The sequence below is a fragment of the Erithacus rubecula genome (genome assembly GCF_903797595.1).
Source record: "Erithacus rubecula genome assembly, chromosome: 2".
Lineage (NCBI taxonomy): Eukaryota > Metazoa > Chordata > Aves > Passeriformes > Muscicapidae > Erithacus > Erithacus rubecula.
Genome location: NC_136685.1, coordinates 46,956,955 through 47,101,133, shown reverse-complemented (window position 1 = coordinate 47,101,133; position 144,179 = coordinate 46,956,955). Strand labels below are relative to the sequence as shown.

General features: G+C 40.3%; 4 protein-coding genes and 1 long non-coding RNA gene across 6 annotated transcripts; 2 read left to right on the top strand and 3 right to left on the bottom strand.

Moving 5' to 3' along the window:
- Positions 1-14,161: 14,161 nt before the first annotated feature.
- NUS1 (NUS1 dehydrodolichyl diphosphate synthase subunit) lies at positions 14,162-30,859 on the bottom strand. Its single transcript, XM_079298404.1, has 5 exons — positions 30,325-30,859; positions 21,789-21,911; positions 19,266-19,418; positions 15,095-15,194; positions 14,162-14,395 (listed from the first exon to the last, which is right to left on the bottom strand). Exons 1-5 carry the CDS (start codon positions 30,704-30,706, stop codon positions 14,305-14,307), a joined length of 849 nt encoding a protein of 282 aa, XP_079154530.1. The 5' UTR covers positions 30,707-30,859; the 3' UTR covers positions 14,162-14,304.
- Positions 30,860-32,924: 2,065 nt separating this feature from the next.
- Positions 32,925-54,572, bottom strand: LOC306798720 (nephrocan-like; the record flags this gene model as incomplete). The annotated part of the gene is made up of 4 exons (XM_079298922.1): positions 32,925-34,527; positions 37,611-38,512; positions 43,425-43,588; positions 54,437-54,572. 4 exons carry the CDS (start codon positions 54,570-54,572, stop codon positions 34,080-34,082), a joined length of 1,650 nt encoding a protein of 549 aa, XP_079155048.1. The 3' UTR covers positions 32,925-34,079.
- A 121-nt stretch (positions 54,573-54,693) lies between these two features.
- On the top strand, positions 54,694-77,733 carry GOPC (golgi associated PDZ and coiled-coil motif containing). Of its 2 annotated transcripts, XM_079297724.1 has the most exons (9): positions 54,694-55,147; positions 67,637-67,801; positions 70,041-70,064; positions 73,305-73,480; positions 73,768-73,933; positions 75,189-75,284; positions 76,045-76,209; positions 76,876-77,056; positions 77,583-77,733. In XM_079297724.1, the coding sequence occupies exons 1-9, from the start codon at positions 54,866-54,868 to the stop codon at positions 77,699-77,701; spliced, it is 1,374 nt and encodes a 457-aa protein (XP_079153850.1). In that variant the 5' UTR covers positions 54,694-54,865; the 3' UTR covers positions 77,702-77,733. The 2 variants fall into 2 exon arrangements, with proteins under 2 accessions (XP_079153850.1, XP_079153851.1); XM_079297725.1 differs by lacking the exon at positions 70,041-70,064.
- Positions 77,734-89,833: 12,100 nt separating this feature from the next.
- Positions 89,834-136,407, bottom strand: DCBLD1 (discoidin, CUB and LCCL domain containing 1; the record flags this gene model as incomplete). The annotated part of the gene is made up of 15 exons (XM_079299027.1): positions 89,834-92,245; positions 94,721-94,840; positions 96,342-96,391; positions 97,025-97,115; positions 98,599-98,715; positions 98,789-98,936; positions 100,438-100,562; positions 101,644-101,859; positions 103,106-103,146; positions 107,115-107,248; positions 108,889-108,961; positions 109,703-109,754; positions 110,306-110,443; positions 120,635-120,847; positions 135,987-136,407. The coding sequence occupies 15 exons, from the start codon at positions 136,405-136,407 to the stop codon at positions 91,728-91,730; spliced, it is 2,457 nt and encodes an 818-aa protein (XP_079155153.1). The 3' UTR covers positions 89,834-91,727.
- Positions 136,408-137,004: 597 nt separating this feature from the next.
- LOC306798934 lies at positions 137,005-143,820 on the top strand. The gene is made up of 3 exons (XR_013773513.1): positions 137,005-137,099; positions 143,203-143,296; positions 143,685-143,820. It is a non-coding gene; the product is annotated as an uncharacterized lncRNA (long non-coding RNA).
- The last annotated feature ends 359 nt before the right edge of the window (positions 143,821-144,179 follow it).

The following is a 144,179-nucleotide window of genomic DNA, read 5'->3' as shown; positions in this document are numbered from 1 at the left end:
GAAGCAGCCAGAAATACAGATTTTTCTAGCCCTTTGAGGTGGTTTTAATTAATTTCCATTACTTTCCCATAGCAGAGGCAGGATTGCTTCCCTAGCAGATGCAGAGGTTTCTGCCTGTGTGGCCTTGATCACCTCTAAACTCAAGGAAAAGGTGAAGAACACATTTTCTTTTCACTACAGTGTGTATCTACTAGTGTTTGCTTTTCCAGAAGTCAATATATCCAACATAAAAGAGGGTTTTAAAATTTAAAAAGTTGGAAATGAAGGCTCCTTGCCTTTTCATTTCCAGTGCAGAAATATTCCCCAGCAGTGATGAATAAAGTCCACGTGAAGTTTCAGCCAGTGGCTTAGGTAAAATTTCTTCACCCAAGTCTTAGCTGTTGTAAACACACTTGCTTAAACCTGAGTCAGAAGACTGGAGGCTCAGGAACAGTAAAAAATAAAACATCTAGACAGGAATTAATTATTTTTATTGGACTACAAATATGTCTCTCCCCACTTTTTCTTTTTTTTTTTAAATAAGTTTAAGAAAAAAGTGAAAAAACTGCAATGTAAAAGGAAATTCCTTTTTGCACTCTTGTGGCTTTGCTGGCCTGGAAGTGCCCTTGGAAGTGCACTGCAGCAGTGATACCATCCCCTAACACATATTTATTTCAGCTGTGTGCAGGTTGTCCTCCTGCCTTCAGAGCACTGTTTCTCAAGGGCAGTTTCTATTTTTCCTGCTCATCTCTTTCAATCTCTTTGTTTGCTTTACCTATATTTTTCTCCTTTCTGTTTTGCTAGTTTTTGCAGTAGTGTCCATGCTTTCCATCATATATATAATTTCAAACAGAGAAAGTTCCAATCCATTTTGTATATCTAAATCTACTTGCAACACATCATGCCTCACTTGAAATCCCATTTTTTGTGACATTCAGAAGCAACATCAGCAGTTTTTCAGCTACAAAGCTACAATCCTTTTAATTATTTTTTCTTTGATTAAGACAAATTTATTTCCCAGAGTTATGTGTTTGCACAAAAATACAAGGTACAGAAAAATCCTAAATCAACAAAATGACACCAGTTTTGAAAATTAACCTGCCTGCAAATATTTATCACTTGAAATCTGTCAGAGCTGTATGTCCTAGAAGCATTTATACTAAGTTCTTTCTTAATGCAGATGGAAGGAAAGATGAGAGAGAGAGCTTAGAGGCAAAATTGCACAGCATAAGAAACACAATGTAATCAAGTGTCTAAACCACATGGATATTAATTTTGTCTCCTGCTCTTTCATAAATAACATTCAAGGTTTCCTCTGTTGTTCATTTGGATTTTTTTTAGTTTTCTTTCCTCTGTTGCCTCAGTTAAAGAGGTTCAAGTGAAGAGATGCTGATAAATTTCTGAACATAATTTCAAATAAAAATAAAATTGATTTTTTTTCCAGTGGAGCTTAGATACCAGCCAAATGGGACCAGGGAACTGCTGTGCTCTGGCCACAGTGTGCATGCCCAGCTAGAGGGCAGGACATGACTGCAAAAAGAAAGGGCATTTTCTATTGGCATCTGAGTGCCAGTAGGTTGGTTTTCCAAAAGCATGTTTTTGAAAGCTGAAAGCCACTTTGGACTAGGTTTTTTTTTAGCATGAAGTGGGACCACATGGCCAGTTTTCATAGCTTGGTTTTTTGGGTTTTTTTTTTATTTTTTTATTTTTGTAGTACAGGTAACTGAGACTTTCTAACACTGTATTCAATAGGTATTCACCAAACAATAGTCTCCATCCTTCTTTATACCCACAGCAGCCCTTTGATTTTATCAGTGTTGATTTATGCTGTTAGAAATTCTAGTGTTGAACCCAGGAATGTCAGACATTTCCCAAGACTCCCTACAGACCCAGCACATTCTCCATAGGTTTGAAATCTGCTACATTGGGCAATCTTTTATTTTTTCCCTATATTTTACCATTGCAACCCTTCATTGAGCAAAACTGCATAATAGGTGATCTTGGCTGAGTATGAAACCACAGGACCTATAACAGCAGGACCCAAAGCTGGCAGCTCCTTGGAGAAAGAAAATAGCCCAAAAACACTCTGATGCTTGTGGTTTCAGGTTTGCTGTTACTCTGGACAATATAAAGGAAAGCACTGTGTTGAGGACAGCCAAGGCTCCACACAAATTTTTCAAAAATGGTCAGTAATGTTTACCGTCCCAAAAGACCTGAGTTTCTGGAAGAAGATGCTCAGTGCTTCTTAAAAACTTGTATTTATTTCAGTCTGGGACTCTGAGAGTATGAATGGGTCTTGGAAGTTCATTTCTTGCAAGCAAGGGTTTTTTTGGCTGCCAACTCAGCACTGTGTAAAACATAAAAAATAGTATTATGATCTAGTCATGGAAAAAACTTACCTTTTATGGGTTTTTTTCATTTTATTTATTTATGGGAGTGGGGATGGGATGTATTAGATCTGCAACTTCTCTCAACCTGAAAATTTTTATTCTTTTGTAATTTAAATTTCTGTCTTATCTCTAAACTTAACACCTTGCTATACCCATTCTCACTCACAATTATTTGTTGATAAAAAAATATGTGTTACTGAGCAATTTGCTTTGAACCTACTCCTTCCTTTTTCCCTTTTAAGTATCACTAACTTTATTTTTTTGCATGTTTGCAGATTCTGCAGCATAGGATGCCCTCTTGTTGCCCTTCCTTCTGATGTTAAGAAATTTGCTCCATCCCTTTGCAAGTGACTTTCTTCTATCAGCCTGCAAACAACAAAAGAGGCTTTAAGGATGAAAGGAAGAGGAAGCCAGATTCACTTTTTAATAGTCTGGGGAGTGGACACTATCCCCTAGAACGGTGGAGTTTGACTGCAAAAGCCTAGAGATGATTGAATTAAGCTCACACATGTAATGTTATGTTCCCACAGGACAGCCCTAGGTGGACTTTTATCACGGGTCTTTGGCTAAAAAGATATATGAAAAGATCCCCAAACATGATGTGGAATCAATATGATATTATTCTTTCCTTTTCCTGCTTTTCACTTTGCTGCTTTCAGTCTGACAATACCATAACCTTCACAATCACCTCTGCAGAGACCCTGATCCCTCTGGAATGGCAGTGGATGCTCTGCAGCCGTTTGCTTCTTCCCCAAAGTCAGATAACAACAGTTTCACATCTGAACATTTGTAGCTTCTGGTTTATGCTTGTGCTGGGTGGTTAATGTTGTTTTGGTTTTGGGTTTTTTTTTTTTGTTTTGTTTTGGTCTTTTTTGCCCTGAAATCTGCAGAATTTTGTGCCTTAAAAATGGTACATATTTAAACCAAAGAATTTAATTTTCTCAGCACATTATGGCTCAATTTGTCTTTGACAGCCTTTCTAGAATTTCCTTTTTAGAGCAGTGCTGGTGCCCTCTATGTTCACATTAACTCTTCAACAATAGCAATTCTTTCTACACAAATGTCTTTTTCTTAAAAAGCTGGAGTTATGCGTAACATATGATGTACTCTAACATACCAAAAGAATTCAAAATGATTTTCTAATAAAACCCAATTGCACAACATTTTACTCTTTGACTCTGCAGACATAATCTTCTTAGGTAGATAATCAACTCTGTTAATAAGAATATGTTATCACAATGTTTAGGAATATTGTAGTTTTAGGAATATCATAGTTCTTTATTAAAAGTACAACCTTTTATTCACCTGGAGAATTACGCTAGGTCACTGAAAATAAACACTTATTTTGGGGAAGTATTGTTCTAAACATGCCAAAGCAGCAGTATTTATTCAGTATTTGTATGCAGTGAAAATTGAAGGTGCAGGATGATCATGCTGCAGTATTTATCTCCTGCATAAAAATAAACTGTGCACTACAGATGGAGAGATCAGATGACATTTAATTGATTCCCAATTCAAGAGCTGTAATGATCAAGATAAGCTGACACAATGCCCTAAAGAATAAGACTGTGAACAATTTAAGGTCAAAACAATGTTATGATCGGTTGCTTGTGGGCCTGTTGTCAGACAATATGTTCTGACCATGGAGATTTGAGTTACCTGAGCCATCTCTTTTACAACCATAATAAAAATGAATAAGAGTAGGTTATGTCTCCCATTCACTGATTTAATGTCAAAGCTGATGCTATCTGGTGGTGGATGTCTTACTGTAAAAGTCCTGGTGACCTATATTTTCTAGTTGTTAGTTGCTTACAGAACAATAATTGAAGGTGGAATTGATTCTTCCACATTGGACAGCGAAATGCTGATGACTTAGTGGAGATATTCTCCTTGAGTCAAAGCAAGAGCTGATCCTTTGGGATACAGTAAGACTGGGTCTACCCATGCAAGTTTCCCAAATATGTCCTTATTTTTTCTTCTGGGTACTTTGTCCCAGCAGATTTGGGCACTTCTACCATCTGCCTGTTCCTTCTGGACCAGTGACCTTCCCCCTAGAGTGACTGCATAGAAATTCAAACCACGTGCTACAAGTTTAGGTGCCTAAAGATGCACGAGGCTGTTACTGAAAGCAACCTGAACCAACAACACAGTGATTTGGAATTATGATTAGAATGGGCATAGCTACATTGGCAAGCTTCCTAAAAACTGGAAAAGGTGGATAAACCTGGCCCACACACCAAAAACAGTGAGCCATAAGGGTTGTGGTGGCTCAGACAGATTTTGGCAGAGTGTTTGAAGTGGGAGAGCTTTGCCTAAATAGTATTTACACCTTCCCAAAACCTGTTTTAACTGCATACTGCAGGGGGAAGAAAAAAAATCTCCTGAAATCTCCAAAACATAAAGCCATTTCCAGAGCTTTATAAGATTCTATAACAAAATCAACTCATGATATCATGTAAAGAAAAGCCTGAGATAAATCAGTACCTTAAAACAACCTGCCTGGGGTTTGGGAGTTCTGCACGTTTTGAAACATGGCACATCCTCAGATCTGAACACTATGAGAAAAAGTTAATTTTATTAATAAAATGCAAGTGACCCTGAGATTTGTATGCTCTCTTTTTTCCTATAATTATATTCCAGCAGTTAAACTCAGTTATTACAGAATAATGCATTGGTGGCTTGTCGAGGGCTACAGACATCATGTACAAGGAGCTTTCTAAAACCTTGCAGTTATTTTTCAGAGCTAATAGTTCCTTTATTGTGTTGTAATCCCTATATACAACTCTGACCGTGCAGGTTTACAGCACAGCAGGGCAAACAGTAAGTGCAGGGAAGTGGGGTAGAGTGCCTTGAGAGCTGAAAGCATTGCTGCTGCATTATGACTGGGATTGCAGCTTTGCTGTCCACTGCCACTGATGTCTACAATTACTTTTAGCAAGGCTCCAGGAGGTGTTTCACTTACTATCTAGCCCCTCACTTCAAGAAGAAAAGAAGCACTTTTGGGGCTGGAGTGTCCAAAGTGGGACTGTGAGGCTGGTGAAGGGTCTAGAGTATAAATCATATGAGGAGCATTTGAGGGAGCTGGGGTTGTTTAACCTGGAGTAAAGGAGGCTCAGAAAAGGTCTTATAGCTCTGTAAAACTACCCAAAAGGAGGTTGGAGCAAGGTATGGTTCAGCCTCTTCTATTAGTGACAGGACAAGTAGAAATGGACTCAAGCTGCACCAGGGAGGTTCAGGTTCAACATCAGGAAGAATTTTTTCACACAAAGTGCTGTTAAGAATTGGAACAGAATGCCCAGAGAAGTGGTGGAGTCACAATCCCTGGAAAGAGTCTGGACACAGCACTTAGTACAATGGTTTAGTTGGCATGGTGCTGTTTGATCAAAGGCTGCACTTGATAATCTTGCAACCTAACAGCTCTGAGGAGCTTGGTGTTCAAAGTGACTTTCACCTTCCTGGTCCCCTAGAAAAACAGCATTTTACAAACCTGAAAAAGAGAAGGAATTAGGAGCAAGCATATTTCAGGTTTGTGGTCAGTAGCACACTGCCAGCAGAGGTGTGGCAGAGGTTTCCACATTCAAAACTCTTGTTCAGAAAGCTGCTGTCTCTTATGCCTGCAGTTCTCCACAACCTTCCTTACACACTGCCCTTGCCTGGGTACAATTCAAATAGCTGCAACCATTGCTCCCATCTCTCTACATGCCTTGTGAAGGCAAAACACCCTGTAAGCAGTCTCAACACAGTAATAATCACAGCTCTTGCTTCTACTGAAAGAAAAATGGATTAATTTGACCTGGCCATAATAAAAACACAGGATAAATTGGGCAAACACAATCTCAGTGCATCAGGATTTAAATGCCACTAGCAGTAAAATGAGTGAGAGCAGGAAGCAATAAAACTCAGCAATATTAAACTCATTATATTGCACAACTGTTGTGGTATTAATGAGCTCGTTTTGCACAGACAATGTATGCAATGCAGCTGAGCTGTGTCAGTATAATAAGTTTTATTTTTACTCCCATTCCTATGCACTTTTAAATTCATACTGGAGATGATGCATAAATTGAAATTTAATTTTCTTTTCTCTTTCAATTGAAAAGAAATACATCCCCCAAAAATTCATATTCCAGCCTTGCTGTCACCTCCCACACATTTCACATATTTTAAAGATTCACTATGAATAAAAACACACGCATTCAAAGTAAGTCAATTTTTAATTTATTTTGAAAAAAAAATTAAAAAGCTTCTTAATGAGGGTAGACTTCTTAATTGGGAGACCTTGAAAGCCTTACTAGTGAGGGCTGCAGCTGCAGTATGAGAGGCTGCTACTGAGAGGGAACCTGTTGTGTGGAGAAGAGCTTCCTCCTGTCTTTACATGAGAGGATCCTGCAGGATGAGGAGGCCTCCGAGGAAAGAGGTTGGTCTTCAACAAGTTGTCTTGTCAGGCAGGTTTGAGTCATGTGAGAGCAGAAGGGACATAAGGACCAGTGGAGGCTTTCTGTCCACACAGGAAAAGTGGGGTTTTGCAGAGGTGGGGAAAAGGGGGTTTTGGGGAAGGGAGCTGTGGCTGGGACACAAGGCACTGCCACAAAGGGCTCCTTGCTTTCCCCTAGATATAACAGGCAGGCTCTGCCCAGCTCCCTCCTGGCACAAGTCAGAGCACTAAGTCAACACAACATTCAGAGGAATTGCTCTGAGCTGGAGGAGGCTGCAGGCTTGCAGAGCAGAGATTGTCGTAGGCAGCTGGCTAAATACAATGTGGTCAGAAGCAGCTACACAGAGGTAATTGCAAGGTAGTGATCATCATCAGACACACTGTTTTGTCTCCTGAATTTGCTTGCACAGAGAGTCTCATCAGACTGAGCAGGGTTTCAGCAATGAGGCCAAGGGCCCGGAAATGGTCTTGCCATTGCTGGACACTGTTACTCCTGCAAGTCCAGTGCCACCATCCCTGATTGAAGCAATGGGATGGGGAGTGAGCTCAGCCCACCCCAGAGCTGATACAGTGCTTGCTAGGGAACTCCTGAGACAGGCTGCATGTGCACTCAGTTGCTGCATGAAAGAGGTTACAGATGTTTTGATCAGTTAAAACTTTAAAAATACTTTAAAATATATAAGCTGATCATAAAATTTGCAAGTTGAATCTGTGAAAATCCAAACTTCTGCTCTAAAAGACAGAGAGGACCAGGACCTGCATTCTGCTGGAATGAGACTGCCAGGGCCATCTCCAGGGCAGCTTCCCAGACCCTGATGTTTCCTCTCACACCCTAAGCATGTAATCTGACAGTGCCTAAGGCAAAACACTTGGACTCATTTCTGAAACCTTCCCGAGTTTTCTTTCACACCTTAAAGCTGCCAGTTCAGGGTACTGAATTACAGCAGCCCAGCAAGAAACTTAGCAGGGATAAAGTGCAGGAAAAGAACCATGAAAAACTGAAACCCAAGTTGGACTAGGTGATCTCCAGCCACCTTCCTCCTGAGCAAAGTCTTCCTGCTATTCTGTAATTCTCATCACCATCTTGCTGTTTTCTTTCAGTCACTGTACTACCAATGATCAGGACTGGCACAGCACTTAATTCTGTGTAAGACATTGTTATTTTCATAATGCCAATATCTTCCCCTAGGGTTCCAATTTCAACAGCATGACTGCTCTGTCATGCTAACAAGAGAAGATTTATTTGGATGTCAGCTTTAAATATTGAAAATCACAGAATGACTCACGATATCAGTTTAACAAAAACATCCCTGCACTGCCAGATTTAGAGAGAGTGCCCTTTGGAAATTTCATTTTCAGACACCTTTGTGCTTACAAAAACATACTAGGCACCCTACCAACAAAGTGGCAACTTCTCCAGAATTACAGAATATAAAGCCTAATGGGAAGCTTTTAACTTTGATAGCTGACTCAGGGAGAAATATTCCATTAAAATCACAATAAAAACCTGCAGCCAATTTCTTGTTTCAGTTTGTAGCTACTGGGCTTCTAATGCTCACAGAATCATTAAGGTTGGAAAAGACCTCTGAGATTAAGTTCAACTTTTGACAGATCACCACCCGGTCTACTAGACCACAGCATTAAGGACCATATTCAATCATTTCTTGAATGCCTCCAGGGATTGTGGCACCATCACCTCCCTGGGCAGCCCATCCCTATGTTTAACCACCATTTCTGTGAGGAAATTTCTTCTGATGTCCAGTCTGAATCTCCACTGGCACAAGAGGCTCTGTCCTCTTGTCCTATCACAATTGCATGGGAAAAGAGACCAATCCCCACATAGCTGAAACCTCCTTTCGGGCAGGGATTAATAAGGTACCCCTGTAGCCTCCTTTTCTCCAGCTAAACAACCCCAGCTCCCTCAGCTGCTCCTCACAGTACAGGACTTGTGCTCCAGACCCTTCTCCAGCTCTGTTTCCCTTCTCTGGACTCCTTTCTCTGGAGTCTGGACTCTGGACCTTCTCTTGAGGTGCACAGAGCACCTCAGTATCTTTCTTGCAGTGAGGGGCCCAGAACTGGACACAGCCTTTGAGGTAGTGATTTGACAATCACTCCCCTGGGTCTAGCTGGCCAGACTATTTTTGATACAAGTCAAGAAGCCACTGGCCTTCTTGGCCACTGTGCTTTAGCCAGCTGTCAACCAGCACCCTTACTATACAATAACATAGTATAGTTCACCATGATGAACTGTATTACTAAATCATTTATGAGTCATGTTTTTTCCCACTAAACATTCCCCTAAAAGTGTGTTTGCTATATGACCCATCCATTGGGGTCTCCTGCTAGGTGTGGGCTTTTTGGGGAGACAAGGTAGTATTTTTGCAGGCCAGGGAGATGTGTATAAAACTGAGAACTGACTGAGTGCACACAGTTGGAGAAAGTATGCTATATTAAAGCAGTAAGACTTGTCAGGGAGATGAAAGAGCCCTGGCTTGTGTGTATTCAGCCAGTTACATAGTACAGCAAAAGCCTCGAGGCAAACAGTTTCATTAAACATTAATTTGTGAAGCACTTCAAAGTTTAGGTTGAGGCGTGCTTCTGTATAATACATGATATTATTTATCATCTAAAAAAGTTGTTTTGGATGCAATTAGGGAATAATCCTACAGCTCTCAGCAGTGATTCAATGGAATTCAAGGAGGTCTCACATCATTTAACACAAACGTACAGCAGAGGAAGGGCTTGAAAATCTCTCCCTTTTAATTTGGCAGATCCGAGAAAAAAAAAAAAAGTTGTGGACTTTAAAGCATGGCTTTTGATTCATTTGCTTGAACATTTCAAGCTTATCAAAGTAGCTTAGCTCATAGAAGACAGTTAGGAGTTGTTTACACTGGTCCATGGAGTGCTGAAAAATGGACAGTAGTAACCTTCACAGCAACACTGGTTAGAAGGTTTTGCATAGGATGGGCAACAAGTCAGCCTGACTCTCCAGTGCCTTCCCCACACCTGAACTGAAGCTGCTGTTGCTGCTCCTAAGCCCTTAATGCAACAAAGAGAACATCTTTCCAAGAAGCAGATGGTTGAGTGGCTGTGCCCTCAGAGAAGATGACAGCATGGAAGCCAGCATGAAGTAGAGCACCTGTCCGTGCCCCCAGAGCTCCTCATGCACAAGCACTGTTTGGGTGGCACAGTCCAGCTGGAAATGCAGGACAAAGCCTACCTGCAAGGCAGCTGGTACCTTGGGATCAGCAAAGACCAAAACTGTCTGCACCAACCCTCTGATTTTATAGGTATACCTATCACTCACTACCAGTGAATAAGCATGAATAGTGAAACATTTCAACAGTAAAGGCAAAAAGATGTCATTGCCTTAAACATATGGGATTATTCAGGGTAGTTATGATTTCACATACAAGCTGAATTCATGAAATACGCAGGAAATCAACCAAGCCAGCAGGTTATATTTTCTGGTCATTTTTGTGACATAGTTCAGGAAGCACTTACAGATGTGCAAATGTGTAAAAGCAGCCTCTCTTTTATAAAGAATGACCTTTACCTTCTACACACTTACCAGTCTTCAACTCATGAGCATGTCTTCAACAGCATGCTGTGCTGTGCAGTTGCTTAGTGCATGTTCATACAAGAAGTCCTAAAAAGCACTATAATTTCAAGAACTGCTTTGTAGGCCTATTTTCTGTAGCAGCTGGATTATTGTCCATGTCCTCAAATTCCCTGCTATAAAGCAACTATTTCAGAATCCCATCTAGCTCCTTTATCAGATTAACTACTAGGCACCACTGGAAGAGGGGGGGGGGGAAAGAAAATATATAGAAATGTAAATAATTTCTTAATAAGTAGCAGTTAATGTGAAAGGGAGCTCTCACACTGGTACAACTGAAGAATTTTCCACCGTACAGAAAGTTCTAATGTTCTTTGTTATTGAAATGGCAAATTAACTGCAGCAAGCCTCCACTGCTATTAAAAATCACCTAAGACAGGAGAGCCCAGCAGCACCACACCTAAGACTGCTCTACAGCCAGCTCCAGCTGAGGCTGGAAGGCATCTCTGGGGGTGATCTAGTCCTACACCATCCCCATGCACACATACAGGTTTTGAAGGAGACTCCACAGCCTCTAGAGGCAACTTGCTCCACTGTCTGATCATCCTCATGGGAAAAGGTTTTTCTGATGTTTCAACATTTTCCTGTATTTCAATGTATGCCCCATTGCCTCTCAGCACCAAGAAGAGCCTTGGCTAGCTTTACTCCTCCTTCCATCATGCATTTACATGCTGGTAAGGCCCCTTCTCAGCCTTCTCCAGGTTGAGAGGTTCCAACTATCAACCTCTCCTTGTACAACAGATGCTCCACCTCCTAATCACAGCCTTTTGGTGGACTAGGTTCACTAAATGTGTCTCTCTTGTAAAATGCAAGTCCAGCTCTGAATGCAGCACTCCAGCTGTCTCACTGGATCTGAGAGGAAAGGATCACTTCCCCCGAAGTGCAGCAACACTGCTCCTAACACAACCTGGAGACTGCTGAATGTTGTTGTGGGCTGGCTCAGGGTCAGCTTGGCACCATAATTCCCAGTGCATTTTTAAAACTCACCTGAACACAAGCCTCCCCTTTCCTGCTCAGCATCCAGGCATCACTCAGAGTACAGAAGCTTCTCCCACACCACACCCTCACTTCACCCTGCTCCACAAGAGGGCTGGCAGGAGGCCCAGCACAGCCCGTGGCCCAGGACTGACTCAGCAGCAGGGAGAAGAAGCAAGCCTTTTAGCAGCCAGGAACAAGTTTAGCAAGTTCCCAGGAATATCAAAGAATATTTTTACAGTAAATGCTTTACTATGGAAGCTCTCATGAAAGCATCTGAGAAGTTGGAAGTGGTAGATGAAAAATTTACCCAGTTCTTACACTCCAGAAAGCAATTAAAGAGCACAAAAGAATGACATTTGAAGTTCTGTGTTTCCCCAGACTGATGAAGTAACATGAATCAGGCTAAGTGCCCCAGCCAAACCTCCAGAAGTATTCATGTATCACCATAGCCTGTAGAAAGATTATAGTCTTTTATTGATTTATTGTTTTACAGATTCAGCTTTCAATAATAAAGTTCAATAAATCGATTTCCTAATAATAAAAACTCATTTTACACATTATGTACAGGTATCCAAACATGTCACAGCGATAGCACAAACCTTCACACAGAACAAGCTGGGGAGAGGTGCTAAGGGCAAGGACTTACATTCAGAGATCAAGTTGTGGATATGCACAGTGCTTTTGGCACACCTCACTGAAGACTGCCCACATAGAGACAGTAAAATAATCCCAAATAAGTGATAACATGGATTAGTTCAACTACATTAATTCCAGGAGGAACACTTAATTCACAATTAAACTAGCCATCAGAAGAGATTTAAGTTGAATCCAATGCAGCTGAACTAATCATTTTTGTTTTATTAAGCAATCCTCTGTAGACAAATTCTAGGCCTTGAGATCTGTCTCCAATATTGAACACATTTTTTAGCTAAGAGATGCAGAAGTTTGAGGACAAGGGAACTCAGGTATGAGAAGTATTCTTTGGCAGTTTGATACAAATATAAAAAATACTTTTTTTTTTTTTTTTGAGGGCTAAACTAAGATTTTCCCATTACTACCAGCACCAGAACTCCTTCAGTGACACGGTAACACTTACATATCAGAATGTAAACACAACCTTGCATTTTAATGAAACAATTCATATTACAGATGAACATCAATACTCCAGATACCCTTCAACAGGCTACTCACTCCCCACACAAAAGTTGAATTTAACACTCAGTGAGAAAACTTGCCCATGTCAACAACAGAGCCCAGGAAACATTGTACAACTGTTCACCTTCTCTGCAATACAGGTCCTGGCACACACAAGAGACCGATATACAAAGTGTACTTGAAGTATTTCAGTCCTATGGAAACCTATTTTATGTCAAAAACCTCAGTTAATTTACTGAATAATCATTGCTCTTTTCTGAGATAAAGCAGGCCATAGGGCTCTTTTTTTTTTTTAACTGCAATCCAACCTTAGTACGATGAAAAACCACAGCTAATGGTTTATGCAATCTGCTTTATAACATTAAATCAAGCAACAACAATTTAAAATACACCATTTCACAATGAGGCAGACATTAATTTAAAATCTGGCAATTCCCTTTTAAAAACAGTTGTTTTCCCTTCTAGTGACATGGCTCTCCCAAAGGAGATAAAGCCAGGCTCAGTTTGAGGGAGGGAGGGGAAAGAGGAAACACTTCTAGAATGAAGCATTCAACAGTTCTGCAGCCTGTAGGGCAGAAGGCTGCAGTATTAATGTTTGTCTCCAGTAATACAGATCTACAGATATTGCTTTGTCCAAACACAGTCACAAACCTGAAATTTTAAGCTGCTTCCAACAAGAGGAACGTAACTTAAACAGGCCAGTCCATGATGAGGACCATTTAGCCAATATCACTACTTAGTTATCTCAGTGCTGAAATACCACAGGGCAGCTTCACTTCATCTTCCTTCTTCATCCACTTCATCTCATTCACATTTCTAGTGCTCAGTTCAGAACAAACAGAAACAATAAAAGGCTTAAGCAGACTCCCTTGCTGGGCACACAAATACAAGCAGCAAATCACATTTAGCCATGGCAGCTGACTCAGCCAATTTTCAAATCTTTCAGCAAATGATGCCAGAGCCTTATCCTGCTTGTTCCCTTGAGTGTTATGGGGAGAACAGGTATACGAACAATACATAGTACTGCTTATGCTTGTTCCCAATGGAAAACTGACCTGATGCTGAGAGAAGTGCATTCACTCAGGGCTGTAGGAATACTTTCATTCCACAACTTCGGGGGAAAAAAAAAAAAAAACAAAAAAAAAACTGGATAGTGCAACACAGACTGCCTAATCCACTTACCATAGAAACTTCCATCCCTTTTTATGGAATCTTCTCAGTATTTCTAGAACTTAACACCTACAGTTGGCTTAGTCATCCCAGCCAAGTTGCAGTCTCTATTTTCAGTTAACAAAACCAACTTCTCTAGAATTCACATATCACATGAAAAATGTATCTGAAGAAAAATCATTAGCTTTGAAATGCCTGACCATGAAGAATTAAGAAACAAAGATGGGAGTTCTTTCTTGGTTTTAAGGATCTTCAGGACACAGAACTCCTATTTACATTGTCCTGTAGATTTCACAACATTTAAATCTTGCATGTTCATTCTGACACTTGAATGTCAAAGTGAGAGCAACTCAGCTTTGCTTTTAGTAACTGTCTTTTCCAAAGAGGAAATCCGTGAATTCCCCTCCCCATAGATTCTCACGCATTCACACAGACTCTCTAGAAAGGTAAGACACTTTATTGAATTTTTTTGATAAATTAAGAAAGGACTATGAACCAGACTTATGGGTCACGGGTGCTTGTAAACAGACATCAGTTCCTTCCCACAGAAAGCCTCACTCCATGCACTCAGCCCAAAGTCACTTTCCCCAGCGTTGCTCACAGGCTGCATAGTGATGGAGGGCAGAGAAAAAGTCTTCATAGCTGACGTTTAGGTGGGAAGGCAAAGAACTGAGAAAGAAAGTTAGAAACATTAAAATAAACTTCTATAAAACCACAATATTTGTACAGCCAACAGGTATATCACTAAAAGTAAGTTACTGTCTGAATAACTTTGTGAAGCTGTTCTCAACATGGTTATTGTAACAACTCTAACAACTAAACCACTCACCCTCTAAACCAAAGCCTCCCATTAGAGCACACAGGGCCCTTCCAATCAGTGAAAAGCTGGAGCAGCACAGGTGTGCCCACATACTTCAGTGTGCCATAAAACACTCGGATTTAAGAAGTTCAGCAAATCTAGTCAGTTCAGTTATTACTAAAATTGAAAAGTGATCCACAGGTGTGGTCTTCTTGTACTATCCCATCTCCCTTGTATCCTTCGTTTCCCTGTCAGAAACCTGTAAGCCACAGAGGAACACTGCAAGGAACACTGTCAAACGGGATTGGACCACAGACTAGGTGGTGACAGAAGTTGCTCCTTAAACCTGAGGCATGAAGCCTGCTGTTCCCTAGTCAAGGCAAAAAAACCAACAGTGAATGTTTGACAGGTTTCATTTAATAATTTTAAAACACCCTCAAATCAATCCCCAGACACTTGTTTCGTTGGACCTCCTCTTTTGGCCAGTTTCATAAATTACATGATAAAGACTTGTCTACCTAGATATTTTTCATTCCAGTGTGTTTCACAACATCTTATAAGCAACTCACATGATTTCTGTCAGTCTGATGTGCCACGGAAGGAATCCTAATGTGCTGTCCACAGGACCAAACTTCAAGACTAAATCAGGATCAGGAAATCCATTTGTACCTGTAATAACAAGTTACATTAGGTTTTATTAAATTCATCAGAGGATTTGTTTTAGTTCTAAACCCTAAGGCATCTGCTTTTTCACTAAATGTCCTTTTTTTTTAAATGAAGGTCCCAAGGACAAGTTAACAATTAAAAGCCCAAGAGGACAGACTGGTCTTGCAACACCTGAATGACCAACTGAGCAAAAGCTTGGGCAGCCACTGCAGGCCCAGCTGGACTGTTATATTTGTGTCGGTAAGTTTTTTCAAAGACTTTCTATGGAAGTAACAGGAACAGTTACATTGTTTTGAGTAACAGCAAATCTTAATGTTGTTTCATCTGACTTGTTCTAGTTTTGTCTTGGCAAACTGGATTTTAGTAGCACAGAACATGCTGTTCCCTGATTCTACCTACTTAACTATGTGGAGCTGCAGACAAGCAGAGCAAAAGGACTATTAACACACACACAAAAAATAAAGCTTAAGGAAGTTTCACTGAAGAAGACCTTGGTACTACAGACCATCAAGAAAAAACATTGTTAAATTACTTGTCTCTTTCTCAGTATGAGTCTAAGAAATTTTAAAACCAACTTACTATGAAATTGCAAAGACACTGTTGCAGCTGGCATCTTTCTGGTTAGATGAGTGAGAAAGAACAGGACAGTGTGTCTTTTTCTGTTACTGTGTGGACAACCTGACCCATTCTAGGGCAGAGCTAGATAATATTGATGAATTCCACTAGGTGCTCACACTTTAACTACCCATACCTTAAAACCTCAGCTAGTCATTTCCCTTGTGAGAATATGCTACTCATCTTCTGAGGCTGAAGACAGTGACCAAACATTACTGCTTCTGTCTCCCTTCCATACACTTCTGCAGTGCCTAAGCTACTCCAGGCTAAAATTGACAGACAGGAAATAGGCTTAGAATGAGTAGTCTGAGTCCAGCTTTCCCTGCTAATTCTAGCAAGTTGATTTAGAGCAACATGTGAAAACCAGTAGAGCACCCCAAGGGGACCCATGAAGCTAAACTGTTCCTCTTGCACCTATCTAGCTCACCTGAAAAGCATTCCAGCAGTCATAACCCTATTTTGCTATAATATTAGTCATGATTATTGCAGGCAATTTCTCATCACTATCCATCAATTCTGCAGGTTAAGTGCAAGAGTGCTTATGCTGGGTAATGACTACCTTTAGCAGACAAAAGTTTAATATAGCCTACTTGCTCCAAACTTCCAATGCTATTTCTCAATTCTTTCCTTGTTTGCTTAAATAAAAACAATAACAACATTAAAAAAATTGAAAAAAAAAAAAAAACACCCCAATACACAAAAGCAGCCAAGAGCCTTTTACAATTTTCACATTACTTGTAGAGGAACTCAACTTTGGGAATAACAGAAAAGGAAACTAAGGTCAGATTTTGCTCCACCCAGATTTACAAACCGAAGCTGGAGATTTTTGAAAAAAGTTCACATCCTCCCTTCCCCACTGGATCACCACAATAGTGATGACAGCTTCTTAACCTCTGGTAAAAGATATTTTCCCAAGCATGTGCATTTCTAAGGAAGGATGAATTTTTTAGGTAGGAGTATCTTGTGCCACAGTCCAAATCTTATCACAAAGTTAAGAAAAAAACTGCAAAGCAAAAGCCACTTGTGTGTTCAGAAGCTAGCACGTTAGTATGAAAGAGCTTTTCAGGGAAGCAGTGAATACTTAGAAGTGGGGACTCTGGAGGAAGTGGACAGCTTTGCTCATCAGCTGATTCAGCAGCTGAGTACTCCTCAGCTGGTACAGCAGCAGGATCTTCAGTACTGCAATCGCTTTTCAAACAGGGAAAGGCCTTCAGAGAGCCCAGTTAATGCTAACATTTCCTTCTGGTTCCTATCTGAAGGAAAATGAAAATGCACACTGTAGTATTACTGTCAGAACAGCCTACCAAAAAACACAGCATGTGCTTTCGACTCTGCATCCATTTCTCTACCTAAACACAGCAGCACTATAGATAATTTACATGTGGAAGCTCCCTCAGAGCTGCTAGAGTTACAGCAGTCAAGTTTATCACACACAAGACAAAAGGATTTGGGAGCAGACTTTAAAAAACAAAAGAGGCCAAAAGACTTGCACACTCAAAGGATGGGAACCTGGCAACCCTCCTTCTAGGTCAGGAGCTCTGCATGGGGAACATGAAGGAATTTTAGAGCTGATAATTCTATCCTTCTCTTCTCCACATAGATTTTACAGGGCAACTCGAGTAGCCTTATTGATAGTCATGTACTTTGCTGGAAGGCAGACAGACAGCAAGCAGAGACAATATTAAAATGCAGCTGGCACCTACTTTTCTGAAAACAAGCTGGTTAGCTAAGGCATTGCTCAGAAGCAAGTACTCTTACACTGCAGAAAACTCAAGCTGTAAGAATTAAGTGCATGACTGAATTAAGAACAAGAAATGCCACATGACAAGCTAAAACCATACCATTTTAGGACTAGGCTTCAATACCTGCACCCTAAACATGAACAAAAAGTTTAAAAACTAAATTAACAGGTATTTAAATCAAAATTTAAAATCCCAGAGATTTACATAAGACTCCATGAATGCAAATTCTAAGAGTGTAACTACTCAAGTATTGCTTTTCAGAACATGTTCTCAAATCAGTAATGCACAGATGCTTACTTTCAATACTGTTCCATTAAAACTGCACACAAACTAAATTTGACTACAAGTACAACAAAGTATAAAAAGCTGCTGCTAAGTAAGTCATGAAAGAATACTTCACCTCCAACAATGTCCTAAACATTAAGTAAACAAATTAGTAAGTAGGACTAGCTACAGATATTTTCCTTAACTACTAGCCACATACATAAAGCAGCCTGCTTCAAAGTTCATCATTTTGACAGATTAGATCTCACTTTCTGTGCTCAGCTGGTATGCAATACTTCAAAAATAAAACTGCTAATTTTAAGATTGGACCTAATACTTTTAATACATCCAGAGAGAAGATCCCCAACAGGTTTGAAATGCTGCAGTTAAGTATTACTGGCCAAAACACACACAATGGTCCTCCATTACATTAGTGACTGCTCTGAAGAAGCGGTTGCTAATTTGCTTCAATTGCCCTTGGGCTATAACAGAATAGATGTCCCAAGTTCTTCTTCAGGTGCCTTATTACATACATTTAATAGTTCGATTACAGGAGGATGTTGACAACAGAGAAAATAATTTGGTTTGAAGTTAAGCAGCCAAACTGCCATGAAGTCCATCCACAGAACAATTCAGTTGACCAGACACACATGAAAAAGAAATCACTCTCTTAAGTCCAATTAATGGGAACCACACTACAATAACCTGCCTAACGGCATCCAAGTTCAAGTGTGCAATCTAAAACCTGAACCCTGCCAAGCTAATTACAGCTGCAATTAACATGCATGGATCACCTAGGTAAGCGGAGCAACTCATTATAGCTCCATAGTACCACTAGAAAAGTGGAAGCTAATTCTAAACTTCTTCTCCCAGGTGTGATATCAGGGCAGTCCTGCCCTTTTCAGACCTGTTGCATGTAGCTACACATCTCAGTGCAGAGCCAGTAATCTGCACAAATTCGTAATGAAGACAGCTAAACTAGTGTGGGTTATAGAACAGCAAGAGAATAGCAAGTGTTCTATAATTTGCACTCAGGGTAGTAGGCAGGCAGCAGGAACAGCTTTAATCACTGTAACCAGATCTGGAAAAGACTTTGTCCATCTATGTTTGCAACTTGCAGGAAGTTATCCTAAATTAGAATAGTCTAGTTCTAGGTAATCCCAGTAGTACTTTTTTCAAAAAGCTCACTGCAGAACATACCACAGAGGCTGTAAACTCTGAAAAGCCAAAACTCTGCAATCTAGCTTAATATTTCTGCTAAAGAATTTTTCTGCTTAGAAAACAGCTCAAAAGGCAATAAACCAGTAAGAATTTTTTAACAGAAGCCTAAAAGTAATAATCATAACTTAGTCTCATAGACTAAGCATCAAGATGCATACATTCCAAACAATAATTATACTAGTAACCAAATCATTATTAATTGAGTACTTTTTCCCCTCCATATTATACTTACTACTTAATAAGTTGTCTAACATATTCACATCCAGGTCTGAATGTGTTCTTTGCTGCTGTGCTACCAACTGACAGAAGTTCTGAGCAGCTCTGACTATGTCTGCTTTTCCATCTTCCGGAGACAGCACCTTCAATGTAGATTGGCAATTTAAAACTGAAAGTACAAAACACAGTTTAAAAGCAACAGAAATATAACTGTATTGCATGTGCTTTAGATAGTCACAGATACAATTGAAAGTAACTTGTAGTTTAATTAATATATTACAACTAGTCACAGATATACCTCAGCCATCTCTTAGAGAAGTGGCTAAGAGTCTTCTGGATTTGTTGTACTACTAAAACAGAAGCTTAAGAGAACTGCTTTGAAAAGCCTTGTGAGAAGGGCATTTATTTCAGTCCTGAAATGTAGTTTTCCAGGCAATTTGGGCAGGTTCTTATGCTGTCAGGCAAAGCACTGAGAAGAAAGGTGCATGGATAATAACTTAAGGAGTTCAGGAAAAAAACAAAAAAACACACCAAACTAATTTCTACCCTAGAAGAGGAAGGTATTTTTAACAGCTAGTGTGTACATTCACATGACAATGATTAAGATGGGGGCCTCCCTCAATGTGATCACAGTATCTTGATGCAAGAGTTACAGTAAGGATCTAAGACTGATTCACTGAAGCATGGAACAAGATAATAGTCCAGAATTCACCCATTCATCTGCAATTATGTCTGTGACTTAAGAGGACATTTCATAATAATTATTATCTTAATCCTACACTATTGAGAGGCAAGAGTCTTCTCACACTACATGAATTGCATCATTGTCAGTTCTGGTAAAGTACCTAAGAGGTAAACTTGCCAAGGAAGCTGAAGGCCACATATGGTGCACTATAACTGGCTTGAAGTGGGTTAAATACCAAAGTGTCAACACTTCAGGCTGATACCAAACTTAAGATAGGTATAACCAGATACTTAAAAATAACATTGATTAAAACTGTGGAACCTGACTGCAAAGGACCACACAGCACAGTCAAGATTCAAAAGAACACCTAAAACCCCTCAGCTCATCTATCCAATACCACCACAAGGAAAGTAATTGTTCCTTAATACTGCTTGATTTGCAAATTTGCATCAAATGTCCTAAATTAAAAAATATTTAACAGTATCCCTAAATGTAATACATGCAATTCCGTTTTTCAAAAGTGAAAACTTGCAGATAATAATAAATTGGATAGATGTCAGTTTGTTCAGCTGAAAACATGAAGCATCTGACTGTGAAGCCTTCTAAAAAAGAATGAAGAATTTAAAAAGAGAACAGAAAACACCTCTGCTTTTCACAGTTTCCAGCACAAAAGGTTCCCGAGATTTAAATGCACTTTTTGCATCAGCAAGTCTGAGAAGTCTTTCAGTAGCTTGTTTGGTGTGAACACAAATATCCCAACTTAGGTAAGTGTAGCTAAGTATGCTGAAGTTTAAGACATTAATAGCCTGTCTACCCCATTTTCTGCTGGCTATTTCAACCTTTATGGGAAGAAAAAAAAATAGCATGAAATCTGGGCTCTTCTAAATCTTAGGCTAAGTTGTTCATAAGACAATGTTATAATATTACACTTTATATTGGAAAACTGGCACAAAGGATTTTGGCATCCAGTCAGCTCTCACAGAGGAGGCAAAACTTGCAAGCAGCATTTTAAACACAGCTAAATGTACCATATCTTGTGCAGTCTTTTCATAAATCTTTCAACTATGATGATCTTAAAACATAAGGGTTGTTCAGTCAGTTTTTTACAAGACCTACTTAAATATTATGAGTTGCAGTAAGGAGAGCTGTATCAGCCCATCCCTTTAAGACAAAGGCCTGATTCAAGTACATGCCTGTGATTTACTATATTTTGAACAGACTTTAAGTATTTGTCTTAGGCAGCAGATGAGTAAATGAATACTTATAGCAGATACTACTGTAAAAAGAACATCAGCCTTGAAACCTACTCCTGCTTTTCACATCTAAACATGTGCTAAAGCTATTATTATCAAATTAATTTTTTTAATTTGTGCCCTTTACCTTCCTGATGGCATTATACCTTGCCATGACAACCAGCAGTTCTGCCCCTTCCCACTTTGAGGTGTATGTTTGGAATATGGAAGCACACACATTATTAACTTGACATCAGTTCCCTTACACTTTAGTGCTTTTTCAGCTCTCAGAAAAAGAATTTATTTCACTGAAACAGTGGGGAGTGAAGGCACACTGATGCATTGAAGGGGTCATGGCACAAGAGTCAGGCTGAAGGAAAGATCAGACCACTCAGTAATGATTACTACAGAAAGAGGACAGCAATGCTTGGCTGTTAGTTAAGAACAAATAAGCACAGTGGAAGTTTAATACTAGCTCAGGAAGGTTGCATGTTTTCTGATAAGCAGCTCTTAATGACAAAAAAGGTCACTGTACACAGGAATGTGTTTAGGTAAAAGCAGATTTATGATTGATATACAGCTATTTAGAGACATACCAAGCCCTTCTTGTAGCTCATCTTACCTTCACCACTTTTGTCGTGATTTGCAAATTCCCCAGTGTACTTTGAGCAATCTAGTCCCAAGAGCTCTTGCTGCTGTTTTAAAATTTCATCCATCAATCTCGAATTATTCCTCTTGAAAATACCTTTAGAAAAAAAGTTGCATGTCAGCCAACTCCTAACAAAGGGTGTTACAAAATAAATCTGACACAAGACAAGAAGAAAAAATTAGTCAGTACTGGTTTCAGACTGGAGTTCACGAGTGTGGGTAAGAATTCAAAGCAAATGCTACTGCACATGACTAATTTAAGTGACCTTGGAAGGACAACTCATGTGGTTTTGTTCTTCTTTCACCCAGCAGCAAGTTGCAACTGCATAAGGGATAGCTTAAGACTTACTTCATTGTCCTTAGTATGCTAGAAAAAGAGAAAGCAATAATCAGCAAAAAACAACCTAGTCAGATTAACACCAAATTTCTTTACTGCCCACACTTCTTACGTCTGCTACCACTTATTGCCACATCCCTAAGGCTGCAGGGTAACAAAGCAAGTCACCACTGAATCAGCATTTCAGGTCTCAGTAACTGCCCCCTCTTAAGCCATCCAATAGCATGGATTTCCTAATAAGAGAATTTCACAAACTGTACTTTTCAAGGAGCTCATGCAATCCCGAAGGCCTTTTTATACTTACATATTTAAGGCAGACACATTTTGAATGCAGGAAATCACAAAAGCCTGTTTCAAACATACTTGGGTTCTTGTACTAAACTAAATTCTAGCTTTTGAGAAACATGACTCAATTATTTCTAATTAAATGTCACAGCAAAAACAAAATGTTACAGCTTAAATATTTACAATCCAAAAGCATGGCTAGGCATATTCAGTCAAGAACTGGATAATACATCACATGGTATTTAGATGTTTTTACTGACCTTCACTCAGAAACCTTACATCAAACACTTCAGCTGACCAATCTAAAAATGCCTGTACACTAATCTTACAATGCAGAGAGTGCAAAAGCCAATGAAAGACATGCAATTTTATGATCAGGTTTAGGGTTCAGCACCACAACCTGACTATAGGATCTGGAACTGCTACAACAGTGCCCACATTGGTCAAACAATGTATAAGCACTGGATTAACACTGTAATACACTAGGAGTCAGTTTGCAATATGAAGTGATACAATGCATTTATTTATTATGTTAGCCTTTAGGCCTAATGAATTAGAACTTTTCTACAGGCTTCATTGAAGCTTTTAATAGATGACAAAGTATCTACTTTTTCTTTCATCCTGCATACTTCCTATTTAAAAAAAAATAAATCCCCATTTTATCATATATGTTTCAGTGATGCTTATAATTGATTTCATGTGTTTACAGAAAAGCAAGTTGTGGTAAGGCTCAAACCACTACAGAAAAAAGCATATTAGAATACTCTTGCCAAGTTCAAACTGAAGTTAAATTGTTACTCTTTGTGCTCTCACTTTCAAGACTATACTTAGACATAACAGAAATTGGGAGTGCTGCTTTAAATAATCCTGTTTGATACAACTCTGTTGCCTCAGTCAGTTCCGTGCTGGGGTTAGCACAGACTGTCTTCCCTATTCCCAATGCCAGTAGCAGTGGAGCCACTGCAATTGCTAATCCTGCACCCTCTTCAAGGAAGATCTGTACAAGGCTGCTCGTGCCTCACCTTTGAGAGTCACTTGACTTCCATACACTTTTAGATATAAGAAACAAAACTACACTCAATACCCAGACAAACATGTGACTTAATTAGGAAAGACTCCCAGTCTGGAAAATAAGCTGCTCCTCTTCTTCCCCTTTCCAACCCAACACTAATATCAAATCCTTTCTTGTTAAAGGTTTCTGCCCATTCCTGCCAAAGAATGAGAGAACTAATTTAAGACTCCACAATCCAGCTCTAAAGTGAATTAAGACATTGAGAACAATAGATAGAAGAACTGTCCAAGATGTTTGCTCCTCAGTAAAAAAGAGACATCAGATAATGGAACTGGTCCAGCTCCAAAGTGAAGGTTCTTAACACATACAGATACAGAAGACTCGTTAAATAAATCAGTTCTTAAGATTTATCTGAGTGCTATCCTTCTATTCTGCTCATTTATCTCACCCACCCCCTCAGCTGTTCAAACTTGGGGACTGCATGGCTCTTGGAATAGCAGTTTAACAAGTAAGAAACTATCACAGTTGTAGTTGCAGTATGCCTTCCCTCAAAGGCCTCCACACCTAAATTCCCACTGATCCATCAACCTTGACACATGCACAGTTTTCCTGAAGAGAAGATCCTGAATCACAGCAGAAGGTAGTAAAAATTCAGACTAACTCAGATCTTAATTAAAAACCAACAGCATTTGGGAATACTCCTTCAACATTTGTCTATCAGTCAGTGCATAAGACTTATAAATGCACATCACTGCAAACACAGTCCTGCCAAATACAAGATTCACAGACCAAATTCACATTCAGCTTCAGGAATTTTACATGGTCATGACTCAGCTATATTCTCCTTTCTCTTACAGTATCTCTAAACCCCATTTAACTAGAAGGTTCATTTTTTTTAAACTTTGTAAGTGTACCCATTAGTTCTGGGAGATGCTGTTGCTTAATCAAAACAGGACAAATATAGCAAATAAGTGCATGAGTAGGCCAACTCAGTAACAGAATTACGTATTTCTAGGTACTGAAACTTAACTCATGATTTACTGCTACCCTCCAGTTTTGTTCACAGTCCTCCACATAAGTTAAAGCCAGTCCATAATGTAATTTTAACATTACAAAAAATCATGGTTTGACAAAGGTCTAGTAATTTTTAGCAATAGAACAGCTGTTTGCTGTTACATGATAAAAAAAAGCAGCACTACTCATGTCTCTGATATGGAACACAAACATGAAATTGTCACTATTATTTCTCAACAGATGTTCTGGTTTTGAAAAGCAGATACTTTCATTCAGTCAGAGTTCAGGAGCCTTTGGGAGCTAGTGCAAATGTGCATATTCCTGCAAATGAAGTGTCCTAAGAATTACATGTATTTAAGCACTAAAATTCCCAAAGACAAAGCGTATAAAACTCTCCATCCTGGTTTGCTTCTTTTAACTACTGAGAACTTGTTTTCAGGGATAGTACTTGTTTATACAACACAAGCTGCAAGCATGCTGTCAGCCATTTATTGCTGGTAGAGCTTAGGCAAATCAGAAGTGTTTTAGCTTCCTGCAGTAGTCCTCCATTACAAAAGTCTTTTCCAGGGCATACATGTTTTGCTCAGATTTGCAGCATTTACAAGCCATGCCCCTTTGCTTGCAATAATGGTGCTGAAATAAAAAAAAAAAATTTGAGCATAATTTTATGTTGCAATATTTTAGGGTTAGATACTGACAAATCAAGTTTGTAATTAAGAGACTGCAAGTTGCAATTAAGAGGAAAGCAAGTGCAGAAGTGACAAGAATCTTGAACTGGAAGTGAAAAACTGGCACAAAGAAACACCAAGTGATGTCAACCATCTGTTTGTCTGACTGGACTACCACAGTCCACACCTGTTAATGCCTTGACTCTCAAAGTTCAACTCTCTTAATTGCAGGAGAATCTGGTAAAACAAGAGTTAGCTCACTCTTGCAAGGGAACACCTTACCAAGTGGAGTCTAGTAAAGAATCTCTATAAAGTATCTCTACAACATTTCAGTTATTTGCTTCCTCAACTTCTTCCCAGTGCTGACAAGGAAAGAGCAATCAAAAGTTGTAATTGTTAGCAGGTATTAACATTTTGAGAACATCAAATAATAAGCCACTTCAAAGAACGCACATGCAAGAAACTGTGTGAATACATTAATAACTTTTGCCTACATCCTGTTGGTTCACGCTGGTTGATAAGGGAGGAAAGCACAGCCATTACACTGGACCTCACAGGATATGGAAAGCTACAAACAAAAAAAAAGTAATCCAACTTTGAATGTACCCAAAGTAATTTAAATTTCAGTCAGATTAAGGCCATTTAAGATAGCACTAGCCAAACAAAGAATCTGACTTAGAACTGAGAACTTCATAGGTGAAGTTTTCTCCCACATTTCCTCTTGGAGGGACATTCTGCACTAACAGAACAGAAGCTCATCAGCAACTGAAAGTAAAGATACCTCTTTCAAATTTTTCCCATTCCTTTAAGAGATCACTTTCTACAATTTAGTGCTATCCCTTTTAATAAAGGTAGTTTGAGAACTCCTCTCAAGTTGACAGCAAAACACAACTGTTGAACATGAAATTTCATGTGGGTGAAGGCCCACAGCAGATGCCATATGATATTGGCATCACACAAGTGTTCCAGTGGCATAAAACCACAATGTATTTATCTTGCCCAGAAATGGGCACCCAGAAGATTTTATGGGTTGATCCAATCAGCTAAACTATCAAGTAATCTAGAAGAGACTAGAAGCCTACTTTGGGACTAATGAAATAATTTCTTTTGCATACTCTATGCTTCCAAAGAGTGTTTAAGAGAAAAGTGGTGAGAAATAAAGCAGTTCACTAGAAAGCTAATAAACTCTGAATGAATAACTCCAAATTTTCAATACAGTCACACTATGGGCTTTAAGAAATGTTCAGCATGAAGCATCTATCTAGGAGTCCAAAGTACCCAAATGCCAAGATTCAGCAAGCTCCCAAAAAGCACTCTAGACTTGTCCTAAACTGTATCAGGAAAGCTTCACAGAAGTAGCACTCAATCAAGCTCTCACAAATGGCAAAAACAACTACCAAAAGAAAGTTAAAGTATATAGCACTAGTAAAAGGCTTCCACCCCCCAGAAGGTGTTTTAAGTGCTATTACATTATTGCATTATCAATGCCTTCTGACTTAAACAAGGCTCCAGTATTTCCTCAGAGATAAGGTCTTGAGAAGAATGGCTGGATTTCTACCAAGTAATAGGACAGGCAATACAGAAAGCCTGGAACTTTAGTTTGCATTATTTAACCCAGGTATGCACAGTAGCATTAAGTTTATTATGGCTTTGTCATGCTGCACATCAATGAAAACTGAGAGAAAGGGCTTCCACACAGTAAACCCAGGCTACCTTGGGTCTCCAAACATGCTGAGGCAGCAGAGTGTCTCAGTTCTGAGCCCTGAACAACTCCAGCCAAGTTACTCCAGCCTTTACAGTTACTGGTGCAGCTGCTGTAGCAAAAACAGTGTCAGCTGGAATGCAGCTATTTATTTTGACACTGAAGAATACATGAACAACCTTCTATTTAGCAATTTTATAAAAATTACAGAAATTCCCTATTATAAACAAATAAACAGCTTATCTAGCACTTCTTCTGTAAAGAACTTCATGCTTCCCTTTCCTTCTAGAGGAGGGGCAGTTAAGGACATATTTTTAATTCAATCCTTCTGCAGGAAACTGACCCACTATTTCTAGCAGAGAAGGCAACCATGGAAGACCATGCCTGTAAACAAGGTTTCAAAAGAATCTCAGTACTGCACATATGCAGTGAAGGAAGGAAACAAATTAAGGTATACCTCAACACAGCTAACACTGATCCAGAGCACTTATAATCAGTTTTCCTTTTCCACCACAGCCAGCACCAGTAAGGACTTTGACAAATCAATAGCTGGTACAACTGTATGAATGTAAACCCTCACAGAAGCAGCTCAGCAGTCCAAAAGCACTACTCACCATCTGACTGGATGGAAACAAGTGCACACCGTAATTAAGGGTCACCCCCTGCTACTGATAAGAGCAAGTTGTACCTGACTTTATTCACCTTCACTATTATCAGTGTTAGTGCTGAGTGAGCACCAGATTTAGCAACAGCTGCAACATCCTACTTAATGACAAGTCTATCTGGAAATGGTGTATGCTCAATCAAGACACCCTAAGGAGCTTAGCACCAAAAGAAAGGCAGCATATGTGCTATTACCAGCAGTAAGCATACTCTGGAGCTCTATGAATGACTACTTGCTCCCTCTCTGAAGCTGAAGTCAGTCTAAAAAGCTCAGCTGTGCACAAAGCAGCTGTGGCTGCTATCCTGAACAACCCACTGAATACTTGTGAAACATGACGTGTAATGGCAAGCAATTCTTATCAACTCAGGAAGTTTGGCAAAAACCACAGATGTAAAACTTTTTAGTTGATCTGCCTTCTTTGATTTTGCCCCAACAAACTGGAAATCAAGCTGGAAATTAAACTAGCATATTCTAGTATCAGAGGACCAACAGAAACACAAGCTACTGAAAAATGTTTTGATACAGAAATCATGAGATAATAGCTATTTTCAGATCTCAGAGGTGACAGCAAAACCTCTTAAAACGTAACTTTAGAATGAAAAATTAAAATCCACACTCATCACACAACCTGCACTTAAAACAACCAAAAATACCAAACTAAAGAAAAAATTCCCAACACCAAAACAAAAAATATCATCACAAACAAATATCATCACAGAACAAAAGTGAACAATTTACATATGCAACTTTAGAATGAATGAAACAATATATGGATACAGTACCAAATAATCCAAGATTATTTTTTTTCTGAACTGCTAGCAACAACAATTGTTCTTCAAGGCTTTTTCACCTCTTCAGGGGACAAAACCTTTTAATTTCTGGTCTTCATATTCAGTCTTCTAACAGTCAATCTTAGCTGTGGCTGAATTTCAACATATGCTGGAGAAGCAATAGTAGTTTCTCAAAAAAGAACGTTTCAGACACTGCTACAGCTCTGGCTCCTTACTGTGAGACAGGAGCTCAGCAACAGTGGCTACCTAAGCATTGGCTGGTGCCTTCTCCCTCCTCAGTGTTGCACAGTAAGCAAGATGAAAACCAAGACGACCAAGAAACATGATTCTCAGCTTGATCTGTTCCTCACTTCAGTTCTCATACACATAATTTGTGAAGCACAGTGCTGGAATCTAAGAAGGAACTAAGCACATTGTAACACATCAGGTAATACTACCCATAGCTTATTTGGGGTGTGACACAAGCTAAAGATCCTGCATAATAAAAATGTCTCCCTTCAAGCTATGAGGGAAACTCTCTTCCTTGGTACTGTTTGCTCTGCAGCATTTCACCTGGTTGAACCCTTTCCAAATTGGGAGTAAAAGCTGTCAACACATAAATTACTTTTCAGAAGGTGCTGTTCTCCGTGTGCTTGAGATGTTATGCAAATATAAAATATTTTATAACATTCTTTGACTTCCAAAGGAGGAAGCGCTCTCCCTCTGAAATACAACATAACCAAGTTCCACAACAGCCCTGCACAGATGGCCAGTTTAAACTGCTAAGTGACTGGTATTAAGCCCAGTTTCTGATAATGATCTTAGAGAATTTAGTGAAAGTCAAGTCTTCCATCACACAGGATCAACCATGAAACAGAACTATAAATAGTTATGTTTTAAAACAAGTGAAAAATTTTTAAAAATCACAAATATCTATGCTCAAGGAAAGGCCTGCATACCTCAGATGCTTTTACACATTTGATGACAGAAGATTTCACCTACTAATGTGGGATGCACCGCTGGACATTTCCTGAAAGAGCACTGGAAGACAACTGTACCTCTAACCTGGCATAAGTCCACACAGTTCACCTAACCTGCACAACACCTCTAAACAGCCATTGGAAGTGGCTCAAAGCAGTTAAACCCTGGTCTCCTACAGTCTCACCCCTGACAGCAAGAGCACAAGGATCTTCAGAATGAAGTTTTTTTTCCTCTGCAGAGGACAGAAGCAGGACACAGTCCATGCAATGTATTGTTAGCCCTTCTGAGTTGACAGCTTGTCCAGTATACATTAGAGATCATCTCTCAACAGCTGGACAGAAAGCTTCATCTAATAATATCTTGACTATGGCTGGTTTTAGTTCCCCACTAGGAAAGGATAGGTATGAGGAAGCTAGATTTGTTCCATGATTTCCTCACAGTACTGAAATCCAAACTCAGCTTATCTTTACAACGGTCACTGACGTGAAACCAACATACCCGCAAGAGCCAGAGTTCAATGATCTTACACTTGAGACCAGCAATAAATCACACAGCAGATATCAAAAAAACACCAGAGCTTCCAGAAACACTGGCTCAGAGTTAACTCAAAATCCAAGCAGCACCAAATGCAGATCATGGAATTTAATTTCACAATACAGAGAGCACACAGAACATACATGGTTGTGTTTAACTACTTCATATAGGAGTACCTGAAAACAGAAGGCTACTTTCATTCATTCACTTCTGGGGGTTCAGCCCCAGCTCATAAACAGCACACATAAGAGCAGGTTGCCTGAAGCTCTTCCCTACAAACAGTCCCTGCCTTACACTTCCAGAAAGCAGGCAGGCCCGGGTCATCCCGACACAGGAGCTGGGCCAGAAGGGCAACTGGGCCATTCCCCAGGGACAGGAGCCCTGCAGCGGCCAAGCAGCTCCAGCGGATGGGAAAGGAGCTGCGAGCAGAGAGGCCGGCCTCGGGCCCCGGAGCAGCAGGGCGCTCTGGCCGCACGCCAGGAGGCGCGCCCAGGGCGGGCACCGCCCGGGACGGGGACTCGGGGCACCGCGGCCGCCGCTCACCGTTGTGGTCGTAGACGCTGACGTAGGAGATGCCCACGGCCATGCACCACACGACCAGGCTGGCCATGTCCGCGTAGCTCGGCTCCTCCTCGGTCACCACCAGCCCCACGTGCACCGGCAGCTTCCGCAGGGAGCGCCCGTCCGCGCGCCACCGCTGCCGGCCGCGCGCCGCCGCGCCGCGCGCGGGGCCCCGCCGCCGCCAGGCCGCGCCCGCCTCGCGGAACCCGAGCGCGCGGGCGGCGGGCGCCAGGAGCGCGAAGGAGGTGGCGGCGGCGGCGGCCGCGCGGCCGCGCAGGCACGCGAGTAGCGCGCGCTGCAGGCAGAGCAAGGCGCGCAGCAGCGCGTGCAGCGCGCGCCACGCCAGACCGGCCGCGCCGCTCATGGGACCGACCGACAGGAGCGCGCGGGGCCCGCGGGGGAGCGGCGGGGGAGCCTCAGCCGCTGCGCGCCGCTCGCCTCGCCATCCCTTCACGGAGCCCGCGTCCCCCGCCCGGCAACCGCCAGCGCCGCCATCTTCCCGCCGCCCCGCCTGATCTTTCACCTCTCAACCCGCCACACGCGAGCCGCCCGTTGGCCGCCGGGTGGGATGACGTCGCTTCCGCCCGCCGAGCGCGAGTGACGTGGCGCGAGAGAAGGGGAGGGCGGGGCTGGGGGCGGGGCGGAGCGGGGCGGAGCCGCGCCCCCTGGCGGCTGCTGCTGGCCAGGGCCCGGCAGTGCCGGGCAGGGAGGGAAGGAAGGAGACGGGCTGGGGCGGGGCCGGGCCGGGCTCTGCCCCTCGCCGGGCTCTGCCCCCAGCTGGGCTCTGCCTCCCCCTGGGTTCTGCCCTCCGCCGGGCTCTGCCTCCCGCCGGGCTCTGCCCCCAGCTGGGCTCTGCCTCCCCCTGGGTTCTGCCCTCCGCCGGGCTCTGCCTCCCGCCGGGTTCTGCCCTCCGCCGGGCTCTGCCTCCCGCCGGGTTCTGCCCCTCTCCGGGCTCTGCCCAACCTCCCCGCTGTTTCAGAGACCGGTCTGCAGACCCTCCCTCTGCCCTTCGCTGCCATGCGGTTCCTGGAGCGCCTCGTTCACGCTGGTGTGTGAGGCAGGGGCGGGCTGAGGGAGTGCCGGGACGCCGCAGGAGCGGGCGGCTCTCGGGTGTCGTTGCTGAGGTGCAGGTGTCACTGTCCGAGCGCTCGCCGGGCGGCTCCGCAGAGCACACCCCGATCTGCAGCCTTCCACAAAAGAGAAAAAGCCTCTTTTGTGATCTGGAGCCTTCCACAACCCCGCGGCTCCCAGGCTGCCTTGGCTTGTAGCTTCCATGCCGAAGATGGAAACACCGCTGCAGGTGAAGGGGAAGTGAGAGCTGATGCCGGCCCGATGCTGTCAGACACATCGATGGGCGGAGATGGCACGGAGATGTTTAAAGCACTCTGTTAAAAGAATCTGCCCATGTAAAATTGAATGAAGAATTTTGTGTCACGAAAATATTTCCCTTGCTCAAAAAATAACTACTTTCCTGGCTTCTAATACTGACCAGTGTTAGCCAGCAAAAAATAACACAGCCGAACTTCAAGGAAGGATTGTGCTTATTCATAAATATCTAAATCTTTAGATACCAAAAATGTGGGTGACTGGCCTTAGAATCGTAGAACCATTAAAGCTGGGAAAGACCTCTAGGATCAACTCGCACTGTTAACCCAGCACTGCCAAGCCTTCTGCTTAACCATGTCCTTAAGTGCCAAATCCGCATATTTTGAGCACATCCAGGGTGGTGATTCCACCACTTCCCTGGAAATTCTGTGCCAATGCTTGACAATGCTTTCCATGAAGAAATTTCTCATCATATCCAATTTTACCTGCCCTGGTGCAGCTTGAGGCCATCTCCTCTGGTCCTGTCACTTGTTTCCTGAGCCTGACCCCAATCTTGCTCTCAGCCTGAGTCTCCTCCAGGCTGAAGAACCCCAGCTCCCTTAGCTGCTCCTCGTAGGACTCACTCTCTGGGCTCTTCCCCAGCTCCATTGCCCTTCTCTGGACAGCTCCAGCACCTCAATGTTTTCCTGCAGTGAGCGGACCAAAACTGAGCACAGCATTCCAGGTGTGGCCTCACCAGTGCTGAGTACAGAGGGACAATCCCTGCCCTGGTCCTGCTGGCCACTACTGCTGATACAGAGCAGATGCCTTTGGCCTTCTTGGCCACCTGGGCACAGCTGGCTCCTACCCAGCCAGCTGTTGACAAGCACTCCAGGTCTTTTTCTGCTGGGCAGCATTCCAGCCCCTCTGCCCCAGCCTATAGTGCTGTAGGGGGTTGTTGTGACCCATGGGCAAGGCACTCCACTTGGCCTTGTTCAATCTCACACAGTTGGCCTCAGTCCATTGATCCAACCTATGCAGATCCCTCTGCAGAGGCTGATAATAAGGGAACATAAAGAAAAATGAGCTTAGGTCTCTCTATTCCAATTGCATAGCTTAATGTGCTGGGGGACCTAAGAAACATGTCAATCACATTTGCATAGGAGACATAACCAAATAGCTGCACTCTGACACCTGACAAATCAGCCTCCATGGAGATGAGTGATTACTCTGATTACTGAATGCCAACGGAAGATAAAAAATAATAGAAACTGTTTGCTATGAAAAGTAATTTGCTGATGTAATTACTCATCAGTTATCGCCTGAGATCATGAACTAACTTAAGTGACTGTTTGTAAGTCATTGGTTTTAGTGGTCTCACTAATCCAGTTTTGTTTAGTTTTCAAGCACTTTGGGAACTGCTTGATAAAATTTGTATATATATCAGAGCTAATGCATTAATTATATTGCATTTAGTCATTTTTTGTGTGTATGTGCACAAAAGTCTGGAAAGTTCTGGCCGTTGAAGGGAGACACTTGCAGTGTGTACTTGCACTTTAAGTACACCTAATCTGAAAGTATATACACAGTATCTTGAGCTATATTGTAGCAAATTAGCTATTCAGATACCAAAATAAACAACAGGAAAAAAGAGCTTCACGTTACTTCATCTTATCCTAATATTTGCCAGGATCTATTTCCTGAGAATCTCCCTTCTGTTGTTTATAACAACAGAATCAGGTCAACTTGACCCCAGTGTTTTCATTCCTTACTATTAATTAACTTCAGAACTACTGTTAAATCTCATTAACCAGAACACTGATTCTTCTATTTATTTCACTTGCTGTGATGAAGATAAGCCTTCTGTGTTTTGCCTGCAGCTCAGCTAATTTAGTCTAATGTCATTTAAAATAGTCCAAAAGAAACAAAAAAGGGAAATGTTTCAGGAAAACTGAAATCAATTTCTCAAAAGCATGAATTTCTGAACAATCCCAAGAAATTGCTCACATCAATGTAACTCTCCAAGTCAACCTGCAGACCCACGAGTTTAAATGTTTTGAATGCCAGACTCCTAGTAATAGTGATGGATTGCAGAATTTTATTTGTGGGGGTTTTATGCAACTATAATAATAAATGTTCTACAATAGAAAGGTCCATACAGAGTTACAGACTGCTTTTGTAAGAGATAGTAATTGTATTTTTGCTTTCCTCAAACTACATAGTACTAATGGTATTTTAAAAAAATTATTTTGCCACATTCAGTTCACAATGGCACCTTTAATGTAGCCCTTCTGTCACTGCTATTACTTCTTGTAGTACAAATAGGGCAGGAAAAGCTAATGACAGATGAGAAGACTGCTTGTCAGTAGAGACACTGGTGGCAGTGGGCAGCTCTAGACAACTTTATGGCTCATTACAGATAAACTGTGACATCAATCTAATTCATAATCATAGTAATCATCATCTGTGTTCACTCCAACGCTGGAGGCCTCATTGGGTTTCATTTTCTTCCTGTCCTCTTTGCCTCTTTCCGTGGAAGACAGATTATCTTCACACTGCTGCAGAATCTTTTTGGAGGACATCCAGCTTTCTCCTCGGCTTTGTGCTGGTGCTGCACACTGCCCTCCCTGCACATCCGTCCCCTTGGCCACCAGGGCTCTTCTGGTTCTGAGGAGGTCACAGGTGCAGTTCCAAGGGTTTCCATCCAAATACAGATGGCGCAGACGAGGTAGATACTCCAAGACTTTGCGATCCAAGAGAGATATCTTGTTATTCCGTAAATTTAAAACCTGAAGCTGTTTCAAGTCCTTCAGCTCTTGTTCTCCAACATCCTCTATGTCATTTCCTTTTAGATCCAATCTGGCAAGGGTGTCTGGAAGTCTGAACAAAAATAAAACAATACAAAGGTGTTATATTCAGCATATTGTTTCCGTAAATGGTATTTGGTAGTGGGTATTGTCCAGGCACATCTGATATGCTAAAATAAAACTATCACTAAAATATGCGATCTTCTGCACAAACAGATATTCATGTTGAGTTTGGGTTGGGTTTGTTTGTTTGCTTGCTTGTCTTTTCTTTGTTTTTACGTTACAGGTGTATTGTCTGTGCATCCTTGAACTGTTTTCCCAAATTGCTGACCTGTACTGACTGTTCATGCTGCTGAACTGTGCTGTACTATGAAGAAAATTGACTGTCAAGTTTAAAAATGCTTTTTCTACTCTTCAATGCCAATGTCCAAGCTATAGCACCATGAAAGATCAAAAGTTTAGACAATTGTGGCAACACTGCTCCTTCAACTACTTCTGTATATGATTTGTTTAAAAATGTTTTTTAGTTCATGAAGAATTAGAATTTTTCCATTTTATTCCTGCTCCCATCAGACTCAAACATGAACCATCACAAAAGTAATGGTTCTGATGATAAGCAGTTGAGAAACCAGCAACAGGGAAAATACAAATACTTTTAAATTAGTACTTTTGAGACTTAGAACTGGTTGCTTTTAAAAGAGAAAAAGCTGACAATCTCTGGATATGATACTAGACAGGTCAGTATATTTCTTCTTTTCATATACATTACAAATTTATATGAAAAGACCTCAATTTCAAAAGTCTTGCTCATTTATGATCTTTTAATTTCCCTTTGATATAGTTAGGGACAAGTGCTTAACAGAAAAGCATAGGTATGAAATATCTTTAATAAAATTAATTTCAAAATATCTTAAAAATCAACTTACTATGGTAGTATGCAAGGTTATGAAATTAAGAGTCGAGGTTACAGGTTTTAAGAAAACTTGACTGAAACTCTCAGGGAAATGATAAACATATTACCAAGATCTATTTAGAATAGAGCAGCTGCATACTACAACTGGTAAAGTTATGGGACAGTCAGTGATCCTCACTTACTGTTTTTAGTGAAGCCAAGTTTGAACCTCTTAAGCTGAAAGATGGTTTCCAGATTTGTGAAAACCTGACAAGTTCAATGTTACTACTTCAAGAGTAGTGCAGTTCTGCATTGTGCTGTTTTTCCTGGGGAGATGGCAATTTCACATATTGGTATAGTGATTCACTTCACAAAATCTGGCCTTACCAAATGCTTGTGACTGCAATAAATAGGTTTTGAAATTTAACCACAGACAACTATAGTTATGCAATATGACACTGTAATGTCAGAAGGGTACTCTGGGGTAACGCCCTAGTGCCACTTGTCAGAGGCAGTGGGAAATCACCCAAGAGGTTTATCCTGGCAGATTACAGTCCAAAGCCTGACCAGCAAACCCTTAAACCTGAAAAGAGTCTTGTTGTACTAATGTTAGACTTAAACTTTATGGCTATATTGTTTGACTTCAGACTGTGTTGATCTAGAGGAAATAAATACATGGGTACATGACTGAGTGCCCTGCAGCTGGAAGAGGAGCTGTGCTCACTTGGGAGCTGACCATGGCAGCCACACTGTGCTACTGCCACTCTAAGGAATGTAAGCAGATTCTTCCCCGCATTTTCATCACACCCTGTAGGATTTTATGAAGTACAGGTCTTCTCTGAAAGTCCTGAAAATATTTGGATTTGTGGATTATTTTCTTTTCAGAAAAGAAGAGCTTACTTTCTCCTTATTTCTGCCAAAAACCTGCTAAGATCTATTCGCTTTAACATATCAGTCATATCTTTTACACCTGACAGAGTTTTCAGATAAAAGTCAAAATTAATAATTTTTTCCTATATATCCATGTGTAGCTGGTCATGATCAGACAATTAAATTAAGTACATAAATTTTATTTCTTGTCAATTTTTTTCATCTCTTTTATGTTTACAGCCCTTCCTGGAAATCTGTACTTCCTGTTGGAATTAAAGGTGCCCAACATTTCCTTAAAAGTCATACCGTTTAAAGGCTAGTAGAGAACTCCTTCCTGTTAATTTTCTTGACTATAAAGGCTGTAAAATGAAATGGATTAGACAATACTAAAGTAACTGCAAAGCATTAAACATTCCTGTCAAGCTAGACTGAAATCAAATATTTATGCACCACTAAATCACTTTCTGTTTTTAAAGGTGTTGCCAAATAGATTCAAATGCTAAAGGACATGATGCTAAATGAATTGAAATTTTACTGTGTTATTTATTTAGGCTAGTTAAACCTGTCTACAAGCCATAAAAATAATGTTTAACAGGCCAGTTCTGTTAAGAAGTTGATGTTAATGGAATTACTTTACTATTTTTCATGCCATCTTATTGCATAGCCTTTTGTAATAATAAAATTGCCACTTTATATCAGAACAGCCTCCATTTGGTTTAATATGCCATCGCTGATAATGGCCAGTTCCAACACTCAGAAGAATGTGAGAGATCCTCTAAGCAGAGCATTAATGAACACAGTGTGCACAAGGGGTGTTTCTTCTGTGCTCTGTTGACTGGAATTTTTCTTATAGCCTGAAGCTGGAGACTTTATATGCATTCCAAATACCTTGTAATGTGTGAATTTAATGAAGTTGGGAATGCCAGTATCACTGAAAAAGCACATTCTTTTTCATCAGAGTCAGTTCCCTAAATCTTAATATTTTAACAATAATAAACTTGGTGTGGCTTGGTAAAAACTATCCTTTTTATCAAATGCTCTATTATTTTTCTTTTCTGAGGAAAGGTAAATCTAAGTAGCAGTATAACCCTGATAGTTTGTTGCATTCTCCTAGCAGGTTCTTCTTATTGGTGTGCTAATTAAATAAAGTGGTCTCACTGGAAGGGAGAGATGCAAAATGAGCAGATTCATTGGGGGCCACAGATGTAATGAAAGCAGCTCTACTCTGACACTGCTAACCAGAGTGCTAATTAGTGTTAGTAATGGCAATGGGTTTATGGTATGGACAGACTTTTACCATGACTGGGTCTGAATACCAATTTTTGGCTCTCATTCTCATAATGCAAGGAAGAAGAGATGACACCTTGGAACCAGCTGTCCTGAAATTCACTTGCCTCAGCGGAATAGAACTGAGGAGATTCTGTTCCAGTGCCAGATTGGAAAGCTGTGCACACTGCTGGAGAGCTCCCTCCTCGAACATGCTGACAGCATTGTTGTCGAGAAACAAGTGCTTCAGGTCTTGGAGTCCTTGAAAGTCCTGTGCTGTCACCCTTTGGATCAGGTTATTGCTGCAGTCGAGTTTCTGCAGCCTGCCAGGCAGCCTGAGGGGCAGAGTGTGGAGCTGGTTCTTTGAGAGTTCCAGTGTGGTTAAGTTAGGAAGAAGTTGGGCACCATCTATTGATGTCAGCTGATTTTCTGACAGAAGGAACTCAGACAGATTTTCTAGGTGTTTCACATCTCGCAGTCTCACAATTTTAAGTTGGTTTTTCTCTAATTTTAGAGACAGCAGGGATTTAGGTAGGTCAAGGGGCACTTTTGTTAGAAAGTTACCACTTAAGCTGAGAAAATGTAGACTTTGGAAAGATGCAAAGAAGTTGGTTGGGAATGAATTCAGTTTATTATCAGCCATGCTCAGATACATCAGCCTAGGAAGCCTAAGTGGTGCAGACACAGATTCCATGTTGTTGCCATCCAGGATCAGACTTTGTAAATTGTAAAGGGAAGAAAATGCACTCGGAGGCAGAGTTGCAATCAAGTTGTTCCGAAGATCGAGCACCCTTAGTTTCATCAAACCTGCAAAATCAGATGCATGCAGAGCATTGATGGAGTTATCAGCGAGTTTTAAAATTTCAAGACCAGATGGGAGAAAGGTGGGTATTTGCTTTAGCTGATTTTTACAGAGTTCCAGGGACTTCAAGGTGCTCAGAGCTTTGAAAGTGTTGTTTTCTATTGATTCTGTGCCACTGCATGACAGGACCAGCTCTTCAAGGACTGACATTCTCCTAAAGTCAGTAAACTTAAAGAGAAAAAAAAAATTAATGTGGTAGCACATTTATAGATATCCTGACTGGTTACTCCTTCTGGATGCTTGGACAATTGCTAGTATATGCTGAAAAGCAATATATTTAGAATAAGAAACTAAAAAAGTGGTAGCGATAGAGGTATTACTATAGGTACCTGTGGTTTGCCAGTATATATTTACATTTCTAGAATTTTGTGGTTTAAGTCTATGCTGTGTCAGGTTTTGAGCAAACACCTACATTTGAAGAAGTAATATCCTTTTATTTCCTCCTGGTGGATAGCCTATATAATATGGAAAGCTAACATCACCAGTGGCAGAAGTCTTTGCAGAGAGTGGATGGTTGTTAATGTTCATTGTGCTCAATGGTGCTTGCTAGAGCAGTTTTGAGTTCAGGATACAGCCATTTTCATATATCAACAGTACTGTCACTGCAGTATGTATTCCCCAGAGGGAATGGATAACTTTAATGGATAACATGGATAACTTTACCTCTTGCTACTGTTTTGGCAGAAAACTAAAATTAAACACTTTCCTCTCCCCCACTACCTTATTCTTTTTAAATAAAAACCTCACATATTAATATGGTCAAACCAAAAGTGTCTGATCAGCCTGGCCTGAAAAATCACCTCTGTGGGGCAGTGTGTTTTCACAGAAATTTAGTTTTTATTAGTTGGTAATAAAAGGATGGTTTGCAGTGGTAAATTATACTTAGATGTTGACTATGACTATAATATTGAGAGGCACACAATTGTTTCATTATTTTTCTGCTCTGCTGGAATGTGCTTGTTTACAAAGCTTGCCATGTTGTGTCTCAAGGAGCAAGCCTCAGTGAATCTGGCAGCTTTCTCCAAGCTGAGATGGGAGGAAGCATGCAATGGGAGGGTGAGTCAGGGAGTACTCCAAACACACCAGTTGCTAAAACATTGGTTTTCTGAAATTGCCAGATATGCTTCCCATTGCCTGTGGTGACTGAGTCTTAAAAAACTATTTATATGGGAATCCCTCCCAAAAAAGCAACATGAGCAGGTGTTCTGCATAGGAGTGGTGGGAATGAGTGCCCTCATCTGTTTTCTCTTCCCATGTCCAAAAATATCTCACTACAGGTCTCAGGGGTACCACACCAGTCAGAGACCCTAAAGTAATAGTAGATCCTTCAGTTATTTCCCACAGGGCTTGGCAGCTCCCAGCATATTCTACTCTCAGTGAAGTAAGCTATACAGCCTGTTCTACAGCATAACCCCTCCTCCCAGTCAGGAATATACACGGAGGGCAGTACAAGTCCTTTGGCCACTACTACCCAGTACAGGTGCTGGGTAGTAATTTTGTTCCATAATCCTGGTTGGACACATTTGACTATAATAATTGTGTAACGGAAATCAGTTCATAAAGGTGACTGTTAAAAGATGTCCTACAGCTTCCTTTGTCCAACTCTTGCATATTTTGGGCTGTATCTCTCTATTTTAGCTACAAACTGTGCATTTTAAATTCTGTTAAAATTAAAGCCTGCACAGCTGTGAAAGACAAGTCAGATTTCATTTTGCTCTGGTATCCTTAGTTTATCTTTCTGATTAACTTTATTCTGTCTTGCAAAGCAGTTTCTGAATTGCAAAATGCGATGCAATTACTGAGGAAGTATAGATATAGAACCTCTATTGAAGCAGATTTCTCAATCAATTATATTTAAATTCAATGAGGGAATGTACCTCCATTTAAAAAGTTATATTCTCAACAGTAAACAATAAAATTTTCTAAATGATACAATTTTTACTTTTTTTTTTTTTTTTTAATAATGCAGTGTTTTGTGAATATATAGCTATATAGCAATAGCAGAACTGCTGATGTCCAGTTTTGGTCATGATTAGGAAGTTGATCTTGTACATAGGAGCTACATTGGTTAAAAGCACAAAAACATAAACACCTGTAATTTTAAAACCATCTTATGGAAATTGAAATAATTACGAACCTTCACAATTCAGTACATTTTCTCCTATAAAATTCAAAAGCAATGTTTTCTGTTTTCCTCTGTTGATTTCTCTAAGAGGTTTAATTTTCACCTTATGAAGTGACAGAGAGCTATGTGAAGGTCAGTGTACAGACATTTGCTCTGTAATGATGTTAGGCTTCTTAATGTGGATTATTATAATTTCTATTTTCCACCTATTTGGTATGCATTGCTAAGCTTTGTGACCATGCTGTTTTGAGACTTAAACATTTATCCATGCTTTTGTGAACCACCCAGTCTTTCTAATACAAATCAAAACATATTTGAAAGCCCACCAGTTCTTTTTTTTTTTTTTTTTTTTTTGCTAGGAAGCAGTGTTTTATTCTCTAACTGAATTGCCTGTAAAATGATACTATTATAGCTTTTTATTTTAAAAGATTGATCTCCTGAAAGTGAATCTAATCTGCTGTTATTTAATACAAATGTTTCAAGGGATTTATTGGTTAAATTTTTTTTTTTTTTTTTTGCTTTTCAAGTTGCTGTGACCTGGGATATGGTATAAATATTTTTTTTTAAACAGTCCCTTATCCTGGAGTCAAAGCAGATGATTTTCTTTTAGCATATAAAGCCTCACATCTTAATATAGTTAGAAATAAATGAAATTTTAAATTGAGAGTAAACAGGTTATAGCTGATCTTCAAACCAAGGCGGAAACAGAAAATATTGAAAAAAGATGCTACAATTAATCTAGTTTTACAACAAACCCCAGGTTGTAAAATTACCAAAAGCAAAAATCCCAGCCACTGTTTTGAATGTTGATCAGCCCTGTTAGAACAAATACAAAATTGACCTGGGTTTAAAAAAATCCATTTTTCTTGGTTTTCTTTTTTCTTTTTTTTTAACATACTGGACTTAGCATACAAACTTCTATTCTTTTTTAAATTATTATTTTTTTCACAATTTTAATAATGCAAATTAAGGTGCAGAAGTAACTGAAACAATTTTTTTTTATTCTTCTGAGCCAGCTAATTGCCAAACCATAATATTTGTGAATACTTATGTATAAAAGTCTCTTGGAGGTCAGCTGTGGGAATTCTAGGCTTCCATTCAACTTCTTTAGGAAAGTATGTTATTTTCTCTATGAGTAGGTAAATAAAGGAATTTTAAAAACCAAATAAATAAAAAAACCCAAATAAAACAAGTCAAACAATCAAAAATCCCACATCGAAACCCTAAAATCCTATACTGTTATTTCAGTGCTTGCAGACATGTACTTTACAAGCAGGAATGTTTCCCTAAGCACTATAATATATGCTAGTGGAATTGCTCAGCTGTGTAAAATTAAGCATAGGTATTTATGGTGCCAGGACCTCAGAAGTATAATTGTTGCATGGGAAAAAAAGTAAAAATTGTATTCAAAAGCCCGGTATAATCTCAAGGAAACATCCCACATAACTACAAGGACACAGTGTGCAAGGACTTATTTCCTTTTAGTGCAGTCAGTAGTGGCAGTAAGGCAGACTCACAGCCAGTGGAATTAATGTATAAAGGGAAAAACTCTCTCCTTAGATGGTTTCACACACTATTTGTTTTGATCAGTCATAAAACATTTATCCCACCACTCCATTCACTTATGTCCAACATTTAAATGCTTTATGACACACTCTTTTGCTCTACTCAGAACCTAAGGCCCTTTTACTTGTAATCGAGGAGTTGCTTACAGGTATGGACAACTGGCCTAAGAAATGGAAAATGGCTCATTTTACTTATCTTGGAAATGAAATAATGGGAAGGAGGAGGGAAGATTTTGCACAAAAAAATGTATTTCCTAATACAGAATTCATTTGGCAAATCTTTTGTTTACCCTGAGTATAGCCAAATCACACCAATGTTTGACTCTTGTGGGTGTGTGAGATAAAGCAAGAAAACCAGAGATATTAGTAGCAGCTAAAAGAGTAAACTTTCTCAGAGGAAAACTGTACAATCACTGACTATTTCTCAGTGGGCAACAGGTATTCTAGATGCTGCTCTAAGCTGCCTTCCAGCCTATTTCACTGAGGCCTGAGAGGGAAATCAAGGGCAGTTAAATTCTTTGTAAGAGAAAATGTATGTCATTTGAATTGCACATTTCTTATTATTTGTAGTAAATTGATGCACAGCAAGCATGTGTTATACAGGTGGTTATATTTCCCTTGTGTCTATCTATGCAAGGTGAATTTATTAAATAAAGATATTTCAGGGTAGGAAACAAAGAAGCACAATTCCAGAGTGCAGTGCAAGACAAGCATAAGCTGATGCCTTTAATAATGCAAACCAGTGTTACCTCAAGAAACCCAGAATACACTTTTTCAATAGCACAAATAGCTGGCAGCTTTGGTTAGAAACTGCTCTCATTTATGTGGATTATTAGACAGGCCTGACCTTGCTTTTAGAAACATCTCATGCTGTGCCTTAGACTCAAACTTTCTTCCTCTGCCATTTCTAATAGCAGTTGTACCTGACACCTGCAGCTCCAGAGGGGTAAAATAGCTCCAATTTCATTCATTAGGAAAATTATTCTAATGACATAAACCCTTTCATTTTACTGTGAGAAAGTATTATATTGCATTAAAAACAGAAAAAGCTTTAAAAAATTACTCTGAAAGTCAGTGGCTATTTGTCCATATATAAAACAAGTCAACCTTTGACTGCTGGTTGTAAAATACTAATTTTTTGAATTTCATACAAAATATAATTGTGACAGCGTGAGCTAGTGCTTGAAGACTGCAGGAACATGAAAACACTACAGGAATATATTTACATATCCTTAAAGAGTAAGTAAAAATAAAACCAGATCTGGCAGCACTTTGTCAGTTTTTAGAACATGGAATAAGATTCTCTCCTCACTAGATGTCACCACCATCTGGGAAGTTCAACTTTCAGTTACAGTGCACTACGAAAAGTACTTTTTCTGTGTTTTCTTACCTGGAGTTGTTTAATTTTGCTGTGGCTGATGTAGAGTTTCCTGGTGGTCAAAGGAATCTCTCTGGGGATCTCTGTAGTCCTGTAGCATTGCACTGACTGGGCAGGGTCACAGCTGCATCTTCTTGGGCAAGTGGTACTTAGAGCACTGTGAAAAGACAAGGCAACTAAAAGGTAAGACAAATACATCTTCCAGAACAGGAACTCTGGAATTGCCTCAGCAACATAGAGCTTGAATTAAGCACCAAAGCCCTTTTATACCATGAAATCTGATAAAAGGATATTATGACTGTGTATTTTTTCCCCAGTGAAAAAACAGCAAAAACAATACAGTAATTTGCCAGGGTTAAAATGTTGGCAGGCATTACAAAGAGTGAGAAACTTAAACAGTGATAAGGTGCCTTTACATTAGTAGGTATGTGAAATTAGTGTTATTTATTACCTGACAGCTAATCTGCAAACATCCATACTATCTTCAGTTTCCTAGTTTTGTTAAATGTGACACCATGGAATTAGTGGAGAAAAGATAAAAAGCTGTTTTATAGTGGGGCTGTAAAACCTTTGTATCTTCTGTGACCCACTATTGGAAATAGTAAAAACACAACTACAGCCAACACTGAAGCTTTTTTTGCTCTTCCTCTTCTTTATTCAGACCACCACCCAAAACCTCAAAACTCAGGCTGCTACTATTTTAAAGCTAAAACATTCTATTAGTTTTCTTAATATCTGTGGTACAGCTGAGAGCTGCTGATTGAACAAAAAAAAAAAAAAACACCTCTTCTTGTGTAATTCCCATAAATCAAAATTTAATTATTCTTGTATTTGAGAATTATAAATGGGAAATGCTTGAAAGCATTTAGTATAAATCAAGTGGTAGATAATCAATAAGACCTATTTACTCCATGACAGATGGAGAACAGAAAGATTTCCCCTAGCGTTTTCTCTCTGCTTATTAGTGCTTCTCTGACAGATCTGGTAGCTGTGCCAGCTGGAGATGTAAAGTTTTGAAAGGCATATGTTTTTGGTTATGATAATTTTCCTTTGCACTCAAGCAGTTTACAACATACAAACCAGTGCGCTTTTGAAACCTTTGTATCTTATCACACTGATCTACTTTGCACTGTTACCTGTATGCCTCCATCCTCTCCATCATATCTTCAGAAGCAGGTAATCCTGTTACTTAAATGCAGACTAGGCTAGTTATTTTTCCAAGGAAAAGATAATGTCAAGTTGATTTGACAAATGGATAACAGAACTGGGGGCAGTCCTTGATGGGAATGCCTATTGGATGCAGCTGGGCTTACACTGGACAATTGCCATATTCCCTCCTGAAGATCCTTCTGTCTCCTTAATCCTTTATACTGTGAGTGCAGAACTGCAAGCCAGAATTTGCTAAACCAAGCAGCAAGAGCAGAAACCTTTTCCAAAAGCTGCCTGTGAAATTGGCATGTTCAACAAGCTATGCAGAAAAATCCTGCCTGACTTATGCAATAGTGATCACTTGAGCAAAAATAAGTGAGTGGGCAGCTTTAGCAACTGTGCATTAAAATGAGTGTTTTAATGTTTCTCAGTCTAGGGTTTGATACTTGGCTTGTGGCTTTGACTTTTTTTCCCCAACAAGAGTCAAAGTATTCAGACAAATGTGTAAATCCTTTCTGCATACCAACAGCTACTTGTGGTATATTTCTTTGATTCCATTTTTCCACTGACTTGGGTTTACATTCTGATGCAACTAAGACAGTAATGCTCAGCATCCTATGTAGGAATTTGTCTTGCTTAAAAATGTCCTCAAAACCAACTGCTTTCTGCTCCTGGTGAGTCAAAAGAAAGGAAGATCTGGTTTGGTGTTGAGAGCTCTAGAGCACTGCAGTCAGTCTGCAAATCCCTATAAGAACCATAGATCGCATCCTTCCCTATTTTGTAAAGTTTAGGTCAGTCAGCTGATGTCAAAATTCCCAGCTGTGGTTACAAGGTAATTGCACCATAGTAAGGTGCAATATTCTTGGCTCTTGGCATTTTTATGTAATGTCTCTATCCTTGGTCTTTTTGAACTAATGAAAGGGAACATTATTGGCTTAATAGTTCATTTCCATTATATTTACAGCAATGATTTAATGGAGAATGATGTTATGTATCCATTAATTTCTCATATATGCCTGCTTTTGGCAGCTAGGTAATTTAAAGCCATAGCTATAAAAGATGACGTCCCATTACACCTATTCTGTACAAATTCTCACACCAGAACTGCTGACTTTGCTTTTGCTTAAAATTATGACCTGCAGGCATTTTATTGACTCTAAGAGACCTGATGGCAACAGAACAGACAAGTCCCAAGACTATATAAGCATAGGCTTAGCAGGAAGTTGTGAGCTATGAAACAATTAAAAAAAAAACCCAAACAAACCAACTAAAACAAAAAAAACCCCCAAAACTACTTTCCCCTCCTCCTCCCCCTCCAAAAAGAAAAAAAAAAAAAAAAAAAAAAAAAAAAAAGAAAAAGAAAAAAATTATTTATAAATACTCCAGAATCTCTGTACTAGACATAGCGTTGCTAGCTCATGAGTTGCACAAGCTCACAGCAGACTATTAGGGCAGTGAATGACTGTGGCCATTTCCTAACAGCAGTTTTTATGCAAACTCTCCCCAGCTTTTGATGGGGATTCCTGTGCAGGACTAAAGGTGTGATATAGCACTCCATCACTTCTTTGTCAGAAAGAATGAACAATAGCACCTGAACCTGCCTGTGTGAGAAATCCCAGGAACATCCTGCATGGTGTGTGCTTTAACCAAAGGTAAGCACTTCTGACTAAAACCTGCAAAATCCCAAGTCTTTATCAGACATTGTCTTGCTGGCATGTAATAAGGACATTTATTCGATACATTGGACAAATCTGGATAAAGTATAAGCTTGATTTGCTGGAATTTAGATATTTCAGTACTGCTGCTTTTATTTCAAATCTGAAGTAGGGCTCATAAAGGGCTGTAAAGTTTGGTGAGTTTTTTCCAAATATATCAGTTAGCCAAATAAAAATATGCTATTTTTGTAAAAGCCTTGTCTCACACAATATTTCAGCAGTACTAGTATTGGCCTTTCCTTTCCTCACCAAAGTCACGGGTTTGACAAAAGCACACATGTTTAGGTCAAGACATACCTTTTTAACCTAAGACTTAGAAAATAACATAAAAGTAAGATGTCATTAAAATGGGAAACTTTTGTCATGGAGTGTTTAGAAATGTCTGAAGAAAACCTATAAAACCTGCAGGTGGACCCCTTGTGATGTATCTGCTGGCACAGACCATGCAAGGGAATATGGTGTCTTGTCACAAAAGACATGGAGAAATTGAGCTCTTGCAGTTGGGGTGTCCCTTACCTATGAAAAGGAAAAACTGCAGCAAAAGACCAGCTCAGGGCTTGCACAGGGCACGGATAGGAGCTTGATCCCTGAGAGATGTCACAGGCAGAAGCATTTTGGCAAGTAGGAGCTGCTAAGTGATGGCGTATGCTCTAAAGGATCCTTGGCATATCAAGGTGCCATATGCTATCAAGTGCCTGCCACTGAGTACATGTGAATTTATAATTATTTTTTGCTGGAGGTTTTTAATTTGGATTTGGACCAGTTTTTCATAGGGACAGCAAATGGCATTTGTCTGCTGCAAAGGTTACCTCCGATGAAGCACTTCTCTTCAGAGCGGATCAAGCTGCTGAGGGAAACAATCATAACATTGTTTATCAGAATGTTATGCTTCCCTTAATCATCTGTTGAAATATCCTGAAATGTTTTACAGAAATGTTTCCTAAATAAAGAGCATCAGAGAGTCACACTGAATCAAGAATGTTAGCAAATGGATTCTAGGCAAATTAATAAGATTTAATTAATATACAGGTTATACATTTATAAAAATATTTTGTGTTTTAATCCTGCAAAGCAGAGTTTCACAAAAGAGACCTGTCTGGAAAAAAGAAAAAATCCATTTTCTTAGCCAAGAATTTTGCAGAACTATTTTTATCCATTTTCATAGTCTGTGGAGAAGGTATGTTCTAACTCCAGGCAAGGTCATTTTCATACACTGGAAGCAGCTGCTGGATGAGTTAAAGCAGATTTTTCTTCCACACGAAAAGGTAGGCTTCTTTTTCTTCCTCCATGCTGACAATATAGAGGAGATGCAAATTATAACCCCTTAGGAATTTCTCACATTTTGCCTGTCCAGGGCACATTTGCATTCCAGAAGAATTATCACGGTGAAACATATTGAAAGGAATGAAATTTTCTTAAATGGAAATTCACATATTGAGGAGTTTTAGTCATTGCCAGTTTTATGAGTGCTAAGGGATACTGGCCCAGATCAGATGCATCTGGGGCAGGCACCCCACAAAAAACAACCCACCTGGAGAAGGTAAATTTAAAGCATTTCATACACATATGCCACTAATCATGCTGCAACTGGTCTTCAAAGTATTGTAGGCAATGGCATCCACTTGATGGAGGAATGTCTTTCATTAATTAAGCCACAAAGAGCTCTGCCCATGAAGTGAGAGATTAGAGCGTGGTGTAATGACAGTTTCCTATTAACCATATTAAAAGTAAAAGGAATGAAGAGGGAGGAAGAGTCCAATAAGATGAAATTTAAGTCCAAGTGCTGAGTCCTGCATTTTGGCCACAATAACCCCCTGCAGTGTTATAGGCAGGGGACAGTGTGTCTGGACAGTGCCCAGAGAGAAAGGGACCTGGGGGTGCTGGTACATCTGACTGAACATGAGCCAGCAGTGTGCCCAGGTGGCCAAGAAGGCCAATGGTTCCTGGCCTGGATCAGGAATGGTGAGGCCAGCAGGAGCAGGGAGCTCATTCTCTCCCTGTACTCAGCACTGGTGAGGCCACACCTTGAGTACTGTGCCCAGTTCTGGGCCCCTCAGTTTAGGAAGGACTTTGAGGCACTTGAGCACATCCAGAGAAGGCAACAAGGCTGGTGAGGGGCTTGGAACACAAACCCTGTGAGGAACAGCTGAGAGAGCTGAGGTTGTTCAGCCTGGAGAAAAGGAGACTCAGGGGTGACCTTATCACACTCTACAACTTCCTGAAAAGTGTTTGTAGTCAGGTGGTGTTGGTGTTGTTCTCCAGGCAGCAACTGGCAGAACAAGAGGACATAGTCTCAAGCTGTGCCAGGAGAGATACAGGATGGATATTAGGAAGAAGTTTCTCATGGAAAGAGTGATAAGGTACTGGAACAGTCTGCCCAGGGAGGTGCTGGAGTCACCATCCCTGGATGTGTTTAAAAAAGACTGGATGTGGCACTTGGTGCCATGGTCTAGTTGAGATGTTAAGGCATGGGTTGGACTTGATGATCTTGAAGGTCTCTTCTAGTCTGTGAAATAAATTCTGTGAAATGAATTCTGTGAAATAAAGAAGGTAGATCTCATGGCAAAGTCTGTTCTCAGCCTAGAATAAAACAGAGAGGTGTTTTGTATGTGAACAGTTATATAAGATCTGATTAATGTATGTGAGATCATATCTTGTTAAGTACCACCTAAAAGTAAAGTGGCAGAGAAGGATTATCCAGTCAATAACAGAACCAAAAAATTAATAGAACTTTGCTAGTCCTGTAGGAAGCAAGTTAGTTCTGGCCCTTCCAAATCCTGTGAATATCTTCAGCTTTTAAAGCAGCCTGCTCATAATTGAGCATCCAACAGAATCAGAATGGAGCTTAAACTGTAAAAATTGTCCGCTGTTCAAACTACAAAGCATAAGACTCTGAAACAGCAATTTTCTAAATTATACACACTGTGTGCATAGAAAGAGGGTTTCATTCTTGCATGCTGTAAAGCTGAACATTTTTGGCATGTCTTTCATTCATTTGTTAAAACAAAACAAAAATTCAGAATGAAAATAGCTAAGCATAAGTATATACATAGAAATGAACATGAGACTAAGATCACAATAGCACTCTGTAAAAGAAAAGCTGGTCTGAAAAGTGACTTGGGAGACCAATAAAGAGTGGATATTTAGAATAGTCCGTGAACTGTTGCACCCATGGACTGTAAAATGCAGCCAACTACGAACTAGCTTGGCCTGCAAGACAAGAATCACCTAAATTATAAGAACTAAAGTCTGTGGGGTTTGTTAGCAGAAATTTCCTGTAATGACAACTGAAAATGTATGGCCCTTCAAGTAGAAGTGCAGATGGACAACTCCCTCCTCTCTTTCAGAAAGGAGGGAGTTTCAGACAGGCACATTCTAATCATCCTCTCTAACTCCTTCTCTTAGAACATGAAAATCTTGCTTTACCATCTCTTATTTTCTCCCAACCTTTGATGCTGTTAGATATTACCCGTTGTCTCCATTTCCCCTTTGTGACTGCACAACCACCCATGCAATCAAACCATGCCAGATGCTTCAGCACAAGCCACACAGGAGGTGGCCTTGACACGTGCAGGTGCTGCAGCCTGGCACGCACAGCTGGGCAGCTGTGATTACAGAGGGCAAACTGACCCTCATGTGCAAACACACGTGTTTATATCGTAAATTCTTTGTGCAGAGGCTGGGGCTAACCAAAGCTTTGCATTGTATCTCACACAACACTTTCCCAGTCCAGGCATGGACACTAGATACAACAGTGGAGATGTCAATCCAAGTAATTTATTTGTAAATTTTGATTGAGGTATTACTTTGGAGGGTTTTTTTGTCTGAAAATAAGTTCTCCTCATGCTTAAGGTAATTTACTCTTTAAGTTTGAAGCAAGTTTTCAAATAATTAATTAGGTACTCCAGTAATCAGTTAAAGTATGCAGGTTTAAATTTATGAAGGACTGTTTGTACTTACATGTACTTAATAGCAGTATAATGAGGAGATCTCATATTCTGTACACCTTGTCTAAAATAACTGAAATTATGTACATAAATTATATCTGGAGGAATTATCTGGTGATTAGCTTCACCAGCTCTAACACTTCATAGATAAGGTCAAAGGAGCAGATCACAAAGTTTTCAGAAAAATGTCTGACATTAAAGGCAGCAAATCCAAATTCTTCTTGACAAACAACTTGCTTCAACTATTTGATTGTTAGAAAGGATCCTTACTGCTTGACCAGCTGACTCAAACTACTGCTGTTCTTAAATGTTCTTCAATTACTTTGTTGATGTTATCAGGGTGTAGTATGCTACAGTTTACTCTAAATTGATTTTATCTAATTGAAGGCAAAAACTACTAATCTTTCTTAGGCTCAATTCCATAATTAATGCACAGCTTCCTTACAGAATAGAGATATGGTTGCTCTAGGGGATTTTGGGAGGCATTTCAAGGATAACTGGAATTGATCAGAATTTTCCAGGGGACTTGCAAGCGTAGTTTTGAGATAACTAAATTATTCATGTGTTTACCCTTAAAAGCAAGTGATACTTGCTTTTACTTTCAACTGTTCTGTTACGCAGTATTTCTGGTGGGGAATATATAGTAGCTAATGATAGCTACAATTACTGATTTTTTAAAAGATATAAAGCATTTCTTCCCATTTATCCATAAGCCAGAATGTATTAGACAGATACTATGATGCAGGTAAGCTTCTAAAAGGATTATATTTGAGAAGCTAATCTTGGAGTGGAATAAGCAGAGACAAAACCTTGTTTGAATGGTGAAATGTAAGGACATGCAAAGCAAAGGTAGCACTGATAAGGGATGAAAGAATTAAAAGTAATGACCACAGAACTGATACCACTACAGATAAAGACAATTAGAGATAGAGTGGGACTAACCCCTAAGCTAAAGAAAAAGGACACAAAAAACCTGAGAATAAGTGATTCTTTAAAAAGACGCAGTCACACATAAATTACACGTCTAAGTTTTTGAAGGCATTATTTGCTATAGATATGTTACACAGTAACTATGGGAAACTTCTCTGTCAAGATAAGGAGATACTGTTCAAATGAATGATAGAGATATAGGAGCAGAAACTGCCAAATTTTGGCTAAGTGATGCATTACTGTTCCATTAAAAAGAGGCGAAAAATGTAACAGAATTCTACAGGTACTTCTCCACTGCAGTATCAGACTCAAAGTCAAAGCTAACAAAAAAACTGATAGTCCTGAAATAATTAATTCTCTTGTGTGGCTGAACTGATTTAAACAATAAAATTAGTTTGGCTTTTGATCCAGCAAATACTTTGATTTTCTGTTGGATGCTGTTGTGCAAAAAAGACAGTTGACACAGCTGTGAAGAATGAAATCAGGATGAAGGTCAGGCAAATGCTCTGGGCAGCTGGGCTCCCTCCAAAGCACTTGCAGCCTTTTCTCAGCTCCTATTCTCAATGCACTGATTTACAAAGCCGGAATGTTTTCCGTAGGTGTGTGTAATGAAGTCTGTAGCTTTTGTTTCCACCGAGGATGGACTTAGCAGTAAGAAAATTCCCCATTAGCTGCCCATTTTTTTTACTATCTGCCTTCAATTGCAGTGTAGACAATCTGAGTGGTTTTGTCTGGGGTATTTTTTTCACAGTGGTTAGAGTGGGGCTGTGTTTTGTATTTGTGCTGAACACAGAGTTGATAATGTATAAATGGTTTTGTCATTGCTGGGTGGGGCTTACACATAGCCAAGGCCTTCTCTACATTTTGTACCACCAAGGAAAGGTGGAGAACTTGGGAAGCTGGGACGAGACACAACCAGGACAGCTGACCCCAACTGATCAAAGGGATTTTCCAGATCATGAGGCCATGCTCAGTATATAAAGTGGGGAGAAGAAGTAGAAAGTGGAGAATATTTGGAGTGATGGGGTTTGTCTTCCAAGTAACCATTAGATGTGATGGGGCTCTGCTCCTCTGGAGGTAGCTGAACACCTGCCTGCCCATGGGAATAAGTGAATTAATTTTTGTTTGCTTATCCAGCTTTTCCTTTCCCTGTTAAACTGTCTCAACACATGAGCTCTCTACCTTTTACCCTCCTGATTCTGTCCCCAGCCCTGCTGGTGGGGCAGTGAGCAAGTGGCTGCTTGGGGCTGTGGTGAAACCACAAAAAATCGGTAAAGGGCAAGTGAACAGGTTTGTAACAACACTCTGTCAGCTCCTTGTCAAGCCTACAATAGCAGGTCCCAGAGGAAATGTGATACCTACTGCTAGTGGTGAAGTTTGCTTTTATCAAGCTCTTCTGAAAGCACAGATTGATGGAAGTACAATTCCTTCCTGCTCTGACATATCTCTTCGCATTCCAGGTGACTGGTCTAAGCGCTGAGCTGTAAAGTGGTATCTTCCTGCCAATCTGTGTTCCAATCAATTATTTATGTGAAGTGGAGCAAGGAGAGAAGCTCACCTCGGGATGCCCTTCTGCCCCAGGCTGTGTGTGGAGGGTGTTGGTGCCCCCACCATTGTCTTGGCATCCCCTCTCTGGCTGGAGGGTCCCTGTGCTCCCCCTCTCTGGTGCTGGCAGAGTAGCTTATGTAGGCAGGATTGGTCAGGGTTGAAGTGATCTGCTTTATTTTTTGAGGTGGAATCACAACTTCAGTGAAATGAAAACAGCCTGCATGTGTTCTCCACAAGAAAAACAAACGTAATAAAGCTCCCACTGAAATTAACATCAGAGTTGCAGCATTTCAAAGGAGACGAGCTGTAAAGCTGCTTGGAGAGAGCACCTTTGTGCTTATTCCATGAAATTTGAATTTGTTTTCATTTTCAGATCCTGGATGAGTTAAAAAAAAATGCAAATACATTTTATATGGTTACAACTGCATTCATTGCAGGTGCTTCTAGAGATGCAACAGTGCTGGTGGCAGACCATTTGGGGCTAGGTTAGATATTAGGAAGGAATTCTTTGCTCTGAGGCTGGTGAGACACTGGGGCAGATCGCCCAGAGAAGTTGTGGGTGCCACATCCCTATCACTGTTCAAGGCCAGGCTGGGCAAGACCTTGAGCAACATGTTTTAGTGTCCTTGTGCATGGCAGGGAGGTTAGAGCTAGATGATATTTAAGGTCCCTTCCAACCCTTAATGTTCTATGGTTCTATAATTTCATACAATACTTGCAAACTTGCTCCTTTTCTGAGCACAAGCAATGGATGTGTCACTGCAAATCCTCCTGTGTGGTTTGCACATGCTCAGCACATTGGTGAATACAGTAGTGCAGACTCCTCTTTCCTCTCCCCCTCCCTTATTCATAAAAATGACCATATATACTTAAAAATGACCCAGCTTTCCAACTTAGCTTGGCTCCACTTTAAGTCCTCATGTTGCGGCAATGTGCAAATCATAGATATCTTTTATATCTATTAGATCAAATGAAACTCTTGTTCATATTGCAGAAGTTACTGCAATGATAGCTCAGAAAATGAAAAAGCTTTTCCCAAAGCTAACCTCGTTATCGTTATCTAATGATGCCATCTCTCCGTTTTCCCCTCACCCCCCTGCAGCTGCTTTCCCTATCAGTGGTGGAGGTTGTTTCCTGTCACCATGGTAAGTCACCATCGTCCCACTTTCTGAAATTTTCTGTGTTCCCCCCTCATGCTTTAGATCTTCAGAGGTCGCAGTGTTCCCATCTTCCAGTGCCTCATTCAAGCAGTGATGCTTGGAGCAAAGTTGTGGTTTTAGCATGGCATCTGTCTGCTTCCCACTGTGCACTTCTACACACAGATACCTCTGTAATTATACTTCCCTGTTACATTTATTCATCCTTCCCTTGATGTGTTTACATTGTAAGTTGTTCAGAGCAAGGTTCGCATTCTTTTTCTTTACTATGTAGATACCATTATTCCTTAAGAATATGGTCTTAAGACCAACTTAGCATAGGTCTGTATAGACTGTATGTCAACATAAAAATGGCCATAGTTGCAATAATATGCCCGAGGACGCTCCCGGTCACCGGGCCGGGGACGCAGGAAGTACACGGGGAGGACACGGGGATATCCCTGACACCCCCGGCCCTCCATCCCCTCACACCCCGCGATGCCCCCATCAAGCAGCCATCCTCTCACACACAGCCATCCCCTCACACACAGCCATTCCCTCACACTCAGCCATCCCCTCACACACAGCCATTCCCTCACACTCAGCCATCCCCTCACACTCGGCCACCCCCTCAGACACAGCCACCCCCTCAGACACAGCCACCCCCTCCCACTCGGCCACCCCCTCACACTCGGCCATCCCCTCACACACAGCCACCCCCTCACACTCGGCCATCCCCTCGCACCCCTCGATCCCCTCAGACGCGGCTGGCGCGGGCCCGCAGCGCCCCCTGCCGGCGGGCGGGCGCTCGGTGGCTCGGCGCTCGGCCGGCGCTGCCTGCCACACGGCCAGGCGGCCGCGCGCCCTCCGCGCACGCGCGTCCCCACGCTCCCTGCGTGGCTGCCCCGGGAGCGGCGCCGGGAGCGGGGCCGGGGCCGCGTCCTGCGGGGCGGGAGCGGGGCCGGGACGGGGAGCGGCGCGTGCAGTGCCGTGTGAGGGGAGCGGGCGGCGGCACCAGCAGCAGCAGCATGTCGGCGGCGGGCGGTGGTCCCTGCGGTCCGGGCGCGGCCGGCCCGGCCGGCCCGGCCTCGGCGGCGGCGGGCGGCGTATCCATGTTCCGCTGGCTGGAGGTGCTGGAGAAGGAGTTCGACAAGGCGTTCGTGGACGTGGACCTGCTGCTGGGCGAGATCGACCCCGACCAGGCCGACATCACGTACGAGGGGCGGCAGAAGATGACGAGCCTGAGCTCGTGCTTCGCCCAGCTGTGCCACAAGGCTCAGACCGTGTCCCAGATCAACCACAAGCTGGAGGTGAGCGAGGGGCTGCCCTGGCACCGGCCGGCCGGGGGCGCATCCCCGGACATGCCGGAGTGCCCGTGCCCTGCCCGGGTTTCTTCCTGCTCGTTCCCTGCCCCGAAGCAGCCGAGGAAGGTTCGCCAGGCCCCAGGTTTTAAGATTCGGGCCTGGCCGCGGCCATCCTCCCTCTGGGTTCGATAATTCCAGCTCTGGTAAGGAGCGGTGCGTGCCAGAGGAGTTCTCTGCAATGTTGAAAGAGGAATCTTGGGCAACAGATGCTGCTGACTGGTCTTCTCTTTGCAGTGAGTCAGGACGAAAGGACAGAATGCTCCAGGGAAAGCTTAGCTTGGACGTGAGGAAAAAGCTCTTCTCAGAAAGGCTGGTTAGACACTGAAATGTGCTGTCGAGAGTGTTGATGGAGTCACCATGCCTGCAGGTGTTTAAGGAAAGACTTAGTCTGGTTGCCATGGTGGTGTTTGGTCACAGGTTGGACTTGATGATTCCAGAGTTCTTTTCCAGCTTAATTGATTCCTAAATTCTTTGAATTTGGAAAAGCTTGTTAAAGAAGGGACAGAGACAAGATCGAGTTGCTTAAACCTTGGAGTCAGTAGTCAAAATGAGGGCATTGTTCCTCCTTACAAGTAAAGGAAACAGAAAAGTGGATTGGGGATGGAGTTTGACAGGTCCTCTTGTTCCTTCACACTTCAAAGCAGATGAGAGAGAGAGCTCTCTGCCAAGCGTAGAGTCTGAAATAATAGCAGGGGTCGCACATTCTGTGAGGAGAATAATAAATAACTGTCCTTCCTGTTGGAAGGTTTTCTTCATGCCTGATACAGTTTCAGTCAGAGTGGGAGAAGTCAGAGCCAAGTTATCTGGTCCTGATGTTGCTGAGAGGCTGGGCTGCAGGTCCTTTGGCCTGGAGTGCTCTGGAAGGAGATTCTGGAGAACTTCATGGACATTTTATATCTCTCCAACCCGAATGTCTTTGGTGTAGTAGGTGTTATTTGTGGTGTCCTCAGCAGGTGTGAACATGAGCTCCCCTCTTGTCTTTTAGTTACAATTAGAAGGCTTCTCATGTTTATTCCTCAGTTACCTTTTCCCTGGACTAAACCCTTCCATTTTCTTCATTGTCTCTTGTAGGCCATACTTTTTAGACTTCTATTGCTTGTTCTTTTAACTTGTAAGGATGCAGGAGTAAGAAGGGGAATTCTGAGACACCATGAAATGTGGGCTTGGTAAGAGCTTCAATAAACAGAATTCCCTTCTTCCAGTCCTTTGTGTTACTCTTACTATAATAAAATTATTTTAAACTCTTCAAGCAGTAAGCTGCTCTTCTGAAGGTGTGCCTTTCAGGAGGAAGTAAAGTAGTAATTGTCTTTGGTTTTAATCAGGTTCTTCCTGGTATGAAGACATTGTTATACTAAAGAACCTGTGGAATTTTACAGAAGAGCAAGATTTTTCAGAGTAGAGCAAAGATCTTGTTAAAGTAGGAATTTTTTAATCTCATTCTTTATTTCACCAGAATGCTTACTGGAGTGATGTTTATGTTGTTATGCTGTCTTATATGTTTCAGTATTGGGGCAATATATATATTTTTATATATACAAACACAGACACACACACATATGCATAAACACATACAGTACCAACTTAGATTATGGTAGATAATCTGAATTTATTGCATATTGCACAGGCATGGTGGATTGTTGTGTACAGGCCTGTAAACCAAGTGAGTTTTCAGATTATTTTAAGAGAATGGATTTCTTTGAAAGATTGTTTCAAGCTTAAATATTTTGAAAGGAAATTATATAACTCAGATGCTGGAAGGTTTTTTTGTATCTAATTAAAATCATCAGGACACGTAAAGAACTGAAGATCTGTATATAAAACTCCTATGAGTTAAAGAGCAAAGGAGGCTGGTTAGCAGTTGGTAATAATTAGCATAATTATTGTGTATATCTACATACTTGAGGTAATTGTTTGATAAAAATTATACTGATAATCTAGAGTGAGTGCTTTGGAAGTGAATGGAAAGTCTTACTTTATAAAGTATTTTTATTACTGTGAGTATTATTAAGCCTCAGACATATAAAGGAGTTTTTATCTTTCAAATAGACCTTTAGAAGACTTCAGTATTGCCTTGAAGGTTGTTAATTTTAGGACCTTGTATTTATTGGAGTCATAAACTTGAAACTTGAAAGCTGCCATTTAAAATCCCCAAAAGATGGAGCTGCTCTGTTGAAAATGAGTGTCTTGTCTTCTTATGTGTACAGATTTCTAATCAAAAGCCCCACTGACCAATATGTAAAGTACAATGCCATATTTTGAAAGAAATCACTAAAATCAATACTGGCATTTAGGATGTAATTGGTGGTTTTACTTCTTTTTTATAATTGAGAGTTACTGTGTTTTATGTAATTTTTAAGATTGCAATCATTTCTTAATAACTCAGTCAAGTAACTTTTTACTGCTTTTACATTTTAATACAAAGCATTTGTCACAGTCACAAAAATGTCCTCTGTAATAGTACAGTGGTACACTTATTCAAGCCAATAAATTAGATCCATCTTGAGAAATACTAAAATACTACAAATAAATAATTTATTTGGATTAAAATAATACTTGGACTGAATCTAAGTTTATCTAAGTTTACTCCTGCAGCTGCATTTTACTGGACTTGTCTCACTGATATTATTTCATAGAGGAAAACAACAAAAAGTTACAAATATCATTCTGTTGTTTGTGGATACCATTTCCTCAACCAAAATTGTTGAATCTTGTTATAACATTGCAGGCAAGAATAAAGAAATGCAGTTCAGACTTTGATTTATCCACTTTATCAGCTTAATATGCGTTCTCTGATTGGTACAATGGCTTTTAAGAGGCACAGCTTGAGGTTTGGTGGATGGAAGCTCCACCAAAAAAATGTTGCCATCTTGCTGTATATATACTGCTAGAGAGAGGATGTTAGTGGATAATGAAAGAAGAGTTTCAGGAAGACAGTAGTTTCCAAGGAGGTAGCTATATGTTGGCAATTCTTGGCCAGGTTTTTTTTAGCAGGAGCCAGAAGATACTGCAGATACACAGGGGATGTATGCAGATAAATTTATTTGTTCTTAGGGTTGTGAAAGTTTATAAATCTACTACTGTGTTAATAATATTTGCAGTGTTAAATTAAACTAATATGTTGGGGGAAGGATTTGTTTTCATAATTTTCCTGCTGGTCACAGTAGGACAGAGTTGAATTAAGTAGCTTGTCAAAAAGAACTAAAAAATGGTGTTTGGCAATACAAGCCACTGTCTTTTCTGGGATTAGCCCCATTTCATCGTGAAATGGAGAAGTGTATCTTGTTAGTAGGGTAACAAGGAACTCAGTCTTTTAGAGCTGGTGACAGACATTTTAAAGGAGATTTTTTGTGATTTTCTCTTGGAAAACCATATAAATCAGCAGATGCAAGCAGGTGGTCATTGTGTGAGATTTTAGAAAATGTTTAACTGAGAAGCAGTTCATAGGTTTTGTTGTTCCTGTTTGACTGTTGCTTGACTATGACATTGTCTAAATGTCCATAAAAAAAGAAATCTGAGTATATGCAGTTTTGTAGAAATAAAAGAAGCAGGTCAATGTGCCAGTGAAAACTGAGCTTGACTTTAACTCTGGCACTTTGGCTGCCAATCTGATTCTGCAATTTTAAATGAACAAGCTAGAAAGGAATGTTTGGTGGAGCACACCCTGTATCTTGGCAGATGTGTTAAGCCTGTGTATATGCTAAAGCTAAGGAAAACATCTATGTCTAAGAAGTTCAGTGTAGTTTTATGTCTGTGATTAAGTTGGATTCAGTATGTTTAGAGGAACATGTTTCTGTAAGCTGAATTCTTCTGTAAACTATAAAGCACATATAGAGTGATGTGGGTAGTAAGAAGAAGTATATATTTTAAAATACCCCAACTGCAAACTGGAAAAGTAGGTGGCTTTGTGTGTATGGTGGCTTTCCATAAGCATGCAAGTCCATTTTGTGGGAATGCTGCAGAGGTACAGTCCTGCTCTATTATTTGGCAGTGCTTTAATCAAGGTAGGGCCATACACCTTCTTATGAAGGTTTTTAGGTGGGGTTTTGGGGTTTTTTTTTGCCTCTCTCCTGTATTTGGTAGTGAGAAATTGACTTGTTGAAGATATTTTTTGTCCATGTGAGGTATGTATATACACACATATAGAATAGTTGCAATAGCTTATTACCTTTTTCAAATGTCATTAGTATTTCCAGTAGTTACTGAGGTATTGTTTTATAAATTGGACTTTTAATACTTTTTCTCTTTTGGAATAGAAATCTCTTGGTACTAGATAGAGTATGTTTTTTTCTAAAATATCAGTGGAGTGAGATTTGATCCAGCTAATTTGACATCTTAAAATGTAAGTATTCTTCACATATTCAGGAAATAGAAATTTACATACATTTTTCCAGTCAGCTTATATACTGAGTTGTCATTAGTGTGATGCATATAACTTCTATCAGAATAATTTTACCCTTTCTAGTTACAGTTATGCCTGTACTTAATTCATATTTTCCAGTATCAGAAGCTTATATACTTTTATACAAATTTAACTAGACTGCTTAATTTTCAGTCTGTATGTGGTAAAGTATTTTCCTTTTCTGTCTTATTTGTTGGGAACTGCCAAAGAGAAAGTGAGAGGAAAGCAGTATATTAGTTTATATTTCTTAGGGTCTTTTACTGAATTACATTGCATAGATAGTATGGATTTTAAAATAACGACAGTAAAACTGTCAATATTACTTCTGGGAACAGATTTATGTCTTCTTGATCAGTGACTAGAACCAGGAACAACCTGACAAAGGTAGTAATTGTGAAGCAGTCAGAAATTTGTCCCTGTCAACAAAGTGATTTAAAAAAAAAAGTAGTTTTTTCTTATGTCAGTAGGTGTAAACAGAATAAAACAGTAAAACACAAAGTAAAACAGTAGTGGGAAACAGTAGCTGATATTTTAATGATCGAGGTGAAAAAGATCACTCACAGGCATAAAAATGTTGATGGATGTATCCAGTTATGTAGATGGAAACCAAATTTTTAAGATGCTTTATTTAAGATGTGGTGCTATTATTTATCCTTTAATTGTTGGTAGGAAAAGTGTGCAGTTAATTGCATGTCCAGAATGGTCTTCAGCAGAGAAGATAAAAAAGGTAGGAGTGTTTCTTTACATCCTTTTGATTTGCTGACCCTGAATGTTTCATCAGGACTAGAATAGAACCTGAGAAATGGAGCAACTCGTTTGTCTTATGTCCTTTGTCTTCTCTATGGGATACAATGAAAATGGATTAAATTAATTTATGATTCATTTGTGTCTTCAATTTCACACACTCATTTTTACCAAGACCACTTACATAGCTACACGACCATACTGTTTATTTAGGGAATCATTAGTCATAAATTTTGTTGTTCATGTTCTTATTAACCACATGATAAAGACTATTTTGTTAAATTAGTATAAGCTAAAAATTGAAGTATCAAAGGTCCTTTTTGGGATCACAATAATAATGAAATAAATAATATAATAATCTGTCAGTACAGTCTTTTCCAATAATATCTTGAAACATTTTCATTTTTGACAAGTGGTAAGCACTGTGGTGAAATTGTGGGGATTATAATAAAAAATACAGTTTCTAAGTGTATCATCTATTCAGAAACTCACTTTGTCCAGTGCTGTCACATTGTTTAGTTTTACAGGGAGCACCATGAGTTTAAATAGGACCTGCTCTGTTCCATGGTTCCTCATTCAAAGCAGGAGTAGGATTTACAAATTGCAGCAAATGCTGCTTAGTAGACAGGAAGAATCAAATAGTCAAGACTGAGGAAGAGTAGACTGTTCTTGTCTTTTGGAGAGCTGTAGGCAGAGTGGTGAAATGATACTGGTGAGGTAATGGGAGACAATCCTTTCTCCAAGGAGTTAGAGAAATGTAATAATTAAGAGCTCCAGCTACTTTGCATCAAGGGTCTGATGTAAAGTTAGGGGACCCGTGAAAACTTGGCAGTATGTGGTCTGTGCAGGCCAGGCTCTGTGGTTGTTTTTGTGTACCTGGTGTCTGAGTGTGTATCTGCAGGCTGTAGGAGCTGCAGCTCTCATGTCCTGAAAAATTGTTTTCTGTCCTGCACTTGTGTAATGCTATGGGAGCACTAAGGAATAATGATTTCATTGTTTGTAAAGCACAAGTAAAGATTTTAATTTTTTTACCTGCGTTTGCCTTTAAATGACGTTTATCTTTTAAAAAAATGCCACAAGAATGAAATTATAAGCAAATGTACCTGGGTCATATCTTCATGTTTATTCTGCTTTTTTATGCATATGCTGGGACAAGAGCCATGGAGTAATAGCAGCATTGCAGTGTACTCTGTTGTGTTTCATGATCCTGGGTCCTGCAGCCTTTAAATCAGAAGGTTAATAGTCCTGATCAGGAGTGAATTTTGAAATACATAAATGCATATGTTGGTAAAATTTATGGAGTCTAGTATAAATTACATAAGGACATGCTGCTGAAGAAATTAAACACCTCATAAACTTAATTTGTCTGTGAATTTTGGTTGATCCCATAGCAAGATACATAAGGACCTGTCCTTTAAGATTAACTATTAAATATATATATGTACACGAGAAGTGTTTTATTAATAAGAGAATCAATGGAGCTTGGAAATCTCGTGATTTGTGGGGAATGGAAGCGTTGAACACTTTCTCAAATCACTGAGACCTCAGTCAGTTCCTGTTGTCTTGCATAATTTGGGATTTTCCACAGCATCCTTTCCTTTGCCTTTTTATCCCTACATTTTTTGGTTAGTTGGCTGGACACAAGGCAGCAGCTCAGTCTTTTGCTCAGAACTACATGTGTGCTGTCTGTACACCAGGTGTTCGCTTCTGTTTCTGTGTGGATTAAGCAAGTTAGCTAAAGATGTGACTCTTCCCACTTCTCCCTCTGAAAGGGCACTGATCTGTCACTCTTTCTTACTTTTGTACTAGTTTACTGTAAAAGTTGTATGTTGTAGGAACTTTAATGATACACACTTTTACCCCTCTAATAGATTCATTTGTATCATGAAAATTAATTCAGTTCAAATCAACAGGGAAGGAAGATGAAATAGGGAGAAATGTAGACATAGAGATAAAAAAGATGGCACCAGATGACCTTGTTTAGGTAACTAAAAAATTCTGAAATTAACTCCTAGCTTCTGGTAATGGGAGATTATATGGTGGGAAAAAAATCTTTAGAAAGACAGTCTTCACATCTTTATGAGTTTAGAAAGCCTGGCATAAGAATTAATTGAAAGTACCCTAAAGGCCTGTAATTAAATAAAAACTGAAGGCATTTGGTGAGTGCTTGGCTTATGACTTAATCACTTGAAACTGGTAATAGATGCTTCTGTATGTATCTAGCTTCCTTTTGCTGGAAAGTCTTGAGTTTTCTACTGTGTTTGAATTTTGCTTAAACTTTTTTTGAGCTAGAAATTCATATACCAAGAATTGCATTCATTACACTTCAAGGTAATTCAGGTCTTCCTCTCATTTTTATTTGGTATGGTGAATAATGAGACTGTCTTGCCCTAGGAGTATGCAGGCCGATGACCCAGCTTCCTAACTCAGCTTGGCTCCACTTAGAGTACTCAATGTATAAGTCATAAATATCTTTTATATCAGTTAGCTCAAATGGAACTCCTGTCAATTGCAGAAATTACTGCAATGAAAGCTCAGAAAATGAAAAAGCTTTTCCCAAAGCTAACCCTGTTGTCGTTATCTAATGATGCCATCTCTCAGGTTTCCCCTCACCCCCCTGCAGCTGCTTTCCCTATCAGTGGTGGAGGTTGTTTCCTGTCACCATGGGTAAGTCACCATCGTCCCACTTTTTGAAATTTTCTCGGTTTCTGTGTGTTCCCCCTCATGCTTTAGATCTTCAGAGGTCGCAGTGTTTCTATCTTCTAGTGCCTCATTCAAGCAGTGATGCTTCTGAGCTGTCATATGCAACTTGTGGTTTTAGCATCTGTCTGCTTCCTGTTGTGCACTTCTACACAGAAATACCTCTGTGTTTGTTCTTCTCTTTTACATTTATTTCTCCTTTCCTTCATGTATTCACATTGTAAGTTGTTGAGGGTAAGGTCTACATTCTTGTTCTTTACGATGTATAAACTTAGTGATCTTTGAGTATGTCTCTAAGATATACTAGAAATAAGTTATTTTTGGTTAGTTATTCTAATTATTCTGTTAGATTGACTGATGGTCACTTTTCTGTGAAAAATGTACAGATGAAAGTTCAGACCATCTTATGAAAAATATATAAATTAATTGGAAGAGGCTTAAATGCTAATGTTTTGTTTTAGCACTCCTGATGAATAGCACTAGTTAAGATTTTAAGAACTCCATGACTATAAATGCAATTAACCTCAGCGTTTAAGATGTCCTTTACTTTACTGACAGTTTGAAACACATATTCTGTATAAGATAATTGTAAAAAACTGATTTTTTTTAATAATATGTAACTACATGAACAGGAAATAACTTGATTAAAAATAGGACATGTACTCTTTTGCCTAGAAATTTTTAAATTTTTTTTTTTAATTCTTGACATGTTCTGTGGAAGAAATATTAATTGCTTAATGCCATGATTTATTTTCTTTTGTCTTCTGTGGGAACAAACAGTGTAGTTTATAAATTCTTGTGTTATTTCAGTTGAAACTGGCATTTAATTTTCATAGCTGTAAGACCTTTGAGAAATACAAAACACCTGGTAAATGGCAAAATATTGCCAAAATTGACTAAATGTTAGCCTTTCTAAGCTATTTTTTTGGTATCATCTGGATGTTATATTGTGTGGAAGATAAATGCTGAGTTTTGCTGTTTTGTGAATTTGACTAAAATCTCCAGTTTACTTGAGTTGTAGACTTTTGTTTAGAATTTAGAAATAGCCTGTGGTGATAGTCTGAAGCTCATGATGAAATATTGCTTCCGTGACCAGTCTGGTTGTGCTGTTTGCTGTGCATTGGCTGGGACAGAGACACAAAGGAGGGAGCAGAGAGAAGCTAAGGTGTAACCTTGCAGTGTGGTGCTTGCTAGTGAATGGTAATTGCTGATCTGCACAGTTCTCTTCTGCCCAGGATTCCTTTTTTGGCTGAATCAGCAAGTTATAGTTAAGAGGAGGTCATGAATGTGAACACTACCTCCTCTTCAACCTCTGCCCCTCATTGTTCCTGTTCAAAGTTTCTGTTCTGTTTTTCTTGTTTGGTGGCTCTTCTGAACTCACCTAACCATGAAGCCCAATGGCCTCCTGGGGTGGATGTTTGTGTTTCTGCCCCCAGCTGACTTCTCTGCAAACTCTAGGCTAGTTGCAGGTGATCACTAAAATACCTGACATTTCTTTTCGACAGTCTTGTTGGAGAGTACATTAGAATTAAAAGATTAGTACAGTTCCGTGTTCAGCATTAGTTTATCCTTGTGTTTATCCTATTATGTTTATAGAAATTGAAATATAATATTATCTGACACCATCTTTTTCTGCAGAACCCTTACCTCATGCAGTGAATGGTGCTCTGAAAGGAATGGCCTTACTGATAGTCCTTGTTTGTGCTTGTGATTTCATCTCCTGTCTCTGCACCACCTCTGGTTTTTACTGAGTAACTTCCAAAATTGAATATAGAGAGGTTGAATTTCCAGCAGTCTTTTCATATGTTTTCTTTATACCAAATGGAAGGAATTTGGATAAAAAATCAGTGCTAGTAAGAGCAGTATAAAGGAAAATTAAGTGAGCTGGCAAAGCTGAGAATGGCAGGACTTCTGTGAATTAATGTAAAGATTTGTCAGCCTTCATAGAAGATCTCAGGATATGAAAGCTGCTTGTTGTGTTCGCATATTTGTGTGACTCTTGTGCCTGCATCTGTTCCTGGGGATAGATTTATGACTTTTCATAATGTGTATACAGATTAATTTCATTATATATGCTCTTACAATTTATCATTTTGGTGGGTCTGGTTTTTTTTTGTGCTCTTTATTTATCCAGGCCTTACGGTACCTGGAGGGAGGTAACAAGAAAGATGTGAGAAGGACTTATTACAAGAGTGTGCAGTGACGGAGCAAGGGGCAATGATTTCAAACTGAGAGTATGTTTAGATTAGATAATAGGAAAAAATTCTTTATTGTAGGGTGGTGATGCACTAGAACAGCTTGTCTGGAGTGTCCCATTCCTGTATGTGTTCAAGGCTGGGTTGGATGGGGCTCTGAGCAGCCTGGTCCAGTGCAAGGTGTCCCTGTCCATAGCAGGGGGGTTGGAACCAGGTCTTTAAGGTCCCTCTCAACCCAGACCATTCTGTGATTCAATGATTCTATGATTAAAGCAGAATATGAATTTAAATGTTAGGTTATATGCAGAGTACTGTTTTAAATTTTTATTAAGTGTTTGACGTCTTTTTGTGATACGTTTGGGGCATCATTCACCCTGCAAAGCTGGTGGCCATCATTCTTGCTGCTTTGTTATTTGCACAGGGAAATGAATTTGTGTTTTCTTAGCAAGGACTCCAATTGCCCTTCTCTGTTAGGTGAGGCTGGACAATATTAAATCAGTCTAATTTAGCTGTTCTGTCACTTGGCTATTCTACAGGTGTTTGGAATTAGAGTAGATGAGAGAGCATGTGTGTCTGTATAAAAAAGCAACAAAGGTCAGCTTGTTAGCTGTTGGAAAGGAACAGGACAGTGGTGGTCTTATTTTTTTTTAGGTAGGCTTGATATATATAGTATGTAATAATAACAAAATACTGTTACTATGTGCAATTGTTACTGGGTCAAACTGTGCCTTCATTATCAGGGTCTTCGTTATCTGCTGTGTACTATATCATCAGCTTCTCTGCTGGTGATATTTTTGTTTGCTGTGTTAGTTTAGGTATATGTCTACTTTTGTTAGAACGTAGGTGAACCACAGCAGGGAGACTTTAACTATGGCTGGTCACTGGGGACAACATTGCAGCTTTGTAAGTAACTAATTTCTCTGAAATTATTTAGCTTCTTAGTATTTCAAATATCATCTTACTATAAAAGGGAGTTTCTGCTTTAGAGTTCTGCAAGGGTTTGCAAATTTTTTAAATTTTTTTTTTTTCCTATTCTGGAAGTTGGAAGGTGAAAATGCATACTGTTCCATTTCTTTGGCTAAAAGTAAGTGCTGGCCTGATCTACTGAGGCCCTGCCTCAAGGGATGGGGGGAGGCAGTTCTGCTCTGTTCAGTCCCAGAGATGTGGGACTGAAGGGCATAGCCAAGAGGCAGGAAGGGAGATTGTTCTTCTTGGCAGCTGCATGCTGGAGGTTGGCTGGATCCATGTCATCAGTTGCACTCTAGGTGCTCTGAGTCACCAGTGGAAGTGCCTGCTTATCTCTGAATTACTCTGGAAGCTTGGGGAGTCTGTCCATCTAAATTACGTACCTGAAGCTAGACCCAGTACATCCTCCCTACTTAGAGTCAAATCCTTCCTGGTTTTTTTTTCATTAATGGATACAAATGTTTTATATCAAGTTGCCTTACAACTTGAGTTGCACTGTTAATTTGAATGTTAGTATCATGTTATTAAAATACCTGAAATACCCTGTTTTAATATGAGAGGGCATTTTTAAAGAATTAGTCACTTTTTCATTTTGGTCTTCAGTTCCAAATCTTTTCCATGCAAAAACACACACTGGGAATTTACCTAAAAATCCCCTGAAACCATATTCTGTGGGTTTTTTTGACTAATAGTAGCTTTAAAGCTTATCTAAATGTAGTTTATCTTGGAAAATGCTGTTTGAAGTTGGATAACAGTGACTTTGTAAACATGTTAGTATTTGTTCTTTCATTGCAGATTTCTGTTTCTTAACAGAAACCTTACATAAAAACTGTTTTTAAAATGTTTCAAAACCACTTTTTTTTCAAGAGTTAATAACTATTTATTGTTTTCTAAATATGCATTTTAGGGGCATTTCATGACTTCTGGTTTACCCAGCTAATTTTCTATTTTAGTTAAACTGTTGATAATAGACAATCTGTAAATAGGATTATTTGACTTCACCATTGGATAAATAATTGTCGCTCTGCTTTGAGCAATTTTTTTCAGTAAGATTAATAATTTTAAAATTTAAAATTGTGTTTACATTGCTATGGGTGTAAATCCCACATAGGTTGAATGCCATTGCCTTGTTTTGAAGTGGACATCAGCCTCACATGCCATTGTCTGCATGAGGGAAAGCTCAGCTGTTGTTACTCTTGGCAATATGGTCATTTGATGCTTGTTCTGTGACTACCTGAATTTTGTGGCAAGTTGGAGAGAAAATCCTGCAAATGATCCATGTTAAAGCTGGGCTACAGAGGAATGTGTGACAGCAGGTATTCTTAGCCTGTATTGCACCATGTACAGCATCCATGAACCAGCAAATGCCACAGTTCTGGTGACCCCATTTAATCCTTGCTCTCATTACTATGATGGATTATATCTTCACAGGCACAGCTGGTTGATCTGAAGTCTGAACTGACAGAAACACAAGCAGAAAAAGCAGTATTGGAAAAGGAAGTGCATGATCAGCTCTTGCAGCTCCACGCTGTTCAGCTTCAGCTACATGCCAAGACTGGTCAGAACGTTGACTCTGGAGCTATTAAGGCAAAACTGGTGAGTATGGCAACATGAATGTGGGATTATATTCTTCTTCTTCCTCTCCTGGCTGAAGTTCTTCCTTGGAAACTATGAATAAGCTGATTCCAAATTTTCATGTTAAAAATACTAACTTTTTTGCTTTTAAATAGCATTTATAGTTGGTTGGTAGCAACCATTAAAATAAGATTAATAATATCAGAGTAAGAATAAGGATTTAAGAAGTTTTTTTTTTTTAAATAAACCATTTTTGGTGGTTTCTGAACGTAAAAAAAAGAAAACATTTTAGTGATTTATAAAGCTTTTCTGAAGACTGAAGTTGCAAAAGATTAGAGGACTGTAATAGAAGCAGTCAGTAACCTACATGTTTTTTAAAAATTCAGACCTTTAAAAGCCCACCAAAGGTGCAGTTAGTTGGCATTGACTGATAACCTGAGCATAGACTGCCTTGTTACTAGCCACACCACAGATTCAGGCTCTAATAGTATTCATGCTCTCTCTACAAGAGTAGTCTTGTATTCATGTGGTTTCTAACTGTTGGTGTGAATCAAAGTCTGTCTCTGACTTTCTAAAATTGCTTCACAGTTTGGTTGCAAATACCTACTCCCAACATATGTGAATCATTAGTGTCTTTTGCTATTTTTGATATTTTGACATTAATTAATGTACAATAAAACACAGTAGTAAACTATAAATTTTAAAGGATGTCTAGGTTAGTCACTGAACAACAGGAGTAACCCAAATTCTTTGTGTTTCAAATTCAAAAGCTGTAATTGATTAGAGCTGTCTTCTTGGTCTGCATAATTGTACATTCAGTATAAAAGCAACATTTTCTGGATTGTCCACATATAATTTATTCTGTACTGAATTATGGCTACAGTATTATTTAGGGCTCTAAATAATTCTTATGGATTTAAAATAAGCATTAGTTAAATATCACAGGCATTTTGTAAGTGTTAAACTGCAGGTTCACATGTGGAAAATTTTTTAAGTTAACACAACACTATTTTGTGATTTTGGTCCCCTTAACTTTTGGCTAAGTCTTAGTTAGACTTAACTTCTGACTAACACAGAGACTAATACTTTTAAGCTTTTTGTTTCTCCTTACCTTGTTATAAATGATTTCTAAAGATATATTAAATTTCCATGATATTGACAGCAGTCTTCTTCCCACCGGTGACAGTAAATACATTGGTTCAGGTTTATGTGTGTTGAAATTGAACTTTATTAACAGCTTAGACTGATAGTTCTATGCTTAATTTTCTTTAGTTTTTCCTTTTTATAAATATGAGAACTAGTGTTTTGTTGTACTTTGCCTTTAGGGAATTCATAGCTTTTATGGACAGAAGCTCAACTTTAAACTCTTCTAGATAAAGAAAGCTATGAAAATTTGCATAGCTAAAACAAGCAAACTGAGGCAACAATGACAATAAAATGGGACCTCTGATGTTTGGGTAAATGAAACTGTTGTGCTGACCTTCTGGCAGTCAGAAGGTCTCTGTGAGCAAAGAACTGTATCAACAGAATGTGCAATGGGGAAATAAAACTCTACTATTTGACTTCCTGCTTTTTTGAGGACAGACACTCTTACTTTGTATGTAGACTCTTTAGACTCTTAGCATTAAGTGTATACTCTGTATCTGTAAAACTACATATAGTGGTGAACTAGGACATTTTAAAATTTTTAGATTGCTAAGCAGTTGATAATTATGTAGTTTAGGCCAAATCCATTTTTAGAAGTGGAAAATCTTCCTAGTGCAATCATAATAACTCTTTGCAAGAATATGAGGTTGCCTAGTTGAATTTGTTTTTGCATTTTTGTGCTTGATACCTTTTCTGATACTTCTGCCTGTCCTTTGTGTCCCTCTTGTAACTCACATTATGTTGTTCTTTCTGAGAGGAAAAAAATCTATTACTTGTATAATGTTATATTGCAGAGTGGATTTTCTGTGATTCTTTCATGTATATTGTATTATCTTGCTATTTATAGAGATTCTTTGTATTTTAGGAGAAGGTATTGTTTTCAGTACCACACTGAAGTTAAGTTTTTAATAAAATTTTTAATAAATTTCACTGCAAGATGCCTAGATTGTTGCTAAATAGAACTGTAGCAGTGTGCTTGTTCTTTATGCCATCTAATGAAATGCACAGTTTGCTGGTGAAGTCCTTTTATATTGAATAATTTATGTTGTTGCATTTTCTTGAAGTTCCTATTACCTGTTTCTCTAATTATGGAACTCTCTTCTTCTGTCTTAAGTCTGTCCTTTCTGTGGATGAAATGGTAAGTATGCTGATTGCCATATTTTTTATGTTTAAGCAGTGCTTTTGTTTTGTGCAAGAACTTGTGTATATGTTGGCCTCAGAAACTGGCAAAACAGATCTGGCTTGTTCCTTCTTCCCAACACTTGGCAAGATGCTGTGTAAAGAATTTCCTTTGCATTTTAATTTTTCTTTTCTAGATGTGGTGCCCTCTTTCCTAATTCTGTATGTATTCTGTTTATTATTGCTACAGCTAGTTTGGGGTGATATCTGGCAACTTGCCATTCTGAAAGATTGTTCTGGCATTGTCTCATAAAATGTTAAGGTGTTAGACAATCGCTAAACCATCAACACTGTACACATCTATGAGTGTAATATGAAGTATTCTGCATGTTTTATTTGAAAAAAAATCATGTCAACTTCTCCTTTTTCCCCCCTTTTGTTTTTCATGGGCATGATTTAGTATGGTTTACTGGCTGATGTAGCAGCCAAAAGCGTATGAACTCAATAATACATACATATAAAGAAAAAGTGAAGCAAACTTGACTTTTACCTTTTTAAGTGGTAGACTTGAAAGGTTTTTAAACAGCTTTTCTATTTTTCCTATTATTTTACATGCTTTGCTGTCATTACTCAGTATTTGATTTTTTGAAAAGCTGCAGGATAACTGGTAACTGTAAGCTTTAGTCTTCAACCTTACTGTATTTTTTAAAATATTACCAACAGAAAACGTGAAACTATTTTATAACTTAACTTCCTTGATTTCTTTAAACATTTGTGAGACTTTTGTCAAATCTTTTGATAGTCATTCAAAACAAGACATACTCTTTCAGAACATCTTCAGAGATTCTGTAAAAGGCAAACCTTTTAATTTTATTTTTTTTAATTCATGTGGTGTTCAGTTGGAGACCGTTCATAGAAGATTGGCTTCTGGGTGTAATTTTGGACCTCTGTCATGAGAGAGTAGTCATAGCAGTGGAGAAAATAGGAAGAAAAGACTTCTGTGGGATTGCATTTGCCTTGTATTTTAGGTGTAACATTTAAAATGCATGACTAAAAGTGATTCTACGTGGAAATGTGACATTTGGCTTTCTGTTTAATTTAAATGGTGAACCAAATTCAGAGAAAATCAGTGGAAAATCTGTGTCTGGATGAGGGTGTTTAAGCAGGCTGCTTAGTATAAATACTGTAAAATGTGCTGCATAAAATTTGCTGATGTAATCAAGCATCTTTGGTCACTTCGGCAACTCACTTTTCTAAGGGAGGTTGGAATATGCTTATCTTAATATCTAGTCTTCGTCTTTTTATATTGGTCAAATAAAAGACGTTCTTAAAGTGGACAAACAGGGAGCCTATACTACTATTTAGATCACCTTAATGCAATATTGACAATAGGAATAGAGCTAACAGGAACACTGTATTTGTATATGAACTTTGTAGCTACTGTAAAACAGCTGTTGAGTCTGAACTGTGACCGTTCTTACTCTTCAAGTGTGTGGCAGAGACAATACAGCATGGTGGCACACTTGAATTCTTTTAATGAAAGCCCAAGACTAAAATAATAATAGAAAAAAATAATATCATCTTAGAAACTCGTGTTCTTGAAATGCAGATTAGTCAAAATTCTTGGCTTAGAAGTGATCCTGCAGTTCAGAAAGAGATGTGCTGCAGAGTCATTTTCACAAGGCAGCCCCAACCCAAAGGCCAGAGACCAGAAGTGGCTTTGTGTGACATGTTTTCCAACATGCCTATGGAGCCAAACTTGATCTGAAGGTGGGTCATCATGGGAACTGCAGGAAGTGAAATGGCAGTGATTTCAAGCCATCTTTGAGCTGCTCTTCCTGAGCACTGTACTGGACAATTCTTGACCAACATGTACATAGGTGTGTACTCTGTTCTTCTAAGCTGATAAAAGTGTTTAACAGGTAAGAGAGGCTGTAGAGTCTATCAAGTTCAGAGTTGACTTTCTGGCAAAATCAGTAAGTGCTTCCATGTATCTGTCATGCAAAGAACTCCACTGGGGAGGACCAACCTTGTGTAATTTCTCAAATGTGGTAATATTGACCGTTTTAATGGTTTTATATTCAGGCTTGGAATAGTGAATAGCATATGTGCAATTTGATAACAGATTTGTCTTGCCAGTTCTGTAAAATTTTGTTTCTGTCCTGTTGCTTCTTTAGTAGCACTTCCTGGTTTAATTTGTCTAACAATGTAATTAGTACAAGTACAGAGATCTGGGGTTTTTGGGTGCTTCAGTCGTCTTCAAAAATGCATTATGGTGAACTTAGTTTTTTTTTGCTGTTTCAGTTGACAGCCATTTTTGAAAGGAAATAGTATTAGACCATGTGTCTTTACTGTTTTCCTGGATTGTGGTGGGATTTTTCCCCCACTTTGTAAAGGCAAGCAGAGCAAAATACGAAAGATACAAGTTATCAAGCATGTTCTCCTTAAGCAGATTTTGTAAATTAGCAATCTAATTCCTTTTGCACCAGTACCCTAGGCATTAGAACAGGTAATGACTATGCAGTTTCTGTCCATTTGGGATGGAACAATGTGGGAATAGTTTTATTTCCATAATTCCTTTTTCAGGGGGTCAGCCAGAGGGAAAGAGCTTGCTTAAAGTGTGGTTTTAGTGTGGGTTTTGTTTTGTTTTGTTTGGTTGTTTGGTTTTGTTTTGTTTTTTTTTTAACAGAGCTATTTTGCACTAATTTTCTTTTAGTTTTGTCAAGGTGGTCATCTTCACGTGTAGAATCCTTGGCTTAATTTATGTGGTCTTCAGACTCTAATCTGGAAATGTCCCTGGCTGGGCATTTCTTGGTTGTTTGCATGAAAATAATTGTCATTTTGAGCACATATGGACTTTTGTTTCCTTATCATCATCATCATAATAGTTAAAGAATTTAGTAAAATTGAAATAAGATAAATTTAAATATTTAGTAGCTTCATAATTTAAAAAAAATTTTAGTGTTGCTTAACTTTGAATCTCCTATTTGCAAGGCAAGAAAATGTAAGGATGATATTTAGGCTATTTAAATTTTGCCACCTTCGTGTAGAATTGTATGCAAACCACTAGCTGTAGTGCCAGAGTCTCTGCTTTTTTTTTTTTTTTTTTTTTTTCCTGCATGCATGTCTTGTACACAGGAAAATAATTTCAGATTGTGTATGCAGAAACAGTAAGTGTTCTTTCATTATTAAATTGGATAAAAGCTTTTTAACATTATTTTCTTGGTTTTTGTTTGTTTGGTTTTTTGTCATTGTAAAGGAGAGAGAACTTGAAGCAAACAAGAAGGAAAAAGTGAAAGAAGCTCAACTGGAAGCTGAGGTGAAGTTGCTGAGGAAGGAGAATGAAGCCCTCCGTAGACACATAGCTGTGCTTCAGGCTGAGGTTTATGGAGCAAGATTGGCAGCCAAGTATTTAGATAAGGAGCTAGCTGGAAGGTATGTGGAGTCAATCCATGTCCCCTAGAATAAGATGGTGGTTGTTGTTGTTGTTGTTGTTGTTGTTTCCTTCCTTTGCTTCCCCAGAGGCAGGTTCAAGGTTAAGACTAGGAAGGAAAAGCGTCACATTTCCTGTTAATTAACAAAAGAAAGAACAAAAATGCCCAGGGTTCTTGTGCTGGGTACTGCGTGACCATGTGCTGTAGCCACATGAGGTGTGTGAGTCCTGCAGTGCATTGCTTTTTCAGTCGTAATGCAGCATTGCTTTACTCTTTGTCACTATGTAGGGTCCAGCAGATTCAGTTACTGGGCCGGGATATGAAAGGACCTGCTCATGACAAGCTGTGGAATCAGCTGGAGGCAGAAATACACCTTCACCGCCACAAAACCGTTATTAGAGCTTGCCGAGGTCGGAATGATCTCAAACGGCCAATGCAAGCACCACCAGGACATGTAAGTTCAAAAGATGACCCATTGCTCCATGGTTTCCAGACATGAGTTAGTTCTTCATCTTCATGATTGTTTTCACTTCAGTGTTGTCTTTTTCAAATGTCACTTGTAATTATGTAAATATGTTGTTCTTTTGTGTGCTGAAGGACAGTTCAGTGCTGGATAGCATATCCCTTTAAATGGCCACAGAAGGTGACACAGTTCCTTTGACCTAGGAACACTCGGTCCTTTTGTAAACTGAGCCTCTGATATAAATATATGTATTTATGTGTATAAATACAACTTGAACAGCAGAATTTGTGACCTAGTTTTCAAAATGTGGATCTAACTTATTTGCAAAAAGCAAAAATAAAGTTTTTAGCATCAGATTGAGCTGAAATTGATTTTAATTTATTTTATTAAAAGGCCAGATAAATTGACACTCTGTAAAAGAATTATTTGTAGGTTGGACTTTTTCCTCCTAAAGGTGCTTTTTAAAACAAAACCTTTAAACAGCATTTCACTATGGGTATATTTGGTAGAACTCACCCAGCTTGGCACATGTTCCGTTAATCACCCCAGTCTTCAGTACATAAACCCAGACGTTTTCAGCCAAGTGCTGTAGTTTGATCGTTCTAAATACCTTAGTTGGTCAGATGGGTCTTACTGCTTATGCTGCTAATTTTATATAAAACATTGGTGGACAAGTACATGTATTTGTGATTTAAAGGTATGCATAATGGCATCGGTGACTTAGCAAAAGGAAAAAACAAACCTTGATTTATTTAGTCTCTATTTTAGATTTGTGTTCAATGGCTTTTGGTGTGGTTTATTTTTATTGCAGTAAAAATAAACTTGAGCAAGCAACTTCTTCCTTGGGAATATATTACCTCATCTTCTGTCATTTGGTTACTTTTAAGATGCGTTTACATCATATAACATTTCAGCAGTGATCAGCACTTCTTCATGTAGTCCCTTAGTATTTTTAATATGTGTTTGATTTCCTTCTTTTGAAGTTAAGTTCGTGATTGTGCATTAATCAGCAGTGAAGTAATCAAAATAATTATTCTCATCAGGGGTGGATAATGAGGAATCTTTTATGATTTCATTCCCTTTCTGTAAAGGGGCACTCTAAGTTTGTCCTGCCTGGAGCTAGTCTAATTATTCTATTGCTCATAACCCTGCCTGTATATAATTACAAAAACCCAAGATGCTGAAATGCATCAGTTTTTTGTTCCCATATTTATGCTTGTGCTATGTTGGTTTTGTATCAAACTAGGATCCTGATGCCTTAAAGAAGAGTCAAGGTGTTGGTCCAATCAGAAAAGTTTTGCTAGTTAAAGAAGACCATGAAGGACTAGGAATTTCAATCACAGTAAGTATTTGCATTTATTTTCTACGACACAGAAGCAACAATTCAAGTTTGTATTCCTACTTCTGTAAAATACATGGATCAGTAAATGTGTGGTTGGAAGAAATGAAAAAAGCTTGCACAAATCCAGAGCTGTGGTCATAGAACTTCAAGACTCATTTTGATAGATCAGGAAATAGATAATTTCTGCTTCATGTTAAACTTAAGATGTTGACTTATGTGTAAGATAGAGACACTTTAGGAGATTAGCCAGTGGTGATTCCAGGTGTAAGTATTTAGAAAAGCAGAGACAATCTGAGACCTGACTTCAAAAGCTTAGCTGTTGTGATTTTATAAAGTATCTGTATTGGTATCTCTCACCTAACAAAAGCTGTGTAAACTTCTTGCAACAAATTTGGAAAAGTTTGACTATTATATTTTTATTCTAAATGTGAATATTTCTTGGAAGTCAATATAGTGCATGATATGCTTTTTTCAGTGAGGTTTTCCGCGTTTCATTAGTTTGTGTATGATTTTACCATTTTATTAGTATTCAGATTTGCATGCTTTGAGTACATATTCAAAATTTTCTATTCTTCTGAGAGTAGAAGAGTTAAGAGAAGCAGCTCATGCATTCTTAAACATTCTTTGTTTGAAGAATGATTTCTAATTTTCTAAAATAGAAATTGAAATAAGCACTTTAGAAACTACTATCTGAATGTCAACTTTATGTTAAATGGCATCTCAGTTAATTAAAATCTGCTTTTTTTTTCTTTTTCTATAGGGTGGAAAGGAGCATGGTGTTCCCATACTGATCTCTGAAATCCATCCTGGGCAGCCTGCTGATCGATGTGGAGGACTGCATGTTGGTGATGCTATTCTGGCAGTAAATGGAGTTAATCTAAGAGATGCCAAGCATAAAGAAGCCGTAACTATTCTTTCCCAACAGGTCAGTTTGGACCTGTTATCCATAGGCACGTGTAGGTGCTTTCTGTGTTCTGCCCATTGAATTACCTTGAATTTTAATGTTTCCTGTTAAATGCAGTGTAATGCTAAGCTGCAGTGATTCTTGAGGCTCTATCACCTTACACTTAATTCTCTTATGTTTTGCAATTTAAGGAGAAAAAAATCTGGGTCAGTAGTGGTTCAGTTAAGCATATATTGGCAAATCATTATTCAGTAAGGCTGATGAAAATCAATTTATTACATTGCCCCACAGAAATAACTATTTAGTGACGTATGCTTTACTCTTGTGATTGAACAGCTCCAGCCAAACAATGTTTCTCATGTGCTTTGCGGTCTAGAATCTTGATTTGCTTCCCATTTTCAGACAGTTAACATGTGAGCTTAATTTATCAGAAAACTTCCTCTTTAGAAATCACTGTTTGAAATGTACTGGCATATAAGAAATAAGGGTAGCTTTGGTAAAGCTTAGCTATAGAGCTGTTCTGCTTTAGTCAGCGAAAACTCAGATACCTATCCGAAATACTCAACACAACTGTAAATGTGTTTACAACACTAAAGTGTATTTGTTTCAGTAAACTAGCTCATCTTGGTAATCTTGCTGGGTAGCTGTGTGGTCGTAATTAAATTTGTATTTTTGGCTGCATTTTAGAGAGGCGAAATCGAATTTGAAGTAGTGTACGTTGCTCCAGAAGTCGATTCGGATGATGAAAATGTAGAATATGAGGATGAGAGTGGACACCGTTACCGTTTATATCTTGATGAATTGGAAGAAGGTGCAAATTCAAGTTCTCATAGGAAAGATGCAAATGTGGATGTCAAACCAACACAAGGTAAATCTTCTAAAATGTATTACATGCAGTTTAATTTCGAAGTCTCAATATGCAAACCAATTTGTGGAAAATACTGTTTTTATATTCATTGTAAAATTAATCTGCTGTCAATTCAATTAACCTACTAATAGGTTAATTGTCACTTCATCTGGTTGGTCCCTCACTGTTTGGCCTGGTTTACTTAGATACCACTGAATTAACTGAATTAACTTATGAACTTTTTTCGTGGTCATGTTTTCCCAAAGGTTGAAATTATAATTTATTCTTATATTTTGCTGCTTTTGACTAGGAGTTAATAACTCCCCTTCACACTTCATGTTGGTGGCTTCTTCAGATAAACTTTGTAAATCAAAAAAGCGAAGAAACTGTTCCTATTTTCCTGCCATACTATATTCTGCTAAAAACCTGTCAGCTTTAATTTTAATGGTAATTTCAGCAAACATTCCAGTTTTTGAAACAAGGATCACTGGTCTGTCCTTCCCAAGATTGCTTCTTTCCTTAAATCAATTTTCTTTTTAACTTGCAGTGTTTGATAAGAAGCCAAATATTGATGGACATGAAAATGGAGACCTGGGAAATTCAGTTGAAGCTTCATTAGAAGACACTGCACCCAAATTAGCCCGTTCTGCTGAGTCTTTATCCTAAAACCAAACAATCGAAAAAAAAAAAAAAGCAAAGCATGGACAGATCCCATCTTTGGGAACAATTGATAATCAATATTGACTGCTTAAAGTTGCATATACTAGTGTAGGTTGTAAAAGGATGATTAAATGTCAAAAGGAACTGTTTTACTGTTGCCTGGAAAAAAGGCGGTTACCTCAGGGCTTCATTGTGAGCAATTCTAAATGTGGAAAACTGTCTTTTGCGTGACACACAGTAGTTATCAAACACACAGCATGTAAAATGAATTTCTTTTAATAATAAGAGAGGAGTCCCACCTAACTGTGGGATTTTTAAAGTGGATAACCTCAGTATGTTCCACTTTTAATCTCACTGGTGTCCCTAAGGAAGCAGAATAATGTGTGATCAGCCTAATTTTGACCATTGGAGGTTTTAAAGGGACAACTGATGTTCAGTTTGGTGTGAAACATGCTTTAACCCTAGACAGATGTGGGAGGGACACTTATTCCGTTGCATCCATGTGTTTTGTATTTAGGGTTTTTGAACTGTAACCTTAAAAAACACTTTTTTTTTTTTTTTTTTTTTTGAATAGTAAAGATGAGAGCTTTTATTTGAGCATAGACTGTCAAAATCCACATAAACAGTGGAGTGCTTGCTAATCATGATTGTTCAACCCATGGTAGTTTTGCAAGCGAGGGTTTTGGATTTCCTGTGTTTATTTAAATTCGCCACCATTTGTTCCATTTGAAACCTGCTCCAAAAGTAGTTAAACAGAGTAGTATAGGGTTTTAAAAGTGAAATTATTTGAAAAATTACTCACAATTAATGTGAGCCCTTTGGTATTTTTTTCTGAGCATCATCAATTTAGTGTTTGTTTTTGAATGGATATGGTTACTGCTAATGCAGAATTGTTTGAGTTGGTCATCGTTAGCTTGACCTTATGAAACGATGAATACTTTTGATAGGTACTGAACATACTCATTTCACATTAAAATAATCCTTGAAGAAGTAGTAGTTGAGTGCACAGTACTTTACAGGAGGTTCTCAGAATAACATGGTGCCTGGCCCTATCTGTGTTATGTTATGGCAGTCCTATTAACCTATAATTGTCTTACTGTTGAAGCAAAATGTTACTCCCTTTGTGAGAGCAGTGTATCTTAATATAGTTTTTTATTGGTGTGCATCTAAAGGCCCCCAGTGTGGCTGCAGATGGGGAGGTTGAGGATGGTGTTTTGAGCAGTTTCTCATGCTCCATTTGTAGCTCTCTTGGTGAAGTGCAGCACACTCCACAGACAAGCTCTGCATTGTCTTCGCACTTACTGTTTCAGCATGCAGTGCCATCTTCCCTGTTCGCTGCTCTGCAGGCTGTTGAACTGTAATGTAAAATGTACATTGGAAGAGGAACTAATGTGAAAAGACATCTTTGCAAGTGTTAACTGTGTAGGGTATAAATACATAAGAAAAAACCTCAAAGGCCTTTAGAATAACATCAATTAATCTTATGTTCTAAGTTGTGATGTAGAACACAGTTACCTTGTCTCTCCTAGGAGCACTATATATATATGTTTATAGAAAAAGCCTAAATGTATATACTTTATTCAAAGATTTTGCTATTTATAAATCCCTTAACTTCGCTATTTACACGATCATTGTGTGTGTGTGTGTGTGTGCATGAGTTCCACTTACTCAGTGGAGTAACATTATTTGGTTCATTTTTTATACTAGTGTTCGTCATACAGCATACTGTTGAAGGTTTTTAAAATAGTCAAGGCTGTACAGTTTTCACTGAACAGAAACTAGTATTTAAAAATAAAGCTGTGTGAAGAAGAAACAGGTCCTCAGGCATGTTTCTTTTTCTGAAGCTTCAGAAACTTGAGGACACATTGGCTGTGTGTTAGCAGATGAATCCACTGCCAGAACTTTTGCATCCAGATTTGTGTTTTTCCCACAGCTACTGAAGCAGAGTGCACTCTGAAAATGTCTGTGGCCTGGAACACTCAATGTGCTCTCTGTCAAGAAGGGGCAGTTCAAAGCTAAGTTGTGGTCATCTTGTCTTTGAAAATCATTGCTGTGGGAAATCTTCCTGCAGTTCTTAGAAATTAGACTTGTCCAACTAGTCTTGTAACTTTTTAAAAAGACATTCAATTTTCCTGTACAGTTTCCCTTTATGTGAGGGAAAGTTGAAATTTTTAATTTATTTTTTCTTCCTTACTTCATGGCCCACTGTATTTTCTGTTCAATGTATTTGATCAGTTTTAGCCTGAAGTGGAAGAATGTATCTAGAGTTATTTTCCCAACATTCCTCATCTGCCAGTTTCATATGATGCTGTGCTCTCTTCTTTATCTGCTGGACCTTTTCTCTGCTCTCACCCTCTTTACTTTTATCTCTATATGAGATCAACAGAAGGAACAATTGCTGAGAAAAATGACTGGGAGTATACATATCAGATAGCAGTAAATGATCACCAGATTTCCTTCCCAGCAGATTTTATAATCTTTGTTTAGGAAGCCATGGATGGGAGGGTTTTGCTCAGACACTACAGTCTGTTTCCATGTACACTGTGCTTGTTACCAGCTAATTTAATGTACTGGTTTATTTGCAATCATCCTGAAATGCTTAGAGAGTAATATTTAAACTGAGAAGAGTTTTGCAAGTTGAGATTTCCAGATTCAATGGACAAATGTGTATTCTCCCCATTGTCAGTAACTGGAAGACTCAGTCCTGCTGATTCCCAGAGATTGAATGAGTTAGACTTGGAAGAATTTTTGAGGAAAGTCAGTGTTCAGACTCCATTTTTATTTTCTAAAGTGTAAAACAGTTTACTTGCTTGTGTATATATATTTTTACTTAAAAAAATAAAATAATATTCTAAAGATAATTTTGCAATTTTTTTAGTATATAATTCCTTTCCTATTAAAATCTTCAGTAAGACAATTGTATTTTAAGCTAAAGGTGGACAGTGTTTGTTGGTATCTGGGACCAATGTTAATTAAAAGCATGTAAGATAAGGAAAGTGCTTGATGGCAATAAATTTAACTCTGATCAAAGGTTGTATGTAGTATTTCCTTTGTAGAAGTGTTTTCTTGGCACATATCTCAATATGTGTTAATGCACAGTTGTATCAAACAAAATACAGATATTTATTGTATTTGTCCAAGCATTATTACATCATGGGTTACTCTCATTTCTGTAGCAGATGGAACATTTTGCAAAACATGTATACACCTAGCTAAGCTGAATATAATATATTTTTATTAGCCTGCAAATAAATGTAGTCCTCTGCATTGCAGTGATTTCTGCACCTAATTCAGAGTTGTTTTTAATTTTCTTCTCTTTTTATATATAAAAAGACTCAACCCTGTGTGTGTTTTTTGTCTGTAAAGCATGTAGTCCACACCTGGCCAAAAAGCTAATATGGGGCAAACCAAAACAGCATAATGGGAAGTTTGACTCTAATTTAGTCTTGGCTGGCAATAGTTAAGAGCAAATACATTTTTTGAAAGACACAGTTATAGGACTTGTCTCAAATTTCATTGAGATGCATTTTCTGCTGAATGTTTTTCAGTTAAAAAACAAAAAATATTTGCAGTGTCTGACTGTATAGTAATACCATAAATATTCTGAAGCCCTTGACTAGGAGAGCTATAAAGACCTAAACCTGTCAAAGGGTTAAATCATTTGGCTAAAATTGTGGAAACTGCCCTTTATCTCTCTTATTTTTGGTTGGTGTTTTTTTGTTTTTCATGCATTTTGAAATACTCTTAAGTTTTCCACTGAAGTTACAAAACACTCCTTTTAGGTTACAACTTTCAGTCCTGATGTTTAAGTCCTTTTGTTCAGATTGTCTGTTTTGTGTTTTAAATTATATTTTAAAAGAAATAATTTCTCACCTCTACTTGAGTGATCATCTCACCCTAAAGCATGAAGTTTATCTGAATGAGCAGAGAGCTCAAGTGAAAGGCAATGGTGTGGTAACTGGTACTAGTATAATTATGGTAGTGCTTAAGGATTTATTGGGAGTGTGTAAGCAGAGGGCAGACAACTGTGAGCGTAGGAACTGTCTCAATAGACAAGGCTGAGTCATGTCGGATGAAAAGATGTAGAGTGTACAATTGGTAAGGGCTGAAACTGTTAACTGTTTATTTTTTAGCTCTAAATTTTTTAGGAGGGTTTAGATATGGGTGACTTCAGCAGATGGAAGGAAGAGGGAAAGGAGAGAAATCTAGCTTGTGTTGTAAAACAAGCAGAGGAATAGAGGCAGCTATGAATGAAGATAGAAAGAGGAGAAAAAATTACTTCATGTTACTTGAGGCCACAGAAGATCATTCAAAATTTTTTTGTGTTCCAGTGTCCTGCTGAAGGAGCTCAGAGGCTGCTCCCAGTGACTGTGGTCACTGAATAGTCCTCTGCATTTTTTTCTTCCAAGACCCACACGTGACAGAAGAGAAATACATCCTGACTTAGGAGATGTGTAAGAAGTGTTGTTTTTGCTGATTGAAACCTCAGCTCAATGGTCTGAGAAGGAACGGGCTAACATATTTCAAACTTGTTTTTATAAGCTTGAAGTTACAATACAATAATTGGAAAATATTACCACCTTGTCCAGTGTGTCTTTTCTGACAGGAAGCAGTTCCTAATTCTTTAGAAGTTTTGTAAAGGAACCAAGGAATTGCAAAGTGGAAAACAGGCTGACTTTGAAAGAGAAATACTCAATTTCTTTGGATTTTCTTTTATCATAGATATTTTTTTCCTCATGTTGCTTTTAATGCTTCAGAGTAGCCTTGTCCTAGCTACTATGTTCACCTGGTGTTTCCTTCCCACAGATGTACTTTGGAATCTGCTCCTGTGGATGGACATGGGCCTTCTGAGTCAAATGGTTGAAAAATGCCAAGTAGTATTTTTTGAGGATTTTCAATTCTTAGGTGAAAACTTTAGGTCACTCAAGTAAATTTTTCACACTCTATAGAAGGGTTTGATTCAGCTATCCAAATTATTTGGTGTCTCTTTGTCAGCCTTCTGCCTCAAACCAAGGCTTGTATTTCCCTAGGTAAGCATTAGAGCTGCCACTGTTTTGAAGGCTCTGCAGGAGTATGATCTTCCAGTCACCTGTGACAGGTATGTTAAAAATCCATGTATTGATCCCAGAAGAACTGGTTACAATTTTTCTTTGTAACTTTCTACTGGAGATAGTGATCATAATTCCCGTCAGAGATTTTGGCACTCTATATTTCTTTGAATTTCCTTTTTGAAATGCAAAAGCACTGCAGCCTTAGCTGGCTCCCCTGCTTCTCCACCCAGTTGGGGGCCATCAGCTCTCTGCTGTCTGGTTTTCAATAGCTGGGTATCAATCAGGCAGTTAGGAAAACCTAAATACAAGTAGTGAAAGTACAGGCATTCACAGAAATGTTTTGATTGCCTGTAGTGCTGGAAGTCAGGGGTGCTTGGGAGACAGCTGGTAACTTCTCTGTTAAAAATGCAAGTCTTCAAATATATTTGTAAATCTTTGTAAATCCTGTTGATTAAATCTTCATTTGCCTATGAACTGTCTAAATATTTGCAAAGATATTACTTCTGTCAAATGTAAGTCAGATTCCCATGAAAATATTTTTCCTAATGTTACTTTACTTGCTGTTGTCCAAGTGTTTTTGTCTGTCATCAATTTCTTTAGGGAAGTGGAAGCATTAAAAGTAATGCTGCTGAACTGGAATAGTTACATATTTGGTCCACTGAGCTTTCACTGCTGGAAATGTCCTTGACTTGAATGCTTTGCCTTCCAATAAGGAATGCAGTGTCCCTATTTAATCTCTGCTGTAACAACCTATAGAGAGTACAACTGTTGACTCTTCTTCTGCTAAAGGTCAGGGAAAAAGGTTACTGTAGGTTGCCCATGCTCTTGTAGAAGCCTCTGAGTTATGTCCATAAATGCACCAGTTCCTCTTGGTTTAATTTATAATTTGCATGGTAGTCTGTGCTTCTGTGAGAAGGCATTTGGAATGAGTACTGCAATATATACCCTGTAGTGAGTACCCTCAGCTTCTGAGGGTAGCAGGTTTGGACTTGGAACTGAGATGTTTACTTTTTATATATGAAAAATGGGGATTTCTATAGCTATCAATTGAGTGCTGCTGCAGGCTTTCCTGTTTATTTGATCTTCCTTTTTTATCCAGAGTGGCAGTTTAGGTATTTTCCTAATTTGTGAGAAATGTGGGGTGTTACAAGGAAATTCAGGAAGCCAGCAGAATTAAGGTGCTCCTTTAAGTATTATTTGAAGTGTTATTTTAAATCCAGGTCATTTATTAATAACTTCTATTTCAAAATGAAAGACATGGAAATTCTATGTATTATGGCCCCCACATTTTACTAAGTTAATGGGATTGTCTTGAGTGGTTTGGGTAAGTAGGCAGGTGTACTTGGGGCTGTGTCAGTTTTTATGCTGTTTTCCATGTCCAGACTTGTCTATTACTTAGTAATTGCAATTTGTGACCAGAATATTCTTATTTTGTGCTAAGTATGTGCATTTGTATGTGGTGCCAAGAGGGGGCAGCAGCTTCCTTCCAATCTTCAGCATTAACGAGCTTTTGAGAAACAGAGTAATGTTTCATGGGTTGGTTTTTTTGTGGTTTGGTTGGTTGGTTGTGGTTTTTAATTAAAAAAAAATAGAAAAACTTTATTCATTAGAACTATTTCTAGAAACATGTAATCTTAAAATAATTAATATCAAGTCTAATTGACATCCTGTAGCAAGTAGTTTGCAGATGGCACATAGTTAAAAATTGTCCTCTCTATATATCAGCAAAGCATATGTCCAAACACACTTAAACACAGACATTTATAATTACTTACAGCTCTTCATTCATGACTTGCTAAAAACCACAATTACTTTAAAAGAATGAGTACTCTGCTCTCTTACAAGCTCAGAGACGAGCAGTGAAATGTTTTATGTCTTGTTTGTGGATGAGTTAAGGCTTTCCCATAGAAGGGACCAAATGCAGTGATAAAACATGAAGTGAGGTGCCAGGGAGTTTGTAAATACTCCTGCCTGTGCTTTGCCAGTGCCCTTCAGCCATGGTACAGAACCAGCCTTGTCACATTCCTGGAATCTTTGCTGGAACCGAGACTGTCCGTGGTCATGTCAGGTGAGGAGAAGCAGGAGAAGGAGATGACAATTGTGTTTTGCTCTAGTCCAGGTTCATACAGAAGCCTCTTGGTTGGAGAAAGAGGAAGGTCAGTTCATGTTGACCCACCACTGTCTTTTCTCTAGTGGTCCTCCTTTCCAGAGACCACCAAATGATAGTCCAGTCTGCAGATCTTGTTTGTTGTCATTAACCAGGTGAGCAATAGACCTGTCAGCAGAGACATATTTGTCCTTGGTGTTGGTCTGTGTGCAGTGTATTAAAGGTTGTATTGCACAGGAGGGGAGAATGGACCATCACTTCATATATCAAAAAGTTACCTATATACATGAGTACTTACCTTAAAGGAGTATGAATGCCATCTGCAAGGTCTTTGTAAGATAGTAGAAAACTTACTGCAGCATTATCAAAAGCATGGCTCACTTTGTGTTGTGGCATGTCATAAAAGGTTTGTGTGGCCTTTTATGATGAGGCGCTGAAAGCGCTTGACACATGAACCATCCACAACCTTTCTACATCCACATATGACACCAGCATTTCCATATAACAGGCATGCTTTATCCAGGTCACCTTATTCAAATTTTATAAAACTGTCTGTCAGAACAGATGGTGTCACTTAAGGATAAAAAGCTTAGCCATAGATGTGAAGAAAAGCTGCCTCTTCAAGTGAGGTCTGCTAGCTCGTCTTAGTCTTTATCGCCCCTGTTTTCCCTGCTTGACAGAGGACTTTTCACAGGTTTGTAGTTGGTGTTTTCAGAGGCCTTTGCATTTTTGGATAGGTTTGATTTGTTGCTACAGCTCTGGACAGGTGGCAGCATATCTGTCTATCTCAGTTCGCCCATCTGCAAAATGGTGTTTGCCTGGGTCAGAGAAATTAAGATGCACAAAACACATTTGTAAGGACTGGTTTCTAGTATATGCTCAAGGGTGGGATACTGGGTAATATTACTGTCTTTCTGGGTCTTTTTTCCCCCTTTTTTTATGGCAAGTATCACCATCTTCTCTGCTATCTGTCACTCCTCATGGAGGAGGAGGACTTCTGATATGCTCCCTGTCATGACTCAGGCATCACCATTGATTGCTGTGTGTCTCTATAGTGCTTGTTTTAAATTGGTCTTGGTGTTTCTTTCAAGCCTATAATTTTGGCTCACTCGCTACCTTTTTGCCTGCCTTCTAGTAGGCAACATACATGTGTTTTCAAGTCTATTATTGTCTGTTGTCATCTGATTTGGCTGAGAGAATATTACAAGCTTTGAATAATTTGTTATATTTGTACATTTTCTCATTTTTTGGTAGCTCAGATTTTGTAGGAGGAAATGCTGGATATTCAGGGTATTGGTCCTCTTTTGGTTAGCCAATAATGAAGATTATTAATGCATTAAGGGAGCTTTTCCAGTAAAGTCTGTTAAAAATTTTCTGTCTAGTCAAAATTTTGGATTCTTGAAGTCTCTTCAGGATGATTATTCAGGGCACAAATGCCTTAGTGACATTAATATGTCATATGTCTTGACTTTTATTTTTTACTATGGTAAAAATTTATGTTGTGCTTTAACTTGATTATGTTATCTCCTTTTTGGATTTCTCTTTTTTATACTTGTGACTATACAAAAATAAACAGGATCATAATCTCTTGGATGTCACATGGCAGAGTAGTAGCTGTGTTGTGAGTGTCTAAGTAATGAATTAACTGAGCCCAGGACAAGAGGTTACTGAATAACCTTTGCCTAATGTATATGGCAAAGGTTTTTCAGGACTTACAATCACTTAATGTGAGGCAAAGCCTAAACAAATTGGTGACATTTGAATGAAAAAGTCTCCAAACCCTCATGTCCAGACTATACAATGAGATAGCACAGAAAGTCAGATATGAAGCATCCTTCTAATCAAGGGTAGCATGAGTTTTCTCCAACTAAGGATGTCTTCCCTCTTGTCTTTATCTAGTTTAGAAATACTTTATCTGACTCCTTGTCGTGTGTCCTTAATGGATTGTAGGACTGTACCGGGGGGAGGAAGGGGGCTTCAAAAAAAGGAAGCCCTCAGGAGAGGTTTCTATTTTAAGTTTGAAACTGATTGTGCAGATATGGCACCTTCCTTTTAAATAAGTATGTTCTCATACTCACTCTATCTTCAGTATTTCAGGGGCATTGCAGTGGTAGTCTTATTAACCCCACACAGCTATGGCAGGGTAATTTTCAGTGTAAATATTGGCAATACTGATGAGTTTCAAATGAAATGGTAAATTCTACTTTCACACTGTACTAATCACAGTGGAAGCTGGAGGTCAGTACAAACTTGCATCATCACTGACATTGGAAAGAAAAGGGCAGTGCACAATTTTTTATTATGGAAAATAATAAGGGAAAAGGAATGCAACAACATAACCTTGTCATTCCTTCAGTCTGGCTTGATTACAGGCTGGGGTTACAGGCTCACTTGCTGAGCAAAGCTAACCTGATTTTGGAGAGAAGGTGGACAGAAGATACAGATGGATTTCTACAAGGTTACTTTTCAGTGGGCATCTGATCCTGCAGGACTGCTGTGAGACCACAGACTCCCTTCTTAGAACTGTCTTCATTTTTTCACTTTTTGTTTTAATGATAGTGATCTACCAAACAGGTAAGCACAGTTAGGTATCTGCTCCTGTGAAGGGACCCATAGCCTGATATTCCCATCCTGTGTAGGGAATATTTTGTGCTTCAGACAGAGTTCCACCAAAATCTGCCCATGGAGTGAAGGACTGTCAGTTCTGTGGCAGTCAGTGGGAAAAATCTGAAGGAAGTGTGCATTAAAAACTTAATCTTCCCAGGTTTTAGCCATGACAATAATGCAGACCAGCCATTGGATTCACAGGCTGCTTCTAATGATTGGAATCCAACCTCCTATGTTTTTTCAAGGAGAAAACAAAGGAAAACAAGGAGGCAGGGATCTGTCATTTGCTGGAGACTGCTGTGACTGCTGCCATTTTAGCTCAGTGCTCACAATACTCCTCAGATGCCAGGGGTGCAGATGGGCCTCAGGGCTTTCCCTGCCTGCCCCCTTCTCTGCAGACTGCTGTAAATGAAAGGGATACTGACCTGCTTGAACCCATCTTGAGCATGGAGTATGGGGAGGGAGGTGAGGCCAGGCTGTTGATCCAAAGATCATAAAAAGAGAGCAGGTGATATTCTAACCAGGACATACCCTGAGTCAGGAAATCCCAATTCCAGCCTAGGGCTAATTTTAATCTATTGCCCCTTGGATGTAAATATCTTGGTAGGTACTAAGGTAAGGTTTAATATCTGATGTTTAGGAACTAAAAGTAATAGAAAAATACTCTTCAGAATTACACTTGATAAGAAAAAAATGTTTTTGTATTGAGCATTAGAAAGGTATTGATAGAAGAAATAAGAATTTGTCATCTATTTGCCAGTCTAAGGAGGTCAGGGCAAAGAAAATTCGTGGTTTTGCTGTGGTATTTTTGGAACCTTTGTTGTAGTTGGGGTTTTTTTTGTAAATTTTTTGTGTTTTAAATATAAGGCACCAGCTGGAAATTCATGCTGTCATTTTTTGGTTTGAGTTGTAGGTAGCTGACACCATTTTTTACACTTTCTTATCTCAAGAGCCGCCTCCTTTGGTTCCCTTGGTCAGACGTGCAGTTAGAGCTGCTCCCCTGTTCCCTGTCAGCAGCAGTGGGACAGGCAGGTCCTAAGTGCCAGGAGCAGTTAATATTTAACCTTCCTGTGGACTCTGACTTGGCTTTGCTGTTCCAACCCACTGGGAGTGCCTGCTCAGGGAAGAAGTTTGGTACCAGAACACCACTGAAAATCTCTGTTGACCAGAGGATCAGACTCTGCTCTCACAATCTCTAGAGATGCCAGAGAGAGATCCAGAGCTAACAGGCCTGCTGAGTGAGGAAATATCCCAAAATGGTGCATACTCTAAGCTTCACTGTGGAACAAAGGTTGTTAAAGCTGTGAAGTTTTTATAAGGCTGCTAATATTATACCTGCATCTGGCTTTGGCAGTGAGGATTGGCATATGTAGGCAAGCTGGAGTTTGATGTGTCAGTATGTAAAATTCCATTTGGAGGATTGATGTGAGTATAGTCACTGGCACTGGCAAGGTTCAGGCAATCCTCTTTCATTCCTACACTAGGATTTTGTATCTCTACCACCATTAGGGTACAGAGATGTAGAGTAGGAAGTTCCCTTGTGTATCTGCTGCTAGGGTTGCTAAAAATTTCCTAGGCCAAGGTGAACAGGCTCGAGGCTTTTAGTGTTAAGCATGCTCAGCAGGCACTCAGATGTGAACCATGAAGCACCATGGCAGTGACCAGGAGATGTGGTGCCTCTGTCCTTGTCAGCACTAAGCTGCTGTGAAGGGAGGCTGAAGATGGTTGGGGATTTATTTTAAGCCACCCTTGCAGGTTTGTTGGGTTTCTTTCGAGGGGGGTATGGATGAAGGCAAGGTGCACATTGAGACCAAACTTTCCATTAGGCTAAATCAGCTATGTTAAGATGGGTTTGAATGACAGCAGAAACGGGCAGATGCTGCCAAGAAGCTTTTGACACTTGTGCCATGCTGCAGATGTGCCAAGCATGTGACAGAAATATGCATAAAGTTCATTATAATACAAGTAGTGTCCTCTTGCATTGCTGCATTGCTTAGCTGCCTAATTAGGTGGGGAGTAGGCCTGATTACTGTCTTGTTTGTCAAGTGACAAGTCAGGCTAATTAGTTGTGTGGGCAGAGGATTGGTTTCAAGCTCATCAGGAGGGCATCCTCATCCTTTCCTCAATCATATGCATCCAGCAGCGGCGTTTGGCGCAGGAGTGTGTTTGTGGGCTCTTCTCTAGAGCTTATGGACAGAAAATCTGGGCTAAATGGGGCACTGAGAGGATCTTTTTTTAGCCTGCCACACTGGGGCTGTGAATGCAGCAGCGCAGCTGGCACTTGCAGGGCGTGAGGAACACTTCCTTCTCACCCTGCAGGGTATGTGGGGGAGTGGGCGTGCAGCGATGATGGAGTGAAGTGGCAGGCCTGGGTGGCTGATTTACAAATACCAGTGTTCTTTATTTACACAGACATGTAAACAACAGAAGGTAAACAACACCGCCCGGCTCGGTCTAACAAACAGGCTGCTGCTGTTTCACTTCAGGACCTGAGGTGTTTGAGACATTTCACAGAAACTGTATTGACAGCACACACAGGAAGGCTACGAGGTCACCTTGACTCTTTCTTTCGCACAGGAGTCGCATGCACGGTGCGGCAGCGGGGCATGGCACCACCTGAGGCTGCAGAACAAGGGTATGCAAAGAACCCCTCAGAGCTTGCCTTAGGTTGGGGTCTGGCTGGAGTTAGCAGTATTTGTGAGCAGCACCACTGCACCCAGTGTGTCCTCTGACAGCACTTTGCACCCAGACAGCTGAAAGCACTCCGATCAACCTTCGTTGCATCCTTTGCAAATCATCCCGTTTATATACAAGGAAATAAAGGGAGGGCCTTCAAAGAGCGACTTTCCCAGAGCTCAGGTTTTGCTGGTCTCGTTTCCCAACCTTGTGCTTTACATATAGCACCGTTCTTTCTTCACAGAAGTATATAGCTTCTTGACATTTTAGGACAAACTTTTGAATTCAAAGAAATGCCCCAAGCACTGGAGGTAGAAGGGCAGTGGATGGTGCCAGTCACGACCAGAAGCTGCTCTGCTCCAAAGCTGCCCCTGCTGAAAGAGGGGCTGAAAGAGCTGCTGTGAGATACATTGCACCCAATCCCAAGCTTTTTCAAGTTTGTCTGAAAACGGAACTAAGGGAAACATTAGCTGCAAAAGAAAAACTATCGGAAAACAACAGTGCTGATGTGCTTGCTTGCAAATTTAGCTGCAACAGTAACCCATACACACGCACACACACCGTGTTTTAATTGAAATACTTCTAACAGAAACGTTACACTAAATTTGTAAGACAAATAAATACCTAGTGGAGAAATGAGGAGATCAGGAAGTTTGCTGCTTTGTGCCAAGGAATAAATTTCCTTATAGTTTAGCAGCAAAAGAATCAGCTAGGGCCTAAAGAACATTGAATTCTCAGCTGTAAATTCACATTTTGGTTACACACACCCTTCCAAAATAAAAAAAAAATTAAAATAACTTCCCCAGATTAACTGGCATTGGATATTTTGTTTGGTTTTGTTTATTTTTTTGGTTTGGGTTTGTGCGTTTTTTCCCTCTGTTGTGGAGTGATAACCATGGCTTGAACCCAAAACCAGTTTCAGCCTTTCTACCTGTTTTCTAACATGAATTGCTAGTTACATGGGCTCAGCTTGTACGCTAGATCAAATTCAAGCATGTGAGAATTGCTGCTAAAAAAGCAGCTGGGAAGTTGTGTTTGAGTACAGTATTTAAATACTCAGCTGCCTTCTCTCATGCACATTATGCAGAAAGTAATTTAACTTCTATCCTCCCAGTTAAAACTACAGCCCTATCTTCAGTTATCATAGGAAAGGAGATGAATCAACACAACCATAAGATACACCATTTACAGCTGCCAGTACAGCAGCAGGTAAGATAAAGACAGAAAAAGAGAACTGTTTTTCTTAAATAGGCATTCCTGCAATCCTTTCAAACCCCCAGGTGAAAAGGAAACCTAAGAAATTCTCCTTAAATAAAAGCTATGTACAAATTGCACACATTGCAAATGGAGCACTGAGATCAGTTACAGAAAATAAGATGTACAGTCTTCACTGATAACATCTCTCTTGCTATAAACAGTGATAAACAGCATATGCTTTCTTCAGATGTCAGAACCCAGCAAGACAGCAATATTATGTACACAGGGCTTGTTTGCCTTCTGCCTCCCACAGCAGAGTCCCTCCAAACTCTGTTTTCACTTCAGAAAGCTGTGCAGCGACGCTCCGCGCACCGTGCCGCTGCTGCTGGGCAGATCACAAGAGAGCTGTCATTGCTGTCTGGCTTATGGGCTTCAGGCAGTCCCTGGGCGTGGAGTAACCCTCGCCCCCCAGAGCAGGGTGCTGGGGCTTCTGGTAGTCTGTGCTGTAGCTCACCGAGGTCAGAACACCGTTAACTTTGGGTTTGTCGTAGTTTATGACACTCTGGGGTGTCTGATAGTCCCCGTTCCTGGTGTTGGTTTTACAGGAGCTGGAGAAGCTGCCAGCAGCAAGGGAATGCATCTGAGAGGAGGCGACAGGAACGTTGTAGCCGTTCTCAGAGGGGAAATTACCTTCTCTTGCTATGTGCCGCTCTATGATGGGGGTGGCGTACTCGGGCTCTTGGCTGGTCAGGGGCAGAGCATATTCGTGCCTGTTAGCTCTGAGAGGGCAGTGGTAGTGATTTTCAAACTCAGAACTCCCCCTTCTTCCCTCCTCTTTGGTGTCCATGGGGCGAAAAGTAGATCCTTTACGTGTTACCGTCCCAGTTCCGATCATGAGAGGCTGCTGATAATCTAAAAGGAAGCACAAAATGCTCAATAAGGCCATGATTGGTTATCCTATGGATATAATACTTATGCAGATAGGTATTTTATGTTGAAAAACTACTCTCTTATTGTATCAAATGTGTGGTTATTGGGGAAGAAAACTGTCCCCAACACAAATCCTCTAACCTCTTTCAGTGAGCAAGAGTTGCAGAACATGGCAGAAGTTCTTCCATAGAGAAACTCTAATCTGCCACCTCTTTTTCTACTCCCTCCCTTTGCCTACCTACCCTCCCAAATAAATTAACATTTCTGGAGTATACTTGAAAGCCCTTAAAGAATGTGAGGTCAACAAACTGGACAAAGGACATTGCCTGAAGATCCACAAGAGAAGTTCTCCAAAATGAGCGTTCCACTTTTGGAATAATTAAAATGCCCAGAGGATTCTTAACCAGCCGGCTTTATTTAAAAGGCATCTCACAGTAGCTGACTGACAAGAGGATGAAGTTAGGCAAAACGGCAGCCAAGAGAGTCAATGGAAGTGTGAAATGTGCTAAGCCAGCTCAGCACGGCTGCAGGCATGCCAGGGGGGATGAGCTTGGGGGGAGAAGCAGGAGTGGTGCTGCCGGAGGCTCTGGGCAGTCACAGGTCAAGGGGGACAGCAGGGACAGAGCTGGCCTAAGGCAAATGGCCTGAGCAGCAGCAAGGAGCAAGATGGGGAAACAGGGCTGCAAGAACTGCGTGTTTGCACCTCTGGTTAAGGTAAGTGCCAGGCTGCCGTGCAAGGAGATCTGAACAAGAAGATTTTCTGAAAAAACAAGTCACACCATTATGAGGAAAGTGAACGTTCTAACTTTCTCGCTTTGGCGCTGGTGACAATCTCTTGCAGATACATACGGTGGCCTGAACAGCTCTAGCAAGTGACACTGCTAAAGTATCGTGTTTTCATGCAGGCGTGAAGAAGTTAGCTCGGTTTCTGTTCTGGCATCGCGGTTCATCTGACATGAGCGTCGAATTCCATCCCATATGTCCTGTGAATCTTTCTGGCAGTTTCTGGCTGTGTCCCAAACTTCAGCATGTAGGGTGAAGGTGTTATGAGATTTCACTAAGTAAGTAGTGCAGCTCTCTCCCCAGCATCGCTGCTGCCATCCCCAGAAATCTCTCTCGCTCAGGATGAAGCATCTCGACTTCCTCCTGGCTGCCTTTGGGAAGCAGCAGGCAGCTGGGAGTCTGAACTGAGGGAATTCCATGTAGCATGATAACCTATATGCAAATTGTGTGCTCCCTGAAACTGCATTATTAAATGGCACATTTATAGGTTGCATTCACGTTCTTATTTCATGGCTGTTGTTTCTAAGGTGACTGCAGGTGAAATGCTGAGGCTGGGAATATGCCTGTGCCAGGCTGAGAGTTCAAGACTTCCCACAAACACAGCACTGAGGGGATGGTAGAGAGAGCAAAGAGTTCCCAGGCATGGCCAGGGAACCAAATAACCAACCAGATTTTGTGAGCAACCTTTATTCATTCTCTTTCCTTAAAACTGCTTTATAGGTCTCTTTGTATTTCTATAAAGGATTGAAACTGTCTTTGAAAGATATTGAGAGCAGCACCATATGGAATCACAGTAACCATCTATTTGTTTTTTAAATCTATTTCTCTGCCAAACACAATGAAGAATTTCTAAGGAATTTCTAAGATCTGGAGGCTGGAAACAGCAAACTAATCTTTCTTCAAGAGTGTTGATCACTGATCCCCTGAAATGGCTGGTCTCACTGGTCTTACCAGACAGACTAGACTAGGCGGGGATAAGATGTGCTAAGAGGATGAATTAAAAAAATCATCCCTTTGGGATGCAAATAGTACTGATCTCTTTCATTGGGATTTGCTCTATCCAAACAGTGACCTGGACCCAAGGTAGCACAGGAGAGAAGTTCTGTGATTGGCTTTCTTCTCTCTCATCTACCTGCCTCCTCTTCAGGAGACCTTATCTCCCAGATAGTTCAAGAAAGCTGCACAAAGATCTCAGTACAACTTCCAGCTAGGCATGAAATCCCACCATAAACCAACTTTTTCTATTTGATCAAATATTCAAATTTTTCTATTAGATCAGCAGCAAGGATCATCATATTTTGTTTCATTTCCAGAGACACTTGTGTTTAAATAGAAACACAAAAATTAGTCAGCAAAGAGAACCAATCCTATCTGAGGCACATTCTTGCACTTCATGCCTAAGTGCCTTCCATCATTACCTTCAGCTGTAACTATTTCAGAGTCAGGAAATTTTTCTAACAACTCCAAGAAAACAAAATTCTAAAATAGTGTGTCTTTTCCTCCCTAATATATTTAGCTGCTTCACTATACATTTGGGATGAACATGAATAAATCTATTTCTGGTCCTCAGTTTGCATAAAAGCTGAAGCTTGTAACATTGCTGGGCCATCCCTCTCCCTGGTGCTGGCCCTGCACACAGAGAAAAAGAAGCATCTGAGGGGGAGCAGCTGTTACCTGCCATGTCACTGGTGACCAGGTCCAGCTTTTGTGGTGTCTCCTTCTCGTTGTTATAGCTGATGGTAAATTCAGTTGACTGATGTCTGGTAAAGGGCTGCTTGATTTGTTTCCAACAACCTGTGAAAAAGACATAAAAATAGAAGTCTTATCAGCAAGTTAAATGCTTAGAATCATAAGACTTAGCAGAAAGTTTAATTTTTGGTATGCTCATTGCTTTCAATATATTAAAATAGTTAAAAAACATGACTAAAATGGGCTGTTTGTTTAAAAAAAGACCCCTAAATATGGAGGGTGAAGGAAGAAGTGAATCACCAACTGGGATTTCCAAGTTTATATAAGATTTTTTGGCAAGAAGGGCTCAAACTCTGTAGGTGCCTACAGTGATGCCTTAACAAAGTATATTGATAAAATACCAACTTTAAGTCAGTTATGTTTTGGCATTGAATATGTGGCAAAAATAATGCTAAAAAATTCTCCTTTTTTCAGTAGACTAGTGTGGCTTTCATTTCATTGGTATCTGAACACCTGCATTCATGAAGTGACTTGTTCTCAAAACAAGTAAGACAGAAAAGAAAGAAATGCCCAGTGTCAGGGACTTGCTGGAGCCAGTGCCAGGAGGTCTGTGCAGAGGTGAGTTTGACTCACAGCTTTCTAAGCCCCAAGCCTGGTTCACAAGGGCTTAGGAGCTCAATTTATGAAGCAGACATACAACAAATGAACTGACTGGGTAAGAGGCTATCTCCAATTTCTTGGGATTTGTCCTCATTAGCAAGTGAGAAAGGATTATGATGTGACCTTGAAAAATCATATTAGCAAATATGATGTTAAGTACAAATTAATTTTCTAATGAGGGCGAGCTGCAGTGGGTAACAGCATTCCTTTCACTGACGTCAGCACCTGCTGAGGGATGAAATTTTGGAGCTGAGCTATTGCAAGAAACTTGTCAAGAGATATGAAGTGCTTAGTGGTTTGAGTTTTTTATGGAAAGCCAGGTTTCAGAAGGATATTCCTCTACAGAACTGGTTGGCCAGAAAAAACACCCCAACTCTAGAAAATGTTATTGAGCAAGACGAAGAAAATACTTCATTGGGATTTTGCAGTCATCTCCTAAAGCAGTATGTTCAAGCCAATCCCTCATTCAATGCAGTTAACTGTTGTTAGGATTCATAAATACAGTTTCAACCAGGGAGGACAGTGAGAAGAAAATATTAAAGCCATAAAAAATTATTATCCTTTGCTCTCTTAGAGAAAGGCAATCCCCTCTGCTGTGGGGAAAAGAAAAGAAAAGCAGTAATTTTCTGCAAAATAGGTATTTTGGAAGTGGGAAGGGAAAGGAGGGCACCTGGGAGCACTCTTACATGCTAATTTATGCACTCTGTATAATAGATCTTTTGTTAATTGCCTTTCTGTCATAGAAACCAAATTATATTGTTTCTCAGGGCACTGTGCTAGGATGACACAAGTGGGACTATCATTTGCTGTTTCCCTTGTATGAAGAGGTGAATTTGAATGAGGAGATGTGGATGCTATTCCACAAGCATTAAATGCTTAGTTGCATAAACCCCTTCCTGCTGGCCCAGTGGACAGGACAGGACAAAGTGCATGATTCTCCACTAACCTGATTTCTGAGTACTGGATAATCCATAGGAAAGTCCCTTGGCTTCTCGCCTGCAAGGAGAGGAAAGGATTTATAAACATCAGTACTTACAGCATTTCAGCTTGGTGGCTTAGCTCCAGCAGAGCCTTTTTACTTAGTGGCTGAGGACAAGGCTTCACTTTGAGTTCCTGGAGGTTGCTGTTTACTAGAACATCAGGCATGCAAACCAGCACTTTGACATTTTCTTTTTCTCCATCTATGTGCAAGCTGTGAGTGCTGATGTTCAAATTTCTGGGGCTGGCACTCGTCAGTTTGATGTGTCTATGTCTATGTGTGCCACTCTGGGCTGTGTTTGGGTCTGCTCTTCTGAATTCTTTGGCTATTTTATAGATTTGCTGGGAATCCAGGCCAGAGCTGAGCATCACTGGTGATGAAGCAGCATCACCAGAGCATTGCTTACACTTCCAAATCCCCATCTGCTGACAGAAGCATTCCTGGTTCAACATGCAAGTGCAGGTTCATAGGAATGTAAGCAATACAATTTACAGGGACAGGTGAGTTCTACTTAAAACAAGAACTGACAAACAGGATCAATTCCCAGCTCCCTGGTAAGGAGGCTCTGGAAAGAGGGCATGGAGTTGCACATGCTAGCTACCCACATTTGTACCCACAAATATCTCCTTTGAAAGAAACCAGTATCTTACTTGCGTAGGGCTGCACAGATACAAATTCCAGAGAACACAAACAGAAACAGCACGATGAGGATGGGGACAATTATGGCTGTAAGCTTTAAACCTGCATGAGAAAAAAAAAGGGATAAAAGTTTAAAAGGTGAATTACTCCAAAGCTGGTAATTTTCACTATAGCAAAAGGTAGATAATGTTGCAGGAATGCTTCTTGAAGACAACATGAAAATATACAACTGTAAAACTAAAAGGCCAAATCCTCAGCCATGGTTGGATGACATGTACCTGTGTGGAACAATGTTGAAACAAAATAGTTGAATAGATTTTCTCAAGGGTTACACTTGACTTGGCATCTATATGCATCCTTACAAAGAGCAGTTCTTTCCTATTACACACTAGATGACTTTTTAAAAGCCACTCATACACACTCTGTCTGCAGTTGCTTATAAATCTGCCAAAGGAGACTGCAATTTTACATGCCAAGTATCTGGCTCATGCTGAACTGGCTGAAATATTTCAGTCAAAATATTTCGAAGATTTCCATGTGGGAACCTAGGGAAAAAACCTGTTTAGCCACTGTTAAATTCTAACACAACATGCTTTAGAGCAAGGATTTGAAAATTAGCAGTGGGGTGGCTCTTGTGTCAGGAGTGTGCCATTCCCTGTTTCTACAAACACTTGCCAGCTGTGAGAGTAAGGCAGTAAAAGTGTCCACAGGGTATTTACAATTTAGCAGATGAAATCTCAGTAGATTTCATTTTCATTGAACATGGATATGGTTTACTCATACCACTGCACAGATGAACTGAGCTTGCTCACTCTTGGCAAGCAGCTTCAGGATTTTTGGGTTTTTTTTCTTCCACTGATTGCTTGTTACAACCAGTTTTTTTCACAGAGGCATTTCTACAACTATCAGCTACCTAATGGGTAGTAGCATTTGGTACAGTGGGTCTGGCAATTCCTGCCTGGCTATGAGCCCACCAAACAGTCAGCATAAGCACCAAATTTTGTTTGTTTGCTTTTTAAGAAGTTAGGTCCACAACATTAAAGGATGAAGACTGCAAATTCAGGGAGAATTATATAAATTAAGGTTGTTTGAGCCCCTGTTAACAGAGGCATTATGAAAAAGTGTTTAATTACACCATCAGGCACTAGTGTATGCTGCTTTCAGCTGGGAACTCGCTCTGGAAGGAGTCATGGTTGTGTGGAGAGAAGATAACACTTTTGTGAGACAACTACTTCACATACTAAAAATTCTAAAACACAGGATGAGAGTGAGGAAGAACTCTCCCAAAAATTGCTGCTGAGTGCTCACTGTATTCCCTTGAGCCACCCACCAAGCAAGGCAAATCAACCAATATGACAAGCAAACCAAAGCCCAATGTTCAACACATCAAGGAAAATTAAAGCTTTCAATCTCTTTCTTTGCCTTAAGACAAAAAGAACCTATTGCTCCTCCCTCTTCTCTCTGTCATTAATAACGTCTGAAGGGAAAATAAAATTTTTGATTTGTGAGAAAGTTTAAAAGTTCACTCAGACTGGGCTGAAGACATGATGCATTCTAGAGAAAATGAAGCACTAGGTAGTATTACCCAAGTTAGTTTCTTCAGAGGGGATGGGCTCTGTAACAGTCCTGTCTTCTTTTCCAAGGGAGGTTTCTGTGCTCTGGCTCGGTTTCTGCCACATTGAATGTGTAAACGAGCTGTTGGCTGCAAGAGAGAAAGGGCCATGAGTGGCACTGGGGCAGCACAGAGGGCTTTAGAGGCACTGTGCCCCCCATACCTGGCATGATTCGACAGCCCATCAGCTCCAGCTTCAGGGCTATTCTTTGGTTCCAGGTCTGGGGGATGATCCGCAGGTAACGGGCCACTATGGGAGGGATGAAGTTATTGCGCACCACGTCAGCAGAGTTGGAGTTGCCTTGGAACACCTGCAAAGGAAGGTGCACACATTGTCTGCCCTGCTTTAAAAGTCTCTTTCTTCAAAGTGCTCCTCACATCCGACTTCAAAGATTTTCATCCTAAGACTAACACACTGATAAATGGGATTCAGCCACAAGATTTTAGGATTTGAGAGTTCTGGAAAGAAATAATCTTTTTAGTTGTGTCTGATGATCACGTTTTTCTGTTAGCTCAGAGGAGAAAGATTATCACTGTTTCAATACTGTGCAATTCCCAGTAAATATATGCTGGTATAACGCTGTCATTTTTTTATTTTAGAGCACTGCAGCACCCTTTCTTGGAAATAGAAACACAAAAAGAAAAAAACCTGAGGTGAATCTTTTCTAGACGTTTTAGTAAAATGGTCAGTTTTCTATGTCAAGCTTGAAGAATGACAATTAACTACACTGTTGTTACTGCACTTATACAGTATTTCCCAGAATCAGCTCAGCCCCTTGTGCAGAACAGTCATCCTTGCAATATTAGTTCTTGGAGATGCTTCAGCACGATCTAGGGAATCTTAAAAGCCTGATGAGATAGAGAAGTGAGCTCAGCATATCTTAGATAAAATGCCAGGCCACATGGGGTTCTGATGGGACAGGCTCTGGCATGCACCTTAGTTGATTGAAACTAAGATCATATATAATACTTTCAAAGGATATTTGTATATAACAAGTCACTGTGGGAAACTGCAAGCTTGCACATTTTGAATAGCTAGCCTTTGCAGTTCACCCACTGCTAGGCTGATCTGTCACACTTTGGGCCAGCATCCCCTCAGTTTAACATTTGAAAAAATATCAACCCCATTAATGTTGGGAAGTGAAATTCCTTGCCATGCAAGCTAAAAAAATCAGAGCTATCAGGAAATCTCTGTTCAGCTTTGCCAAGTTTTCAAAAACTGCCATCAGGCCTGAGGACCAGGTAGAGCCTTCTGAGGCAAGCTGAGATCCCTCAGAAATGATGAGTGGAGGTCTGACTTTGAACACTGTGAGGAAAGCTTTTGGGATTTCTTTTGTTTGAAAGGAAACATGAGGTTTTCAGGGGAAAGTGTTTTCAGACAAACTCCACCAGCAGATCTGCTCTTCACCTGAGGGGTTGTTTAATTTGGGAGAGGTGGATTGTCCATCCCAATGCATTTGGAGCTGACCCTCAGCTTTGCTGGTGCCATACCAACAGCATCCCTGGCACGGGCAAGCACTGAGCTGAGGGAAGGAGCTGCCCCAACAGCAGCTGTACAGCTCCAATTACACTGCAGACATACACATACCTCCCTGTGTGTGTCCCACAGCTTCACCAATGCCTGGATAACTCCCTTGTTTCAACAAGCTCACTATCTACTCTGCAGCCATAAATTACACTGGTGAAGACAGCCCAAGTCTAGACAAGTTTGAAACTCTTAATCTTTCTTGGCAGTGAAAGCTTGCCCTTCAATGTCAAGACAGCATACACATTATTGTTTTGTGTTTTCCTACCCTTCCCACTTTCCCTTACCTTTTCTTCATTGCTCAGAATCCCTTTGTAAGTTCTCCATTTTGAGTTGTTATTTTTATAGTTCATTGTAAATGTCTTCACGTAAAAGTTGAAATTCATGGATCCAGAACCAGTGGTCTTAATCCCTTTCAAGAAAATGCAAGAAACATTTTCATTTGCTATGTGCCTGTTTTAAGGGAACATTTTCAAATGCAAACACAGAAGCCAAAACAATTTGGAAAACTTGGTCTTCAACGTGTTAGTTTATTTTTCAAACTGTGTTGAAATTGAGTTTAAAAGTTGGGTGAAGAATGGAGATCTGTTTAAAATTGTGAATTTAGAGCAATGGACATTTTTAACAGAGCACAAAAGGCTGAGGGAGCTGGGTCTGTTTAGCCTTGAGAAAAGATGACTGAGGGGACCTCATCAATGTCCACCAGTATCTAAAATGGGGATGACAAGATTATGGAGCCAGGCTCTGCTGGGTGGTGCCAAGCAACAGGACAAGAGGCAATGGGCAGAAACTGCAAATGCCACCTCAACATGAGGAAGAACTTCTTTACTTTCTTTGCAGGTGGGAACTTTGCAGGTGGCCAAGCACTGGAACAGGTTATCCAGAGAGGTTCTGGGGTCTCCCCCACTGAAGATATCCAAGAACTACCTGGACACAATCCTGTGCTGTGTGCTCTAGGATCACCCTGCTTGAGGCTGGACCATATAACCCACTGTGGTGCCTTCCAATTTCACTCATTCTGTGGTTCTGTGACTCCAGAATGAAAGCTGCTTTTTGATATTATGGTCTGTGTCAGCCATCTTTACATCTTTAGTAGCAACCGTAGTTTACATTTTTACAACTAAACCAGGAGATGGAAACACGAATTTCTTTCACCTAGGCCTAGTTTCAAAGGCTGTGACTTTCATGTTTCTTCTTGATTCCTGATCATCCACCCACTCTACTGCACTCTTTGTAAGTATTGTGTTTTGTCAGCTTGTTTACAGATCAGATATGCATGACAGTTGAGTTCAATGTTATATCCCCATAGGAAGACCAGTCTTGTAAATAGCCACAATGTTTTAAACAGGAAAAGAATATTCCCGAGTGCAGAACATTTCATTACATTTAACAAAATAAACATTGCATTAGTGCACTATCAGCTTTTCAGCTGCATTCAGTTTCTTCTCCAGCTGAAGCACCCATTTCTAATAACCAGAGAGTGACACACATACCTGTTATTCTCTTCTTCTCTCCCAGGTCTATCTCCAGCCATTCACGGTTGCTGCTGTGGTTAGAGGCCCAAGACCATCCCGGGACTTGTAGCCAAGCCTTGTCTGGAGACCACAGGAGCAGTTGCCCAAACTCATTGGTCTCCTCCCAGTAGGAAGATGCAGTAACCTGGCTCTTGGAGAGGAATCCCTCTTCCAGACTGAGAGATTTGTTGCAGCCTAGGAGTCCCCACACAGACAGGCAGAAGGAGTTATTTTGCATTTTCACAGGATATTTTTATATTAGGCTAGCAACATTTGAAGACCACCCACAACAGCAAAGTCAGACATTGCTGAATCTAGTGCTAGCCTGATGCTCTCCATTAGCTGTGGTGTTTACCAGTCAATTTGTAGTGTATGTTCCAGTACCAGAGTGCTGCAGTCCCAATCCTTTACCAGTCTAACTCCTACATACATGACACCTCCTGACTACATCTGCTATTTTTGCCATTTAGGTTTTTAATTTCTGCACTTTTGTCTCATTCCTGTGAAGACATTTTTTATTTTTAAAGTTTTCCTTCTGAAACGTAATATTTATGTTTTGAGATTGGCATTAACAAATTCTGCTGTACAAAACATTTCACAGATGAAGGCACTGTACTGAGAGGAATACTTTACTGTAAATATTTCATGATTCCCACCTGCAATTAGGGCTAGGAAAGTTACTCATTAGAGAAGCTCCTTGATACTGCTGCCAAGATGTGATATCATGAAGATAATATCTGTGGGTAAGTACTACAAACTCCACCAAAGTCTCTGCACATCAAGGTTCTTCAGAGAAAACAGGCCAGGGGAATATGGTTCAATGAAGTTAAAAATAATTCCTTGGCAGATTCAAAGGCCTATACATGCTCTACAGTTTGCAGTAGAATAGTAAATGATTTTATCTCAAATGAGTGAAATATAATTCAAATGAACAAATGCGAACTTTCCCCCCCCGCTGCGTTTTATGCAAATGAATGGCTTGACAGATTAAAAGGGAGTTTTGCATCTTGGAAAGCCATAAACAAAAACTCCTTCTGTATCAGTGCAATATAAATATATTTTCATTTCTCCTATGTTTTCTTTCTCTGCTTGTATGATGAAGATGGAAATTACAAATGTCTGAAGAAAAACTGCTTTCATTTTCTGTGGCCTAAAGTACATAAAAATGGGATTATCTGATTGTCATTTTTCATATGCTGGCACCAGAAATGTAACAGCAGAATACTATTTCTGTTTCTCATCTATGTGCGTGTGACCGCACATATTCGTTTTTTTTCCTAGCTCACTTCACATCCCTTCAGTTTTTTTATTCACTTGCCAATTTAAAAAAACTGCTGTCCTAAAATATCCTTCCTAGACACAGCCTGACATTCTCCTGATTATTTTTTAAAACTTTAACAGAAAATATTTAAATAGCTATAAACAAAACAATTATTCTTACCATTTGAAGTAAATGTGAACCGCTTATCTGATAGAGAACCACTGTAAGAAAAGAAAAAGGTAATTCAGCCTTTCATGAGGTGGTCACAGGAGTGCTCAGGTAGAGCTTCAGAATCACTGTTTATCCAATAAAATATCTCTGGCCAGACAGCCACTTTCTCTGCTGGCTGGATACTGACCTCTTTAAGAGCACTCTTACTGTGATCAAGTTCAGGTAATTTTTAAATGGTTTTGAGCATTTTTTAAAGCTTTGAAGTGACTTCCCATTGCATCACCCTGTTACTCCTGCTGCTTGTGAAAGAGTTACACTTGATGGACTAAACCACACCAGCTCTGGCCATTCCTTTTTGGGCTACAGGTGTGCCATAGGATGAAAATGGGATGAAAACTACTCCTTGTTTTAATCTGAGTGTGAACCAGTTCTGTTATAACCTGGCCAACATCTCCCATCAGGAATGGCTCTTTATGCTCCATTAACCCCCTTTTTCTTCCTCCTTGTGACATGGACTGTTTTGCTTCAGGGAAAAAGCCATTTCTTGGGCTCCCCACAGCCCCGAACAATGCAGGGCAAGATAAAATCACCACTCTAAGGGAAAGCTGAGTTTTCCTTGGCCTCTCAGGGAGCCACTTTCTAATTCCCAAGGAGATGCCCCTGAGGTTTCATTCCAGAAGCAATGACTCCAGCTGGCTGCCTAATAAAAAGCCAAGCCAGGGTTTTAACATGAAATCAGTTTGGATTTCTTGAAAATCTGCCCCCTGCACTGTCACTTCGATGAGCTGCATGCATCACTGGCCCCTTTGGAAAGCCTGGCCTTGGCCAGCATGACTAAGCAGTAAAACAACTTCTGCACTAAGCATGGAGACAGCTCCCTTTCAGGCTGCCTTTTCTTTGTTTTTGGCCAGGAAAATTTCCCCCAAGGTACTGTCTGCAGCCTTACTATGGTGTGTGCAGGGCTATATGTTTTGAGAGCACTGCAAATGAAAAAACAGGAAAGTAGTCCCATGTCAAGGTCAATAAAAACACTGCTTTTTTTTGTCACTGAGGGAAAACTAATGACTACAGGCAAACGAAGCCCTTCAGAGCTCTGGGTGGGAGCTGATTTATTTGGGCATGTAGGCGGCTGAGTAGCTAGAAGGGGAAACACAAACCTCCCTCCCACATCTTCCCCACAGGCAATCCTCTGGGGCGATCAGATGCACTCTGCTCACTTCAAACCAGCTTGACATCACAGCCAAAACAGTTGTTGATATTTTAGTGAATGCAAAGCAATTCATTCCAAGAGAAAAGAAGAAAATAAATACCTATGTAATCAGTAAAACCGACCCAAAACAGCAATCTTAGTGCTCCTTGAATACTCATAATGGAAAAAAGTCAACCAAACCCTTTCAAATAGAGGGTTGCAAATTTAGCAAATAGAGGAGGTTAGCATTTCTAAGGTCTACAAAGCTATGAAATCAAGCTGACAAATTTCACTAAAGAGAGCAAGCCAATTCAGTAAGTGGTAATTCATCAGTTTCCTAAAGTGACTGCCGGAATTTGTCACACAGTTTCCACTTTGTCCTTTAAGGGAGGGTTTTGCCCCATGTTCCTTATTTGCCTGACAACCTTCAGGATGCTGCCTTATTTTTTTTTTTTTTTTTTGCCAGAATTGGTCTCAAGCAAGCTTTTCCTAAGCAGTGCAGGTTAACCCAGAATCCCATCTTTCACTCTTGACAAGCACACAGTCTCTTGCATTTTCAAAGGCAAATGATTCCATGAGTGCAGATGTACAGTCACAGGCCAAGCCATGTTACAACACCCTGTGTATCTGCACTGGGGTATCAGAACTGCCCAATAAATCCACCCAATAAATCAGTCTTCATTACAGCACCTGGGGGTGCAGGTCTGCACATGGATCATGGAAGTAGAAACCTCCCAGATGCTGGAGAGTAGCAAACACACTGAAAGGGGAGTGGGGAGGCCAAGGTCAGCCCTTGCAGGGTGGAGGGTGAGACACAGCTCCACGTTAACAACACAGACACTTAACAGCTCGATGCACTCCAGCAGAGCTTTTGATGAGGTCAATTTCGGCTAAAGTCGCTAAATAATTTAAACCTTTAATACTGAAATCCACTATAAATGAGATTTTAAAAGCTTCAGCAAGCTCTTATTTAAGGGCATCTAAAAAGCTCTTAAGGCACTGCTGCTCAAGCACCAATTTTTTCTTGCAGGCTCTGGCTCATCTGCAGGATTTTCTTTCAGCATGTGGGTACTGCAGAACAGGGAAGCCATGCACCTTTGTAGATATCTCTTATAAAGGATTTTTTAAAGCACAAAATACATTGGTATATTTTCTTAGTAAACGGGCCTGCTGTTTCTAGGAGCACTTTTTCATGTTTTGAAACAGAAGCATTTCCCCACATACTCCAGTTTCCCCCTCCTGGGCTCACACCAACAGTTCATCTGTTCTAGAGGCTGGCCCAGGTGCCAGGTGTGGCAGACACATCCTAGGAAGCACTGTGCTGACACTCCCATTTTATCAAACTTTATGACATCTATTTTGGAGGCATACAGCCCAGTACAAGCCTGTGGCTTCCTGTGTAATCTGTAGAAAGCTACAGGTGTCTCCTAGGGCAATTCTGTCCCTTGGAGACACTCGAGGAGTGGCTCTGTCTGCCCCTAGAAGCAGGAGAGCTACAGGGGCTCTGCTCCCCCTTAGGGTGCTCTGTCACATTAAATGGGCTAAACCCCCCAGCACATGCACACTTGAAGTCTTATACACTTCATTCTTTGCCCACTGGCTCTTGTGCTGGGAAAAAAAATGTACAAATCACAACTCCCTTTCATTATATAATTTTATGTGCTACTGTCCAAGTCACTCTACTGGGATTATCAAGGCTCACAAGCATAGGAATGTATGTGAACAGCTCTGCAACAACTTTAGATAAGGTAAAAAATATTTAATTTAGGGCTTCACTAAGCTGGCATGTGTGATGGAAAAAAATTTGTATTATTTGTTTTATGGAGGGGCTTGGTGCCTGACTGGAGTTTTCAGTCCTGCTTTGCTTGAGACAAGTTTATACTTATTTTCTTTGGCAACTAACTTCCAAGAAAAATAGAAAATATTTAGGTTGCCCAGTTCTTTGGCTATGATCTACATACCACCCAGCTTTGTATACTCCAGTGCCATTGTATATAAACGCCATTTCAGTCTGTGCTGAAGTTTAAGCACAGCAACAGAGCACATGAATGCCTTTTTTCTATGAATGAAACCATGATTGTAAAATTGTCAGGAGGGTGTGAGAAATCATGGAGAAAACAGGAAAATAGTATAATAAATACATATTGCCTCAGCTCTTGCAGCCTATGGGATGGAAACTTCTCTTCTTAAAAAAGAAAAAAAAAAAAGGCCTCATGTATAATCCAGATAACATTTGAAAATTAAAAACTATAAACCAACAGGAATGACAGAAGCAGTTGCTGGAAGGTCTTACTGTGCTGGATAGAGATTAGAGGATTTATTTCTACTTCAACAGCAGTACAATTAAAAGTCAGAAGATAAGTGGTAAATATAACACCCTTGCTATAAATATTCTAAAAGAGAAAAACTGAACATGTCAAAAGCACAATGTTTAAGAAGTTGTTCATTAAATCCCCTATGGCTCAATGGCACTTTTTACTTACTCGTTTTTCTTTTTTTAAACTTCAACATGAATTTACCATGATTTATTAGCATATCGATTAAAGTTGTTTGTTGAAGAACATCGTACTCTCATGTATCTGCTAACAAAGTAATTTGAAGGAACAGAAGGGAAAAAAAAAAAGAAAATACCACCCTACATGGTATAGAGGCACTGAAAACCCGGAACTTTTCCTATCTCCATTGCTAACACCATTTCCATAATGCACACCTAACATCTTTTCCTCCCCAAAGGGTGTCCCCAGCTGCTGTTGCTGGTGGTGGGCAGTGCCCAGCTGTGCCCAGCTGTGCCCAGCTGTGCCCTGTGGCAGCCCCAGCCCCGGTACTCACTCGAGGGAGGGCACCCCGTTGGCCAGGGCGCCCTGGTAGCGGCTGATGCCCTTGTGCTGGGTGACGCTGATCTGCCCGCCCAGCTCGTCCGCCAGCACGCCGGCGTGGATGGCAGCCTTGCACAGCAGGGACGTCTGAAAGGCAGGAGCCACGCTCAGGAAATCAATCTGATAATGCCTTCCCTTCCCAGCCACCCCTATACAGGTGTGACAGCTCATAAAATCCAAAGCTCAAGGGGAATAAGAGGTAGGGGAGGGAGAAAGAGCATGTAATTTTTCTTTTCAAATGAAAAAAATAATCTGCTTCTGAGAAGGTGTTGTAAGAATGTCAGTCCTCATGGAAAAAAAGCCAAAGGAAAGACAACACTTCGTTGGGAAGATAAATCAATAATTCCTTGGTGTTCTTGCCTGAGGGCAGACCTATCTATTACTGCACCTTAGGATTTGAGTTATGGTGTACATTAGGGGTTTGGCTATGTGTTGAGTAGCTGCTGATGAGTTTTAAATGCAGCCCATTTCCCGGCATCTCGGGCTGGATAGTGGGGAAAAATACAGGCAGGACAGCTCACCTGCCAGCTAGGTGGCAATAACAGGGTCAGGGCAAGGCAGGAAAAGAACAGAGAAAGGTACAAAGGTGACTTTCCTAAGGGCTGCAGGCAGAGGTTGGTCAGGTTCACGCTGGCTCAGTTTGAGCTGTGCTACTGGGCAAGTTGTGGTGCTGGGCTGTCCCCCCAGGGAGGGGTGGGGACAGTGGAGGCACAGAGGCAGCACATCTCCAGGGGAGCCCTGCAGGTTCTTCCCATCAGAAAATCCTCCTTAATGGTGGAGGGAAAATTTCTTTTGCAAATTCCTCAGTGCAGATAAAATCTGCATGAGGTCATGCCATGTGCTGCTTTTCTGCCCTAATCATTGGAACCAAGGGCAGAATAACTCCAGCTAATGAGAATGTAATGTGGCTTTTCTTTGTTTCTTCAGCTCTGCCACTTTCCAGGCTGGAGCCAGCACGCTTGAATAACTGGATGAACAGGTTAAACGTGAGCAATGACTTTTGGAAACTCAGTGACTGTGATAGGGTAGGGTTTTTCTTCAGTGGTATGATGAGGCTTACGCCTCTGTGAGAGAGGAAAAGATTTCACAGACATGACAGGAGAAGAGTCCTGGGTGAGGGGCACAGAGAGGGCAGAGCTCTGAGTGATGTGAACTGTGGATAAATGCAACCACTTCAACTTTTTTCAGTTTAAAGAACAAGAAGTTAAAATAACTTAAAATAACTTAAAATAACTTCTTGTTGTTGGAGGCTGGTAGTTACTGGTGGGATGTGGTTAGACAGTGTGCAATATTTATTTCATCTCAGAGCATATGCTAGGATAGTGCAGGCATAATCTTAAAGAAAACCCACGTGTTACTGAAATGTGTCTTTTTCACATGTGGACACCAAACAAGTACAAGCTAAAATCATAGAAATATTTTGTACATGGATGAGCACTGCCCCAAGAAGGACAAACAATAGGCAGGCTTTTTCCAGAAAGCCAGAAACCACAAGTCAGGAGGTATATTTGACAATCAGTGGACTTTGTTCTCACACAATTGATTTGTCTGTTTGAAAAGTGTCTGTGTGCTTATATACTGATAACTTATATACTGATAATAAAAGGTATAGCAAAACAGCCCAGAAGAATTACTAACAAAAGTCAAGCAGCAAAAGTTGAAACCAAGTGGTTCTATTCTTGTTTCTTTTGTATTTATAAATTTCCCCTATTGTTGTGTGTACTTACATCTCTGTAACCTTCTCCAATATTCCCAGAAATGTCACCTGCTATGTCTCTGCAGCCAGCAGGACAGTATCTGCTGCAGTGAGAGAAGAAAGGCTTGTTTAAGGCATGAACTGTAGTGACAGCACACACAAACTCCTATAAAAGAAATGCTCTTAAACCAATAAATATTTTAGCAGTCATTTCTGGCTGATGCTCTGTTAGTAAGCATCATCTAGGAGCTAAATAAATGGACCCTTGAGATCATAGGTGCACTGAACACAGTAGCACACAAAGAACCAGAAAAGCAGTTTAGCAAGGGCATTTATTTCTGTTTAATTCTCTTGTTCTAGAAATGCTACCACACAAGTTTCCAGAGTACGATAAGAAGCCTATATGCACATCCAGACAGCAGTCAGAAGAGCACAATTTATTACCATTTCAAACCTATCACAAAGTTCAAGGAACCAAGAAATTATAGCTTGTCCTCAGATAATCTTGTATCAGCTGGGACGTGATCTGCTCCCAGAGGAAGCACTGGAATTTGAGGCTACTTTGAATTTCAAAGTGGAAACTCTTTTAACATATACCATGTATATGTATGCACTTAATGAGAATTGCTGAGAGCTCTGCAATTTCATTCCATCACTTTTCTGGGCCACAGTCTTCCATTCTGCACTACTACTTCTCACAACCAGGCATTAGACCATTACAGCACTGGGGCTCAACAAGCTTTACTTCTCCAGAAAACCAAGACTGTTAAACATTTTATAACAACTGAATAAGTTGACAGATACTGTAAAGCAAGCCAGAATGCAGAGTTGCAAACCCTCCTTACCTGAATTCAGCCTTTGTGTAGTGGTTTGCTCGTTCCAAACAGGTGATTAGATCTGTGAAAAGTTTACAAATGTCAATTCCCACTGTAGGATGTAAAAATACAGACAAATATTTGCCAGACCATGAAATTACATTTAAAGACCTCTTTGTATAATACTTAAGCAATTTTATCAGACTGGAAGCAACCACTATGGTTTGCTTTCATTCTTTTCAACTCCCTCTTCTACTCTTCTTACGCTTTATATCTTCTTCAAAGTTGAACAGACCACCAAAATATTAAATGTTCTGGAAATAAAAACTTTACCCCTCCATTCTATCACAGTGGGTTGGATGCTGGAGCTCAAAACACAGAAGAAGAAGGTGCTATTTTCCCCTCCATTGGCCCTGTATTGCAAATGGTCTAGGTAGGATTTCAGCAGCTATTTTATCTGGTTAATGTTATAACTGTTTCTTACACACATGCTATTAAAAATGCCATGGCTCATGCTAATCTGGAAATATTTAGGAACAAACATTTAGGCTAAAGCTCTATATGTGTAGAAATGATAATTAAATAGGGGGAACTATGCCACTAATCTTCTACTATTTTTGGGTATCACCTTACCTGGATGATCACTGCTGGCATAGGACAACAGAAAACCTCGTCCTGACACATGGGATCCACTCTCAAAGTGAATAGTTGCCTCATTGCTATCTAGAATGATTTCTTTGGGGACAGGCATCACATTACCACAGTACGGCCCTACAGACAGAACAAAGAAGATTTCAGAAGTTTAGATGACATAATTAGGCTGGAAAAGTCTCATGATTAGCAAAGAATTTCATAACACACTCATTCGCTTTCAGTATCAATCCAAATGTTGACAAAAGGGTTTTGGCTCCAGTCCTTTATGGGTATGAGCTCTAAAGCTGCCCTGACAAGGAGTGGCCAGGATCCAGTTGCCTCTGCATGGCAGCAATTCCAGCATCCACATTTCTCATCACATAAGCTTCAAGAGAAAGATTAATGCCTCCTGACCTTTGAAGTACAGCATGCTTGCAACCAGCAGTAACTCATTAGAGAAAATGACACTACATTCAAAAGCAATCCAAGGGATCTAGGCAGGGTCCCTGAGATAAACCCTCCAAACACACACAGCTCATGCCATTGTGGCACAGCAGCCAGTCAGAAGGGATTAAGATCAGAAACAGAGCACCTGGTTTTCAAGGACCTGCATGCCACAAGCTGAATTGTACTCCAAGGCAGTAACACTTCCCTTAGAACATTTCCTAATAATTTTCCATTTAAAAACACTATTAGACCGTGGAAGTACACAGCTCAAGTCTCTAGAGTTTTAAACAAAAAGAAAAGAGAGGGAAAGGGAAAGATGAAGGGAGTGGGACAGGGAGACAACAGCCTTGTGCTTGCAGTGAATTAGATAAGAGTTTTATAGCTACCAACTGCAGTATCTTGGAACAGCCTTTGGGACACTCCTTTCTTGTGACAGCAGGCATGCCCAGGACTCCAAGTTACTTCCTCAGAAAGTCGGTTCCTGAGGGGAGTGTTCCTTTGGGACTGCCACAGTCTGTGCTTGCCTTCTGTCACCATACCTGGGTGCAAACACTCATCCCTAGCTGCCCACAGGCACAGATAATAAAGACAATTCAAAGCAGTTTGGATATACTTGTTCAAACTTATGAGTCTATTTGCAATATAAACTGCAAAGAAGAGTTTCCATAAGATAGCAAACAGACATTTTTCCCCAGAGGAAAAAAATCCGAACGACCCTTTACAAGCCCTCAGCCCATCTGTTCTGTTGAGGTGAATGACAGCATTTGTGTCCTAAAGCAAGTCTTTGGGATGAAAAATGATCACTTTGATTTTTCCTAGACAGCCTCATCTTGGTGGTGGTGGCTACTTTAGGGCAACTTGGAACTGACTTCTGAGACACAAAAAATTACATACACATCATGAATGATACCCATAGTAGCAGGTTCCTAAGAGCTTCTTCATTTTGCTTGATACTCTTAGGGAAGGAAAGCTCTTTTCCAAAGATGAGGGAAGGGGCTCTCTTCCAAATACTTCATTTGCCTTACAACAACTATAAGGTCAGCCTACAGAGTAGCCCAATCAGAGCCAACGACAGTCAGCTGTCAGCAGATTGGGACAAACAAAAGGAAGAACTCTTGTCCTTTTGGCTTATAAAAATCATATGGTGAAGCCAGGCAGGCAGAGAAACAAGCGATGAGTGTGACATTTCCCTGGAGTACTCATGTGTTGAGAAATGACTCACGACTTAGTCACAGAAAACAATGTCTATAAAAAGGGTTAAACAAATTGCTTAGGAAATGAACTTATCAAAAAGACAGCATCTGACACTGTGTCATACCAGACAACTGCACGAGTGATTTATTTGAGAAGGTCTTTTGTGTCAGGTTGCAGTGGGAGAAGTGAAGTGCTAACTTAGATTATTTTTTGAGAGAGAGAGAAATGGGGAAAAGACAAGAAGCATTGCAAGTCTTTGAAATAAAACACCTGAGAAAACTTTAGTCCTTTTCTTCTCTCAAGGACTGTCTCACAAGTGTTCTTTGGCTTTCTCCCTCCCAGGGATTGGCAGTGACCTATCTGCTCTGGAGGTATAATTTAGATGGCTGATTCATGCATCCACACATCAGCTGGATCAGGATGAGCGTCTCCTCCAGCAGCAAGTCTACATACGTTCCAGGTAATTATACAAACAAATCATACATCATGAGCAAAACCAATACAATAAAATAACATAAAATACAAAATAGTCTAGACACACAGAGCTGTATAGTCCAAACTATAAAGCAAGAAATTCAGAAACAATCAGCTTAAGAAACCAACATTCAGTGTCTAAAGACAAGTTTCTACTATTAAGTAATAAGTCCAAGAGGCTACCAGGCTATGGTTATATACCAAGAGTAGTTCTGCCGTACCAAGAGATTCCTATGCATAGATCAAAACAAAGGTAGCCTAGGATTAGTTCCTTAAAGGATATAGAAGCAAGAAAGAGTATATGTTCAAGGAAGGAATAGTTTCCAAAGGTTTATAAGTTTTTTGCAAAGATTTGTAAGAAAAGGAATAGGGGAGGGGGTGGGTGGAATTTATTAATGCTACAAATCATTCACTTGCCTTTTGTTGCAAACTGAGGAAGCCTTGCAAAACACTTCAATGTATTTCTTCTCAATAATTCAGGTCATACCATATCAGCACTATACTGTCAGGTCCTCAGACTTGCCTGGGATCTACCAGAGTTTATTTCCATGTTATCAAACTTACAGAAGTAAGTGCTGAGAGGGAGAGCTCAGGAAAAACTTTAAGCGTTATCTCACCCCTAAACTGCAGCTCTTAGAGAAACTGATCAGGCACCAGTTTGACTCAGAGGTTCTTTACTCCCTGAAAGAACTAGAGATGTGTACAGTCTGTTTTTTAGGAAAAGGTGTTAACCCACCCTTTTTGGTGCTTACTGTGTTTAAAATGACCAGTGTAAAAGCACCTCTGATTTGATTTACTTAATAATACTGGGTTTGGTTAAGCAGTATCTCCCTCCATTTTGCCAAATCTTTGCAGAGTAGCTTTTTAAACTTCAAATGCCCATTTTTCCCCTAACAAATTTCTTTTACATTGATGGTCTTCCAGAAAGCTCGCGAAGGAGACAACTAGTAATGCTTAGAAAATAAAACTGATTCAGTGTCAAGAAAATTCTTCGGGTTCAGTTTTGACTGACAAGAGATATGCTTTCATCTGTTTTTAAATTTTCTTTAGAAAAGTGTTTTTAGGTACTCTTTTCCCATGCACTTCCATACATCAGTCCTCTTATTTCCTTTCAGGTTGTAAAGCCAGAGACAGGACAATCTCCCAGACTGTCTCCATTTTGGCTTGTGGAGTGCCTAACTACAAGCACTTGCTATAGACACAGCAGTACCTGGTAGGTTTGCTCTCCATCAACTCACTATTACCTCAAATACATATATTGTGAGAATTTATAGACATTAGAAGACCAGCCAGCATATGTACTCATTAGACTTCATCTAAAAACTATATTTAATCTACTCAGTATTCTCCATTTGCGACTGAGGTAACAAAAATACTTTCACTGTTTACTTTTAAAACTCATTCATATGTGCTCCCCATCTTGTTTGTCCATTCCACCTGAGATTCATTGATTTCCCTGGGCTGTCTATATGAATACTGTACAACTATAGTAAAGATGAGAGATGGTGGAGAAAGCCCCTGTATGAAAATGAGAAACTTGCTTATAGGGCCCTGTTAATTTTTACTGCAGCATTTGGACTTGACTCTGGATAAATATTTAATTCCTAAACCTGGGATTTAGCCAGAAGTTTTTAAGATCCCTTTTGAGAACTGCCAGATCACGTTATCAGTTTTTCATCTTCTAATGTTAGTTGTGAGGTGGGTTGTTTTGCATATTCGGCTTGAAAAACGAGTCACGAATGCTGATCTCTCTCAGCTTCCTGTTGAAGTGACTTGGCTGGAGCTTTGCTGGGGTAAGTAGGCAGGATTACTTGGTTTGTTTATAAGAACAAAGGAAAGAGTTTGATTTAATAAACAGATGTGTTACGTGTGATGAAGCTGAGTAGGTGTTCTCCATATTTCAATATTACTGTATCTAGATGCCAGGGCCTGTTCTCCTTTCCATGTCTCATTAAAAAGTTGACCCAACTGTGGTTCCGTCTGTTCACTCCAGATTCCTTTAACATATATTTATAAAAATTCTGCAGAAGAGATATTAGAGGTCTAAGGATTTCAAGCATTCTAACTTTAATATTCTCCATAATTAAAGTGAGTTTTAATGCCTTTCATGCAGAAGATTTGATCTATTGGTATGGCTTAGGTGGCTTAAATAAAACACTTTTTGTCTCCAAGCAGCATTAACATCCTGCAAGATACACAGTAAACTGTCTCGTGGATATCCTTTGGCTGGCCCCTCTGGAGACTGAAGAGACTATTTTACATGTTGTTTATTTTTTAAATGTTAGCAATTGCCTACTGCTTTTGTCTTTTTCATAACAGTGTTGTTTTGCAAATCTGATGATCTTTACAGCATTGTTGGGTTTTATGAGGTCTAGTTTACTTCTATTGTCAACCAGGCTCTGGCACAGCTCCTGAGCTTTCTTTGTTGAATTATGTTCCTTTATTTTTTCTATTTCCCTTAAAAAGTACTGTGCCCAGAGGACTCTCTTCTTTCACACCAGCTGGAAATGCCTACATGCTGCTTATTTCTCTAGTTTCTAATACTTTCTGCATCTTTTGTAAGGCTTTTGCTTCCTTTTAGAAGCAACTATTTCCCTCTTCAGCTATTGAATGGCTGGTTCACTATGCTCATTTTGCCTTCAAATTCCTCAAATTCATTTGAAATCTGCAGCTTGACATTTGCAGAGGTCTTTAAGAAACTTAGTTTGGATATTAAATAATGATGTCTTCTGTTCAACAGAGAATCTTCTCCCTTTTTTCAGTCTTTAATTGCAAAGTAAGCCCTGGTAGGCAGGCAAGATGCAGCAACAATCCATGGCTGTGCCTTTTAGGATTATCATGTCTTAATGCATTTGTTTGGGGAAAACAATGCTTTAAACTGCAGCCTTTTCTCAAATAAATCAATTTGAAATTACCTCAGTAGCTGAGAGAGGACAGGGAATAAAATGAACATGGATTACATTTATTTCACTTCAGAGCTAAAAACTCATCCAGAGTGCAAGTCTTTCACAAATAGCTCACAAAACCAGCAAGGAAGTGTTGTATGAAAACACCTTCAGTCTCAAAATTCATCTCCATCCCACATTTAAATATTTTGATAAGCAGTAATCGCCTCTCTCCAAGAGAGGTCCTCTTGGCTCACACCCTGACATGCACAGTGGGAACCAGCAGAACCCTGTAAGGACACACAAAGTGCTGCTCTGTGTCCTTCCCTGTCCATCCTTGCAGGATGCAGGGAAGGTGGAGTTTAACACGCTGCAGCTCTGAGATGACAGAGTAGGTAGTCAGGATGAGACAGCCTGGTTATTCAACATTTAACTCTGTGCAACATAGTCTGACCTCAGGCTGAGTGGTAAGCATTTCTTGTTTTAGGAAGAGCAAATATAACTTTTGGTTAAGGTTTCCAAAGGGTTGCCAAAGGCTGTGATAAAGGACAGAAAAAGGCATCAGAGGTTGGGGAAGTAATCACAACTTTAACATGGAGCATCTACTCTGCCTGCTTGACCTCAGGTGAATTCCCTCCTTTTAACACTGCTGTGGTTTTAGCCAAATCCAAAGGCAGAAACACAGCAACAACTAGGAATCATGAGTGAAGACTTGTAGTTTAACAAAAAACAGAGAATAATACAGTGTATACAGCTAACAGGAAAAAAGGTCCAACATTCTTTGTTGCATCAATACTTCCAAAGCTGAAAACTCAGGATACTGCAACCACTCAGATGAAACCCAACTGTTAAAAGTGTTTTGACTGTTAAGAAACTGCTCAACTTGATCTTCAGCAAGAACTTGTCTGGGCATTTCTCTGGGTTTCCTGAAATACCAGAAACAATACAGTAATAACGAGTTTCCTTTGAGGGATGAAAAAGAAATCTGGACACACCCTTTATTCAAACAAGATATTTATTTCAATACATAATGACTGACTGGTTTGTTGAATACCCTCAAGTGATAATGACAGGTAGAAGGCATCTGAAGGCATTCTGTACCTTTAGTAATGGGGTGTGGGGAGAAGAAAGCATTTTCAGTAAATTCTTTATTTCATGTTAGTTACCAGCTGTAAATTATGCAAGAACAAGTCAACTGCACTAACTCTCCAAATTATTACTAGTCACTCAGCAGCTCTGACATCCACCCCAGAGGAGCACATCAACCTCCTACTGACTGCAAGTGAATGAGGAAGTAAGTAGGCACTTAACTCTTCTTTTGGCTTTCTCTCTAGTCAAGACTGATGATCATATCACAAAATTAAGGGAAAAAATATCAAGACATTAGATGGGGAAGAGATAGAAAAATGAAAGAAAAAGGGGTCAAAAGAGGTACAGAAATCTGATAGAGACATGAAAAGAAGCAGACTAAAAGCAGCTCCTGTCAAACTTTTAAAACATTTATGATCCACCTTCATAAGTGTGCAAATTTTGTTCTTGAGAACTACAGGGCTGACATGGTTAATCTTGTTTTCACATATCCCTTTAACTAATTAAAAAATCAGAAGCTCTACTTCAGAGCTCAGTATTTTTAATATGCTCAGATAATGCAATTAACTCGAGAAGAAAAGCATTTCGGTAAAGGCTGCACCTTGTCTGCACTGTGAGATTATGCTCATATTAATTTTCTGTGGGACAAAAAACACCATATTTTAATCCAGTCAAAAGCTGTGCCTTTGAAACAGAACATGATCATCTATTTATTTCTCCTAGAGACAACATTGTGCAAAGCTGTGCTAATATTTAAATGTTTGTCAGACAAAGGTGACTCAGTTTCACCAAAATGGGTGTTAGACTCCTTTACTGACTGATGATTAATATTTTCACAGCTACGTCTGGATACAGAGCTAACAGCTTGAAAGAAAAGTCTTGCTACAGGTTCCATCTCCAGTGAACACTAAATAACATCATTTGCAGAGTAATAACTCATAGATACAGTGTTCAGACACTGTATGACTTCAGTTTTAGAGCTTCATTAAGATTATTTATCATCTTTTAATTGCAATATTGGAGAAATCTAAATTCAATACCTGCTTTCACAGATCCATCAAAACTGAAAAGCACCAAAGGTGAGAAGAACTGTAGTGTCACATTTGTGTCTTAGTTGAGACTGAGAAAGGCATCAGTAGATCAGCATACACAACAGCACTACATGATTTTCTAGGAATGAATCATACTCTTCTATCCATCTGCAGAATCCAAGGAATATCCTGACCTTTTATGAAATTTGCATGTAAGTGCTCTAATCTGTAGTCACCAACTTACAAAAGTAACATCAATGTTCCTGCTAACATAAATCAATTAATCCTTTCATTTGTATTTAACAGATTCCCTATACTGCATGGAACATAAATACACCAAAGACAAATTGAGTTACTCCTTGCTGTATTGCAAGAATCCCTGCAGATGGTTATAATGATGAATGAATCACAGTTAAATGTAAAGACTGGAATAAATCTGAAAGGAAAACAATACTTTATCATCTGGAGTCTTCTTCACACTAATTTTATATTTGTACACATAATCTACTATTTTGCCTCTGACCAATTTTCTAAGCTTCACATATACTCCTCAACAGATGTTTGTACTCATACTGACATTCATGTTGTTGTCTTCTGTAGAGCTGAAGAAATCAGCATGATGTTAAAAAGATATTTCCCTTTGGACCTTATTGTCTTGTAATTGCAAACCTCCAAAATAAAGAGCAAAGGCTGCTCACTAATTTGAAACATGAGCAGTATTCACATTGCCAGCTTTCATACTTTTGTTTTTTAGGTTTTCCTTTTTAAGCCCAGAAAACACATAAAGATTAGTTTTTAATTGCTCAGATGTTTCCAGTGCTTGAAAAATATTTTCAACTCTCCATCATCCCATGAAAGAATTTCGATATCTAAGGTCAGTATCTCCTCGGCCAGAGGGAAGATGTTGAGCTGCCTGTAGATGTTCATGAAAAGGGAAGGGCTGCAAAGAGGAGATGTGAGTCCAAAACCAGCTGTCTAAAAGGACACTTAGCAAACTGAATGGATGTAGCAGTGCTTATTCATAAGGCTTCTTTCACTTGCACAAATGCATATTGAAACCCAAAGCCATAGCAAGATGGTTGTAAAAAAAGACTTAGAGAAGCTCTAATCTCATCTAAGAATTCATGTGGCTTTTAAAACATAAGCAACATCATGAATTTATGCCCACAGAACTATTTCCACATCCATTCTGCATGGATTTGCCTGAATGTAGAATAGACACTCTGTAGGTATGCTGGTGGGAAAGTTTACAGTGAGCTGCAGACCACAAAAACCATTACAGAAGGTATATCTGCCTAAACTATAAAACTGGTTTAATCAGATATGACCAAAATCTGCTAATTGTGCAGTTCACTACTGAGAATGCAAATTACAGTCCACATGCATCAGACATTATCAATCAGATCTGAAAATGGGTGTGGGAATACTTTAAAAAAATTAATTATGTGGACTTGATTGCATAATACACAGCTATTCTGTGCTTATAGGCTGAATGACTGCAGTATAAATGATGTGAAGATGCCTTCAGGCTGATCTGTAAGGAGCCAGAATTTCAATCAACATCAAAGTTTCATTTTTCACTTGGAAAAACAATATATTGATTTATTCCTCTTTCTGAGAAGATCCTTAGATTAGAAAAGTCAAGACAGTATCAGTAAAAATTATTCAAAGATATGCTAGTGCAATAACAGCCACTTATTTCTTACTGCCAAGTACAGACAGACTCCTTCAAGTGAACACAACTCATTGCTTAGTTATGAAATGGATCACAGAACCATAGAATGGCTTGGCTTGTAAGGGATCTTAAAGGGAGTCTAATTCCAACCCTCCCTGGCATGGGCAATGACCTTCCATTAGATTAGGTTGGTAAGATCCCCATCCAGCCTGGCCTTGAACACTTCCAAGGATGAGGCATCCACAACTTCTCTGGGCAACCTGTTCCTGTGCTTCACCTCTCTCACAGTGAAGAAAGAAATAAATAACATTAAAAAATCCCAGCACACATGAACAGAGATGTTCCTTATGCCTCAAATCAAGCTCTGTGCAGGCTTAGAAATCAGCATAACACTGCCCACTCTTAGAGAAGATTTTTTAAAAATGTAATGCCTCCCCCATGAGAACAATAATTACCTTTACCTTCCTTTGTGAGCAAGCCTTTAATACTTCATTTGATCTTCTCTTACCAGATGAGTGATAAGCCTATCATGCTGATAAATGAAAGGCAATCAACCCTCCTTACTACTAAGATAGTCTATGAGATCTCATCTTTGGAGAACCGCATACTTTTCTGAGCCAAGCAGCGAGGTGGAAAACCTGCAGAGGCTCTGTGCAGCTCCTATCTTCATCACATTTTTCCCTTGGATCCATTCTGCTGGTTAAGTCCAGCACAGCACATTTAGCCTCAGCTGACTGAAGGGCTACACAGCCCACTCCCAGCAGGCAAAATTTTCCAAACTATCAATTCAGGAGTTTATTCCTTCATTACACAACTCCTTGCAGACTTGAATTTAAATTGGATTTCTGAAAAAGAGTGCATGACTTGAAAAATCAGTCTGACTCTTCTAGAAAGTGCAGATCAAAAGTTTCAGTGACAACTGGTTGGGAAAACCATTTTGAGGAAGGCCTCAGGTTCTCCCTGGGGAGAATCCTGTTGCCGTTATGATTGTTTTAAGTGCACAGCTGTAGCAGATTATTTGCTTATCTTCCTGTGCAAATCTCTTACAAGAGCACAGTCTGGCTGTATGCATTTAATATCTGCAAGTATTAAAGCCTGTACATTAGTAAGGTAGCTAACATCTAGCAATAGTAAAGTTATCTCCTCTTTGAGCCATGGTCTGCCTAGGAAAAGACACACAGGGTGATCAACTCCAATTTTTCATCTTTGCCTAGTTTGTGAGGAAGATCCTCCCCTGCACAAGAAGGGAACAGGGCTGCTATAGATCTAGGGAGTTCTGTACCAGAACTGTGATGGTCCAGCTCTGCAGGTCTGAAGGCAGAGCCCTGGCAGCCCCTCTGCAGCACAGCACCCTCTGCCTTGGCAGAACCACACACAATGGGACAACACAGGGGTTCCCACACAGAGAACAAAACTCTTGAGTAAAAAAGGAGGAGGAGAGGACAAAGGCTGACACTTCTTGCATTTTGCTAAGCTGCCTTTTACTCTTACTTTTACCAGTCATGCACTGACCATGGCCTTGTCTCTTACATACCATGCAATGTTGAAGAGCTCTGGATGGTAAGGTAGCTGGACTCGCATTTCTGTGATTCAATATCCAGGTCTCCAATTTTCAAGATGAGGCGTTTTCCTGGAGGCACTTGGATTTTCTTTTCACAAAGAGTGTAGTTTGGATATGTCCCAGGATAGTTCTTGGATGCTAGTGTCCCACTGTCTTGATACATCACTGTGTGCCCACATCCATCCCCTGCAGTAGGAGAACAGAAAGGAAGAGAAACAGAATGTATCCCTCAATAAAATAAATATAAGAAAATAGTGGCTACATAATCATGTCTCATGCATTTTTCCTTTTTAAATAAGTATTTTGTAATACTCCACCTCAGTTCTGCTGCTGTTGGAACATAGGTAACTGAAATAAATATAGTCACATTTCTCTTGTAAAGCAGTAGGAGGAAGGCTTGGAAACACTCATGAACTAGGGTGTATTTGACAGTAATGTACAGACAGTGTCTCTCTGGATTTCTGCTTTATAGCCAAACCCTACTAAATCCCTGAGGATGCTATTCCACATGTAAGAAGCAGGATCTTCTGTAAGTAATTTTCTCCCAGTTATCAGCATTTTATTTCCATAGCACTAGCCACCACAGAGAGGGTAACTGAGTCATACATAAAAGCACAGACATATGATTTAACTGCTTACTATCCCAGACCAAGCACATTTGATTTTTCTATTGTTTCTCTTGTGCCACTTGCACAACACTAACAGCACTGAGGACCAGGTGAAGACACAAGAGGGACTCCCAAAGTGGGGTGTGCACTGTTAATGGTACACAGGCTGCTTTGCAGCACCATGCCCAGAAATGCTCGTGCTGCTGCCTCGTGCTCCAGGGGTGAAGGTAGGGCTCCTCAAAGCATGTCTTCATGGCACTGCATAGGAGCCAGCTGGGCTTTGGAACCTCTCCTTGGTGGAGAGGCATCTGAGGAGCAGCTGCAGCAGATCAGAGGACAACAGGAAAAGGTGCATGGAAATGCATGGGGGGATGTGTGGACTGACATGGAAAACAGGAAGCATCCACAGAGGGGGAAGGAAGCAGGTATAAGAGGCCTTGACTACTAAAAGAAGCAATTTTTACTGAACTATTTAAAAGCATACTAGTAACTTAAAATTTGTATATTAAAGTTTAAGCCATTTTGTTCTGGTCAATCTTCCAAATAGTGGAAACATTTCTGACAGTGGATTAGTGTCACATACACATATATCTAAGAGGCAGTTTCAGGTCATTTAGGGCACAGGCACACTTTCCACAGGAGTCATGTATATCGTTATCCTTTATCTTGAAAAACTAAAGCTAATCCAAGAAGTGTTAACAAAATAAAGAATCCTTCAGAGCTGGGAACTCACAATGTTCATTTTAACTACCCACAATTTTACTTTTGGGGATATTTTGGTTTAAATGTTTTGGTCTGTGCCATCCAAATTACTATCTGGATATCCTTCCAAAATCAGAAGGAAAAAAAAAAAAAAAAAAAGGTTTGATAGGATTATTTTAAAAGGAAAAACTAGGAATGAAGTGTTGAAAAAGAAACATGCCATACCAAGGGGTGGGGGGGAAGGGGCATGCTGTGCTAAGATAAGCTCCAAGCTATCAAATTTTGACTTGCTACTGTATAATTACACTGCCATTTCATCCAACTCACTCATCTGCTTTTTCACAAGCAACCACATTTATTTTGAAGCTTTGGCATTACTACTAGCTTTGTTGCCTGCTACTTATTTTTGTCATAGGTTCATGCTGGGAATAGAGGTGAATAGAAGATATAGATCCAAAATTATATCACCATAAAACATATTCAATATGGTTTTTTCAGATCTCCTTTTTCACATGCTTTAAAAAAACATCTGTTGTTCAGGTTTTTCAACCAAGTGCTATTGATTTTAGGATGGCAAGGAAAATACTCAAGATGAGAGGAAAGCCGGCCTCATAAGCAAAACACCTTTTAATGGAAACTCTTGGCAACAGGAATGAAGAGATAAAGAACATTATGGTAGATGAACTGTTCATTTTCTGAACAGAGAGAAGGGTCCATAGAGGTCTAGGCAGTGTAAAACCAGATCACTTCCAGCAGGACACAGGACAACCTTGATGCCCGTGATGCCAACTGCTGTGCAGTAAAAAAAAAAAATTAAAAAACGCCCATGGCCTTTAATTTAAACTCCATGTTTCTAACTGTGAGAATTTATTTTAACTGGAATAAAGAAACTACAATACTGAGCTTTGTTTGCAACTTATCCTTATTAGGGAAGAAAAGGAGAAACAAAGGGAAAGTTACAGAACCACATGGGGATGAATTTAAAATGGCAAGTCCAGTGTTCACACAGACTTCATCTTACTGGGCTATGTTCTGGCTATGCCACCTTTGTACAACACTGAGGATCTTTTGTGGTGCAAAATGCTGTTCAAAAATGCTGTAGAGACCTTGCCATCATGATAAGACCCTGATGACTGTCCAGGTCACAGACCCTTATATTTCTGCAGAAAGTATACAGGCAAAACTGTACATGAGAGCCTGCCATCCTCCTCTGTGAGGTTATGAAAGGTCATGCTCACAGGGAAACTTCTTCCTTTTTTTTTTTTTTTTTTTTTGTTAAATCTGTCTTTGAGTGAGAGCATTACCACCAGAGCATCTTTTGAGCTAAGAAAGCATAAATGCTATTTTCTGACTTTTCACTGGTGGAACATGGCCATCCAAACACTCCAGCTGAGGAGAGTTGCATCAACCTGCACCTATAACATCCCTTTCTGCCTCAGTTCTGCCTGCCTGCCATGAAGCAAAAGCTAATGATAAAAGCTTGTTTGCCACAAAAACCAAAGTAATGTTCTAAAATTTAGACCAAGTCCTAGTAACTATTGCTTCCAACAGAGAAGGCTGACTGCAGCTCTGAATTCTGAGTTTCTCAGCAAGATTACAATTTTTCTTTGCTCTGGTACACAGAAATTCACTGGAAAACACACCCTAAAAGAAGGAGTCAGAAGGTATAGAGGGAAGGTGGATTAAAGCTCAGGATCTGACAACTCAAAGACTGAAAGAATGACTAAATGTCAGTAAAAAACTTACAAATATAATATCACTATATAATAAGGGCTCAGAAATGGAAGCAAGCTGTAAGGTATTTGAGTACATCCCTAGTCACATTATCAAATTTAAAATGTGAACAATACTGTCATTAGTTTTGTTCCTATTATTTTTCACAGGAAATTTTGATTTTCAGTAGGAATGTGTTGGCCAAACTTAAAATATACTGAGTTGAAAACACAACTCCCTCATCCCTATAAAAACTATGGCTTAAACACCTGATGTCACACTCTTTTCTATAGGCACAGCTCTTCTGGATGCAAATAAATTTATTTAACCAGTCACTCTGACAGACTTTCTTGTAGACAGTAAATTTTCACTTATCATTACTTCTGAGAACTGTTTTCTATCACCCCATTTGGCAAGAAGCTGGCAGCCTTGCCTAAAGACATCCAGGTTTCATCGCTTCTCACTGGACAGGAGCAAAGCAGCATATTTGAGCACAAGGTACTAAACAACCAGAGAATCTAAACCTACCCAGATTTAATAAAATCTCTCCTCGGCATCAGGAGTTATTGAAAACACATCAAACATGCTTTGCAGAACAAGTTCCCACGGGCATTTGAATCAAGACCAAGATCATGATCTCTGAGTCGTGGGCAGCCACCTGTTGGCTTACATGCAGGTTGTACCAAAGATCACACAGCACTGGAACTAAGGCTGTTTACCAGAGATAAAAATAATCTCCCATGGCAGATGATGGAAACAACTCCCCAGGAAGAAAGAACCACAACTGGCACCTTCTGCCACAGCAGCAGGCACTCACACCTTGCCCTCTCTCACACAGGAGGTGATGCCAAGAGCAGTGCATGCTGTAAACCCAAACCTGGGATCCCACCAGGACACACCTGCACTTGTGGCTGTGGAGAGGGCAGGAGGAGATAGCAAGGGGCTGGCAGGTGTCCCCACCCTCAGACACACAAGAAATGGATGCATGTGGGACAAGGTGGAGAAGTATCTCCAAGCAGCTGTCTGGGCTGGGTCTGACCATGGCTGCTGGCACAGGCAGGAGGGTTCCCTCTAGGATCTAACCTGCTCAGGAAGGACAGAGGTGATGAAAACAAGCTCTGGTCCCATCCTGTGAGCTGCCTAGCAGATACTGGGGCTTCAGCACAATGGTGGAGGTGCCAGAAACAGCACAGAGATCCATGAAGATGATGCTGATTCTTTCAGGAGCCCTCCTGTCACCCAGAACCACCTGCCTGGACTGACTCTTTCCTTATCCCCCTTCAAGGCCCAGCACACAAGCTGAGCCATGGTGTCTCACTCCTCTGCTCCCTGGGCTTTTCCACCCCTTGGCTGCACACATATGTGGGTGTGCACAGTGCCTTCATCCAACCATTCCCTTCTGAGATGGGGAAAAGGCTGCAGTTTTTCAAATAAGTACTATAAAAAGTTTCCATGTGCTGCACCTTTCAGAAACATGTTGATTTGGCCAAGTACAAAACAGAGTAGGATATCAAAGCATTTTCAAAAGCATTGCTACAATATCCTGGCAGCAAACAGCTGCCTTTTTCATCCCTCTGATTCACCCTCACCAAGCAATTCATAACAGCCTTGGACTCACTCCAGTGCTAAAGACCTGTTATACCTCGGTGTGATCACACACTCAGCCTTCAGCTCCCTGCCCTCTTCCATCCCATGGGATGAGCCCTGGGAGCCCCACTGCTTCCCCCTTGGACTCCCTGGTTACAGACTAGTGCTGCCTGATGTCCCTTGGCTGCACATCTTTCATAAGCAACCTTGTGTCCCTCCCTGCCTCCTCTCTCCCAGTCTGACATCCTTCTGAAGTCACCCTCATGGTGGTGCTTGGGACAAGGCAGGCTCCCCCTACTCCCTATGGAGGGAACAGAGCTGTTGGGAGCTCATGGCCTGCCCTTCTTCCTTTCCACTCCATCCTTTGAGGGAAGAGCAGCCAACTGGGTTTGAATACCTAAACTCTGAATTCAGCCCAAAAAACCCAGCATTTTCTGAAGAGAGACTGCAGCAAATGGGCACAGTCAAAGGGAACAGAATGCCACTGAGTCAAGGCTATGGCTCTGAGAGTTCTGATGAGAATCCCCACAAGGAGAAAAGAGATTTGTCTCATCTTCCACATTGCTGTCACTCAAGTAATAACTCCAGCTTATTAAAAGCTACAATAATAACTGAGTCAAGGAGTTTTGTATCTGTGTTTGAAATAAGATTTGAGTTATGCATAGGAACTGATAAGTATCTTATAAAAAAAAATCAACTCCTTCCAGTCAAACCTGTGCCCTCTGCTCACATGGGATAGAAGAAAAGAGAAAATCCAAGTTTCTTGCCAGATGGCATCCAAATCCAGTGGTCTGAAAATACTTTAGGTTTTCATACAGCAACTGTAACCTTCATCACTAGCAGAGCCATGCATGCTGCAAACACAAATGGGTTCATGCCTTCACTGCTTTCTGAGATGATGGAACAAAATGCAGAGTTAAGTGCTTCATCTCTACCTCTCTGCTGCCAAACCTGGGTCAACAGCATCAGCTCTTTACTGTGCCATTGTAACAAAGAGGCACCTCCACAAAACCAGGACCTCAACCCCTGACTTCCACAGGAAATGGTGAGATGTCAGAGCCTTGTGCTTCTCCTGGCAGTGAGTCCAAAGAACAACACCACAGCCCTTGGTGGGCATTGTTGGGCAGGTGAGGACCTCCAGTCCTCCTCCCCAGCAGTGCTGAGGCCCAGAGCCACAGCACCAAGGGAGAGATAGAAGGAGAAATGGCCACACACTTGGGGATTTCACAAGCCCCTGGATTCAAGGCAGATGCCATTTACACCAGCTAAGCAACTGGCTGAGCCCCGTTTCAAAAGTATATAAAACCACAACACGATTTTTTCATAAGTCCAGATTCACAATGTTTTGTGGATACAGAAAAAAATATTTTTCAAATAATGAAAGAAACCATTAAAAATTAAGGCAAGTCTATAATGAAAAACAAAACAAAACAAAAGTAGTGACTGTCATTCTCCATGGGGTTCAAATTAGTATTAATATCTTTTTAAGGGAAGGTCTCCCACATCACAGTATGCCCTATTGCAAAAGGAAAACCAAATAGCACGTAAATATTTTTTTGAGTTGCATTTTAATTTAACTCCATTAGGAAGTCAGGAACCATTTCATCCTGCTGCAGCAGTTCCTAAGGATACTTATTTTGCTGCCCAAGCTAAGCAAGCAGTGGCTGGCAGGAGGGCCAAGAGCAGGAAGGGAAGGCAGAGTAGCAGAAGAAGCAAAGGAACACTGCAGAGTGCTGATTTTGTTGCCCAAATTATTTACTTACCAACTTCAAAGGGATGCAAAAGGAGAATGAGGTCAAACAAACCATGGCATGTTTTCCCCTCCTCTTCACAGACATTATTTACTGTAATGTCCCTCTTAAAGTAGAAATGAGAAAGAAGCAAATGACCTCCAGTTGGTTCCGCGGTGGTTCCACAAACCACAAATTCCCACCACGTGCCCAAGCTGCAATAATCGCCCCACAGCCATCCAGACTGTGGCTGGGAACTGGCTTTCCTCAGGATGTCCCCTGCAGCCAGCCTCAGGAGATGCTCAGCCTCAAACATATGAAAAGCTATTTTGGTAACTAGTTAGATTGCCACCATCAGGTAAAGAAAAAAAATCCTGACAACCCTTCTGAATGTCTTATCTAGCAACATAGCTTACATCATACTAGCATTTCTCAAAGTTTGAGGTTTTTAGCCATTGCAGCACAGCCATCTGGGAGTAGCCAGGGAAATCCTTCCAGATACATGGCAGTGACTTTGTAGAATTTCCACAACTGACCTGGGCCTCCTTTAGCACCCCAGAAACCTCATCTTTGGAGGAGTTCACAAAGACAAATAATACCAGGACATGAGATTTGATTTATTTAGCTGCTTAAAGGTCAAAAGAAAGAGACATATAAGCAACTTCTATCAAAAGAAAGCTGTGTCCACTAAGAGAGAACTTTACACTCAGTATGCAGGTTTGAAACCTGAACAAGTAGTAAAGTCTTTCTTACACTAACACAAATGTGAATCACGATCTGGTTCCAATGCAATCTGTGAAAGACAGACAGTACCAGAGTACATGTCAAAAATAAGCATGTTTTAGTCACTGCTTCCAGGACTTAGGCACTATACCCAAATGTAGCCCGCCAGAGAAGGGAGCTTCAGTGCTGGAATTTGCTTTTCAGCACTCTAAATACAGCACTCTTGAGCTTGTGGGTGTGAGAAAACTTCTATGCCTTTTTAACTGCTGAAACAAAAGAGATTTGTAATTTATTTATTTACTGCACAGCTTCATTTAAATATTTTTCAATGATTCCCTTTTATGAAGGTGGCATACTGCTGCAACTGACCACATCAACATCTCATTACTGTGCAGGTTTGGACAGATATGAGAATGGAGCTATAAATGTATGGAAATTTCAGAGGAATCTTAGAGTCCCATTTTTGCAAAAGGGAAACTGATGTTTTGTTTTCTAAATAAATAAATGATTACCAGGAGATACAAGTCCATATTACACACCTCAATTGCAGAGAAGGCACTGAGTCCACTTCCAAGCACTTCTTGTACCTGCATGCTCAGAAAGAGCCACGAAGGACCATAAATAAATGGAGAAATGGCCACATTTCTCCATCAGCCACCCATGCAGAGTAGCTCAGGACCCTGGTGATGGTTCAGAGCTAGGAAGGCTATGAGGAGCAAATATCACAGACAGCAGTTTCTTCCCTGCCCCTCTGCCTACAGCAATCCAGAAATGTATCAACAACACAGGGCTGGAGCAGGAGATGGAGCCCCCTCCCACCCTGTGCCAGGGGGACATTTTGCCATTAGGGCATCTCCTCCGGGTCTGCTGACTTGAGGCAAACATGAAGTTGGATTTTTATTAAGGGCTTTCCAGGCAAAGTGGGAAATGCTAATCTTAACTAAGAGTCATATCATATATATGCAAATTGTTTGCTCTACTTTCTCCATCTGTTTTCTTCCCAGGTTTTTCTCTGTGCTATGCTTTACTGGAGATTAACTTACAGTATATTGCACCAAATTTGGACTGTGTGGGAAACATATGCTGCAAGCTCAAGGCCAGACTTGAATATTGGGTTGCACAGGAATAGGAATATTCACAGCAGTGCTAAGGACTGACAAACCCACAGGGACAGGAAATTCAGAGACACCAGGGTAAGGAGAGGCTGGAGCAGAGCTGTTCCAGTTACAGTAGCAGGTGGGAAGGCAAGATTTCAAAACAGTTTTAATTTGGGCAGGAGGAAATGGCTGAACATGAAAGAATGAAACCACACACTCCCCTCATTTTAATATGCAATTACCTTGTTTGTGTGATATACATCAAGCAAGATAGACAGTTATCAATGATGGAGGCTGGTCTTTTTTTCTAGGAATCAAACTTGCCTTGACTTACTTGAAAAATCACACATCCACCTTCCATGCCTGTACGCCTAGGTGGAAAATTTAATCTATTAATAAGAAAGGACAAGAGAAAGGATGCTACTTTTCTCAAAGTGAATTATACAAACACCCCACTATCCCCAAGGTGTAAATCAACATATATCTCAAGAGAAAATGGATTGATTTGGGATGGAATCAATAATTGTCATTTATCAGCATAACAAATTCTTTTATGTCTTCTGACACAGTGAACCCAGTGTCTAAGAAACTATTTCCTCCATGGTTACTGCAAACTAACAATAAATGGTTTCTTGCAACTCCAGTAGAAATGGAAGAAAAATTTAACTGAACTAAGATGAAGAAACAATCAACTACTCTGACCTGATGCACCAAAAGCAAGAAATGTCTTTTTTCAGTATTGTCAAACAACCAGCATGCTTGATATTCATTCTAAAGGTACTAAACAAAATGGTACATGCAGAAGCTCCACAAACTTCTGTGATCTTCCCAGTTCATTGTGGTTACATAGAGTTGCTGTGAAAGATGATTTAAATAAAAAAAAAAAAAAAAAAAAAAAAAAAAAAAAAAAAAAAAAACAAAAACAAAAACAAAAAAAAAAAAAAACAAAAAAACCTAACCAAAACAAACAAACAAACAAAAAAAAAAAACAACAAAAAAAACCAGCTACATAATTTCTTAACTACTAAATTACATAATCTCATTAAATACTATAGTGTTGGTTGTGGCACCACTTGTGACCCACAGCATCATTTCTGTGTCTTCTGTGACACATTAATGAGTCTACACAAAGATATTTACCTATGGATGCAGAAAATAGTAGAGAGGAGTCCATTTCATGCCACCCTGTGTGAACTTATATACTGATACTCCATAATTCCATTTTGATCAGATTCTTTTGATTAGCAGTAGCATTAAACAATCCCATTCTCAACTTCCAAAAGAGAATACAGCAGAAAGGTCTGAACAGTTTTTCATTCAACCCAGGAGTGACTCTCTCAGTGTAGCTGCTCAGTTTATTTTGATACAATTTTACTTTGCTTTCCACCTACAAAACACAGCAACTAAGTTTCATCTAAAAAAGAAAAGTGGATTAATTTTCAAAGCACAAGCATTAGCAAGGACCATGAGTTTAACCATGTTTCTTCTGTCCGTGCTAGAAATCTACTAGATCAGTAAGTGCTGATTCCTTGGGTGTGAAAATGCTAACACAACACTCAGAAAGCCTTCAGTAGCTCAGAAGCACTTGAACTTCAGTTCCCCTGTAGCAGGCTGACACAAGAAACATGGGCTAATACAAGCCCCTGCCTTTGGGAGAAAGCTGACACAACAGGGAAGGCAACAGCTCAAATGCAAGCCATGGACCTCACTGCTAAAACATCCCAGCAGAGGGAGACCCACAAGATGAATGAACTTATTCTACAAGTTAAAATGTATTTAGACCTGGAGGACAAAGTGTGGATTTTGTTGCTGCTGTTATGAGTTCATTTTACAAGTGAGCCATTGCTGACTGTTAAGACAGAACAACACACTAAGACAGAACTGGTGTGGCACCAGAGCAAAACACGAGTGATTTCAGGCAGAGCCACATCTCCTTTCTGCACAGTTAGTGCAGCTGCAACAACAAGGCTCAGGCACGTAACAAAGCCATTTTGTTTGGGTGGGTGAAGAAATCCACCTATGTTTCCAGCCCTTTGAAGTCTCTGCTGCTACTCCATGAAGAAAAGTTTTGTTTGATTTCTGACAGGACACACACAGGCCTTTGTATAGCATGAGGGATCACATCCAGAATTCCCCATGTGTTTTTGTAATTTGAAATAAAACAAACAAACAAAATTTTCATTCAGTAGACATGAACATCTGGAAGATGACATCAACATGACTTCAACTTTAATGTCAAAGCATTAGACTGAAATCCAATATTGTTGAACAATTTGTGGTGGAAATGCCAAAAACTTGAACATCATGGAATAAAACTGTGATGGATATGAGGTTTCTGCAGCAACTGGAGGAAGAAACAATGTTTTAGAGCTTAACTAAATGCCTGATGAACACGAATGTAATTACAGATGTAGCTTGGGCTGAAATGCATGATACTAGATATATATACTAGATACTAGATACACCCTGGTCCTGTCGGAGTCCAGCCTAGGGACTGGAATTCTAACCTTGCTCTGCTTTCCTAATTTATTCTCCTGTCCCTCACATCATGCTTGACTTGAAAATACCTTCACTGAAGCCCTTTGGAGATGGGCAAATACTGCACAGCTTAGGTGCACTCACCCTCCTCTGTGCCTGTGTGGGGAACAGAATGCAGCTGTCACCAGACAGCAATCCTGTCCCATTAGGGAAACAGAAATAACAAATACGGTCACACTGGAACTGGAAATGTTGCTCAAAGAGTATGAGAAAGTACCACCACCACCAAACTAAGCCTTCACATCTTGGAAGGAAATCCTGAGAGGCAAGTCCTGGCTCTGCCAAAAGAAGAGACAGGGAGAGAGGCAATGAAAGACCAAAATGCTTCCTCTCCTCAAAACACTCAGCTCCCAGGCCTAATTATACAGGATCAACAATCCTAACCAAAACTACTGGCAGCCTCTCTCTATGTACAAGCACACAGCCAACCTCAAAAATGTGGCTTTAGCACTCACACAATTTTCACAGACAAAAATCAGTTTAATTAGATAGTTTGTAATTTCTTTTGAAAGCAAAAATGAAGGTATCTGTATACTCTTAAAACTAGTCAAACCACTATCCTTTTTTTATTTAAGCATCACTATTAGCCTGTCCCAGTTTGAAGTTTCCCACTCCCAGTTGTAACACTAATTAAACCTTTTGGGGAAGTTATGTGCTCATTCTTATGCATTGCTATTAATATTTTTCACTGCAGTTAGTTGGGATCCAACACCATTCCACTGAATCCAGTCAGAAGGATTTTATTTTGATTTTGTCTGGCTTGTTTTATTCTTAGCAGATGGTGCAAACCCATATGTTGATGAGTACATGCCACAGGAGAGCATCTGATCCAATACAGCCAGCCCTAAACTACACTGATGTCTATGCTGAGGACTTCAGTGCCTGCCACCACACAGGACCACACTTCTCAGCATGGTGTGAGAGCTCACATGGGCTTCCAAAACTACACTAGTGCTGGCACCTAAGATACTTTTGAAAAGGTACCTTAGACATCCCTATACAGTAGCATGACTGTCCTCAAAATTGACATTTTTTCAAACTAATTTTTACTGTGCTACCCACGTAGCTCAGGTGGAGTAAAGGTGACAGTTTTGATAAACATAAATTTGCATATGCAAATCAGGAATTTTTAATGAAATATGATTCAACATCCATGCAGGTAACAACTTTCCCAAAGCATCTTCTTCTGCCTGCATTGTCAGAGAGACTTGCTGCCCTCTCTCTTTGATTTTGTTTGAAATACATCCCCTGATAACCTAAAGAGAAGAACTTACAAAGAGCTCAGAGCTATTTATAGCAAAGTGTGTGTGACTGAAAACATTGCAGTTTTCTTGTGGTGGGTACACGCATCGCTTATGAACTGCAACTGGAAAACTGTTGCCTCCCTCTTTAGCAATTCTAGTCAGCATTCCCAAGGAAAGAGAGAGGGAGCCAAGGAAGGAAACAGACATAAGGACAAAACGCAAACAAACTGAAAATTTACCAATCACTTATATTCAGAAACTGAAGCGGGGGGGGGGGGGTTTGGGTACAAGAAAGACTCATCTCAATCTGCATTTCAAACTGCTGGAAATGGGCATACAAAGTGGATTAGCATGATCACACCAGTATTCTTCAGCAAGGGTTTTGTGCAAGCCCCTGAGAACAGGCATAATCTCTCGTAATTACTGGATACACTGTTGTCACATTGAATAACAGCCTTTCCTCAAAACATATAAAAGTCTACTCCCCATCGATTCTTCCAACTGGGCACTGGGTGAAACTGTCAACAGAGCCAGGAATACAGCAAGCAAAGCTCACTCCTGGATGCTGATCTGCAAATCCCACATGAACTAGTTTCATAGCTCTGTTTTATTTTAAGTGAAAATAAATGAGATACAGCAAGAGCAGTGGCTTAAATCTTGTACTTAATAGATTAAAATCCTCATTCCTCTTATGCCTTCCTACAACCAACCAACCTTTGGATCAGTTTTAAGTCCTACTGGCCAGAAATGCAATAGAAAATGAGCCAGAACTCTGAAAGACTCAGATTCAACTCTGACTTCTGATGCCCACAATTACATGGTTCAAGGTCTTGCTCAACATCACCAGAAGAAAAATCAGGGAATGGTGAAAGGCAAAGATGATGTGTTCAGGTTTGCCTCCCTTCTGCCTTTGGTTCTAACCACTGCAGGAGATTTTTAGAAGAGATATCAGGATATGGGATGGCTGTGTGAGGTTGGCAGATGGGGAACAAGGTATATTTTGTAGCTGTCAGTAAAGAACTGGCAGCTCAAACCCTGAGAGAAGATGGGTGTACAGCAGAATAAAAAGAGAGAAGAACTGCCTTTTATTATAAATCCCAAAGCTATATATTACTCATGGACAGTCATAGATGTAGTGTTTGTTCCCAGGTAAGAGCCACTAAGCCCATAAATATTTTTTAATTAAAATAGTTTCCCTTGTTGTTCAGCCTTGCTTATTATCATTTTATGGACAACAAAATTTCACATTCATAGATTCCTCAGAAAACACACACATTTAACATATTTTCAAGAACACAAAGAGTGCTGACACCCAGCCTCTATACGACCACACTCAGATAAAAGCCATCCTCTGAAAAACCAAGCCAGAGGGAAAATAGGGGTCTTTCCTCAATTTAAAACCAAAGTAAAAGAACAGAAACTATAACAGCCACTTCATGCTTGTTCCATAGCACCCCTCAAGAAAAAGTTAAGAGGAAGGTAAAGGCTGCATGTTGTACAGTCAGCTCATGAAGAATCAGAAAAATGTAATGCTTCATGTTTTAAAAATGAGTATTTTAAAATCAATATACTTAAACCAGTGCATCTTTCTTTGAACCAGCTGGTGGGAAACACCAGTGGTGACAAGATACAGAATTATCTGAAACTCGAGCCTGATTCACTCTGGCACCTCTCCTGCTCCATTACAACTTTTAAATCAAGTCAAGAAGCTTGTGTAACAGGAAGTTTGTATCCACTTATCCTTATCCCCTTTCTCCACTGGTGTGACTTTAGAACACTTAGCCCCTAATTTATAGGGTAATAGACAAACACGGAAGAACTTCCCCTGTGGAGAAATGAATTGGGGGGGGATCAACATCTTTTCTGCATTCTAGACACTGGACAGATTATCTTGTAAATCTGAGTTTGGTCCAAAGAAAAACAGGCAAAATAGTCCTTGTATTTCCATTCTGTTGATTTGGTAGTAGAAATACTTTTAACATGGATAAAAAAAGAAAAAGTGCTTTTAGCAATTAATTTGGGAATGTGGACAAGAAGGAACATTCATACTTAGTACTGTGTTACTGCATGCACCAAAATCCCCTGAAATCCCAGCAGACTTACTATTACTCACTTGCTCCCCAAATGACTTTCTTCTCCCTGGTGCCATCGAGTGAAGGACAAGCATCAGTGAAAGAGAAACAAACCAAAAAACCCCTGAAAACACTCATGAAAAGAGAGAATTAAATGAACCTTTTTTCTCTGCTATGTATGTTTCCTGCAACATATCAGATCGGAATCCCAGCACATCGAGGACAGAATAGCAAAGACACCAAGAAGCTGGCAAGTGTCAAAACGACCCATACCAACTTCTCCCTATTGTGGAGATGTATACCAGAAACCTCTGTTAATAGGGGTTTATTGGAAGAACAGGTATAAATCAGCTGAAATACTTTCTGCCAACGCCTGTATACAATGCCAATGCCTGTATACAGCTAATGGCACGGCGCTGGGTTCTGGAATGTGCAGCCAAGTCGGAACATTAATACAGGACTTCTGAGTTATCTGAATGCATTGTCGAGCTCATTATGATGCTCAGTTTCCAGTATTAGCTATTTTATCGGGAGCTGCCAGTGAAGTCTTCCAAGACGGATACATCAGGCCACATAATGCAACAGCCAAGAGGCTGCAACTCCGCGGTCAGAGATGTCAGCTGTACTGGTAATTTACACAGGAAGTTTAAAAACACAGGGTAGAGAGAACAGCACCCGCACTCTATGTGTAACAAACTGCACTACCACAAAAATGCTCGCAACATCTCCTAGAGATGCCTACGAAACTTCGTCCCGGCACGTGTACGGGCATTTCGCTTTCACCCCGAGGCAGTGTGATAGCAGCGCTGCCGTAGGCGGCAGTGGGGCAGGGGCTGCCATCCCCATCCCCATCCCCAGCCCCAGCCCCATCCCCAGCCCCGGAGCAGACGCGGCGCTGCGCTGACCGAGCGCCGCCCGCCGCGCCCGGGGCTCCCGCCGGGGCTGGCGAGGCGCGGCCACCGCGGGCGCCCAGGTGGCCTCCTCCTGCCTCCTGCACGCAACTTGCCGGAGACTTTTCCGCCGCTTATCCGACTAATTACAAAAGATATTTTTTTTAAAAAAAATAAGTCTTAATTAACAAAGATCAAGAAAGTCGTAGTATAAATTTACCAGCAAGGCTGGTTACAACTTTAATCTCGCAGCTACTCAGACACAGGGATAAACCCGGCGAGGATTAACCAGGTCAGCTATATACAGCCCGGAGAGCAGCTCAGGCTACGCTCCCGCAGAGCGGCGAGGCGCGGACGGCGGTAGCCCGCTGCACCCCTCCGCTCGCCCCCGGCGCCCGTCCCCGCCCGGCCCCGCACTCACCCAGCGTCTCCGCCCGCAGCCAGAGCGGGGCTGAGGCTCCGAGCAGCAGCGAGAGCAGCAGCGAGGGGGCGGCCCGCGCCCCCCCGGCCGAGCCCATGGCTCCGGCTCTCGGCGGGGCGGGCAAGGCACAACTTCCCCACTTCCCTCCTGCTCCTTTCTCTGCCTCTCCTCTTCCTCCTCCTCCTTGTGGTCGGGGCGGATCCTGAGCCAGCCCGCGCTCCCGCGGCGAAGGGCGGCCGCCTCCCGGCATCCTTCCCCCCGCAGGTGTTTCTGCGAGGGCGGAGAAGGGGCCGTGCGGGGCTGCCTCTGGCCCCGCGCCCCGCCGGTGGCCGGGCTGCAGCGCTGCCGCCTCCCGCCTCCCCGGCCTGGGTCTGGGGGTGGAGAGAGGAAACGGGAGAAGGGGAAGCGCCACTATTCCCATTGGGCTGCCGCTCGGGGTATCTCCTCCTCCTGCCGTGGACCGAGGGGCCGGCGCGGCTCCGCCGCCCCCTCTCCTCCCCTCGCCGAGCGCTGCTCTCCCGCCCGCCGCCGCTCCGGGTGCTGCACCGGGGCGCGGCTTTCCCCAAACCCAGGCAGCCCCAGCATCGCCTGCGAGCCCCCGAAGTTTGCAAGCCACGTACATGCCTGTATATACATATAGATATATACACACATACACTCATATATACGTGTATGTTCTTGAGGAAACAGGATCATTTTGCCGTTTGCAGGCTAATTCCCGGCGGGAAGGGGCGCAGGGATGCCGCGGGGTGTGTGCGCGGGGCCGGACACGAGTGGGGCGAGCGGCAGCGTCCGGCCCCTTCAGTACAGCTGGGGCCGTGATCGGGCCCCTCGCTCCTGAGGAGATATCGCCACGCAGCTTTGCAAATCGTATGGGTAACCTGTGCCAGCACTGTTACAATTACGGGCTGAATTAAACAGGAGTTGTCTAAAATATGCTGTGTGCATCTCTCTGTCTGGGTGAGACTTTGACTGTCCTGCTCAGAGGAAACCTGTGGCACAGGGAGGGTTGTAGATGCACGACAGGGAACGCAGGGCCAGCAGCCGCAGGAGACCCGAATGTTAAGCAGGCCCCGGTGGTTTGCCTTTTAAAAGCACGCTGGAGAATGGAAGGTGAGCTGTCGGACTCTGTACAGCCTTTTCGGGGATGGGTTGCTGTGAGGCCGGTAGATTTGCACTGCTGGCAGGTCAGGAGCACTGTGCTGCTATGCTAAAATGAAGCACAGAATTAACTTGTATGTCAGAGACAACATTGCTAGATTTTATATTATGTTAGAAAAAGTCGAGTTTGGTAAACCTTTATTCTAATTGAGCTCTTGTTTTGCAAGTGTTAATGTCTGTTTTTTAACTTTTCAGACACCATATGTGATCAGGCATATTTTTTGCCATGTACCCAGTACATTATATTCTTGGTATATGTATTTAACACACGTTGTTAGTATCTGAGACCTACCCTTCAAAGCAGAGTTTGAAATCTAGACTAAAATGTTAGAGATGATATAAGGCAAGAAGCATGTTTGTTAGTGGAGCGGTTTGGTGGTCAGACTAATCCTCACTGGATTTTGCCAACAAATGCCAGCATCCTTCTGGTTGAAGGAGGCTGGGATGGGTGTCACTCTCATCAAGACTCTGAAGGCTGAGAGACTTTTAAAGAGGAGTGTGTCCATGTGAATAAAAGCGGCCTGTTCTTGTCTCACAGATTGTCAGGAGCAAATCCATACAAGTGAGGGTGATTATGGAGACAAAGAAAGAAAGCAAAACTCTGCAACAGGTCCAAGACTAGATTTAAAGATCCCACAGGAGTGGGTAAAATACTGTGGTCGCAGAAAATTAGTTTTTACAATAACAAATTCGGGTTCAAAACCTACAAATGAGCCTCAGCATAAATGGAAACATGAAGGAGAGAGATGGATAGGATCATACATATGTTGCAAAACACGTATAATCTTTGACAGGGTGGTAGTTGCTGAAAAGCAATATAACAGCACATGAGTGTGCATTGTTTTGTATTAGTCTCAGCAGGCTCTCAAAACCAGTCAGTACTACATGAGCTGGCACTGGGAATTCTGCTGATTTGTATTCCATCAACTGAGATCTCGAATATATTCTCTAGTAATAGTGTCAGTTTCTAGTTACATTTGTTATGGGTTATCATAAATAGGGATAGGATACTCCTGCAGGTCACTACCAACTACCCTTAGGGAGGCAGTACTTTGATAAACTGGCTTTAGTCATCTTGGGCAATTCAATGTGCAGAACACTTTGCCATGGAGCTTGCAGATAATGTCACTAGTGCTGATCTCTCCACAAAACTTGGATGGTTGGTAGTTGGTAGAGGCAAGTTAGGAGCCTTGGAAGGCCAAAACATTTCTTGCCTGTTGCACACCTCTAGGAGGATCAGAGCAAGAGGGAAGGTAGGCTGGCAGGTACCCTGAAAGGAGGCTTTCTTCCTCTCCTGGGCGTTGGAGTCTTGGCAGTGCCCTCTGAGACAGAGAGATAATGATTCAATTCACAGTTATTTTTATTTCTATGATTCGTAGTGAAACGATAAGTCATGCCCTTGAGACTGGGGCTGTAAAATGTCTGGGAGTGGTGTTTGTTTTCTGTCCGTGGGCAGTAAGGAGAGCACTGGTGGAAGGAAAGCGTGCAGGCTGCCGTTTCAATCTCACCACCTGGGAGCAGCCAGAGCCGGTCACTTGTCCAAGGCCACGTGTTTCCTGTTCCAAACGTGTAGTGCTCAGAGGGAAGCCCTGCTCCTCTGGCAGGTGTTGGGAGCACAGCTTTCCTATTGACTTCAGCAGGATAATAATGATGCAATCAGTGAAGTAGCTTCTGTATTATTTATTTTGCTATTACATTCTCATTACTATGCCCTCTCTCTGTCAGTTTTCAATATGCTCTAGGCAAAGAACTTACTGTCAGCTTCCACAATTAAGTAATAATCAAGATGAATGAAGTAGTTTATAGCTCTCGAAGTTGCTATTAACAAGGACTCGTGTAACCCTTGTCACATTGCTACAATGGTTCATGTGTACTTTCCCAAATTTCCCTTGGTAAGGAGGAGGGTTAAAACCAGCTTTTAAATAAAAACAGTTTTAGAGGCAAGTGCTTTGAGTTAAGGCAAAAGACTAGTTCAGAAAGAAGGCATACATTGAGCCTGACTAATATGTTGTCACACAGTGGGAGCTTCACAACAGGAAAACTCCCTGCCAAACCACTTCTGACAGTTTAATGCAACAGATTTTGGTCACTGACTTAATTTGGAAGAGACCTGATTCACCCAAACCCACAGCTACTTTTTAGCTTGAGCACATGCTTTTCCTTCACAGGTAGTTTTCCAAGGGTAGGAGTTGGGAGTATTTTGTGTGTTTGTTGCAAATGATATTAACAGAGCCACCTACAGAGAGATAATGTGTCTCATCGTTCATTGCATGGATACCTTTACTCACCTGCAAATGAGCAATTGAGTTTTTACTCTGAGACCTTTCATCTCAGGAGGTGAACAAACAGCGAGTGAGGACTTGAGGTGAAAATCAGCAGGAAACACTTCAGGTGGATGGTCAGTTTGGGGACATACCCAGGTTCCATTTGTAGGCTTGTACAGTCTCTAGATTCATGGATTTACTTTCTTGGCCCATACTTTTTGCATAATTGTATGTAACACAGAGAGAAAGAACTGCTTCTAAGCAGACCTAAATCACTTGATGACTCCTCGTGCTCCTCGTGTGATGTTAAACTGGTAGTATGTCTGGGGCAAGGGGCAGAGGAGGAAGGAAGAACACACCCCAGAGTTCACCTAATCTTATCTTGCAAGCTTGACACTGCATACAGTCTTCCTTTCAAAAGCACCTTGTTCTGTGCAGGTTCTAGGGGAAAAAAAATAGAAACCAAAAGCTTAATTTGTACAAGAGATTTAAGTTTCATTTTAATAGACCAGTCTTACTTTCGTGCAGCTAACAGGAAAGTCCCTGTTCTTAGTGAGTGGAAAGCTTTTTCTTTGCAAAGAAGGGGGAGGAATTGAAAACACAATGAGGTGGAGAGGACCCGAGGTTACAAATTACAAAACTGGAGAACAATTATAGACGTTGAGAGGTATGTTAATCTCTTCATTAGCAGAAGGATAGCTTGCAGACTGAGAGGCCTTTTAGCAGTCTCTATACACGGGCCACGTTTTGCATTTTCACTGGGGCAAAAGCAAATGGTATAGTGGATTTACAGGATAAAGCTGACAGCAAAATGTTGTGGTTGCTGATCTCCGTGTATTCAGGGACTGAGTTCTGACAGCAGAAATGTATGTGGTGGTTGTATAAAGAATTCAGAAAATAAAACACAGCAAGTAAAATCATGAAATGTGTCTAGATGCAACATTTGCATATGCTGTGTGAGGAGTCCTCTCTGTTAAAAATGATCAGACTACAGCAAAGTCAGTGCTGCCACAAGCAGCTTAGGAAGTTTAGCAAATTCCTTGAGATATACATGAAGTATTCTATGTATGTAGAGTATTTTATGGACACGATGCCCTATGCTTTGTTTTTATCATTGGAATCTAAGGCCTTGCCCATGGAGCAGCAGGGACATTTCAGCCACCTCCACTAAGGTTCTGCATACCATTAAACCATGAGGAGATGGACTGACCTCCGGGACTTCTCTGGAATTCACCTAGCTACTGTTGCAAAAAAAAAAAAAAAAAAAAAAAAAAAAAAAAAAAAAAAAAAAAAGTTGTCATTTACCCATTGCAATTAGAAAAAACCTACCCATTTGTAGTAGACTGTGGGACTGTACCCTCCTTCTCAGAGCCAGTCTGGGTTCTGGTGAAGTTCATGTTAGCAGCTTCCCTCCTGGCTTAGTGTAAGCATCTCTCTCCAGGTGTGAAAATACCCAGGAGGGAAGGAGTCAGTAAAATAACATTTCCACTTTTCAAGTAGCTCTGACCAAGTAGCTAAGAGGATATCATGACAGAATGCTAACAAGAGGCAAGGATCAGACAGAAAAAAATCTTCTGATAGAAGAAACAGTTTAACTTGCACTAGCACAGGTCACGCCTGCACACATATGGATGAGTTGGAACCATATAGTGTCATTATGTAATTACACTGGTAGCAAAAATCCCCAGGGGGGAGAGACCATAAATATTCTTAGACCTTAAGAACATGGAAAAAGAAATTACAGACAATAAATTCTGGGAGAGAAAACTAAACGGCAGCAGGCTTCAAGACTTTTGTCTTTTCAGCAGCCAAGTCTGGGTGGTGGTGATAGCAGGGCTCTTCCCAGCACTGGTAGGGAATATCTAAGGGATAATTGGATGTTAAGAGATAGGCAGCCTCATTGACTGCAACAGCAGCAGTTGGGTGTAACTCTAATGAGAGTCATATAGGGGATGAATGTGCACTTTTCATCACTTTAATTGCTGTAACCTACCCAATCATGTCACCTATTATGATGTAATTATGAGATCAAGTTGAAGACTAATCATTTGTCTTCATCCCACTGCCACATATTTTGCAGTTTCTCACAGCTGCTTGGTAGTCTTAGGTCATAATTTTTCATACTTTCAAGGAAAAAGAAATAAAGTTGTTGGTCATCTGGATTTTGAAGACAATCAACCAAACATGCTATGATGCTGTTTATGGGGCAGAATGTTCATTTAAACATATTGTTTTAGAGTCGCCTCGAAAATATTATGATCTAAAGATTCATGATACTTTTTGTCAAAACAGATCCCACTATTTTATAACTTACTAGTTGACAGCATCATTGGTCACTGTCAGTGACAAAGCTCAGATTGTTTTTTATAGGTGTTTTCAAGAATTTTTTTGTTTCTGCAAGGTATTAGTCCTCATGCTTTTAAAAATCCCAAATTTTGCTCATTAATACATAAATACTATGTAATTTTTAACAGTAGCATGTTTGGGATTTTCAAGAGGGAGTTCACAGCTGAATTTGCACAGTCTGCATTTGTTTTTTTTTTTTTCCGTGGGAAACAAGTAGTCTTAATGATTTAGTCATGTTTATGAGGTTGCATCCAAGTAGGAGCTCAGAAACTACTTGTGCAAAATATGAAGCAATCCAGCAGTCACTTCCAGGAACAAACTATTATGTCTGAATCACATGTCTTTTAAATAAAGTTAGCAATTGATCTAGTTATAATCTTTCCCAAAAGGTGTGGAGTAATGGGAGATAAATGCAAGTAAGCAGGGCTTGACCACTTCTAATATAGACAGAGTGCCATTTACTGGAGAGGGCAGTTTATGTGCTGGTTTATTGATCACAGTATCCCTGGCTGAATAACTAAGAGAGCTGAAAGCAAGTAGAAGTATGAGCTGAGTGGCTGCTTGAATTAAAAGAAGTCATCCAGTTTACTCCAGATCTAGATCATCTTCCTAATTTCAAGTGTTCATGCCATTTTGCAGTTTCCTTGCAGGGTATGATATGAACTCAGGCTGGAAGTCTCAGGAGTTGAAAAGTAAGACCTTCTTTCTCTTCAGTTCAATTTGTTTCAAGAGAGAGGGATGGGAACCATGCTTATTAATTTAGCAATTATGATGTGTGGGACTGTGGTCCCTCCCCCCTCCCTGTGGAAGTCTGTACAGAAGTAAGCCAGTTGTACATAGTGGAAGCATAGCTCATAAATCTGCAATAATCATTATGTATGGAGAAAAACCTTCTTGTGCAACTTTTCTACATAGCACTGGGCCACTATGCCACTGAATCACAAGGTCAAATTCTTGTAATTCATTCTGTCACAGCTGTGGGTCACAACTGTATATATAGTTAAAGGATTCACTGTTAAATGCTTTTGAAGCCAGGCTATTTATTAAATGGAAAAGCCTGATCAAATGTAATCTGTCTCTGTAAAAAACTTTTCGCCTTTTTGCAAATAATTAGAAAAATGTGAGTTTTAGTGAATATTTTCTCATATTTTAATTACATTAATTACGTTATTTTTAATGTACTATTGTGCCTGTTCATGAAATGCAAAAAATTAGAGCCTGCTTTAGGTTCCTTGTCAAAGATAACTGCACAACAGAAAGTAAATATACTGTGTTGGTGAACACTCAAATCAATTTTAAACATTCCTTCTTCATAATATAATAAAATATTAATAATTAAAATTTGCCTCCACTTAAAGTTAGGCTTGTGTGGAGAGTACAATTTCTCAGATATTCCTTCCCAAAGCAAGAACTTTTAGCTTTCTTCTGTCTTCTTTTCTCTACAGATACTGTGTTCTTAGTTGTTCTTGGCCCCTGGGGTTCTTAAATTGTCCAAAAGGCCTTTTTCCAAATGTGATATACATTGACCTTGAGTTAGGGGTGACTGACTTAAAGACTTAAATTCAGTCTGTATTTAAATTTTTTGCTCTATATCCATTATGGCACGGGACCAGAATCAGATGTTCTTACTCTCCTTCCTTTGGGCATGATGAAGGTTTTGGTGCAGGTTGGTGGGGTTGGGCTGACTGTCCATGTGGATTGAGCCCAGGCATTCACCTCCTGTGGGCTGCTTACCTGCACAGGTGAGAGATGTTAGGGCCAGGGCCAGGCATTCACTGTGTGAGCAGCTCTGCTGTCTAACTTTAGTGTCTATCTTCTGCTGCCTGGGCATGTTGAGCTCCTACAGTAAGTGTTACCTATTTCATACACATTGTCCTCAATAGCTTAAAAAATTTGAGTGAACCCTTCATGGCTTCATTCTCCAGAGGATGAACAGTGCTCAGCATCTGGGAACAGGAATACCTTCATCTGGCATGACTGGCTAAGGCAGAGAACACCTGTTTGTGGTCAAAAAGTCCCCCTGTAGCAACACTCACCACCCAGCCACAGCTCCTCGTGTGCCCAGAGAATCAGGCAGCTTCACAAAGGAGATTCCTTGGGACTGTTGGGATTAGTCTAGCACAAAAGGATGCAGGATGCACACCCAGAATGCCAAATGATGAGCATTGTGTTGGTGCAGACAGCCACAGCTAAGACTTAAATAGTAATAATTGGTAATAATTACCTGCTCAGGTTCTGCAGTTCCCTCTTTTCTCCAGAGCACACCTGAGTCCCTGCAGTTCTTGGCTTTCTCAAGCAGCACCCTGTCCATGAGGGGTTTACAAGTACTCAGCACCTTTTCAGAAGTTCCCATAATCTTTTAGGCTTAGGCTTCTGCTATCTACATTTGAATACTGTACCATGAAGGCATTTATAGGTATTT

Bases quoted from the DNA above. Each gene is read 5' to 3' on its own strand.
- GOPC (XM_079297724.1), top strand. From the start codon at position 54,866: ATGTCGGCGGCGGGCGGTGGTCCCTGCGGTCCGGGCGCGGCCGGCCCG. The intron at 75,285-76,044 runs GTAAGTATTTGC...CTTTTTCTATAG, and splicing joins GACTAGGAATTTCAATCACA to GGTGGAAAGGAGCATGGTGT. The intron at 77,057-77,582 runs GTAAATCTTCTA...TTTAACTTGCAG, and splicing joins GGATGTCAAACCAACACAAG to TGTTTGATAAGAAGCCAAAT.
- NUS1 (XM_079298404.1), bottom strand. From the start codon at position 30,706: ATGAGCGGCGCGGCCGGTCTGGCGTGGCGCGCGCTGCACGCGCTGCTG. The intron at 15,195-19,265 runs GTAAGTATAATA...TTGTTATTACAG, and splicing joins GTTAGACAACTTATTAAGTA to GTACAAATGGATTTCCTGAT. The intron at 14,396-15,094 runs GTGAGTTGCTTA...TTTCTTTCTCAG, and splicing joins ATCAGACTGACAGAAATCAT to TTCTTTGCCTTCCCACCTAA.